General features: G+C 38.0%; 1 protein-coding gene across 1 annotated transcript; it reads left to right on the top strand.

Annotated features, from left to right (window-relative positions):
• Nucleotides 1–56,645: 56,645 nt before the first annotated feature.
• ELL2 (elongation factor for RNA polymerase II 2) lies at nt 56,646–128,399 on the top strand. The gene is made up of 12 exons (XM_047089356.1): nt 56,646–56,905; nt 74,550–74,597; nt 100,022–100,143; nt 104,921–105,084; nt 111,915–112,174; nt 115,784–115,908; nt 116,065–116,152; nt 117,752–118,325; nt 120,896–120,962; nt 124,384–124,555; nt 126,614–126,658; nt 126,749–128,399. The coding sequence occupies exons 1-12, from the start codon at nt 56,759–56,761 to the stop codon at nt 126,863–126,865; spliced, it is 1,929 nt and encodes a 642-aa protein (XP_046945312.1). The 5' UTR covers nt 56,646–56,758; the 3' UTR covers nt 126,866–128,399.
• The last annotated feature ends 15,780 nt before the right edge of the window (nt 128,400–144,179 follow it).

Genomic DNA, 144,179 nt, shown 5'->3' with positions numbered 1-144,179 from the left:
TGGCCTGTTGTACAAAACAGGACTATTTAAGATTATCTCATAACATTGCTATGCCCTTAAAATTTTCCTTGACCCATATTTTGAATTATACCTTCAAGACTTTTAAATAGTGAATAATTTTATGCTTATCCAGGATCTATCTTTCCATTACTGTTCCTATTCTCTGTGTCCCCGTTAACAGGTTTTTTAGCATAAGGCAGCCATAAGAAGAAAACATATTTCAGAGGTTCTGAAAACAAGAGAGATCTGGAAACCCCAAGTTCCTCACTAGTCTTGAGCCTAGCTACTAGTCTAAGAGTGTTAACTTATTATTGGATATTACAATTTTCTGCCAAGATAGAGGAGAGGCCCAAACAGCTTCCATAAGTGGCATTTCAAAGTAAAACCTTATTTAGACTTTCATCAGCAAAGTGAAACCAAGGCTACCATTTTCACCAAAAAATGATGCCCTTCACTCTAACGCCACAAGAGTTATTTCTCAAGAATCATACTAAAATCACCTAGATCTTGACCTCTTACACCCACGTTTCCCAGAAACGATTAAACCATCATTTCCTAGCTTATCTAGAGCACAGCTTCCCCTCTGCTCCACCAACACAACTGCACAATCACTGGGAAAGTAGTGTGGCAGTTGTCTTGAGGGAAGAAGGGGCAACAGGTGACACCTGTCCTAGCTCCTTTCCCAGCCACCCTTGGGCAGGTTGGGCTATGTCTGAAAATTTTCCAGAGACTTCCTTCCACCAGCAAGGCTGCCACATAGAGACTGAGGGATGATTGGTTTATGTGTCAGCTTTGCTACACTATAGTACCCAGTTATTTAATCAAACACTAATCTAGGTGTTGCTGTGAAAGTATTTTTGTAGATGTGGTTAATATCTACAATCAATTGACTTTAAGTAAAGGAGATTACACTCAATAATGTGAATGGGAGTCATTGATCAAGTGAAGGCCTTGGGAGCAAAAACTGAGGTTTCCTAGAAAAGAAGGAATTTTGCCTCAAGACTGAATTTCCAGCCTCTGGACCTGCCTGCCCCACAGATTTTACACTTGTCAAGTCCCACAGTGTCCCAAGCCAGTGTCTTAAAAGAAATTTCTTTGTATATGTATGTATGTATGTATGTGAGTATATGTATATATTATATGTAATATATATAATACATATTGGTTCTGTTTCTCTGAAGAACCCAGACTGACAGAGGGCCTTATTCCATCCCTATTCCCTCCAAATGAAGTTATATTTTGTGAATTAAGAGAAGGAGTCATGAATAGATAAGCCTGTTCATGTTGGACAAGCATGCTTCTAAGAACCACCCTTAAACTTGGGAGGTTTCCTGAAGAAAACCAAAACATAGCGGTCCCCCATGCTTGGCTATGTATGCATGGGGACCACTGTACTTAGATGCCTTTTCTATACTTCCCCCCCCCCATTTTAAATATGTAGTTTTATTTGAACTACAGGCAAGGTCTCACGATTCTGCCTCAATTTTTTCACAAATAAATTTTACGATAGAAATAAGATTTTTCTTGTTATATGAATCCATAATCTTTGACAATATTACACACATTTAGGCATTTCATTTCAACAGTGTTTAGGTTTAGACGTCCTGGTATAATTATACTTAATTAGATCACTCAAAGTAATTGAAAGTCAGTAATTCTTTTAAGATGAAGTAACATTTCCTAGAAAACTTTGCACAAACTTTAAAAACAAATTGAAGTGTGAAAAATGGAAAACGCTGACCAACAAAGTTCTTTAAATAATACTAGCTTGAAACAACTGAACAAGGATGCTCTTTAGGCACAAATCTTGTTTCCTGGATTCTATTAGAATCCTAAATACTGAGAGGCATCTATAATTTGTTTTAATTATTCTTTCGTGTAGAAAAAGTTTCATCATGTCTACTAATTTTTCATCATAAAGTGTTTAGAAATTTATGAAAGCATGCAGTTATACTGACCAAGCTGTCTCCATTCCTTCTATGATACTAAAGTTAATGATTCTTAGTTGAGGGGCACCTGGGAGGCTCAGTCAAGCATCCAACTTCAGCTCAGACCATGATCTCACGGTCTGTGATCTCGAGCTCCACATCAGGCTCAATGATGTCAGCCTGTCACCGCAGAACTGGCTTCAGATCCTCTGTCCCCCTCTCTCTCTGCCGCTTCCCCACTTATGTTCTCTCTTATAAAAAAAAAGTTTAAAAACATCAAAAATAATCATCAAAAAATAAATTAAAAAACATTTAAAAAAAATTATTCTTAGTTGAGCAATCTCACTACTCCCCTGCTGTGTATTAGATGATATACATCCTAGATTTGTGACAGTTTATATAAAGAAGCAGGAAAAAAAAATACTAGATTATAACAGAATAGGAAATGAAATTCCATTTTTTTTAATGTTTATTTATTGAGAGAGAGACACACACACACAGAATCCAAAGCAGGCTCCAGGAAGTTTAACCAACTGAGCCACCCAGGCGCCAACCCCCCCTTTCTTTTTCATTTTTTTAAAAGAGTGTGATGAACTCTGTGATGAAACATTAAAATGTCTTTTAAAACATTTTTTTAATGTTTTTATTTATTTATTTTTGAGAGAGAGAGACAGAGTGTGAGCAGCGGAGGAGCAGAGAGAGGGAGACACAGAATCTGAAGCAGACTCCAGGCTCTGAGCTGTCAGCACAGAGCCTGACTCAGAGCTCCAACTCTAACTCCATGAAATCATCACCTGAGCCGAAATCGGTCACCTAACTAACTGAGCCATACAGGCACCCCCTAAAATTCTAATTCAGTTAAAATCTACATCGCAAAATTTTAAATATAAACTTATGACTAACCTTAGTATTATCTAGATTAACCACATTAAGTATCTCTCTTTTGAAAACAGAATGTGAAAAAAATGTAGCAATGGCACCAGACTAGAGGACTGATATTTATAACCATTGTCACTTTGGAGATGTATTCTAAGTCTGCCGCTTATTTTTATTAACATTTATTCTGCTTTGTTCTCAGTGCCCTAATGAAAAAGAGGATATACCTAATTTCCAAGCAGGTACTGGCTTAGAAATGAATCTAAAAAATAATATTATTTCTGATATTGGAAACAATATTATTTCTAATAATGGTTAAATCAACCAGATCTGTTTATAAATATTACCCCCACCACTTTCCAGGTATGTGGCCAAATTAACCAACATTAGGCTTCAGTTTCTTCATATACAAAACAGGGATAGTAAGCTTACTCACTAAGTCATTGTAATAACAAAATTTTATACATATATATTTTAAAATAACTATACACACACACACATGCTCAATAAATGGCAGTCTATTTTAGAAATTGTCTTTACTCAAAATCATTAAAGTTCTATTCTAAAAAAATGTATCTTCTTATTCAATATATTTAAAAAACTAGCATTTAAAATGTCTATTTAGGTTAAGGCTCACTGTAAAACATAAAGCACAAAATTTTATTATGTAGAAGTTTTTTAGTGATAAGCAATAGAAATGGACTACAGTAGAAAATAAATTTCTGGGTATGGAATAGCCCCAGAAGCCTTGGAGAAGATCAGGAGTCAGACAGTTCAAGGGGTGCAAATAGCAGAAACTAATGACTTTTTCCCTTCTTCAGGATTTTGCTGCTACAATGATTCCATTCCAATTTTTTCAGTCATTTTGTCACTCAATATTCAGAGAGAGCGATTAGGGGAGGACATCCTTTAAAGAGTTTTGTGCTCCCCTTGCAGAAGTGTTTTTTAACATCTTGCTTAAATGTTGCCACGTTGGGGAAATTATATAGTTTCAAGGCAAACTTGCCTTTTGTACGAGTCATGGGATTAACACATATGTTTAATACCAATGGGAGCAATGCAGAACAGTCATTTTTATTTACTTAATGACCCTTTTGCATTGCCTAAGGAATTGCACAAATAGAACTGCTTTAAGAACAGAATTGTGAGACGCCAGAGTGGCTGTTAGTCGAGTGTCCGACTCTTGATTTGGCTCAGGTCATGATTTCAGGATCATGGAATCGAAACCCGCTTGGGGTTCTCTGCCTTTCCCTGTTCATACACACACACACACTCTGAAAGAAAAGAAAAGAAAAGAAAAGAAAAGAAAAGAAAAGAAAAGAAAAGAAAAGAAAAGAAAAGAAAAGGAAAGGAAAGGAAAGGAAAGGAAAGGAAAGGAAAGGAAAGGAAAGGAAAGGAAAGGAAAAGAAAGGAAGACAAAAAAGAAAACAGAAAACAGAATTAAAACAGAATTGTATGTTCAACAATAATAACCACTGACATCCCTGGCACCATGTCTATGCTATTTAATCTAACCAAGTAATTTATACTTGGAAGAAAACAAATGAGGTCTGATTCCTACTTTGTTCTTTTGATTGTTTGCATTGGGCTTTCCTGGTTTATACTGCAAAATAGTTTTTCTGCATATTTTCCTTAGTAGCCTATATTGGGAAAAGTTCAATGTGTTCAACTTTATACTTTACAGATTTGTAAAAGCATGTTGGATGTTTACATATTTCCTGCATGACTTCAATGTACGAAATTATTCCTTACAAAATTCTTTCAGAGGAAAAGAAGGAATAGCAAGGGGATTATGTAGATAGATATCTATGTTTTCCACAGGAAAACAGGACAAAGTAAGCAACACAACATGGTACCAGCAGCTAAATCACCTGGAGTAAATTTAAATAACTATCTCAGCTTTTATATTGGCCTTAGGATTTCTCAAAATAAGATGCATGTGGTTTTACTTTCCATATAAAATGAATCTATGCTTTCTAAATTGTAATATAAAATTTTGCAACCTTAGGAAAGTGAGACATATTCCACCTTTTGTGGCTTTGCTCACATAGTCTGTGATCCATCTAAAAAAATTTCTCAGTCTCTAACGTCAAAAAATTTAAGTTCTAGTCTTAATTCTGATTATGACTGAAGTAAATGCTTAGAGAGGACCTACTATTTTTATATCTTGTTTTCTTAGTCTTTACAATGGCAACAGACATACACTGGTGCCCCAAAACAAAGATTTATTGATTTATGATACTAATAACAAATGTAACATAACTACTAATTGTTTTAAATATGAATCATATATTTAAGAACTATGAAAGAAATGTCATCATAGTATATAAAAGTTAAACTGGAATTTATTACAACTGAAAATCTGCCTGCCAAGTTATAAAAAGGTCTGAGGAAGACTCTTCTCTTAGTAAAGGATGTATCATGTACTTTGAGATTAAATGACATGAGAAAATGTTAAAGAGAGATCTTACTTAAGAAACAAAATACAAATAGAGAAAGAGAAAAACAGATATATGTCTTTTGGACCGATCACTTAATCAACCCATAAGATAACATTTTGACCTTAGAATCAGGGCTTATCTATAGTAAGGAACATGTTCCTTCCATTCTAACTGTACTCATTGGGGAATTGAATGGTTCTGAATTTTACTTGTCAATATTTTTCAGAAGCCCAGACCTGGAAGGACTGCAGCAGAAGTTAAACAGTTAAATGAAATCACCACCAACACTCTAACAGAGTGTTTCTCCCTTTCTCCCACTAAGGTTTTAAATCACCCAGGAAAATCTCTAATAATTGATAACACAGGGGACAACAATACTGACTAAAATTCTAAGCTCCCTAAGTTAAGAATTAAAATAGAAAGGTAAAAGAAAACTTAGAAGTAACGGTGGCTGCAGGGCACTGGGTATCTTAGTCGGTTAAGTGTCCCACTTCGGCTCAGGTCACGATTTCACAGTTTATGGGTTTGAGCCTCACGTCAGGCTATGCGCTGACAGCTCAGAACCTGGAGCCTCCTTCAGATTCTGTTCTCCTCCTCTCTCTGCCCCTCCCATGCTCATGCACTCTGTCTCTCAATAATAAATAAACATTAAAAAAAAAAAAGGAAATAATGGTGGCTCCCAAACTTGAGAGAGTACAAAAGCAGGAAGGTGAATGACATAGCTTCATGCAGGTATGACAGATATCATTTTGACAACCAAGATGTGGGTCCTGTGTGCATGTTACATAGTACAAGAAACATAAAATAAGTAAAACCTGGTGTCTGCCTTCAAAATGCTTATCAAGTTGGAGGGTAAAAAATATAAAGCTCACAATACGAGACAGAGTATGAGAAGTATAATGTGTGGTTCAGATGCATATGCAGCATAGAGCTCCCGACTTAGTTTCAAATTTCTAATTTGTTGTATACAAAGAATGAGTATTGCATTCTGGCAAGCCTTTGAGCTTTGGACTTAGACAAATGTATCAGGGTTCAACCAGAGAAAGACAACTGGTAGGAAATTCATATTAAAAGATTTATTGCAAAAAGCTGGCGAATGGCTAGGCAAGTCTGCAATCCACCGGACAGACCACCAGGGAGGGCAGGCTGGAAGTCTCAGGCAGCTGAAGCCACAGTCCACAGGCAGGATTTCTTCTTCAGGGAAGCTTAGCTTTGCTTTTCTGGCCTTACAACTGAGTGAGTTAGGCCCATGTAAATTATCTAGGATAATCTTCCTTACTTAAAGTCATCTGATTATGGACTTTAATCACATCTATAAAATACCTTCACAGCAACACCTAGACTAGCGTTTCACTATTACAGTGGGGCCTATAGCCTAGCCAAGTTGACAGTTAACCTGGATTAAATTCCCAACACTATCACTTCCTAGCTATATGGCCTTGAGAAAGATTCTAAATTTCTTTAAATCCTATTTTATCATTTGTAAAGATGTAGGAGTAACTGCTCATAGAATTCTTGTGAATATTAAATAGGTCCATGTAAAGTGGATCTAGTAATGTGCTTGGCATATAGTAAATATTCAGTACATATTACTCAGTGCCATCATCATCCTCACTATCTGGGTCATACTGAGTCAACCCTTTTCTCTAAGCTTCAGTTTCTTCATCTGTAAAATAAGAATATTAATACCTATAATTCACAAGAGTGATATGAATATTAAATGAATATATATTAGAGGTGATTTTTTTTTATTTTTTTTTAAATTTTTTTTTCAACGTTTATTTATTTTTGGGACAGAGAGAGACAGAGCATGAACAGGGGAGGGGCAGAGAGAGAGGGAGACACAGAATCGGAAACAGGCTCCAGGCTCCGAGCCATCAGCCCAGACCCTGACGCGGGGCTCGAACTCACGGACCGCGAGATCGTGACCTGGCTGAAGTCGGACGCTTAACCGACTGCCCCACCCAGGCGCCCCTAGAGGTGATATTTTTAATTGTGGGAAAGCTTTGTTATCTACTTAGATTTCAGGCACTTTTACACATTTTCCAAAACCTATTTTAAAAAACACGTTTTCTAAAAATGCAACCAATAATTATAACTTCAGAATTTTTTTAATTTTTCTTTAACATTTATTATTGAGGGATAGAGACAGAGTGTGAGCGGGGCAGGGGCAAAGAGAGAGGGAGACACAGGATCCAAAGCACATTCCAGGCTCTGAGCTATCAGCACAGAGCTCAACGTGGGACTCAAAACCAGAAATCATACAACTGAATTTTTAAAGTGAGTCCAGATCAGGGCCGCTGGGTGGCTCAGTCAGTTAAGTGTCTTAATTTTGGCTCAGGTCATGATCTCATGGTTCAGGAGTTTGAGGCCCACATCAGGCATTGGGCCCTATGCTGACAGTATGGAGCCTGCTTGGAATTCTCTCTCCTCCCTCTCTCTCTTTGCCTCTCCCCCACTCACATGCATGTGCACTCTCACAATAAATAAACTAAAATACATACATACATACATACATACATACACACATACATAAATAAAGTGAGTCCAGTTGATAACGATTTCTTACATATCTTAATACATCTTCAGGTTTATAAGTGGAAATTCACCAGATTCCCATAGGTACAAATACACACACACACATACACACACACATACACACACACAAATCATAAATTATTTTATATCACTTATATATTTATATATTTTATATTTATATATTATATTTATTTATATATATTAATATTTATATATTAATGAAAGCTATCATCAAAACAGGACATTCAGAAAAAATATTTTAGGATATTATACTAATATTAGTTTCATTATACTATTATTTTAAAAGTAATTTTAGAGAAGTTATGGTTTAGCTGTCTTAGCCTAGGTAAGTGTACATGAGTTAGAATCCTAGCTTCACTACTTTCCACTGAATAAAGAAATCAGGCAAGCCCCTCAGCTTACCTCCACATCAATCTCCTCGTCTTTAAGATGAGGGCAGTGACAGTACCTCACAGAATGTTGTGAGCTTTAAGAAGCTGATAACTATAAAATGCTGGGAACTTCCTGGTATATAGGCATCAGCTATCTGAAAATATCATTTCATGTCCTCCTGGAATGTCAGTGGGATGGCTTCCTGTGTGAAATATTATACTGGTCCTGCAGATTAAAGGAAAATGCTGTTAGATATTTACAATATCTCTTACCAATACAAATATTTTTGTTCCTCTATGAAGGACACTTTGGCAGTAGCTATTCCATCTGTATACATCTTTTTCTTGAGAATTTATCCCACAGATACACTTACATTGCAGTAAAAGATAGAAAACAAGTGACCATCAATAGGAGACTGTATTCTCTTTTATTATGATATACAATACAGCTGTAAAAAGGAATAAGGAAGCTTTCTATACACAGATACACAAATATATCTAAGATATATCAGATGAAAAAAGCAAAGCATAAAACTGTATAAAATGGTAGGAATGGGAGCCAAGATTATATATGCATGTCTAACTGCATTTACATAAAGAAACTTGAGAAGGATACAAAAGAAACCAATAAAGTGGGGAACTTGCAGTGGTGGGACATTGGATGGGACCCAGGTGAGTAGGGAACAGGGCATGGAGCAAAACATTTCACTGTATGCCTTTTTATATTTTTATTATTGAGCCATGTGAATGTGTTTTCTATTTCAAAATACATCTTGATAGAAGTCAATGGTACCTGTTGTATCATTTAGGCATCCCAAAAATGTTGTGTCACAGACAACACCAAGACTTAACAAGTATTTATTTTTGAAGATCTACAGGTCAGCTAAGCTGATCCAAGCTGGACTCCATCTAGAGGCTCTGCTTCTCAGATCTGTAAGTCTGCTCCCCATGTATTTAATTCTCCTTGAACCAGCAGAAACAGAAGCACAAGATGACTAGTGGAGGCATATAAGGCCTCTTAAGTCTTAGGCTGAAAAATGACACAACTGCTGCCCATATGTCATTAGCCAAAGCAAGTTAAAGATTGAGGAAGTACGCTCTGCCCACAATGAAGCCATGACAGGAGTGCAGATGCAGAGAGAGGTCAATGATTCAATCTGTCCCACCTGTTGGCAACTACAGACATCCTGAATGTTCTAAAACGAGCACTATGAATCACAAGTCTAAGGAGTAGCAAAGAACAGGCAAAACTTTTGGGCAGCTTGAACACTCTATGAGTGTCTTGTCTCGTCTTGACGATTATGTCATCACTGTCCACGTGGATCATGAATGAAATGGAATGGGATGGAATGGAAGGCAAACTTATGAACTCACAGGACCAGCAAAGACTTTGGACCACACTTTAGCCCAACACATTTTACAGATTAGGCAAGCGAGGCCTGGATAAATAAAGTACAGTAAAAACAGTCATAAAAATCTTAAGTGGTATATCAAAGAATTTGTTAAATACAGAATCTGCTACATTGATTAAAGTTCCTTAGAGTCCAGGTGATGGGGTGAGCCAGGAAATAAAGAGGGAAAACTGCAGTGACATTAACTACAAACAGCACCCATAATCATAAATCAGAACACATTTCATGCATACAAAGGAATTATTATTTAGAGATAGATATAAAACAGACATTAATAATAGTGTATATTAAATTTTTATTTTGAAAATTTTATTAGATTTTTTTTTAATTTAAACGATTTCAAGAGTATAAAAAAGTAAATCCCTGTTCTTTACCAGACACCCAATCCATCCTTCCCCCAGAGCAAAATACTGTTAGTAGTTTATGTATTTCTCCATAAATGTACTATGCATTATTGGTTTATAAAGAGAAAAACACAAGGCATTTGCATCTTAAGTATGCATTTCTGAAGACCTGGCATAATTTAATACTTATTTTCCCAAAGGACTGTTAAAGTATAATGAGTATTATTTTTTTAACCAGTTCAAGTGACAATGGCATTAAAAACAATTTATAATTCACTAGTCCTACTAGTTTGAAAAGCTATGCAATTCTTAATTAATTCTTTTTAATTTGGGGAAACTCACAATATATATGGAAATATATATGAAAACACAATTTATATGGAAATGCAAAGGGCATAGAATAGCTAACAGTTTAGGAGAACAAAGCTGGCAGAGTCACACCACCTAACTTTTGAGACTTACAGTATAGGTACAGTCTTTAAAGACAATATGGTTCAGTGTGGCATGGGTATAATGATAGGTAAATAGTTTAATGGAACAGCCTACGCATATTCTTGACCATCTCCTCACACCAATAATTGGGACTGAGCAGCCAATTCACTACAATGTCTAAATCTTTTCCATGTTTATCCATGTCAGCCTCACCCTCATTCTGTCCAGCTGATGATTTGGAGCAAATATAGGACTTTACATTTATCACTACTACATTTTATCTTATTAGTTGTTGCTCTTCTTTTTAGCCAAGATTTTTCTGGATTTTGACTCTGTAATATATTCTAATATATTCTCTATCTCTTCAAGCTTCTTACTGTCTGTGAATTTGGTAATCATGTTATTTAGCACTCTTTCAGTTACAATTAGTAAGGACTCAATTAAAACTGACTTAAGCCAAAGAGGAAATGTACTGGCTCACATGATCAAAAAGTCCAGGGGATATTCAGATACAAACTGGATCCAGGTAAAAAATAAGCTCAGCTGGGTACTCTCACTCTCTCAGCATCATTTTCCTCTTTATGGAAATCAGCCTTTGTCCCAATGATCTCAGTAAGACTTAAACCTATCTCTCATTTGCCTAAAATGAGTCATAGGTCCATCTCAGAACCAATCAGTGTGGTTAGGAGATATATTTCCTCATCTGAATATCACATTCATTCCTGGAGCTATGGATGAAGTAAGCCTTCCTTCAATTACATGGACTGAGGAGTGAAAATGGGGAAAGGTAACTTCCCAGGGAAAAAAAGGCACTGTCATCAGGTTGTAGGAGAAAGGATACCATAGAAAGGAAAAATAAGATCTTTATATTACAGTTCTCATCTAGGTTGCTGACAAAAAATGCTGGGCAGGGCCAAAGGAAAGGATAAATAAAATGCTTACAACATATCGTCTCCAAAAATAATCTATTTTTGTATTTGGTTTTAAAATATGCTGCCAGGAAAAATAAGAGGGTATTAGGTCTGAAGGAAATAGGAGAATTATCACCTCCATATGCTCAATACTGATTAAAGTTTAATTGCCCTATCCTATTTATATTGAAGCCAAAAAATGGAGAAGTTGGAAAAGGCCTATGTCTTAGACAGCCAGGCTGCTGCCATAGGCTGATCTGTGGCTTAAACAACAGGTATTTATGTCTCACAGTTCTGGAAGCTGAGAAGTCTAAGATCAAGGTGTCGGCAGATTCTATTTTTCTTGAGTGCTCTCTTACTGGCTTGTATACAGCTGCCTGAGAAATGTGTGTTCATGGACAGAGGCTTTTCCTAACTGTGTGTTCATGGACAGAGAAAGAGCTCTCGTACCTTTTTCTTTTTTCATAAGGATATTAATTCCATCATGGGAGCCCCACATGTATAACTTCATCTAAACCTGAATATCTCCCCAAAGCCCCACCTCCAAATACCATCATATTTGATATGATAGTATCATATCAAATGATATGAAGGTAGGGCTTCAACATATCAATTTTGATGGGTCATAAACATTCTGTCTAAGCAGTCTGCAAGAGATCTGTAACCAAGTTCGAAAGTCAGTGGAACAGCCAAAGAAAAGAGGTTTATCTGGCCATTATTCACATAATGAAAATCAACAGAACCAAGGTAGTCAATCCAATATTATACTCAGAAATAGCATTACTTTTAGAGAAGCTCAATCTGCAAGTACACATAAGAATATTCTCTGTACCACCTCCAACAAATCTCACTTGGACCAGGAACGAGTATTAAAGTCAATGAATCAGGAAAAAAGCCTCAAAAGGTACTACTAAACTCAAATGTCCCATAGGCAGGAAGTCAAAGCACAAGAGATTACACTTAATGGAAGCAAACTGGTCAATTAATTGAAGAATATGACACCAAAACCACCTCTTAAAATCCACAAGAATATCTGATAATTATGTGATTGAAGGAAACTGGAAATGCAAGATACAAAATGGGTGATGCCAAAAAGAAAAGAAAATTATAGGTTATTATACCAATTAGGGCTTTTAAAATATGTTTTAGCTTAGATATTTAGCTATTGCAGTGCTTTCATTTTCATTTGCTGGATCTACAGAGAGAAAACAAGTATGAGAGGAGTTTCCTACAATGTCTAGCTCTTAGCATATAAAAGGGATTTTAAAAGTATAGGAAGTATGAAGGAGATTAGTAAACCTGCACTAAAACATGCTAAAGACCTCCATCCAAACACTATATGCCCATCATGGTTTTGCTTCAGGGTCAATCTCACTGTCCTGGAGTTTACACTTTCATGTTTAGTGCCTATTATGATGACAGCAATAGGAGATGCCACTATCTTTGGTGCCCCAGGGTAAAGTTATACCCCTAACCCTGGCATCAGATGGCTTGATTTCTAAGTCTCAGTCTACCACTAGATCAGCAGATAAGTCACTTAATTCCTATGAAACTGAACTACCATTTAGCCAGATTGATGGAGATGAAAATGGGGTGCAATAATGCCCAACAATAAATAGTGCAACATTTTGGAGATGTGGCCTAGCCAGATATGCTCATTGACCACCCAAGCCCTAACTAGTCCTGCCCAACTTCTAATGTGGTCTGCTCTTACTGGTTTAAGATGCTTAAACGGGGGTGAAGAGGTTAAACAGGGGTATTCATTCATTATATAAAAAATCGTAAGTTGAAGGGGTGCCTGGGTGGCTCAGTTGGTTAATCGTCCAATTCTTGGTTTACGCTCAGGTCATGATCTCACAGTTGTGTGAGTTTGAGCCCCACGTCTGGCTCTGCACTGATAGCACAGAGCCTGCTTGAGATTATCTCTCCCTCTCTCTCTACCCCAACCCTGCTCACCCTGTCTCGGACTCTCTCAAAATAAATAAATAAACTTAAAATTTTTTTTTAACATTTATTTATTTTTGAGAGACAGAGAGAGACACAGAGCATGAGTGGGGAAGGGCAGAGAGAGGGGGGTACACAGAATCCAAAGCAGACTCCAGGCTCTGAGCTGTCAGCATAGAGACTGATGCAGGGCTCAAACTCATGGACCACAAGGTCATGACCTGAGCTGAAGTCGGCCGCCCAACCGACTAAGCCACCCAGGTGCCCTGAAATAAATAAACTTAAAAAAAATTTTTTTTAAGTTATAAGTTGCCATGAAAAAGAGTAAATTGACTGGTAATGGTGAATATTCAAAATATAGGACAAATATGTATAGATAAGATTTATTAACAAAAATGCAATATTTTATTTTTAATACCTTGTTTTGAAAATAAGCAATGATGGGGCGCCTGGGTGGCGCAGTCGGTTAAGCGTCCGACTTCAGCCAGGTCACGATCTCGCAGTCCGTGAGTTCGAGCCCCGCGTCGGGCTCTGGGCTGACGGCTCAGAGCCTGGAGCCTGTTTCCGATTCTGTGTCTCCCTCTCTCTCTGCCCCTCCCCTGTTCATGCTCTGTCTCTCTCTGTCCCAAAAATAAATAAACGTTGAAAAAAAAAAAAAACTTTAAAAAAAAAAAAAGAAAATAAGCAATGAAATTGATTTTATTTTTTGTATATTTGATGTTTATTAATTTTATACTATAGCTAGTATATTATATAGTATGCATTATAGTGTACTTTCTTTCTTTCATCTTTCCTGCTTCTGCAGTTCAATTTTTAAGACTTTAGTTTTTAGAGTAACAGTTTTAGATTTACAGAAAAATTGTAAAGATGAGTTCCCATAGGCCCTACACCCAGTTACTCCTATTATTAATACCTTTAGTTTATTTCAGTTTGAACTACTTCTATTTCCACTTGATTATTATTTTTAATCAACATAACTGATATACTGGATAGTGTGATCAAATAGTACTAAAAAGCTGATAATCATTCATCAGTCCTAGCTGCATTCTTCCCTGTAAGTAACCATTTTTATCTAACTATTTCTTCTAGTTATTTAAACTCTGTGCTTCTAAATAATATATTTATAACTAAATTCCTTAAACTAGCAATATTAGAAATTTTGATAATTTTTTTTCCGAATGCTCCATCATATTGATCACATACCCATCAACATTAATTGCTCAGCAGTCTAATGTAATCAAATAATCCATCCACGTCATTTCTTCCCCCTTATTTCCATTATGGAACTTCCATCCTCTTGCTACAGTCAGCTACTTGTGGCTCTCTAGGCTCAATGCAAAGCTGAAATTTCTTTCACCAATTTCCTGTGTTGGATACCCTGGTCCTCGGGCCTTGGGACTTTTTTTTGTTTTTCTTGGGTTGCACCTTCATTTTGTTGGAATAGATCTTCTAGTCACTTCCTAAGAAAAACTTAAAGGAGGTAATTCTTATAAATTTTATTTACCTAAAACTGTCTCTATTCTACCCTCATGATTTATTGGCTGAATCTACAATTCTAGGTTGAAAACCAGTTTTTCTCAGAGTTTTAGTGGCATTGCTTTACTGCTTTCTATCCTCCAAAATTTCTGCTGAGATGTACTGTGCCATTCTATTAGCTATTGTACATGACGTGGCCTTCCAGCATTTTCTTTTTAATTCTAGGGTGCTGAAATTTTTAAAATTTTTTTTAACATTTGTTTTTTGAGAGACAGAGAGAGACAGAGCATGAGTGTGGGAAGGGCAGAGAGAGAGGGAGACACAGAATCCGAAGCGGGCTTCAAGCTCTTAGCTGTCAATGCAGAGCCTGATGCGGGCCTTGAACTCACAAACCACAAGATCATGACCCGAGCCAAAGTCAGATGCTCAACGACTGAGCCATCCAGGTGCCCCTTAGGGTGCTGAATTTTATGAAGGCTTCCTTTACAAGTGTCTCTTTTCATTCATTGTGCACTCAGTGGGTCTTTCAAACTGGAGTTACATATTTTAGCATCTTAGTCTTTGCTTTTTATCTGCTAAAATGGTGTTGAATCTCTCATCTACTCATGACTCAATTCCCACATTTCACTGGAAGTCCTTGGAAGTAATATTTTAAGTATATAGTCAACTCAATTATAAACTCTAATGGCCTATATAATGACTTGGGAATATGGCCTAATACTTTGGAAGGTATAACATTTCAAACCAAATAATAAAACTACTTAAAGAAAATGCAATTGCCTGAGTTGAAGTTATCCAGTTTTCTCATCTCCCTCCACATATAATTACCCAGATAGGACTGGCTGGATAAACAATGAAACATTTATATAAAAGAACATCATGTGATTATTGCTGCTGTTTAAACCACTTGACAGTTAGTGGGAGACATCATGCCTTTTACCACTACATATTTCAGTGTGTATTTCCTAGGAACCAGTCATTCACATAATGCTTCTAATTTTATGAACTGTAGACTCAAAGAACAAGATATGTACTTACTAAAATTAAGCATATATATAGGAATTCTGTATATAATGTATCCACACTGGACATAGTCCAAAAAAGGTTGAATGATAACAATATAGCAGGGCTTTTTTGATTTGATTTCACCTCATCTTTCATCCTGTGATACAGGCCCCATAAAGCTCTAGAGCATGGCAACACAGCATGAGCAGCCAACATCCAGAACGTTTTCTAAAACCAAAATCAACTTACATTTCATTACTCATCTTTGATATGCAAAGAAGTCTAATGTGCTATATTTAAATGTTGGTTTGCTCTGTATGTATGCCACCCCTTTTTCTTACTCTATTTTAAAAGCTAGAGGTGTCCTAATTTGTGAATATGAGAAAGAAAAAAAAAAGATTACTGTATTTGGACTTGCTATTTAAAATGTCTCAATATAATTCTCTCCTTCATATGTGTTTTGGAATTTTCCCTTATCAGAAAGCTAATCAGGGTCAAGATCTGAGAATTAAAAGGAAAGGAAATGTGGTTTACTGGAAACTTATAACTGTGGTCACTTAAAAACTCTTTTCTAGTCTTTAAGTAAGGATTTGAAACCAATTCCATCCAAATAATTTTGTTTAATTCCAGGTAATCAAATGCCATCAACACATCGAAATTATCTGAGAACTACCACTTCTTAAATAATCTCTCTCAACTAATATACTTGTGATTTTTATTATGAACTAAACACAGTTTTTGCAAGCAATTACAATGGGAATATTTACAAAAACTTGGTAAGATTTGAAAATTAATTTTAAGAATTGATGCTGTCAATTCAGTAAAAAGACATTTTATAACCATAAGTAAGAACAAGAAAGAATGAGTTTAATAGATCTCTAGAATATTCGAGATGGTTTCGTAGATAAATACATGTTGCAATACAATTAGCAGCAGCTATGTGTTTTTGGAAAGCCAGTGCTCCTCTCACTTAAGAGTGCTTAGTAACACCTTACCAAATGTAGTGGACATCTGTTGTTTGTGTCTTCCTGGCATCCACTAGGGACCTGCTCCTCTTTCACCCCATGTGGATCTGGAGAATTTATTAATCAGAGGGCTTTACTCTGACCTGGCTTCATGAGCTGGGACAGCTCCTGGGCTAGTCATTCTTTATACAGTAAAACCTTGACTGAAAGTAACTTGTTCTGCAAGTGTTCCACAAGATGAGCAAACATTTCTAATAAACTTTAACTTGATAAATGAGTGATGTCTTGCAATATGAGTAGTACGTGACACCAAATCACATGATCACAAGTCAGTCAACAGTTCTCTCTCACTGCAGGATCATGGTGATCATCTCCTATGCTCAAATGCTTGGTCTCAGGCTGCCATGTTTGGCAGAAATCAGTGACTTTTCAGAACATTGGAAGGTGCTCACCACTGACACTACTGTATTTTTTATCATTTCAAAGCACCTATGGACAGTCCTTTGCTTTTCCATATAAGAGGAAGCTTAGGAATACTTTGCTTCATTCTAGGCAGGCTGCCTGCAGATGTAGATAGACTCTCTTCTCTGCTGCCTTATTGCCAGTTATATTAAATACAGTATATGATAAGACTTCATTAATACTGTACTGTAGTCAACATCCATGTGAGTATATACAATGGCCCTACGCAGAAAAAGGTTGAAAAGAAAGGCAATAGGAAGAAGATGATTATGGTGGAAGTTAAGAAGGAAATCATCAAGAAGTATAAACAAGGTATGTGAGTGGCCGAAATTGCAAGATTTTATGAGAAGTCTACGTCAGCATCTCATCTGTAGAGGAGGAGGAGGAAAAAAAGGTGGAAGAATCCTTCACTTCAAATGAGATTAGGGAGATGTGTAAAATGTGGGAAACAGTGCAAAATTATGTAAAAAAGCACCACCTGAATAAGGTGATAGCAGTGCGAGCGACGAATCTGTTTAAAGCAATGCGATGCCATTTCCACGAAATCCTCAAAAGGAGGCAAAAGTAAGTGTCATTGGATAGGTTCCTTGTTAAAGCTGAACAAAAAGAAAAATATTCCATTGAGCCAATAGATAGCAGTGATCCTGTTAGCGATAGTAAAAGTCCTCCTACAAAATAACCCTCTTCTGTCTGGTCTCTCTCACACCAGCCATGAAGATTTTCAAAGGTTAGTGCCAGTTCGTTTGTTTATTTTTCTTTATATTTTATATTTTCTTTATTATCTTGTATTATATTACAATATTGTAATCATTTTTATCTGAATATTTTTGGGTTGTGGAATGAATCATCTTAGTTTCCATTATTTCTTATGGGGAAATTTGCTTTGATATACAAATGCTTTGGATTACAAGCATGTTTCCAGAACGAATTATGCTCACAAACCAAGGTTTTACTGTACCTTCCACTGTTCACAGATTAGTACAAGGGGATGAACATATGACCCAAGCAGGACCAATCAGAGTCCCATGATGAAAGGTAATATATGGACACCAAAGAATCTCTCTTCCTCTGACTTTGACTTAAAAAGAACAGAGGAGTCTGGAGGTGCCAGTGGTCATCACTGACTACCATACACACAAAATCTGCTATAGAATAATGCCGATACCTAGAAGAATGCTGAATTGAGTGAGAAAAATCAAGAGAGCCAAGAATTCTGTTGAGTCCCTAGACTCAGCTGTGCTAAGGCCAGTTCCACACTGACACTTCCAGTTAAGAGAGACAACGAATTCTCTTTCTTGCTTGAGTAAATTTGAGTTGAATTTCCATCTGTTGCAACCAAGCATCCTGACTAATAGACCAAGACAAGGCCTTTTCAAAACACAATGTATGGTTAAGGCTTACCTAAGTACACTTGAACTATGGTTGCCCCTAAATGGTACATCTGCCAAGACTATAAAGCTATATGAATGGAATGGAATGTTAGCTTAATTTTTTTTATAACTTTGCAAACCATTCCCCTACTCACATACAAGCAGCCCCAGACTATCTACTGTCAAAAAGAGAAAATATACATGTGTGTGGAAGTAAACAGGGGAGAATTTCAGGGTAAACTCAAGCCAAGCACAGCACCCACAGTCTGAAAAATGTTTCAGATCAGAGGTTTCCTGTCTGTACATTACACAAAAGACTATTAGATTAGGTTCAAGTCTGAAGGTTATGTAGTTCTAAAAGAAACTTCAGGAAATGTATTAGAGAATATAACTCAGAACCTGAAAGAAAGTCTTAAAAACAGGGGCATGGTTTATAGTTGATTTATATCACATTCATGTTCTTGCAATACATTAAAAACATACTTCTTAACAAAATGTCATACTATAGTTTTGCTTTTTAGGAAAACCTGAAATGTAAAAAAAAAAAAAAATCCATTATAATCTTAAATACAATAAAATGAATTATATACCCAATGTCTGCCAAGTTATATACCTTTCCCCATTACTATTCTTAAGGAAGTAAGTATACCTTTTTTACCACAACATGAAGAAATCCCATTGTACAAAGGTAGGCTGCAGCTGTATAGGCTGGAAGTCCTCTGTCACATGTCTAACATGTGAATTCTCTCCTGCATAGCACTTTGTAAAAGCTGATCTTTGGAGTAATTCTCCTTTTTCTTTGTCTTCCCCAGTTAACTCCCTGGTCAGAAGAGCTATGCATTTCTAGACCAAGGGAATTGTAGAACTAACATAAAATGTGGAACATATTATCTTTTAATGATTTGTTTTCTCATCTCTCTCTATAAAAGCATCTGACTCCTTTGTCTTACCTTTTCTTAATAGTGCCTCACAATGCCTGGCACAAAATGAGTACTCAATAAATGCTGACTAAATGAACAAATAGAACATTCCAAAGTAAAGAGCTTGAAAATGAACTGCCATTTTAAACTGGGAGCAAATTGAAGGTCTCAGAAGTTAGGTGATGTTCCAAAAACACAAAGCCATTTAGTCCCAGAGTAAGTCTCTTGATTCCTAATCTAATGTTCATCCACCAAACCAGAGTTTTCAAGCATTTGTCTAAAATAATGTCCACATGGGAGGAATGTTTTCAGGGTATAACCTGAGATATGATGAATTCTAAGGTAGCACTATACCCTCCATTCTAAGAATATCAAGTGTTTTTAAAAAATGGATTTAAAGTCTTTATTAATCATAAGTTTTTAGAAATAAACCTTAAAACAGATGGCAACAAACTAGTGTGTTAAGAGACCAAAGATGATGAAATCATTACACTATACTAGGCTAATATGTATAGGTCTTTTCTCTGAGGACACCACCTCCTTGATTTTATCTCAGAAGTCACCAGATCTTCAGTTGGTGTGTTCCTCCATTCTACACTCCTTGACTATGTTACACTCCTCCCTACACTTGACTTGGAATTGGAAATTATATAATTCATTTTGTATCACCAGTGCCTACCCTAAAACCAAGCACTCAATAGAGGTCAGTTTATAAGACAAGTGAGGGGGCACCAAGGTGGCTCAATCAGTTAAGCCTCTGACTCTTGATTTTGGCTCAGGTCATGATCTCATCGTCATGAGATCAAGCCTCTTGTTGGGCTTCATGCTGAGCATGGAGCCTGCTTGGGATTCTCTCTCTCTCTCTCCCTCTGCCTTCCCCCCACCCCAGCTCTCCCCCCAACAAAAAATAAAATAAAATCTTTAAGACAAGTGAGGACAACTAGCTATCCATATGCCCAGTGATGAACTTAGACCCTCACCTCACACCATATATAAAAATTAACTCAATGGATCCAAGATTTAAATGTAAGAGTTAAAAAGCAAGAAAATATAGGAGGAAATCTCTGAGACCTTAGTAAGGGAAAATTTTTTTAGATATGACACCAAAAACATATTCCATAAAAGAAAAAATTGATAAATTGGACCTTATCAAACTTTAAAATTTCTGTGCTACACAAGACAACTTTAATAAAATAAAAAAGGCAAGCAACAGACTATGAGAAAATATTTGCAAAACAGGTATCTGATGAAGAATTTATATCCAAAATATACAAATAACTCTTACAACTCAATAATAAAAAGACAACCCAATTTATTTTTATTTTTATTAATTTTTATTAATGTTTATTTATCTTGAGAGAGAGAGAGAGAAAGCATGAGTGAGTGCAGGGGAAGGGGTGAGAGAGAGAGAGAGAGAGAAACTTTCTACTCCCTTATCTTTAAAATTCTTACCCTCTCTCCCCCTCCCAACTCCTCCCTCTAACAAATACTCTCTCAAAACCTCTCAGTACATTTTAGCATGTTCATCCCAGTCCTTCCATTCACAGCAGGAAAACAGGGCTCTTTGCCAACAGCTCATTCACACTTTTATGGAGTCCTTATTCAGTCCAGTTACCTTGCCATCAGGATGCTAACAGTCTGACAGAAGAGATAGAGGATTCACAGAAATAACTACAAAATAGAGGTTCCTGGCCAGATCTTGCTGAATGCAGATGGGGGAAAACCAAACAAGACTTTGTATAAGAGGGGCCATCCAAAGGAGACAAGGCATAACAGTCAGAATCCCTATAAGTAGAAATAAGCACTACAAGGCTTCTGTGGGGATCAGGGCCAGTGGTGAGTATACCCATTCTGAGAGATTTCAGCTTCAGGTCTTTGCTCCTGATCTTTCTCTTCTCTCCTCAAACCATGTTCACCTGCTGTTGGCTCTGTTATCATGCCTAACTACTCAAACTCAGGCAGGCAAAGAGCCAAAGCTGAAGAAATAAATGAGCTTACATCTGAGCCCTGTGATTATCTCCACATCATCATCAATACATAATTGGGTCGTAGAAGGTACGATTTCACAAATGCTGTTTTTCTCAAACTTTTCTCTTGATACCCTCAGATACTGTCAGAGAGGGGAGGGCTAGAAGAGCAGTAGGAGGGAAAGTCCTTCTAGAACTAAAGCATTCAAGCTCTGGAAGAAGACATCTTGTTTAGCAATAAACATATCAGACATATGGGTACAATTGCCCCTGATAAATACATGAGTCAAAAATTAGTATGTAGAACCTTATATTTGACTATGCATTAAAAACGAATCCTGGATTTAGTGGGAAACCCACTGAACCAGTAGTGTGACTGTTAGAGAACCTATTGAATCACTGTGTGGAAAAATATTATTCAATTTGCTTCTTTAGTTCCAAAGCATTCTGATATTTTGAGCTACATATATATGTAAAGTGCAACTGTTTTCAATATCCATGTCCTTTATTATTCATCATACAATAAAAAAAATCAGCCATTAAGCAAATACTTACAGAATACCATGAGTCAGGCACTGAGCTAATGTTGATGAATGAGGGTAAATACAGATTAAAAAAAAATGTGTAAGGAGTTCAACTATAGTCCAATGTCTATAAAAATATGGTCTGTGGACCACTTGCATCTGAATCACCTAAAAAGACATTCAAATGCAGACTGCTGTGCTCCTCATCAAACCAAATGAATCAGAATCTCTGTGGGTAGAGAAATACACATCTTAACAAGCTCTACCTGTGACTGTTAACATACACTGAAGTTTAAGTAAATCATTGCTATGCTAAATCCCCCAGAAACTCACTCATATCACAAACAAGTGTAATACAGTAGAAAAGTAGATGTCTCCATTAGATTCAGTGGTGATTATGTGCCAGAATCCTCTTATATAATAGTCTCAGTACTGCTAATTTGTACATGAGCTTTTAGAATAAGGTCTCCAAAAAAGCTACTATAAAATTATAAATATTATAAAATTAACTATCACTGTTAAAATAAGGAGAAAAAGAGGATGGGACTGACCCACTAGAGTCAAGAAAAATTGTTTGAGCTGGATCTTAAGGCTACAGCTTTAAGCTGGGCCAGCCAGTTTGGAGGTTTTGTCTTAGGATTCTGTCAGTACCACACTCAAGAACTGGATGAATGAAATTGGAGCTACAACTGATCCTAAAAAGGTTTGGCTTCTGCCATCCACTCCACAGCCAGCAAAATGATGTGTTGTGACTAGCTTGTTTCCTTCCACAGCTCACCTCTAAGGCAAGGTCTTCCTTAGCTATCAAATTGGTAATACTTAGGTCACATATCTAAACATTAGCTACAAGGGAGACTGGGAAAAGTAAGTTTTTGTTTTTGTTTATAACTACCTTCCAGAAGTAAAATGCACAATGCAGGAAACTATCAAAACATGTAATGGATGGCCAACGCATATTAAGCTGCTATGATATCATATTCCTACTACACAGTCCATCTCCAGAACCTAGTCTTTTAACCATTCTGCCATACTGCTTCTTACTGTGGCCAGGGGGGCAGGGGTAAGCAATCATCTCATTGACCAGAGCTGGGTCATGCATAGAAATTAGGTTACCTTACTTGTTCCAGCTGCTATAACACAAAAACCATAAACTGAGTGGCTTATAAACAACAAAAATTTTATTTGTCACAGTCTGAAAGCTGACAGGTCCAAGATCAAAGCACCAGTAGATTCTGTGTCTGATGAGAGTGCACTTCATGGTACATAGACTATGTCTTTTTGCTGTTTCCTCACATGGCTGAGGGATCTCTCTGTGGTCTCTTTTATAAAGGCACTAATTCCATGGAGCCCTCATGACCTAATTACTCCCCAAGGCCCTGCCTCCTAATAAAAATGGCTTATTCATGGTCAGTGTAAGAGTCAACAATATAAAGAATATTTTCAACTTCTTTAGTCCTTTAGAAAATATCGTCCAGTGTGGTATTCAGTGTTCTGATGTGAAGATTTTCACAAATAATTATTCTTTCCTGATTGTAAAAAAGAGTGTAGTCTTCAGACAGGCAAATACTCTTCCACTTATGACACAATAAAAAGTATAGAGCACATGAAGTTTTCATTTTTGTATTATCTACCAAGAACTTTAAAGATAGATTGGTGCTCAATTGCAATAATTACTATGAGCTGGTTTTTAGATATAATTTTTTTCCTTTATTATTTGGTTCATATTCTTTTGATAGTGTCTTGTTAATTTCAAAGCCTCAAATTCTTTTTTTAAATTTATATTCCTATTGGTCGAATTTAAAATAAAAGTCACTCACCTTATATGTAGTTTGATAAGTTTTCATAACTGTATGTAATTATGTAGCCATCACCACAATTAAGTTAGAGAATATTTCTTATCACCCTAAAAAATTTCCTCTTTTCAGCTGATCCTCTCTCAGCCTCAAGCAACTAGTGGTCTACTTTCTGTTACTATAGTTTTACCTTTCCTAGAATTTCATATGAATAGAATCATACAGAATATAATTTTGTGACTTCTTTCACTTAGCGTAAGGTTTTTAAAATTCTTCCATGCTGTTTTGTATCAGTATTTTGTTCCTTTTTTATTGCCCATTAGAATTTCATGGTATGGTTATATCACTACCAGGGATATCATGACACAATCTTTATCCATTAACCAGTTGATGAATAATTGGATCGTTTCATTTGAGGATACTATGAATAATGTGGCTATAAATAATCACATACAAGCCTTTGTATGAACATATATTTTCGTTTCTCTTGGATAAATACCTACAAAGCAGCAATGCTGGGTCCTATGGTAAGTATATGCTTACTGCCTAAGACAGAGCCAATTTGTCTTCCAGAGTAGAACTGAACCATTTTGCAATTCCACCTACAATGTATGAGAGTTCCTGTTGCTCCACATCTCTGTCAGCACTTGTTGCCAGGCTGTTTAACCTTAGCCTTTCTAATGAGTGTGTTGTGGTATCTCATTATGATTTTAATTTGCATTTCCCTGATGAATAGTAACATTGAGCATCTTTTTGTGTGCTTATTGGCCATATTTATATGCTCTTTTTTTTTTAACTAATTTATTTATTTTGAGAAAGACAGAGACCGTGTGAGCAGGGGAGGGGCAGAGAGAGGGGGAGAGAGAAAGAATCCCAAGCAGGCTCCGAGCTGCCAGTTGCAGAGCCCAACACAGGACTCGAACCCACAAACTGTGAGATCATGACCTGAGTCAAAACCAAGAATTGGACACTTAACCGACTGAGCCACCCAAGTGCCCCTATACCCTCTTTCTTAAATTATCTGTTCAAATCCTTTGCTTAGTTCTTATTAGGTTGTTTTCTTATTATTGGTCATAAGAGTTATCTTTATATTCTGAATCTGAGCCTTTTGTCAGATACATGTTTTACAAATACCTTTTCTCATCCTGTAGTGCCTTTTCATTTTCTTAACTGTATCTTTTGCAGAGCAAAAGTTTTAATTTTTACTTATAATTTGCATTTATTTTTATTTCAGCATTTATTTAGTTTTCTTTTATGATTAATGATTTCTATATCTATTTAAGAAAGCTTTGATTAACCTAAGCTTTCTCAAACTCTGTACTATTGATATTTTGAACTTGGTAATTTTTTTGTTGTAGGGAGCCATCCTGTGCATTGTAGAATATTCATTTGCATGCCTGGACTCTACTTAGATACCAACAGCATGTTCCTCACCCCACTCCAGTTGTGGTAATCAAAAACATCTCCAGACAATGCCAAATGTCCCTTGAAGAATCAAATTGCCCTCAGTTGAGAACCACTGGCCTAAACTAATGCCACAAAATTTTTTTTTTTTTGGTAGGAGTTTTATAGCTTTAAACTCTTAAATTTGGGTCTATAGTCCATATCAAGTTAATTTCTATATAAGGGTGAGGTAAGGATCAAAGTTCATTTTTTTTTTTTCCATAGAGATATTCAGTTGTTTTAGCACCTTTGTGGAAAAGACTATCCTTTAGTGCCTAAGTGCCTTTCACCTGGGCACTTAATTTGAAAATCATTATAAATTGGGATATATTCTAAGCTCTCTATTATGTTCCATTTCTATATGTCTACCCTAAGCCAATACCACACACTCCTGATTATTGTAGGTTTATAATAAGTCTTAAAATTAGGTACTATAAATACTTTATTCTTTTTCAAAATTATTTTGGCCATTCTAGGTTCCCTGCTTTTCCATACTTTTTAGAATAAGCTTGTCAATTTATTTTTTCTTTAAAAAACTTTTTTTTAAGTTTATTTAATTTTGAGAATGAGAGAGAGAGCATGAGCGGGGTAAGTGGCAAAGAGAGAGGAAAGAGAATCCCAAGGAGGCTCTGCTGTCAGCACAGAGCCAGATGCAGGGCTCAAACTCACAAACTATGAGATCATGACCTGAGTCAAAATCAAGTGAGACCCTTAACTGACTGGACCACCCAGGAACCCCACTTTAATAAACATTTTATTTTGGAATCACTTTAGATTTGCAGAAAACATGCAAAGAGAGTCCTCATATACTGCTCACTTAGTTTCTGTTTCCCCTAATGTTACCATTGTACATTATTGTGGTACATCTCTCTAAACTAAGAAACCAACATTGGTACATTGCTATTAATTAAACAGATGATTTAAGTTGGATTTCACCAGTTTTTTTTCTTCCAGGACCCAGTCTAGAATACTATATTGCATTTAACCATCATGTCTTCTCTCTCTCCTCTAGACTATGATAGCGCTTAGACTTTCTTTGCTTTTCATGCGTGACTTTAATGGTCTTGAGGAGTACTGGTCAGTTATTTTGTAAAATGTCCCCTAATTTGGTTTATGTGATGTTTTTCTCATGATTAGGCTGTACTCATGGGTTTTCAGAAAGAATGCCCCAGAGGTTAAATATACTTCTCACTACATAATGTCAGGAGATACCTGCTATCTACATGGAATCACTAATAAGGTTAACCTTGAAGTCAATTTCCTTTTCTAAAAGCCGGTTAGTTCTCTAAAAATAAATAGTAAGTAAGTAAAAACTTTTAAAAAGGGGGGTGCCTGGGTGGCTCAGTTGGTTAAGCGCCCAACTCTTGATTTCAGCTCAGGTCATGATCTCAGTTTTGTGAATTTGAGCCCTGCATCTAGCTCTGTGCTGTCAGCACAGACCTTGTTTGAGATTCTCCCTCTCTCTCTGCCTTTCTCAAAAAATAAAAAATAAATAAAAATAATGAAAATAAAAACTTTAAAAGCTGGCTAGGATCTTGACCAGGATTGTAATGACTCCATGTATCAATTCTGGAAGAATTGCCATCTTACCAACTTACAGTTTTCCAACCTATAAATATTGTTTGTCTTTCTACTTATTTAAGTCTTCTTTAATCTCCTTCACCTCCTCCAAGCATGGATTTCTCACCAAGATCTGTCTGCCTCTGTCCATTCTCCTGCCCCTTCAAGTACCTACTTTTTATTATTATTATTCACATGTTCCAGAGTATATAGTTATTACCTGGAAAAAGCTAGTTTAATAAGATCTAATTCAGCCACTAAAAGCAAAATATACTAGTGCCTCAGATACTTTTTAAGGTAGACAGGGAAAAATAATTTTTACTATTATTTTTAAAATACCATCAGACTAGAATCTAAATCACCATCTGTGCTAAGCCAACCTGAAATCTTAAAGTTCACCAACAATTAGCAGCCATATGGTCTATAATCTTGAAACAGAGTATTTCTTTGTGCCAAATGAATTTGACTATACAAAATTATGACCTCCTATTTGGTTATAATTTCAAACTCTAAAAGATACAAACACGAGAGAATCATATTAAAATCATAGTAAAATTGTTCATTGCTATCCACGATGCTGTAAAGTAGGCATAATTCTATACAGTAATATATCTTTAATGGTAATATAGTTTTAATTAACTCTTCTGGAAAGCAAATGTATATGAGCCTTAAAATTATTCATAACTTTGACCTAGTGTATTCTCACTTTTGAGACTCTATCCTATGGAAATAATGCTAAATAGAGTCAGAGGGAAGAGTAACCCTTATGCACAAATATTTCCACCAAAGCACTGTTTATAATATGAAATAATTTGATACTACTTAAATATCCAATAAGAAATTATTATACTTCCATAGCCACAAGCTTTAGTAACACCATAATATTAAGCAAATGTATATGCTATATGAGCTCAACTCTAATTTTTTTTAAAGTATAGAACAAAAGACTAGAAGTCAACATACCCAATACTTAATGATGGTTAGTGGAACTATAGATGTTTTCTTTTTCTTTTTCCTACTTGCTATTTTTCAATAGTGAGCCAAGAAAACAATAAGATTGTTATTAATCTTATAAAAGTTTACCTTATTTTTGAATTTCTGAGCTGGAAAATTTAGAAAACTGGCTCACCCTCTATACTTCATTGGTAAGGAAATTTTTGTTTTGTTCCAGTCTCTATTTCTAAGGCTAAGGAAATGCGCCGGTTCACATCAGCAATATTTCACTAAAATAGTTTTTAAATTATTAAATAAAATGCTGGGGCGCCTGGGTGGCTCAGTCGGTTAAGCATCTGACTTCTGCTCAGGTCATGATCTCACAGCTGGTGGGTTCAAGTCCCACATCGGGCTCTGTACTGATACCTCAGAGCCTGGAGCCTACTTTGGATTTTGTATCTCCCTCTCTCTCTCTCTCTGTCTGCCCTTCCCCAATTGTACTCTGCCTCTCTGCCTCTTAAACATAAATAAATATTTAAAAAAATTATTAAATAAAATGCCTCAAGCAAACTTAATTTTAATATGAATGCTCTAGAACCTGGAAGGTGAAAGGAATTTTAGAGTTGTATTTCCAATGAATATTTCAAATGCTGAGCAAAAGTGGAGTTTTATTCTAGAAAACTTTCCAGTTATGAGATTTAAGATGCCTAATGAACTTCTATTACATTTTATTTATTAAAAGCTCCTTGTTCTCTTGTTGCAGTTACTACTGTTTGTTTGTAGTTGCCCAAACAGAAATGACAAAGTACAATGTGATCTTCTATATCAGGACTTTCTGTTACAAACTAGTCCACCTTTACTGTTCAACTCTCCTAGGGTAATGATTTAGTAACAGCATTGCTGATAATTATCTACTAAATCATACACTGGACATAATGACCTTTAACTTGGTTTTAAATATCGCAAACAATTTTTCCCTGATGTCTCTCTAAATAGGAAAAATAAAAATATTTTTAGTTTAACATTTCATACCACAGGAAGATAATCAGGAGGGAATGTTTAAGGTTAGTAGAGTGTTTATCTTATCAAAAGTGGTCTGGTCTGTTTGGGTTGCTGTTTGGATTCCAGCTAATCAGGCCTATTTACTAGTTTAAGAACTTTTAGCAATTAACAGTGTTCAAACAGCACCAATCTGCTGTGTTATTTCAGCTGGGAAAGCAGCTATATGAACCAATACAGCTTTCTTACTAAAAATAAACGATAGCACTTTCCACTCACTGGGGAGTTAGTTTTTAGGTTTGTCACACTGTCACACCGCATAACAAAACAAAAGGGTGTGAAACATCTAAATAATAAAATACCCGAAGACATGCCATGTTTTTAAATTAAAAAAAAAAATAATAAAGTAACTTTGCCAATAAAAACATCATTGCAGGAAGACAAAACAAATATAAAGTGAATTTAAGTGGTAGGTTGTGGTCCTTTTCCATTGAGAACCAGGACCTTCATTGTTTTTAAGACTGCTTAGTTATATTAGCATTTTTTTTTTTTACATTTATTTATTTTTGAGAGACAGAGACAGAGCACAAGTCGGGGAGGGGCAGAGCTTGAGGGAGACACAGAATGTGAAGCAGGCTCCAGGCTCCAAGCCATCAGCAAAGAGCCCGAGGCTGCAAAGAGCCCTGAGATCAAGTGACCCTAGCTGAAGTCAGAAGCTCAAGGGACTGGGCCACCCAGGCGCCCCTAGCAATTTTTAACATAGTAGCTCGAATCAACAATACATTTGTTCTTCAGACTTTGACACTTCCCAAGCCGCTAGGCCTATGCTTAACCAAACAAGTACAGTAGCACACGTGGAACATTTATGTAACACAGAAACTGTAAAAGAGGCCTACGTGTTCTAGAAGATATGACAAATGGATAAATTTTAAAACAGATTTAACACTCTTATGAGGAATATATTTAGCCTATACTTGTTGTAGTTAAAAGTATCACATCATTTGTTTATTGACAATAAAATATTCTTTCTCTAAATAATTTTTTTAATTCATTAAGCACTTATCTGGGGTTATGTCCTATACCAAAGACTTTCCATATATTCTGTCATTTAATTCTTGCAATAATACTATGAGGTGGAGATACTAATATTTTATCTTCATTTTGCAGATGGAAAAACAGACTTAGAAAGGTTAAGTAATCTGTGCAAGGTCATTCAGCTAGTTCATAATGGAGTATGGTTTGGACACAGGAGGTTTGATTTCGGAGCCTGTGCTCTTACCTACTGTAGGTAAATAAAAATGACACTAAAGAATTTTTAGAATAGAAGAGATATCAAAATACCTGAAATAAACATTTCTGATAATAAAATCATAAAATACATCCTATCTATGGCCTTTCTTTTCCCACTGACAGATATTCCCTTCCCAATGCCAGTTCTTTCTCCCGGCTACTGCCCCTTCCTCTTCCACTTTCCAACACACACACACACACACACACACACACACACACACACACACACACGCCAGTTGCAGCTTCGCTGATAGTGCCTGTAGTACTAAAAAACAGGGCAGGGAAAAGTTAATGTTCTACTTCAAAAGTGGACTAAATGGTTGGTGAGTGTGGCCTCCGAACTAGTGGGGTGGGGAGGGGAGGAGACATCATTATTTGAACAATCGATTGGATGTTCCCACTTGTTTGTTTACCTGAGGTAAACTCATTTACAGGTATATAGGAACATGAAAAAAGTCTCCATAGAAGAGGTGGTTCCTGGATTTCCTTCACTTCTCTGCTCGAGCCAAAAGGCCTGCTGTTTACCTAACAGAAACAAATGTAGAAGGTTTTCCATAAGAGTTTAAAATGACGTTTCTCTAAATAAAGTTAGGTCTTACTGAAGCAGATGTTATAAATGAGTGTTTTCCAATCTAAAGAACTTTCTGCAATGAGGGAGATGTTTGACATTTCTGCTACCCAGTATGACAGCCACTAGCCATACATGGCTGTTGAGCCCTTGAAATGTGGCTAATGGGACTTAGGGGCAAGTTTTTAACTTTGTCTAATTTTAATTTAAATAGTTACATATGGCTAATGGCTATCATATCAGACAGAATACTGATAGCCTTATTCAGTAACCACTACTCATTGAGTATCTTCTATGTGCTACATAGCTACCTGTAAGGAAGGTACAATTTGATCCTCATTTTACAGATGAGGAAACTGAGGCTCAGAGAGCCTCATAGAGTTACAACTAGTAAGTGGTAAATTCTGGATTTTACACCCACATCTGTCCCTTTCAAGGCCTGACAGTTTCAATACCAGTGGTTTTTAATATCGGCTGTGTATTAGCTGGTGAGCTTTTCAAAAATACTCACCCTCAGCTCCCATTCCCATAATTTATTTAATTGGTCTAGGACAGGACCCAGGTACATACATATCACTGAAACTGTCACTGTGTAATACCACTGGTGTGACTGAGGACCTCTATTATTGGACAACCATTTCTAAAAGGGAGCTGCAATGAAGCTCTACCTCTACTTCTTCTCTTAAGCATGGTTAACACTTAATGCTAAAAAGAGGCCCTGTCTTTTTTGCACATCAAGGTAAATGACCAACAGCAGCAACTGCTGGCTAGTCAAATAGCTGGTGTTTTGATAGAGCTGAGACCAGGGCCCAGGTAAGGGTTATATGTAAATGCCCCAGCTTCTGGAGCTGTGGAGACAACAAGTGAGCAAAGGTCAAGAGAGCTCAGCCCAGTGATTTAAAGCCCCATGCAGCAATCCAGAGGCAGAGAAAGCTTGCAGGTGCTATTTGACTATTTCTGGAGGTGAGAATACTCAGAAATCCCAGCTCGTCGACTTTTTTCCTCTCCACCCCCTTTCTCCCACTCCAAAGGTCCTGAGGAGTGGTCCAAGGGCCTCTGTCCAGTATTTTTCACTGTGCCAAGGTTATTTCTAACAGATATAACCCTACCCTGTCACATAGCAGGTGCCTAAAATTAACTACGAAATGAATGAATGCAGAGTTTGGAATTCAAGAGAATGAGACTACTCAGCTTCTAGATGGGTTCAGATATCCGAGAATGCATTTGGTAAATAACTTGCAAAAAATCAAACAAAAAAAGTCCCTTCAAACTGACAGTTACCAGCGGAAAGGGGAGATGGGCAAAATGGGTAAAGTGGATCAGGAGATACAGACTTCCAGTCATGGAATAAATAAGTCACAGAAATAAAAGGTACAGCAGAGGGAATACAGGCAAAGGTACTATAACAGTGTATGGTGACAGACAGCAGCTACACTTGCAGTGAGCAGAGCATAATGTCTAGAGATGCTGAATCACCATGTTGTACACCTGAAACTAATGTAACAGTGTGTGTCAACTGTACTCAAAAATTTTTAATAATGTTTTAATTAAAACAAAGAAATTAGTGTACAATACAAATAGAAAAGACATCTGAAATAAAGAACTTGGTATAGTTATCAAAAGAGATGGGTCACCAATTAATTAATTTTTTTAAGTTAAAAAAATAAATATGTTATACTTTAAAACAAAAACATTTCAACAGTGAAAAAACAAAGTTCCTTTAGAATTCTTGCACTTGCCTCAGAAAAGTGGGTACAAAAGAGGCCATCAGTCTCCAGGACAGGATTATCTTTTGTTTCAGGGGTTAAAAGGCTTGAAAGTAATGAAATAAGAAGAGGAAATGAGAATATTGACAAAAAGTTAAACAGGAATTTGTCCCATACCCATACATACTCCAAGAGTCCTGTTAAGCACAGGCAACCTGCATTTATCCTGGTCTCGGGCTAGGAGACCACTAAATCAAGTTCTGGGGTTTAGAAAGAAAGTCAACAATGCAGGGGCCTGAAGAAACTGCCATAAAAATAGAAAATGCTGCTGTAAACATTACCCCTCAGACTAGCCAAGTATGTCTTTCTCTCCTACAATAAAGGAGTATAAATAAACATAATCTGTATTTTAGATTATGCTCGGGAATGGTGTGTGGCTATAAAATACACTGTGGAAATCATCCTTCCATTCAGAAACTCAGTACAGCTGCTCCAGTAAGGAGGCTGTGTATGTTCTGAAGCTAAATAAACTTGTGTTCTAAGAATCTGTCTTTAGAAATAATAGCTCTGGATGCCGTGAGCAAAAATCTCAAGGATGATTGTAGCAAATGGCTTCAAACTGAAACATCTAGTCTGTTGGCAAGTGCCCTTTAGAAGGGAGAGCTTGAATTCTCTTGAAACAAAATCACCAATCATTCTCACCGGCCTGTGCTTATAAAAGTAGGGAAAACATAGGTTTTTCAAGCTACAGCTGCAAATTCAAAAATTAGTTTCTAACAGTTGATTTCGCTTTAGTAATGTAAAAAGTAAACCACCCCAAAGAGAACACAAAGAATTAAACAACGGCATCTAGAGATGTGAACAAAGATAATGGTAGAAAAAGCCACTTCAAATATCTCCAAACTTGAACTTCAAACTATGGTTTCTTTTGAACCTTATCTGTCTGCTTCACCCTCCATCCCAGCCTTTTTTCTTTCTTTCTTAATAGTAACACATGCCCAAGTCTTAAAAGTAACACAAAGATGTGTAAAATTGAATGTTAATCTTCTAACCTCTATTCTCAATCCAAGTCCTTAGAAATGTTTTGTTTTGTTTTGTTTTTTGTTTGTTAATCATTGTCTAGCTCTTCACATGTTAAAGAAACATGATCTCTAATGTGTAGGTGTCCTGAGTTTGATTCCCTGTCCTCAAATTTTCCATTAGGAGCCAACTGTGTAGGGAGACAGAGAATCAAAAGATGGAAGCTCTATTCCTCACTTCTGCCCAATCATGTTGGTGCCTTTGTGTTTCCTCTCTGGAATTAGTATCCCTATCTGGAACGTAAGGGAAGTGAAAATGCTGATTCTCGGTTCATTTATAATTCAAACCTTGTACACCAGCACCGTCTAACAAAAGTGAGCTATAAATGGGAGCCACATTGACAACTAAAAAATTTTAATAACCACATTAAAAAATAACAAACAGGTGAAACTAAATTTAATAATTTTTGTTCATCCCAATAGATCCAAATTATTAACATTTCAACATGTAATCAATATTAAGACACTATCAACATTCTAATATTATTATTAACAGTTTATAATCCATTTTTAAACTAACTCTTCAAATCTGGTGTGCATTTGACACACAACATCTTAACTGAGACTAGCCACACTTCAAGTGTTCCATAGCCACATGTTAATTGGTTGCTACTGTTTTAGTCAGCAGTTTTATACCACTGTTGGACATTATTCCAAAGAAGCTCTATTTCAGTGAGTAGCTCACTTCTGCATCTCTGTATTTGATTGCCTCTTTTACCAACAAAACATTATTATTGATTATCATTCGTGGCATTATCTAATTATCAGCAACAAACTGTTGAATCTATCTAGATAAGGTTACTCATGAAGTTCAGTATCAGAGCTTTGATTAATACGAGTGTTGTTTCTCTATAATACATTTAGTCTTTGAGTGAATTTTTGTTGGTTAAGTCATTCCTATTGAATTTTAGATCATTTGCCCTGAGCTTTATAACAATTAGGATAAGTATCACTGTTAATTAACAATTTAAAATTGTTAACAATTAAGTTTAAAATTAATTTAACAATTAAAATTAACAATTTAAAAGTATTCTATGCTTCTTTTTTTTTTTTTTTTTTTTTTTAAGTAGGCTCCATACCCAGCGCAGAGCCCAATGCAGGGCCTGAACTCAAGATCCTAAGATCAAGACATGGAGATAAGGTCAAGAATCAGACACTTAACCGACTGAGCCACTCAGGCACTCCTGTATCCTATGCTTTTAAAAAGCTGACTAAAATACTAACTGGCCTAAAACACTAATAGTTTTTTTCCAGAAATCACCCAGTTGCATCTCATCAATCATGTTCTGCACCTCTTAATCCTCTCACTAAAAAACACCTAACATGTTATAAAAAAAAAAAAAAAAAGCATCAATAAGTAGTGAAACCTTAGTGGATGAAATATCGTTTAAATGATACTGTTCTCCAAAAAATTCTACAAATAACTAATACTTTCCACAGGCCAGGAGCCATGTTTGCCTTTAAGGAATCCTGTCTTTGTGATTTAATTTCAAAGATTCCATCAAATTAGCCCATTATCAGAGGCTCTAGCATATGTGTGATGGGCAGGGATGTAGGTTTGTATTCTAGGATATCTTTTCCTGAAGATGAGACTTCTCCCCAAATTGGACACATTTTTAAGTAGACCTTTTTATATCCCTCCATGCCTAAAAAACAAAATACGCTGGAATATGTTATATATCACCTTTGGTGTGTGCTATAAATTTAAGATTTTATTTTATTTTTTTTAGTTTAATTTTTTATGTAATCTCTACCCCCAATGTGGGGCTTGAACTCATGACCCTGAGATCAAGAATCCCATGCTCTACCAACCGTACCAGCCAGGTGTCCCCCGCCCCCATTTTTTTCTTTTTAAGATTTTATTTTTTTTATTATGTGTGCTATGAATTTAAAAGTAGCACATGCTCACTGTAAAAGAAAATGTTCAAATGAACCAGAATTATATAAAGTAAAAGGTGAAAGGTCTCCCTTCTCTTAATTATCCCCAGGTGCACTCCTCAGAGGTAACCACTGTGAAGAGTTTTACAAGTATCATGCCGTAATTCTCCAAGCATGTATTACTATGTGTATGCAATGTACACATATGTATACATATGCAAATTTGGAGAAAGAATTTTTAAAGTAACATGATCATAAACAAAATTCCAATAATACAGTGGCATGTAAAATAAAATGATCTATGTTCACATACAGTATTTGAGGGATTATTTTTTTAAAAGTAACAAATGATTATGAAGAAAATATAAGTAAATAAAATGCAAATTGTAAAATGCAAAGTAAAATGTTCCCTACCCCACATTCCCACTACCCAAAGGTAATAACAATTACCCATAGCTCTTTCTTTTGTGTGTACGTGTATCCTTTGTGAAATTTATATGCGTACACAGGAATACGTGCACACACACACACACACACACAACATATGTAAATGAAGATATAGAGAATATATATATGCCTAATGTAGTTATGAAATATGCTTTAAAAGGTTTTTATTGTGAAATCTAATATACACATAGATAAATGTGCAAAATAACAAAGTGAACCCCCTTGCAACCACCACCCAGATTAAAAAGTAAAAACCGGGGTGCCTGGATGGCTCAGTCAGTTGAGAGGCCAACTCTTGATTTTAGCTCAAGTCATGATCCCAAAGTCATGGGACTGAACCCAGGATTGGTCTCTGTGCTGAATGTGGAGCCTGCTTAAGATTCTCTCTCTCCCCCTCTGTCCCTCTCTCCACCTTGCAAGCACTCGAGCTCTCTCAAATTAATTAATTAATTAATTAACTAATTAATTACAAGAAAAGTAAAACACTTCCAGCCCCTTGGAAGCTCTCCTCTAGACTCCTCCTGATTACCACCCTCTTTCACTCTCCCTCTCAAAGGTTTCCACTCTCCTGACTTTCAGAGTATTTAATTCTTGTTTTTCTTTTTAATTTTACTGCCTAAGCACACAATAGTAAGCAGCATAACGTTTCTTATTTTCAGATTTTTAATAAATGGAGTCAAACCACATGTATTCTTTATGTCTGGTGCTTTTTTTTTTGCAATATTTATTTGTTTATTTTTAGCTTGATACATCTTGGGTACCTCAGTCAACATATATAGAATTACCTCTTCCTTGTATCCATGCTATACAATCAACAAATAGCCTGAAATACCAAAGTATTTTCACTCTTCTGGTCATTACAAATAATTGTAAAGAACAACTTAGGTATTCAACTTAATAAATCTATTTTTTAACTTAAAAAGTAATCCTACTGCTAATATAAAATGAGGTGGAATATTAATTCAGAATTCTTGAACAAATTTCAGTTCAAGTACAATAAAATTTTAACAAGGGCTATTCCTATCTTCTAAATTCTAGACCCCTTTCCAAAACTTATATTTTGCTTAGAGACATGGTGATATCTTTAGAGCACATTAGTGTGTGTTTTTCAAAGGCTAGTCCCTGGATTGCTGGCATCACAGTTACTGGGGGATCTTATTAAAATGCCTATTTTCCATCATTCAACATCTTTAGAGATGGTCATGATAAATGAGTTAAGATATAGTCTAAAGTGCTATAACCAGGAGACTCCAATATACAGTAGCACCAACAAGACAGAAATTTACTTCTTTCTCATTTAACAGCCCTATACTACACAGGCAGGCCAATGTGACATAGGCAGGTCTACTCCATAAAGTTGTCCAGAGAATCAAATTAATCTTGTTGCTCCATCAATCTCAGGGTGCGGCCTTGCTTCCATGGTAGAGGCTGGTCCTCTACCTTGTCCATGCCCTATCACATTCTCAGCAGAGGAAAGGGGGACACAAGGAACTAGGGAGTAACTGGTCAGGAAGTACAGAAGCTGTACCCATTCCATTGGCAAAAAACATGCAGGCTTGGGAAGTGTGGTTTCTGGCTCTACTGGCCACGTGACCTCCTAAATCTGGCAAGGGGCAGAGTTCAATTATTAAAAAAAAGAAAGGGATAGATATCAGGGAATAGTTCTTGGTCTCTGTAACACATGGGTATCTATACTGTTAGGAGCTCCAGTTTCTATGTCCTCAAGGTGTGACCAATCACTTGGCTGGAGAGAAGCTCTTTTATATTTGGTTTAACATCATCTCTCCCAATAACTCTGGAACTCTGGGCCATGTACACTTACTGGGAAAACCAGATATCAATAAAAAAATAACAGCAAATATCAATAACCTGCTAATTACATGCCAAGCGCTTTATATAGATTATTTCATTTAATTTTTACAACAAGTTTATGGGGTAAATACTGTTACACTCTCCCTGTTTATAGATAAGGAGACTATGGTTTAGGGAAGTTCCTTGCCTAAGCCCCACAATTAGTCTGCAATTAGTAAGTGCTGGAACTTGAACCCAGAGCCTATAGGTTTAACTTTCGTCTGTACAGTGAGTGGTTATATCTAAAAGAACCTCTAACCTTAAAAATCTACACACGTTCAATATAAAAAAGTTGTTGAGGTCAGTGGTTTGGATATAAAGAAGCAAAATCTTAGGCAATTGTTAGTAGAAGGTATTCAAGGCTGACCTAGTCCTAATAATAATAATACCATTAATTGATACTGAGTGTTTACACTGTGCAAGGCACTGTCGCATGTGCTTTACCTGTGCAACAACCCTACGTGACAGGTCCTACACTCATCTCCAACTTAGACATAAGAAAACTGGGCCATAGAAATGTTAAGTCACTTGGCCAAGGTCACACAGTTGATAAGAATAATGTCTTTAACCACCAGGCAATACCACCAAAATAAAAAGAGAAGTTGATAATTATGAGTCATATTTACCAAAATCTGATATATTTTTCCATTTACAAGGCATGTGATAGTTAACAAGTCTTATTTTCAGTGGCATTATGAAGTTGGCTTATTATCATAAAGATGTGTGAAGTTTGAAGTCTGTCTAATGCACAGATAAAGCAATTACCAAGTTCACTGAACAGTATAATGATGAACATCTTACTTTGTCATTATCAATTAATATTTACCAATTCCCACACTGAATCCTAGAGATCTCCTGGGTATACCTGGTTCCCATTTTCCTTATGTCTCTTTTAAGTAAAATGATTCTCCAAAATTTGCATTTGACTTTGTTTATACAAGGCACCCTCCAGGATGAGTGCAAGGCACTAGGACAAGGAATGTTATACTTCCCTCCAATGACCAACATTTTTGCCCCCAAAACTTCACCTCACCTTAGTGCTTCAGCGCACTTAGAACTGCCAACGTCATGGTTTGCTGGATTCTGGGGACAACTCTCACTATGAGAAAAGAATAGGCATTGTTATTGTATGACTTATTGAGAATTCCCAATGTATTATAGCCATCTTCAGGGAAGTGGGGGGAGGCCACAAAATAATTCTTCTTCATCAGTTCCATATCCTGATCACAGTGGTAGTTACAAAAATTTATACATGGAATAATATTACCTATAACTGTACAGACACAGACACACGCAGACACACACAGACACACACAAATATATATGCAAATAAAATGATAAAAGTGGAACCAGGTCGATAGTCTAATTAACAATACTGTACTGATAAAATAAATTTGTATATCAGGACCAACAAAAGGGAGGAGACCCCAGTGACCCAGTCTATGTCACGAATGTACACCTAAGTCAGCCTACTCTCACAGGAAACACCTGTCAAGGAAACTTAACATACACTAATGACAATCCTCCAGAGACTCTGCTTTAGCTAGCTTACCTTACTCTAGAAAATAGAAACTGTTTGACTTACAAGGAAATCCCCAACATCCTAGCCAACCACGCCCTGCTTCCATTTGCCTCTTGTAACATTCTATAAAACTCACTCTTACCCCAAATCTCTCAGGAACAATGTTCCACTGTTTGTGAGACACTGTATTCCTTCAATCCATGAATGGTTTTCCTTTGAAAAAAGACATCAAACTTGTTACTAAATTATATTGTTTTTGTTATCTTACAGTACCAATGTCAATTTCCTAGTTTTGATATTATATTATAGTCATATCACATACTGTATTTGTGTTACATATAAGATGTCACCATTGGGAGTTAAGAGAATCGTATACAGGAGTCCACAATTTTTGTAACTTCTTGTAAGTCTATAATAATTTCCAAATAAAATATTTTTAAGGGAGGCAGGTGTAGAAAGGTGGTTCCTAGACCAGCTATGGCATCCACTGGGAACTTGTCTGAAATGCAGAATCTCAGGCCCCAGACCTGCTAAATTAGGATCCACATTTTAACAAGAACCTCGCATATTATTCACATGCACAATAAAGTTTAGAAGCATTGATATATAAGAAATAAAAGTGATATTCAAGTAGTGTCAGAAAGGTTATTCCAGAAGCTCACGGTCTGTTTGCTTCATTGGTATGCAGCCATTTCAGCCACATAGGGTATTAGCTTAGACGACCTTCCTCCAACATGAGGTTAATACTCTGCCTTGAAATACTTAATAATTTTATCTTTGAGGGGTGCCTGGGTGGCACAGTCAGTTAAGTGTCAAACTCTTGATCTCGGCTCAGGTCATGATCTCACAGTTCATGAGTTTGAGCCAAGCTCTGCACTGATGGTGAGGAGGCTGCTTGGGATTCTGTCTCTCCTTCTCTCTCCCCCTCCCCAACTTGTGGGCTTTCTCTCTCTCTCTCTCTCAAAATAATTTTTTTTTAATAATAATTTTATCTATGAGTTTGAATTTTCTAAGTGAAGTCCTAAGAGGCTAAAGAGCATGCACTGGGAGCTTGGAGCCTCAGCTTACCAACCATCATACTTCCCCACCTTATAGGGATGGGTTCTCAGCTGCCCTGGCACTTCAGGACCCTACTCCTCCAGGTCCTCATCCAGTAATGCTGCTGGTCTCCAGTCCCTCTGGGCACACACAGATGGGCCCTCTTGCTCCCTGAGACAACTCAGGGAGTTTTAATGACAGTCATCCACATCCCAGACTGACAGCACCATGGGGTGATCATCTTATAAGTGGAAGATAAGTCTCTCATCTACTGCTGATCCAGGTACCCAGCATGTTCCAGCATGGAGATTGTACTACCTTCAGAGGTCCCCCATCCACCATGGGTTCCCACAGGTGGTATGCCTAGGGGAAGAGGAGATACTTGGCATGACTTCCCTACCTCTCGCCAGGACATAGGCCAGTCCAGTGGCTGGTGGAGGGGGGAATCCAAGAAGTGAGTGGGTGGCATGTCTGCTTAGGTACAGAATGGGACTCTGTGAGAATCTGCATTTGCTGGGTGAGTATCCCCATGCCTAAGGACATGAAACATTAAATAACAAATAAAAACATCATTACAGATAGAGAAAAAGACAGTGGAAGAAAGGAAAAAGCTTTATATTTTAATTTTATTGTCTTTTGAAGGAGGGACTCCATATATTTTCACTTTGCATTAGGCCTGGAAAATCATGTAGTCAGTACTGCAGAGGTCATTGGGAATCAAAAGATGAACTGCCAGCATCTGCATGGCAGATGCATGGGCCCAGTGGTGAACTCTAATGGGTACCAAAACAGCCTTTATTGTAAGATGGCTCCAGGAATCCCTCACCAACATGTTTTCCTGTCTCTCTCTTTAAAGGAGACTTTCCACCATGGAAATAAGCCAATGCCGAGAATGTAAGCACATATCTCCTAATTCTTTGTATTTATACTATTACCCAGGTATGCTTCCATATTTTCTACATTTTAAAATCAAAGATATGACCAACTGTAACACTTCCTATGCTTTTAAAAATTAAAGTTCCTAAGTGGCAGAATAGGGAAAAAAAAGTGGGGCTTTGGAATAAGTTTAGGGAGAGAGAAAGAGAAATGATTTAAGGATTTAAGGACTATATTTATAGTTGCTATATGTTAAGCTCTCCCTTAATCCATTCATAGAATTATTACTTATTGAGCCACTCCCTAAAAGGTCACTAGTGAACTTAAACCACTTTCCTCTGAAGCACTATTTCCATAAATAATATATTAATGAATAAAAAAGTCATATTCAGTAATAAAACACGTTACTCTTCATTTTCTTCTTTCTCTACTCTGGGCAGTATCAATCTTCCTTTTACTTAAATCTTTTATCTTGAACTAATAATATTATTGAGTATATCTCATATATAACTAAAGAGAAAGCAAAATTTAAAGAGTATTTTTTTCTGGAAAGATGCTCTCAGTGAGTTTGTTTAATGGGATAAATACAAAATTTTATTTGTAGAATGATCCCAGTTTGAATCTCATAAATAAATACAATTGTGGCTAGGAAGAGCTGGTATATAAAGTTTTTTTTTTAATACAAAATTTATTGTCAAACTGGTTTCCATACAACACCCAGTGCTCATCCTAACAGGTGCCCTCCTCAATATAAAGTTCTCAGTAATTGTTGTCTTAGGGCATGAGATTACTGGTGGTTTTAATTTTCTTCTAATTTTCTTCTTATTTCTATTTCTCTGTATTTTCCCAGTTTGTCCATAGTGAATATTATAGGGGACATTATCACCATTACATGATAGGGCCCTAATGCCTCTGATACTTGCTATTCTGTAATATGAACCACCTGGATTTTTTTTCAGAAATGTATCTTGATCTTTTGGATACTGCCACCAGCCCCCTGACAGAAGTGAGAAAGCTAAGTGCGAATTTCCCACATTTCAGGGGTGTTAATTCATTCAATAGCCTAATTAAGTCACCACCTGATAACCCAATTCATTACAACATATCAGACTCTAAACACCCAATTAATTTGCTCCTCTGCTCTACATGAGCCTACATATCTTGACTTTGTTAACTGAAACATGAAGTTTGTTTTTTAAACCAGTGATTTCCATATTATGTTGTAGGAAGGTGAGTTGAAGCAGCCTAAAAACTCCTTATTACAGTTGTGACTTGACTTACAATCATGAGGAATTTATCCTAATAAAGTGTATCCAGTATGTACATACTAAATAATTGTAACTCTTAATTTTTCATACTTTCAACAGGTTTCAGGTAACTTCTGTATTCCCACTATATTTTCTAGACAGAACATACCCTGAAATGATTAAAACTCAGACAGCAAGTTCTGCTGGTAGTGATCAGGAACATGCTATCATTTATCGAAGGCCATTTTACAGAAAACTAAAGTACAGAGAGGTTAAGTAACTTGTCAAAGGTCATACACCTGGCAAGACACAGGGCAAGGATCGAAACTGAACAAATGTGGCAGCCAAACCTGTGCAATAGGAAAATAGGGAATGAAAAAAACCCATCTGCCAATTTATTGATCAAATTCACAAATATTTATTTAGGCCAACTGTGCAAAATGAAGCCTTCCTCCTCAAGAAGCTGAACAATCTCAGGGTGATTAGAAATGCATATGAGTAGGAAACTTCCCCTTAAGAAGCTAACAATTTAGTGCGAGAGTTAAAGTACAAGCAACATAAGTTTCAAAAATTAGGTAAGAGATGGGACTGGATGTTCTTTAAAGTACCTTCCAACTCTGGAAGTTTCTGTGAAACACTTTGTCTTGTCAGTTTTGGTTTGAAAAGTTAAAAAAGGTTCACATAAGCTAGTTACATTTATAAACCCAAACTCCAGGCTTCAAATAAGGAGAAATAAGCTCTGGCTTAGGTGTTTTAATTCTGCAACTGCAATACCAAGTTAGCAAATTTGATTCCCTTCTCATGTACAGAAAAAAACAATTTACACCATATTGTATTTGTTTGTATACTTGCTTTGAATCCACAAACTAGAAATGCTCTGTTTTAGCTACAAAGACAGAAGAAAGCCCTGTCCAAAATATATTTAAGCCATTGGTATGGACAGATGGAAATGATGCCATGCTAGGTCTACAGAATACTGATAGAGAATCTGAATTTTGATTGCTTATGTTTGATGAGATTTTCAAATTACTTTCAAAAGTAGGTCATAGGTGCCTGTCTGAATTAGAGGAAGATTCTCTAGGGATGCCTGCTATGTTTTAAGAAATCTCTCTTGGCCCACAGATGCCTTGTCCCCAGAAAGAAAAGAACCCTTACACAGGCAACAATTTCTACATTGTCTCCTATATGACCAGAATGGGGTGGAGCCACAGAATTTGATACCCCCTAGCTAACGTCAAGGGACCAATTAGTATATTCACAGTTAATTTAATGGGATCCTGACTAACATCATTAAGGGCACAGTAAGCAATAAATGATTATAAAGAACCTTGTGAAATTCCCTAGGTATCTATTCCTGGTCTACCTCCCTTATCTAATACTATCTGTGGAGGCACAGATGACCTGGAAATGGAAATTGTGTAACTAATAATTTCTAATTGAAAGAAATCTAACTTAAGTCTGTGTACACTGTTCATTGCATGTTATATCTTAGTTCACACCTGGGGAATCTAAACTAGTTAGTGCTAACCTCTTTGGAACTCTGACACTCAGTCATTAAGTTTCACAACACCTACTATGCTAAGTGAAATAGTATTTTAAAAATTCAGTTGAGGGACAATACTTTTTCCTAGGGGAATTTTGCAACTTCTTGAGAGATGACTCAGAGTACCAAATGGAGTGAGGTTGTTGTTAAAATGCAGATTCTTGACCACTCCCCAGACCTACTAAATCAAACCTTTGAGGGCTAGAGCCCAGGGACCTTAAGTTTTAACAAGTTCCCCAGGGGATTCTTTAGTACACTAAAGTTTGATAACTTCTGCCCTAGGGTATCACCGATCCAAAGCTAAAAATCACTTGTTACTACTACCAAATGTTATAAAATGTTCTACTTCTAGCATAACTTTGATTGGCTATAGAAAACCAGTACTTGTTAGTACTAGAAAAATTCCAGCCACAATTTGACTTTTCATATTTAGGTGCATGATTCAGCATATAGTATAGATGCAATACAGCACTGCTACAGAAATCTGAGCACCCTGTACAAGGCTGCAGTAACAGGCTCTCTTTCCCACTCCCTGCACACAACTGGTACCAGAATTGTTACCTCCCCAAATTAATCACTGTCTTTCTCTTTCATTATCATGTTCTCTCATATTCCCAAAAGTGAGGATAATGTTAATTTTAGGTAACTCATAAAAGCTAGTGCACTTTTCCCTTATCAGTATTTTGCCATTTATTTTTCTTTTATTGTTCTTTTCAGTGTATTTACTGATCAACTAGCACAAAAACTTGTCCCTATGGTTGCAAATTTCTTCAACCTCCTAACAAATATTCTGCTTTTAAATAATATTCTTAAGTTCATCTTAAGATGAAGTTCTTAAGAACTGACAAAATGACCCCCCAAAAATGTGAAGGCATGAAATTGGCTTCAGCATTCCAAGAGAAAAGCCATGTCCTCATGGTATGTGAGGTTATCCCTTAGGCACCTGAGAATTCTTTCACCAAATCCAAAATGTAACAAGACCTTGGGCAGAGAATGTTTTGCCTTTTGGAGAATATCAGAAGTCTAAAAGCTTATGTAACTATTAAAGAATTGGTAATGCAAGAACTTTTTTACAGAAGTTTCCATGCCTGTTTGTTTTTCAGGAAGAACTAACAGCTGGTTCAAACACTTGATGAAAACATTTATCTATCTAACTGAGCTCATACATACTCTGGAAACTGGAAGGTACCTGTTAAAAAATAAAAAGTTCAATTGCTGAGGCACCAGAAATCAAACCTCTTTCATAAAATTCTCTCAATCAGACATCATTCAGCCTGGCTCTATTAATGTCACTTCTCAAAAGGCAGAAATCTTAAATGGGATGAATCATGACAGCTGGTTTCTACCAACCGCCACTCCACCAGACAGGAAGCTGGCTGTCAATGGGGGTTAGGGTGTCTAGGCAGCTCAGGCTGGGTGGTGGGTTTGTAAGAGGAGGGGAAGCCCATCAGGGGAACTTCTGTAGATGAGCAGCATAGAAAATGGTTCTTTTTAAAAATTTGCAGTTTGATGGTGATGCAGAGAATGCTATAATTGAATACCATAGTCCACAGCTTTTTCTCTATCTAGGAAAGGGATATAAGAAGTATGACCACAGCCCATGCTGAATTTATAATGAATATGTAAACTGAATGAAGATAGTAGGAATAATCTATTTGTTTGGAAGAAAATTGAAAAGGAATTTGACTAGTGTGCTGCAGAGAACTTGTTTCTTTCTGCCAGAGATGGCTGAAAGCTAATTCTACTATAAAGCTATGATAAGGACATTGTGTGGTATTTAGCAAAAGGATAGACACATAGATCAATAAAGAATAGAGAGCCCAGAAATATAACCATATCATAAATACTATGATCAATTAATTTTGACATAGATGCAAAGGCAGTTCAATAGAGAAAAGATCATCTACTTTGTACAAATCTATACGCAAAAAAAAAAAAGGACCTAGACATATACCTCACATCTTACACAAAGATTAACTCAAAATGGGCTACAGACTTCAGTGTAAATGTAAAACTATAACACATTAGGGAAAATAGATGCAAAAAATTTTGTGACTTTTAGCTAGGCAGAGTTCTTAGATATAACACCAAAAGCACTACCCATAAAAAACTTATAAACTGGACTTCATCAAAATTAAAAAAAAAAAAATTGCCCTATAAAGACACATTTTGCTTTGCATAAGACACTTTTTTTTTAAGTTTATTTATTTTGAGAGAGAAAATGCTTATACATGAGCGGGGAAGGGGCAAAGAGGGAGGGAAAGAGAATCCCAAGCAGGCTTCGCGCTGTCAGTGCAGAGCCCTACACAGGGCTCAAACTCACAAACTGTGAGATCATGACTTGAGCAGAAATCCAGAGTCAGATGCTTAACTGACTGAGCCACCCAGGTCCCCCTGCTTAAGATGCTTTAAAAGAATTTAAAATATGCCACAGACCGGAGCAAAACATTTGCAAATCACCTGTCTGCCAAAGAACTTATATCCAGATTATATAAAGAATCTTCAGACCTCAACAATATGAAAACAAACAACCCGATTTTAAAAATGGACTAAATATTTGAAAAGACAATTCAGCAAAGAAGATATGAGGATGGTAAATAAGCACATGAAAAGATGCTCTACATCATTAGTCATTAGGGGAATTCAAGTTAAACCACGACGTGATACTAATATGGACCCTGTAGAATGACTAAAATTAAAACCAAAAGACTAACAATACCAAGTGCTGGTTAGTATGCAGAGAAACCTGAACTCAAATGCAAAACAGTACTGCCACTTTGGAAAACAGTTTGGCAGTTTCTTAAAAGGTAAATATACACTTACTATATGCAGTTAATTCCACTCTTAGGTATTTGCCCAAGAGAAGTAAGACTTATGTTGACATAAAAATCATTTGTGAATGTTTATAGTGGCTCTATTCCAAATCACCAAAAACTGAATATGATGCAAATAAATGTTCTTCAACTAGTGGCTAAAAACTGTGGAATATGCATACAATGAAATACTGATTAGTAAACAAAAAGGAACAAACTACAGATACATGCAACAACATGGATAAATCTCAAATGTATTATGCTAAGTGCAAAAAGTTACACTGAAACGGCTACATCTGTATGAGTCCATTCATACAACATTCTAGAGAAGCAAAACCATAGGGATAGAGAACACATCAGTGGTTGTCACAAGAGTCAAGAAGAAAAGTCTGACTACAAAGGAACAGCACGAGGGAGTTTTCTGGGGGTGACAGAACTGCCCTGCTTGTCAAATGTATTAAAAAAAGTAAATTTTACCATATGTAAATTAAAAATAAATTTTAAAGAGTTTATTCTGAACTAACACTTGAATACTTTACAGTAAACTTTCAGAGATATCTGTCATTGCAAACCAAAAAAACCCTCAAATTTTCTATTTTTAAAGTAAGTTTCCAATGGCATGTTTCTTTTTTGGCAAATATTAAAAAATAACATCTATCTGTTGAAACCTATATGTTTAGAGAGAGTATGTAAAACAAAAAAGGTTTTTTTTAATTTTTTTAATATTTATTTATGTATTTTTGAGAGAGAGAGAGAGAGAGAGAGAGAGAGAGAGAGAGAGAGAGAGACAGAGCATGAGCAGGGGAGGAGCAGAGAGAGAGGGAGACACAGAATCCGAAACAGGGTCCAGGCTCTGAGCTGTCAGCACAGAGCCCAACGCGGGGCTCGAACTCACAAACTGTGAGATCATGACCTGAGCCGAAGCCAGATGCTCAACTGACTGAGCCACCCAGGCGCACCCAAAAAAGGTTAATTTTTAAATCACAAAATAAAAACTTTTTTTTAAAGTTTCAGGACCCTAAAAATGAAGCAAAGATACTGACCAAGTGAAAATTACATAGGACAGACCTCTTCTTCCATGTACAATTTGTCAACATTTAACAAAGTTACATCATGCTGCTTAGCTTTCTATACTATTGAAGTTTGATACAATCCACTGACTGTAGTACCAGTATTTTCACCAGGAGTCAGAGTTATAACAAATCATTAACATTCTGGACAGTTGTTGTTTTTAAGAAATGTGAATATCCCTGTTAGAGGCTAAAACTCTTTGGCAGGTAAATCATATCATACCTTATACCTTTTACATTTTTTAATGTTGGCTCAATTGAGAAATCCTGAAGATAAATCACAATTCAAATACCCAGCATATTTAAATCACCTAAATCATTTTACACATAAGAGAAGTGATTTATTCAAGGTAAAGGTTAGAAGGACAGAATCAAAAACAGAGAGCAACTTATCTTATTAATTTTAATGGCCTTGCTTTCAAGATCACAAACACAAAACAAAAACATTTCTGTTAATAAGTTATCATTAAAATAATTTGCTCCGACAACTTAAAGGGGGCATTATCACTTTAAGTACAATGTACACCCAGCGAAATTTATTCAGTAAGTATGCGGCTACTACCAACAGCAATGACCTCTTACTAAATTCTTTTTGCAAATTATCACTTCAGCTTCACACTGTCATTATTCGACTGATAGTACTGTTTCACCTTCCAAATGATATATACAGCCACCTCTGATCATTGGTCGCCCTGCTTATTCTCTCCCCAATCATCTCATGTTCCCTGTACATTTCAGACCAATGTGACTTCAGGCTACCCCATTACTGCCTACAACACTTACTTTCTGTCATAATATATCTAATGGATAAAGTGTCCAAGGTCAACACATTCCCATGGGTGTACCCTAAATAAGCGCAATGCCTGAGAAGCACCTGTTAATTTCCTACCCTCTTTTTTTTTTTCCCCACTCCAAAATACATTTGAATGTAAAATGACTGAGAATGATGGTACTACTGGGAAAATCTTGGAAATATATACAGGGATACATACATATCGTAGGTATTAAATACTCCTGTCAGTAACAGTGGCCCACCATAGCCATGGTTCTCAATGTGAAAGAGGTGTACAGCCCTTATAGTAGGTGTAGTTTGGGTACACTCCCCTGTTCTTTTTCTTCTCCTCCTCTTTCCTCAAAACTTCCCTCAGAAGACTTGTCCAGTTCTATGACTCTTACTATTATTTCAGTGGGATTGACTCCGAGGCCTAAGGCCCACAATTCCAAATGTCTGAACATTTTCACTCATATATTGTACCACCACCTCTAACCTAAATCAGCTCCCCCTTCTGATTTCCTTATTTCTTTTCAAATCAATACTATCTTCTAGCAAACAAACTTGAAGCTACTACTTATTTTTGGTTCCTCATGCTCACTCACCTCTCATGCCCAAATAAAGCTGTCAAATCAGTCAACTCTGCCTTCAGAAAGTCTTTCATATCCTTCTTCTCATCTCTGTTCCCATTATCAATATCCTAGCATAGGCCTCATTACCTTTTGCCTTTCTAATTTAGCTTCCTTTTTCCAGTATTCCCCCATTCCAATTCATTAATCATACTGCTATCATCTGGATAGTCCTAACCTATGGATTAGAGTATATCACGATCTGGTCAGAAGATGCCAATGGTTCTGCATTGCTCACAGATAAAAGTCCATAGTACTTAATTCAATAATGAAAACTCTCTTCACAATCTGTCATCAACACATCTTTCTATCTGCATCTGTCACAACGGCTTTCATATGCCCTGTATATCAGTTAAACCAGATTACAGTCTTTCACCAAAACACCTTGTGATAGCAAACCAGTATTCTTAAGACCCCTAAATTCGGAATGTTTCAGGGGCACCTGGGTGGCTCAGTTGGTTAAGCGTCTGACTTCAGCTCCGGGCATGATCTCACGGTTTGTCAGTTCGAGCCCCACAATGGGCTCTGTGCTGACAGACCAGAGCCTGGAACTTGCTTCAGATTCTGTGTCTCCCTCTCTCTCTGTCCCTTCCCTGCTCACACTCTGTCTCTGTCTCTCAACAATAAATAAATGTTAAAAAAAAAAAAAATTAAAAAGAAAACAGGAGCCAGTATCTTAAAAAAAAAAAAAAAAAGGAATGTTTCAATAATCTCATTATCACAACTACAAATCTCTGATGTTCCAAAGCTAACTTTTCCATGAAGCTTTTCCCAACACCCAACACCAACACCTAAGCTGAATATGTTCTAGCAATCCAGAACTTCCTATACCACTGAATCAGTGCCTTTATGGTACTTCTCATCCAATAACACTCATCTTCATACTTTGCCCTGCTTTGTTTCTAATTTTGTAAATATTTTATCCTGTAAGGGTCATGTTGACTCTTAAATTTCCAAAATCCAAAGCAATGGCAAAAGCTCCCAAAATAGTAGGCCATAACAGATCAAAAGATCAAAGATGATAAATATGATACTTGATTAAAAACAAAATGGAATCAAGGAAGCCTGCAATTCTAATTCTTTAAGTAGAAACAAAAAGCCTTCTGAATTTATATGTGTGATATATTTATTCTGTGCTTTTCACCATAACATGTTCTAGAAACCAGGTCATAAAGTATCATTTTCCCATGGGAACAGTGATATTTTTGGGGATTGTGCTTTTCAACAAAGACTCATTATCAAATAAATCATAGATAGGAGCAACATTCAATAAAAACAAAGATATAACAACTGTAAACCTTTATAATTTAAAATTATAATATGAGCATTTTCAAATGGGTGTCCACATACTATGCATATTTATTATACTGAGGTTCTAATATATCACAAATTATCTATGCTGAACAAAAAAATAGAATTAGTTTTCATAAATCTCAGTAAAGTCAATATGCTAATTATAATGAACCTAAGATGAATTGATCACTTTATTTGCCATCTTACTATTTAATATGATATTTGATGTTTGTGTGTGGGGGGGTAGGTGACTCAAATGACTAGTTTTACTTTCTTTTTTTTTTTAATATATGAAATTTATTGTCAAATTGGTTTCCATACAACACCCAGTGCTCATCCCAAAAGATGCCCTCTTCAACTTAGTTTTACTTTCAAGACCAACAACAAAACCAACAGTGTCTCTGAGTCTCAGGTACCTCAAAGGTAAAATGAATATATAAAACAATGGCTACCTCACAGAATAGGGAGAGAATTCAAAAACACAATGGAACTTTGTTGTTTTTAAGCTGTAAAGTTCCATCAAGAATAAGCTATTATAGAAGGGCCTGACTGGCTCAATTGGTGGAGCATATGACTCTTGATGTCAGGGTTGTGAGTTTGAGTTTTGGGTGTAGACATTACTTAAAATCAAACTCTTAAAAAAATAAGCTATTATTAATTATCAATATTGTTCTTCATGTTGATGGCATCTGGCTCACTATTAGCATGTTTAAAAGTGAAAAGGTGAAGAGGTGTTTTGTCTCCTCTGGTCTTCCTACTTCCTCAGTTTATTCAGATATACATTTGTGTTCCTTTTTAGTACAAAACAACATGGAAACAATAAGAATTGTGAGGTCACTCTATCACCCTTCCCCTTTTCAGAACTTATTTGACACCTTTCAGGGCATCTTGAATTGCACTGAAAAGCCATAAAAACAACTCTTATGTGCAAGAAAGGGACACTTTGATCACTATAGTGTGCAATTCTATGGACAGGACATATTTCTCAATCAGTATGGGAGGGGAGAACTTTCCTCGTGTGCAGGAGAATTAACTCTGAGTCTTTTGCTTCCAAAGAACATACAACTTCCTTGAGACTGCTTTTCAAGTAGGAGAAGGCAAGCAACAAAGAGGGAAAGCAGTCCAAAGAAGTATTAGTGAATACCGATCATCGCCCTCTCAGAGTTTTGTCTTTGGTATATCTGGAAGATTGAGTGACAGCTCTGCCCACCTAGCCTTCTCTACTCAGCTCCACCAAGAAGGGATCTGAACTGGAGGGGAGGATAAAAGTGTGGTGAGGGGTACTTTCGTCACTCCCACATCACAACTTTTGAGAAGAACCCTACTGTCCTAAGAAAAGGAAAAGACTTTAGAGACTAAGAGAGTGTAGAGGTAGAAGTCTAGAGTTTAAATAGCTTCCCCCAGGATGAGGAAGGGCAAAGGCTGCCAATTCCAGGAAGACTACACCCCAAATCCCCTTTCAGCTCCTCTAGAAAGACCACACCTGGAGAAGGTTAGACTTGGTCCCCCAAAGTTGCCAGTCTCAGCAAGGTTCCCAGATGCGCATACCTTCCAGAAAATCAAACGGACCATCATCATATATATTTTGTGCCAAGCAGCAGTTAGAGTTTCAGTCTCCCTTTCTATAATTTCCATCAGTGCCACCCTCAACCCAACTGCCAAACAAATACACAATCTAAGTAAAACCAGTATGTTTGCTACATAAGCCCAGTTTCAATTCAGGTCATCTGGTTCCTTCCATCTAGATCATACCCAATAAACCCTTCCTGAAGGGAAATTTTTGAGCTTCTCATGAATTACGTCAGCAGTGATAGACATAGACCAGATAGTCTTCCCCATATATTCTGGGACCTTTGTAACACCTGTGGATTTATTGTTCTACCACACAGTGAGATGGGGGGGGGCGCTTAGAGCCAGATTTAGCAATGATGATGATGATGATAAGCAACACAATGTGACATTTCTTACACTTAAATGGAGTGGAGTAGAAAATAATCACATGTGATATAATAATTGTTTAGCTTAAAATCTGTGTTTAGGCAACAAATATTTATGTCTCTCCTGTAGGTATTTCACTTTCTCCATGAATATTTAGTGAATTTCTTTTAAAACCACAGAGCTCCTACTTCACTTGTGTCTAAGGATAGGAAGAGACTTTTTGCACAGAATTAGGGAAGTCCTTGAAAGGAGAGCAGTGTAATGGTAAAAGGTCAAACATAATGGGGACATGAGGCATCAAGGAGAGAGAATTCCAAGGGGAAGAAGTTCCACCTGGAAATTCTTCTTCCAGAGAGCTCCTCTGCTGTATTTCTATAAGGTTATGTGTTCTCTTTTCCTAACAGGAGCCCATGCATTATATTAAGACATTAGTAGGAATTGTTTTATAGGTACCTTAAAGAAACACTCACAAAACTACCAAGACAGGTATAAAAAAGAATGGCCTTGTGCACTGGAAATCATGAAAGCAAAGGTTGAAAACCAGAAAGCTGTGGGTTACCTGAGGCCCAAAGAGTTTTTTTAAATATTCACAAAATGTTTATGGAAAACTTCAGGTAGGTGCCAACAAGTAGAAATCAGAAAGCTCACATAAAAATCTGAGATTTTCAAGTTTTCTTTAAAAACTGGACAACACTGGGCCCCTTCATGTTCACCCTACAAAAATCAGCTGGACTAGGAAACTGCTAAACTCTTTCAACACCCCTAGCTCACCACAGTCCAGCACCTTCAGTCCCTGTGGCACTGTCTGGTCCACTTCATTTATCTTGTGAACCTAATAACACCTGAAGGCATCTGAACTGGTGATCTCAGCTCCAATAGAGAAGTAAGAAATGGTCATTAAATACATGGCGATCAGGAAAGAGGCATGGCCTGGCATTTCAAGACGAGCAAAGACTTTGATGTTCACAGTCCTATTTTCATTTTGAAAAAAAAAATTTTTTTTAATGTTTATCTTTGAGATAGAAAGTGACAGAGTGTGAGCAGGCAAGAGGTAGAGAGAGAGGGAGACACAGAATCCGAAGCAGGCTCCAGGCTCCAGGCTCTGAGCTGTCAGCACAGAACCCAACGAGGGGCTCAAACTCATGAATTGCAAGATCATGACCTGAGCCAAAGTCAGAAACTTAACCGACTGAGCCACCCAGGCACCCTGAACTTTTTCCATTTTGTACGCTAAATATAACAAATGAAGCAGGCCTTATATCAGTTTACTTCTTTTTGCCTTTTCTTTGCACTAAATTATCATATAATATTTATTTCTTCTCAGTTATTAATTCCAAAGAGGTACGTAGTGTATTTTTTTTTAATGTTTATTTATTTTTGACAGAGAGAGACACAGACCATGAGCAGGGGAGGGGCAGAGAGAGAGGGAGACACAGAATCCGAAGCAGGCTTCAGGCTCTGAGCTGTCAGCACAGAGCCTGATGCGGGGCTCGAACTCACAGACCGTGAGATCATGACCTGAGCGGAAGTCGGAGGCTCAACCGATTGAGCCACCCAGGCGCCCCAAAGAGCTACTTAGTGTATATAGTGACTAGAAAAGCCAATTCAGACCTACCTTTCCAGGTTTTAATAGGGTGCTTTTTAATAAACAAAATCTCAGTTTCCTCACTCATAATATGAATGTGTTCAACTAGAATTACCATTAAGATAATTTTTAGTTGGCCTCTCCCCATCTATACCAGGTCTTCTTATCTAGAATCTACTCACCCCTATAGAGGGATTCAAGTTCCACTGACTCCAGACTTCTTTCTTTGAATTTTTGAGCTGATCACCACCACCACCACCCAAATTAGCATTTACTAATTCTCAATTGCTTTGCTTTGAGTGCATTGGTCCATTTGCCAGATTTAGAGACAAAATTCCTTTAAATAAGACTATGCAGTTCAATTTTTAAATCCTCGACAGCATTTTACACTTAATTGGCCTTCAATAATTATTTGCTAATTATTTACTCTGAATGATACAGAAAATATCTATAAACTGGAAAACTTCCCAAAGAGCAACTTTTATCAGAGTCCCCCTCCCCCAAACCAATTACCCTTATCAGCTTGCCCATCTGATTCAGGTAAGCATAATGGTACTACACAATGAAGAGACACAGTACTAGATTACTGTATTACTTTGTACATGGTTATCGCTTCCTTCCTTATTTGAAAAGCTCAAAAGGGGAAAAATATAAACAAACAATAATTCACTAATAATAAGTGATAACATATTCCTGATATCTTAATAATATTACACAGTGAAATATTATGTTACCTACTAAATCGGGTATGAGAAAAATATTCCTACTGCAACAGAGGAAAAAAAAAAAATCAGTTACTGGTAAGGTGCTGCAGGTCAGACATTTGAAAACTACAGTGAAAATCACCCTTGATCTTCCACCACCTTCTGTGTGTCATCAGAAGTCCTGAGTAACAAGAGGCCAAGATGACATGTGGGCAGGGATTTACCCACTTTCACCAGAAAAGTATTGAGACACAGGTTCTCCTTGTTCTGGTCAAATCTCTCCCCCTCATTCCCCACCCCCTCCCCCAGATAATTAAGGTTTTAGATTTAGATATGTGGTCAGTCCTTCCCTAGTAAAGTAAAGTAAACATAAGAAAAGAATAATTCAAATACGAAATTATTTTCAGTGATTGCCTTAATTTCTCTATTCAATGAATTTAAGATAATTTACACTTTAGTAAACTGAATTAATAAATGTTAATTATGTCTTAACAGCTAGCAAATTCTAGTGGGTTGAAATTAAGTCAATTTTAAAAATGCTCTCCTGTGATGTAACCAACAGTTAATACAGATGTTTCCACTTAACCTATACTCTGTGGAAGGAGAATTAGTTCTGTAATTCATTTTACATACATTCAATTCTTGAAGGTCTGAATCAAAAGGCAATGTACCTTTAGGCTGGGGAAGGGATTAATTCAGGTGGGGGGTGGGGGGGTGGGGGATGAATCATGAAAAACTCCCACTTGGATCTTTCGGGAAAATCACAGCCCTATCCAATTTAAAAGGGTGGAAAAACTGTTTAACTGCCTATCAATTTTTCTGGGGAATCCCTATAAAACACAATAAGGTTTTACACTCTGATGGAAACAACAACCGTTATCAATTTTTTTAAAGTAAATTTTTTACACTGCCTTTTAACGGTTTGAATTCTTTCAATGGTTTGTTTTCATCTGGTGTTTCACATCACCCTGTTAATTCTTGCTCTCCGACAGGAAGCCTGTCAGTCTACCCAAACAGAGCCTGAAGAGGGCTCTGGATCAGGCTCTCTGCTTTAGCCACGCCTACACACGGAGCACCGCGAGGAACGGAAAAGTATGCCCAGCCTCCGCACACCCTCACACCACCAGCTCCTCTACTTAACCTCCAATTGCTTAAGCCCTAGCTAGGTTTTCCCACATCCCTGTGGAATAAAATGGGCAGAGTTCAAACAAAGCCGAAAAATGACAGCTGTAGATGTATCTTTTAATTTAGGTCAAGCCCAGGTCTAATTTAAATGGTCCTTTGAAAGGAGATACTCCAAATTCCATAAAAAGGCACAACCCTGTCCCTATGGCGACTTCCAGAGATACGGTATATGTTCCTCTGGGATAAGAACCCGGCATAAACTGGGCAAGAACTAGAAGTTCAATTTTCTATAGTATTGTGCCCACCACACCAGACACTTAAGTCTTTAGGCATGGTGTTGTAATTAAGGTGCTACATATATTCTAGCACAACTCCTAAAGCCTAGGGTCGATTCACTAATTTCAAGGTTAGGGTGAAATGAAGAAGGGCGTTCTCCTCAATTCCATCTGCTCAACGGCACTAAACTGAGTTTTCAGAACATGCTTTCCAGTGACCCCGCCTACTTTGTTCTCCCTCACAGGCACAAACCCAGCTCCACAAGTTTCCGCAACCGTCGGGGGACGAAGTCCTTACTTGGCCACACATTTGGGGTGGGGGTCTTCCTCTTCAAGGACCACTCGGGGAGGAAGAGATTCCCCTACTCCCCCGACTCTCCACTACCACCTCCTAAGGGGCGGGGCTCCGACTCTAGGTTACCAGGCCAGGCAAAGTGAATACCCAATTAACAAGGGATCCCCGAAGGCAGCCTGACCAATAGCGGCCGGCGAGCCAAGAGGTCCAAATGTGACGTCACATGTGATTAAATTGGCGCGTCACCTTGACGTCAGCCGCTCACCTCGGACGTCCCGTCCCGGGAGCAAAACTCCAGCGACTTTGGGCCCCGCCCCCGTGAGAGTGGAGGACGGCCAATGAAGGAGGTTCTGTGAGGAAACAAGGCCAATGAGACGAGCCCGGGGCGGGGCGCGGGCCGGAGGGTGGGGCGGGTGGCGGCGGTGGCAGCCGGAGGTCTGGCTGCGCGCAGTATATGACAGTACGTCAGCAGCGGGATGGCCGTAGCTGTGGCGGCGGCTGCAGAAGCCCTAGCAGCCGCGGCCGCAGTGGAGGCTAGAGCCCGAGCGGCGTCGGCGTCCGCACCCCTGGGAGTTTAAGATGGCGGCAGGGGGGGCGGCGGGCCTGCGGGAGGAGCAGCGTTATGGGCTGTCGTGCGGACGGCTGGGACAAGACAACATCACCGTACTGCATGTGAAGCTCACCGAGACGGCGATCCGGGCGCTCGAGACCTACCAGAGCCACAAGGTGAGCGGGTCGGCCGGCCAACCGGCAGGGCTGAGGAAGCGAGAGGGCGCCCGTCGCCTCCCGGTGGCGCCACCCTGGGCTCCGAGCAACCGGCGCGGGGCCGCGGAGCAGTGGCTCGCCTCAGCTGCCGTCAGCGTCCGCGGCGGCAGGCTGGGCAGGGCCGGGTAGGGTCGCTGACGCCGCTGTCCCGGGTCGGCCGAGAGCCGGAGCGTTGGGAGACGGGCAGGCGGGCGGCCCCTGGCGGCAGGGCCGAGGCAGCCGCAGCCTCGGCTCGGCTGCGCGGCTGCTGCGGGACTTTCCGACGGCGCCCGCGGGTTTCCTGGCGTTTTCTGTCCCATTGAGGAAGGGAAGCACCAAAGAGACACGGGAGATGACTACGCTGTCTGTGGCGGGGGAGGGGGAGCGGGTGCGGCGTACCAGTAACGAACTCCGAAGTACTGAGGGCATAAGCCGTCAGCGTTTGGGTGTTAACACAAAAACACCGCGGATCCGCAGAGACTCGGACACAGCAGCTCCGCATATGGAGATGGGACACACCTTGTACTCGCAAGGACTTGAGGACACAAACACACCCTGAGGGAGGGGGCACACCACGTAGTCCCAAAGGACGGGACACGACACCCCGCCTACGGGGGGTAAAGGGAAGTCACACCTTGCACTCCCAGGAACTCGGGGACACGGGCGCTTCACCTTCCCAAAGAGGGACCAACGCCGTGTACGAGGGAGCCACACACACACAGCGCTCACCCAGGAACAAGACAAAGGTTCGCGGAGGCTCTTCGTACCCAAAAGACACGCTGGTGTCGGGTTGACTCCCGGCGATAGGAAAGTGGATCGAGGGTGAGGGTGGGGGAAAGGTACATTGTACCCTGGGCAGAGACCCCTGTCTCGCTCCCCACACCGCGTTGGGTAGAGATACCCGTTTACACACGGAACTCGAGTACAGCTAGGGTTCACGTAGACGCACACACACCGCAATTGGGGAGTACAAACCAGAAACGCGTTTTCTTGTTAGGGCGGAGGGGGAAAAGTGGGAGAGAGACACGGAATAGACGTGCCACAACCCAGGGTGCATAGGGAAGCCGTTTATGGGCATGCAGTACTGTGTGTGGAAGTATAAAAGGAAGGATATACGATATGAGAGATGGATAACATTTAGTCTGAGGGGAGGGACAATCGGAGGGAAATGTAACCCACAGGGCATACTGACAAATAGCCCACTTCATACCAAGGAAACCTGCTTCAGTTAACTGAAACAGTCACAGAGGGCCAGAGGGACACCCGGACGCATATAGTTATTCAGATAAAAGTGGAGAACAGAATTAACATCTGTTGAGCTCCCACTAAATACATAGAAGGAATACACAGAAGGAATTTGGAAAGCAGAGCTTTTGGAAGCAGAACTGCAAGGGAGGTGTGAACCCTGTGGTTCAGTGGGAGCTTGTGAAGCTGGGCAAGGGGACGCTCATCTTCAGAGAAGCCCCCTACACATGGGTGCATGCAGGGGGAAGCACACAGTTGTGAACAGCTTGGGAAGTGCATGAACTCTTGGTAGTATAGGTGTGAACAGTAGAGACTCAAAGAGGTGAGCTTGCTCAGGAAGGCACTGACAGAACTGAGTGGTTACATGGATGTACACTTCAGGGCCCATGTGTTATCCACCAGAGAAGTGTACGGTGAAAAACACTCAGACTGAGGAGGGGAGGGAAGGGTGCATGTAGGGGGCAGGGGGGAGTACCTTTCTACACACTGTGAAATCCTAGGGAAAAAGAGTCTCATTTGTGGCTGGGAAGATAGTTGCAGCCCGTAATAGGAATGCAAGGAGATAAAAGAAATACAAAACTGCATATGTCAATAACTGCTTCCAGACTGGTATACCTGTAAGGAAAGACCACCAACTAGCATGGAGTAGGAGGCCCATATGGGGGGAAGCCAGATAGGCAAGCAGAGGGACAGAGGCAGACAATGGAGAGAAACTCAGCCCTGCAAGATGGAGAGATAAGCTTGCCAGTTCCAAAGGGAGGGCGTGGGAAGGAACGGCACAGGGAAGAAGGTAGGTCAGGGGTGTAAAGAGAAAAACACATAGGCTGAAGAGGAAGAAGCCAGCAGGAGAAGGCCAACTTCCAGTCAAAAAAAAGACTGACACATAGAGGGTAGGGAGATTCATCTATGAGGACAGTAGGCCACCATCCACCTTGGGGGAACAATAGGGAAATTGTACAGTTGATTACAGCAAGATTGACAGACTCTGTACACTTGGTAGGGAAGAGATGGATGAGGAGAGCGACACCGGGAAAGGATGGTGCTCAGCAATGTGAGGTGCCAGAGGCTTCCAGTGTTCAATGATCTGCATGACTGCTGGGGCCCAGGAAGGGAGTGTTTTTTCTACCTTCATTTCTGCCTCCTACACCTTAGTGTTTACATGCATGGGATTAAGGTTGGAGTCCTTTGACCCCAGAAACCCTCACATTTATATACCAGTGTCTTCCAAGAAACAGGAAATCAAAAATTCTCTCGGGACCCACCACTTAGTTCTTGATTTTTTTTTTTTCTTTTTACTTTTTATAGTCAAAGGTATGGAAGTCAATTACTTTTTCTGCTGCTAACTACTTCAATTGCCATTTACTATTGCTCTCTTTTTTCCATCTCTGTGCATGCAGATTAATGGGTCTGATCAATATGTACAGGAGCAGAGAAGGGAGACGGAGAACACTTTTTCAAGTACTTCTGCCTTTCTGAGGTTAGAGCCAGGCAGATTGAGTTAGTCCTGGTAATCCTTTTCTCCTGAAGGGCTGGTGGTGGAAGCAGTAGCATGCAAGGAGAGGGGGAAGAAATAAACTGACTTGGCCTTTGCAATTGGACACTGCCTTGTTTCTGACTTAACCAGCTTCTGTCCGAGGCCTCACTGTCATTTCAGCTACAAATACTTTGTAAGGGGCTTGGAAAAGCAGGAATCGGGGTAAGAATGTTAATCCCAGGTGGTTGAAAAGTGGGAAGAGACTGAAGATAAAGAAATGAGGGACCCTTCAGGTGACTACACTGTTGGTACTTACTGCAGGATCCTCTGGTATGTTCAGCCAGGTCTCCTACAAATGTGTTCTCATGACCTTCCTCCACGCTAGGCCAGACCAGGGCTCCCCCATCAGGGAGTTGCTGGCAGTAGGCATCTGGCTGGACTTTTATCTAACAGTAGGAGGATAAATTACTTGGTCTTTATACCTTACATCCATATCAGAAGTGGGGCTCATGACTCGAAATTGTAGCAGCTGTTTCGAAATATGTTGACACTTGTTGGCTAAGTGAGAAGTTGTTTCTGGTGATCAAGCCAATTCCTTCTGGGGGGAAAATTGCTTTCATTTTCATATAAAACTGTGCCCACCATTTTTGTGCTCAGATAGGAGGATGCTCAGTGCTTGACAAGTGGCCTCCAAGTGGCTTTGGCCTGTGCAAGGTTATGACTATTAGTCCTCCTCTTCTAATGACTTTCCAAGAGCCAGAAATTTCAACAATTTCCTAAATTAAGCATCAGAAAGTTATTTTTATCCAAATTATTTTGCACACTAGATTTACTCTTACAAATTAAACCACTTGACCTAAGACTTCAGAGAAGTAAATTCATGGATTTTAGTAAACTATGATTTAAGCAGAATACAGAAGTTCTTTAGATATAATTGAATTGAATAAGTATATGAAATTGTTAGGGTGCATGGAAACAATCTTCGATTGGGAACAATTCCTCACTGTTTCAAAAGACAATCAAATGTAATTGACTATCATTATTCAAGTTTTCTATTTTTAGAGAAATGAAAAATGCTAACTTGAGAATCTTTCAAAACAGGGACTGGAGTCAGGGAGAGAGACACTGAATCTAGCGATGGGAGTTTTAGTTGGAGTAAATATCTCCTAGAAGTTGTTTTCCACTAAGTGTGAAACAGTTTCAAAATGATTGTTTATTTAAAAATGTTAAAAAGAAAGAAAATTTAGGCATACTAATACAGATATCTAGGATATATTGCAAAGGTACTTTTTTTTAACTGTAGATTGTTTTAAGTGAGAGGAAAGTTACTAAATAAAGTCACATATTACCACTTTATAATCATTCTAAATTGATGTTTCTGATTACATGGTTTGTGTAAGCACTACATATTTTAAGTGGACATATATTATTGTAATTACATATTTCTCCAAAATGTATCCTAAAACTGCATTTAGAATTAAAATCCCAAATTTTAAATATATTTTAGCTAATTCAGTAATGTGTAGCTGTCCTATGCTGACATTTATAGTAACAAAAATCTTATCAAAATATTCTTATCAGATTCTGTCATTGCTGAGCCTGTCAGTTTATTTTTTTAAAATGTTTATTCAAAATTTCAAAGATGGTGGCTCAAATAATATCATCATGTTTACCTAACTATTACATAAAGTCTTGCATAGATGTTTTTGGGGGCAAGGGTTCTTCATGCTTTGTGCTTAAAGATAAGAAAGCAGAAGTGTTTGAGAAGGATTCTGTTAACACAGTCTCTTGTCAACTCTAATTATTGGCTTTAAAAGAATTTTCCTTCTTTGGTAAGTGTCTTCTAGGAAAATGATAGTATTTTGAAAATGTGTACAAATACACTTACATTTAATTTTGCATGAGGAACTCAGTCTCTCTCAGTATTACCAGATATTATTATTGCCAGTCAAAGCATAAAGCCTAATTCAAATCTCCAAAGTTACTGTCCTTCACAATTGCTCCCTTTAGATCAAGCATTACTTGATCTTTTAAAATCACTAATTCTATAGGTCATGAGGTAGGTGATTTTCTCTCCTAGCCTATCTTTCTACCAGGTGAAATTTTTAGCATTTGATTCATTGTGATTTAAGGCAAAGAAAAAACTTATACCTTCTTCCTTATTCATTTTTCTTCCTGTCCTCAAACAGTTTTGAGTATGTGTGTATGTATTCAGTAATCTTCCTTATAAATATAGAAGACACTGTTCTTAAAGCACTGCTCAAGCATCCAGAACTGCCAGCACAAACTGCCACTGCCATTGGACATGTTTATTAACTAAAACAAAGAGGTTTGCATTATCAGATTCCTCTTCTTGCACTTTTATGTGTAGCCAGATTTTAAGATGTTAATCTGGGCACCTGGGTGGCTCAGTAAATTAAGCGTCCGACTTCAGTTCAAGTCATGATCTCACAGTTTCTGAGTTTCCAGTCCCTCATTGGGCTCTGACAGCTCACAGCTTGGAGCCTGCTTTACATTCTGTGTCTGCCTCTCTCCTTGCCCCTCCCCTACTCACACTCTTGTCTCTCAAAAAAAAAAAAAAAAAAGAAGAAGAAAAAGAAAAAGAAAACATTAAAAAAAAAAAAAGTTAAGGGCTGGGTGGCTCAGTTGGCTAAGCTTCCAACTTCTGCTCAGGTCAGGATCTCACAGTTCGTGAGTTTGAGCCGGCATCTGGCTCTGTGCTGATAGCTCAGAGACTGGAGCCTGATTTGGATTCTGTGTCTCCCTCTCTCTGTACTTCCCCCCACCCCAACCCCACGCGCGCACATGCGCGCTCGCTCTCTCTCAAGAAAACATTAAAAAGAAAAAAAGATTTAAAAAAAAAGTTAATCTTACTTTTAACTTAGACCCATCCTCAGGATAAACTTGATTTTAAAGTGCTTTTTATCCAGTAAAGTCAAATTTGTACCTCATGTTCCGGTGTTTAAAACATTTATTCAAATGATCAGGTACTCAGTGCAAAGAAGGGTGCTCTTCCCTGTGGAAAGCAGTAGCCAGATTGCCTAAAATGATAGACAGGGAACTTTGGCACCAGAATTGGGAGGAGAAAGAAAGAACATATGTGAAGGATTGGAACATGTTCAAGAAAAGAGTTTAAAAGGAAAGGGGTGTAGAATTCTTGGAATGATTTACAGGAAAGCTTATGGAAGACAATCACCAGATCCAGCCTTTCCATTTGTTCCATTTGCACTTCTAAAAAAACTATGAAAGCTATGCTCATAATGCTTACTAGGTAATTTGTGATTAAATCAGGAAAATTAGAATTTCAGCCTAACCAATGCTAGGTCATTTTTAACAATTTGCAGTGACCACAGAGAGGCTCAGGAGCCTGGCACTGGTGTCCAGTCAATGTATTTGCCCACTTGGGCCAAATGTATTTAGAGTATTTGAGAAGATGTTCCTAAAATGTGATGATATGGGCATTTCTGCATTTAAAATCAACTAAGTTTTAGAATAAAGAAAACAGTGTGTATATAACCCCACATTTGACTCTCTTGCTTACCTCAGATCCATACTACATTTTCCATGACTTAATGCAAAAATGTAGAAAAGCAGGTCTGGAGTACAATACAGTAAATTGATGGCTGTATCTCCACAGCCAAGTTGAAGCTGAAAAAAAAAAAAGATATAACTCAGGTCAAATTTACCAAGGAGAATTGCTCTTTCTTTTCTTTTGCTCTCTCGCCTTCCTTCCAATTTATCTACCCATCTATAATTTCTGTCATGGCATTATGGCCCTTGAGAGCCATGTGAAACCTGTAGGAAAAACTGGTTTAAGAGCCTCCACAATACTTTGCCAGCAAAGGCCAAACTAGCATTTCCATGGCTGGCAGTTTAATATAGGACATAAAAAGAGAGAATCTTATTAATTAGGCTATATGCTCCTTAAAGATTCATGAGTCCTATTAAGCACCTTGAATTGAACTCTACAGTCAGAGCATTTGACTACCAGTTATATAGTAACCAGATTGTTAGACAAATGGCCTAAGTTTTTCTTATTGATGATCTTACTTATTATTGGTCTAAAAAACATCCTCAGGTCTTAAAGGATTTTAGCAAGGCAGGGACTAGATGGGGGACCATATCTCCAGCAGAGGGAATGACACAGGCAAAGAAAGGACAGCAGTAGAAAAGCTAGGGTAGGGTGTGGGAGTCCCAAGGAATACTGTGTTCCACTTAACCCGAAGTTAATATAGGAGAAAAATATAGTTGGATTTAAGAGAGGAAAGGGAGATTGGAGCAGGTTAAATTTTATTCTGTCAACACTAACGAGACACTGAGTAGAAATCTAAAGTGTTTTGAAGGTGTGTTTTAGGATTATTCTGTCCTCAGTGTTACATGATGAATATAAAATGAATCAGGAAGGAAATAGACAAATTAGGAGGAATTATGTGGTCCAGGTGAGAGATGATTGGAGTCTAAAGTAGGATGCTTGTGGGAGACATTAGAGATGAATTGAATCTATAGACTTTTAACATATTTTAAAGAAATAGGATTGAATTGAGATTTCTAGCCATCATCACCAGAGGTATTCTTAGTAGAAAAAGGGGAAATCAGAAGCAGTTGGGTGAGTGGGTTGGGCACAGGGGCCATAAATATGATGAGTACCATTTTAGTGAACATTCATTCAGTCTCTTGTTTGTTGACCAAGAGACTTAGATTTGATTAGGTGTTTTATATTTGAGAAGTATATTTGGGGGTTTGAGGCTAGACTAGAACAATGCCATATTGTTTATATGTCTCCTATAAACTCTGACATTTGGATGGAAATTTGGATGACAATGGGATTGGTGATATTCGGGAGGAAGGTGAAAGTGTTAATTGGAAGAAATTTTGGTTTTGAGAAGGGATTTTTTGTTTATAATTTTGTATTTATATTTTGTTTGCATTTCCTTTATTTAATAACCTTCTCTATTAATTGCACTTAGACAATCATCAAGCACAGATAATATGAAAATAGAATTTGATTATAACCTGAAGATCATACCTTCTCTGGTTTCTGTCTTTAGTGATTATTGAAACATTAAGAAACTGTGTATAAAGTACCTGGATTTACTTTTCAATCATCATTTTGAAATGATTCTGAAGGCCTTGAGTCAGTGTCTTCACTTCTTCCAGATTGTCTCCATTTCTGTTTTGGTGCTTTGATGCTCTTCTTTTTTGTTGTTGTTGTCATTGTGGAAAAACAAAACAAAAAATAATCCTTACTACATAAAGCTTTCCTTATACCTATACATTGTAATGGATTAGGTATGGGTGCTTAGTTCATGGTTCATGGAGGTAATCTTGTCTAGAGGACTTTTCCCCTCAACAGTGAGCTTATTCAAAGGTGAAGCCAGGCTTAAACTTTTGATAAGATTCACTGAGATACTTCAGGATCTAGATAGGCTTATCTGGAAAGTTAAGTGTTAGCATATTTAAAAAAACTTTTTTAATGTTTATTTTTGTTTTTGAGAGAGAGAGATACAGAGTACAAGCAGGGGAGGGGCAGAGAGAGAGGGAGACACAGAATCCAAAGCAGGCTTCAGGCTCTGAGCTGTCAGCACAGAGCCGGACTTGGGGCTCGAACTCACAAATCATGAGATCATGACTTGAGCCAAAGTCGGAAGCTCAACCCACTGAGCCACCCAGGCACCCCCAAGTGTTAGCCTATTTTAAAATAACTTATACTTAGTATCATTGTTTTTGGTTTCCATTATCAGAAACCATGATGTCTCAGAGAAACAGAAAATATATCCATATAGTAGAAACTTAGTTGAGTGTCTTAAGTTTTTTTTAATAAAAGATTAAGAGATAGGAGTCCGAATTATAATTACCAAATTTTTTTTATTCATTTAGCAAACACTTTAAATGTTAAGACATGTGCCAGGCACACAACTACACAGTGAGGATATAAAGCCAAGTAAGTCCTTGATGGTCCTTGCCTTCAAGAAAGTGCTTGTGCTTTAGTAGAAACAGACAGACATGTGAAAAAATAACTGCAATAAAGTCTGTGTTTAAGGGAACACCTAAAGAGAGAAGGATGATGTTTAAGGATGTATCTGAAAAGCAGTGTCTGCTCCTTTACCTCCCATCACTTTGGGTTGTCTCCACCACACCTGTAAGATTACACCTGACTAGGTCCCTTGTTGCTCAGATCAGTGGACATCTCTCTGTTCTTCCCTTACCTGACCTCAGCAGCATTCCATCCTGTTAACCACTCCTTCCTGTTATGAAACTGATTTACCGCCCTGCCCATTCTTAGTCTCAGCTGGCCATCCCCTGTTTGACTGGTCTTTGAATGTTGGAGATCCCAGCTTCCTCCTCTTTATCTATTCATTCTCTATAGGTGACCTCATCTAGTCCTATAGATTTAAATGTCATCCATATGTTAATGACTTCCAAATATTTATCTCCAGCTCTGACCTTCCTCCAACTCCAGGCACTTACTTCCAACACCTCATCTCCTTATCAAAGTTTAAGACACATCTCAAATTTAACAAATCCAAACACAGTTCTTGCTTTCACTCCTCAAACCTACATCTTCAGAAGTGTTCCCCATGTCAGTAAGTGGCAGCACCTGTCACCAGTTGCCTAGTAATCAACTAATAATCCTTGATTTCTCTTCTCATTTCTGGGCTTATTTGATTCATCAACAAGTCCTATAAATCTCCAAACTTTCAAAAGTTAACCCCATCCTTCACCACTACTCTAGTCTCAGCCACCGTGCTCTCTTAGGACCAATACCATGGACTTCCAACCAGCCCCCAAGTATCCATTCTTACCCCCATAGTCCATCCTACACACAGCAGCCAGAGTGATCTTTTGATTTTTTTTATTTAAAAAAAAATTTTTTTTCAACGTTTTTTATTTATTTTTGGGACAGAGAGAGACAGAGCATGAACGGGGGAGGGGCAGACAGAGAGGGAGACACAGAATCGGAAACAGGCTCCAGGCTCCGAGCCATCAGCCCAGAGCCTGACGCGGGGCTCGAACTCACGGACCGCGAGATCCTGACCTGGCTGAAGTCGGACGCTTAACGACTGCGCCACCCAGGCGCCCCCAGAGTGATCTTTTTAGAACATTAAGTATGCGTGCACCTGGGTGGCTTGGTTAAGCGTCCAACTCTTGATTCTCTTGATTTTGTCCCAGGTCATGATCTCATAGTTGTGAGATCCAGGCTCTGTGCTGGGGGTGGAGTGGAGCTTTCTGAAAATATTCCCTCTCTTCCTCTCCCTCTCCCTCTCTCTCCCGGCCCTCTTCCACTTACTCATCCTCTCAAAAAAAAAAAAAAAAAAAACAACAACAACATTAAATATGAAAATGTAGTTTCCTGATTTCAAGCCTTCTTAGGGCTCCCTTTGTTTTGGATGTTTTATTTGGATGTTTTGGATGGTTTATTTTATAAATTTCTAGTACTTTAAAAATAATCTCAGTCTTCCCTCCCAAGTTTATTTTATTGCTTCTGCTTAGACTTAATGTTCTAGAGATCATGATCCCAAGGAAGAAATCTTCAGTTGCATTTATAGTCAGATTTGACACGTAAGCTTTTTATATAATCACAAAGCCTACATCAGACTTTCTTGGAAAAAGATAATGGGATATTATGCTTCAAGTATTGGTGTTTTAAAGGCTGGTTACAGTAACTAACTTTTTAACTGGTTCTTCAGTTTAGATTTGCCTTCTATGTTTCTTTAATAACTGTTTGAAATAGTAAAATATAAGATATATATTTTTAATTTGGCCTGCACCAGATAACTACAGTTTTCCAGAAGCTATCTTTAAAAACAAGGATTGTGTTCACTAGTTTAGGTTTTGACCTCTTCTCATTACTGTTTTGACAATCCTTTTATATTTCATTCTTTTCAATGCTATAATGACCAGAAATAAATTATTCTTTATTGCACATGCACTTTAATCTTGTTCTTCCAGATCTGCAGAGAGGTTTCTCATATGTGTTAGGTTGGATTGACTCACCAAGCAAAATACTAGATTTTGTGAAGCCTGGTGACTCTTTTTTAGCATCTAATAAAATATTGGGGGCAAAGAAGGAGATAATGTTTATTTAAGGTAGCTTTGAATTATCAGTAAATTTTACATTCATGGTATCTTTCTAAACATTACCAGCTTTTGACAAGCGCTAACTATATTGGATTTCTTCAGGGTCAAGTGTTTGATTTCCTGCACTGTTTCCTGCTTTAGCTCCAGTTTTCTTTCTTCTTCTGTCCCCACGTAGATATATATTTTTTTTAATTACAGTGGTTAAAATATAATTATTAGAGTCTTTGGTTTCTCTGTAAGGTGATGTTTTAAAGAACAGAATAAAATGACTTTCTAAATGAAAAAAAAAAAAAGTTCTTAAAATGGTGTAGTACCTCTTTTAGGAAAGAAAAATGATCTTTTATATAAATTATATCCCAGGAAAAATCACAAATACATTTTCTTATTTACTTGCATAAGTGACAACAAATTCAAGTACTTGGTATTTTCCTTAAGCTGTAGTACAAAACTAATAATCTATCAGTGCTTATCAGTTATTATCAATTCTTAATTTTCTAACTTTTAGATGTTTCACATTTTATGTAACCATTGTTAAGAAGTGGCAAGAGATGGGGCGCCTGGGTGGCGCAGTCGGTTGGGCGTCCGACTTCAGCCAGGTCACGATCTCGCGGTCCGTGAGTTCGAGCCCCGCGTCGGGCTCTGGGCTGATGGCTCAGAGCTTGGAGCCTGCTTCCGATTCTGTGTCTCCCTCTCTCTCTGCGCCTCCCCCGTTCATGCTCTGTCTCTCTCTGTCCCAAAAATAAATAAACGTTGAAAAAAAAAAATTAAAAAAAAAAAAAAAAAAAGAAGTGGCAAGAGAGGCTACTGTATAAAGTGGTAGGTAAGAGCACATTTCTTAAATTGAGACTGGCCAGTATTTGAGTCCCAGGCCACTCACTAGCTATGTAACCTTTGGTAATTCATAGGACTTAACTGAGAATTGGAAATAATAGTATCTACCCCACAAAAGTATTCTTAGAATTCCTGATGATGGTAGTAAAAATGATTATAGTGACTGACACATTTTAAGCACTAAATAAACAGTAACTAAGTAGGTATAAGCAATTCCACTTAAAATATCACTTGACACCATTTCTAGAAAGTTTTCTGGTTTGGGCAAAGTTCCGAAATTACATTTGACTTTTGAATCTTTTTGCACTATCTTTATCATGACTTATAATGCACCTTAGGCACTCAGATAAATACCAAGTATTTAATAAATGTCTGTTGATTGCTAAAAAGTTGAAGTTAACTTTCAGTTAAGTCAGAGACCCACAATGGGTTCAGAAAGAAAGCTGGAGATGTTTCAAGTAGACATCTAACCCAGGGGAATAGAGTTAGGTCTCTATAATGTGTTTCTTAGAGAAATCACTCTTTTCTAGGCCCAGAATGCTATTTGTTATGTTTGCATATTCACAAAACCAACAGTGGTTGATAGAGTAAAAGTAACCATAGATTTAGTTTGTCTATGTCAATAAGCAATATATAAAAAATGAAGAGATAGTTATAACAACTTTTATAGGATAAAAAACTTTGTTTTATGCAACTCCAAAAAACCTTAGCTTTATTCCTTCTCTCCCACCCTCTAAGTATCATGTCAGAAATGAATATTATGCAGCAAATTAAGGTTCCTTAATAAAATTACTTAGGAAATTACATATTACTGTTATAGACCTGATATATTGTGAGGAATAGTTTCTGGATATAAATGGGCATAGATTTCTTTGGTCACAGAGAAGTTTTTGTTTCACTAGAATTGGCTTGTAATGGGCAGATATCAAGAGTATAACCAAACTTCTGAGCATTTTAGTGTTGCCTACACTCTAGTCTATGCTTAAGAACGTCCTACATTTCCTATGAAGTACAGAAGATTAATTCAAGGGGCTGTAAAAACAGTGAAACAACTACGAGTTTAACAAAACCTTTTGACTACAAAACACCACCTTTATGAGATTGTTGAACCATTTGTCTAAAGGAGTTTCCCTAACCAGTTTCAGTCTATGTTGTTTCTTGACTGGGTGAAGATACCAGATCACTTTCTTACTTATAGCTCAACCACTATTCAATTAAACTCTAGAGTTACTTGATTTTCAAATGAGCTACTTGGTGTGTATATCTAATAAAAGCTAAAAATCAAAAGTTGAAGCCCTTATTGAAACTCATTTGTAATGGGAATGTACTTAGTAAGTTAAACATTTATTTTAAAACATGCCTTATCACCTGTAATTGCTTTATCTTTTAAAACAGAATTGAGGTCATGTTTGTGCGGTTAAACTTAGGCTAAAGAACACTTAGAAAAACTAACATGCATGAGACTTTTACTTATAACGGTATTGAATTTTAGAATTTATTCCTGGTAGCTATCCCATTAACACAAGTGGTCAGATGCATACATAATAAGTGGTATAAAGTTCTAACTATCTCCTCTTGTTGCATTTTCAAAGTGTTCAAGAGCTAGTAACATCTGGTAACTTAGTAGCATCTTCTTGTCTAAAATCAGGATTAAAATCAATAATGCATTGGCCTTTCTTTTATGTATTTTTCTCCTCTGGGTTGTTGGATAATCTTAAATGAATTTTTCAGTAACTGTGACCTTAGTTTGTCCTGTTTGGATAAGCACCCATAACTATCCCATAGATGAGGGTTTTATTACTTTTTAAATGAAAAATGATAACACATATTTGTATATGTTCCTTTATTATACATGTTCCTTATGGCAAAAAAATATTATCGGTTAGTTTTTATTCAGAAACTGAAGTTTGGGGGTGCCTGAGTGGCTCAGTCAGTTGAGCGTCCGACTTCGGCTCAGGTCATGATCTCGCAGTTTGTGAGTTCGAGCCCCATGGTTGGGCTCTGGGCTGACAGCTCAGAGCCTGCTTCGGATTCTGTGTCTCCCTCTCTCTCTGCCCCTCCCCCTGCTCATGCTCTGTCTCTCTCTCAAAAATAAATAAACATTAAAAAAAAAAAAAAAAGAAACTGAAGTTTGGAAATTTTAATGATTTTATGAAATTCATTTTCCTTGGAAACAAAATGCCAGAACTGAATGAGCATTTAAGAATTTTTAGATGTTCAGCACTGGAAGGTAACCTGTTAACAGAGACAAGAGAAGGAAAGGAAAGTGTTCTGTATTTAGGATTCAGAGGACTGGCTTTGAAGTGCAGCTTTGCTAATCACTAGGTTGGTGTCCATGGGTAATGCCCTTTACTTGTTAGAGACTCATTTATCTCCCTCTGAAATGGGTAACAATGATATTTTCTTACCACCCAGGGCTGATTTTAGGAGGCTCACTTGAGACAATGGTTATAAAAATTGCCCAACGCATTACAAAACTAAACAAAAGTTATCATTTCTGTTGAGGAATCATGCAAGACAGATACAGCTATACGTATGTCAGGAGGTTAGGTTCTAAATTCAAGTCCTGAAACAAAAACTGGTTAAAGTCAAAATTACTCTTGAAAGTTCCCAAATGGATATAAAGTGTGATTGTATTGTCTATATAATCATGAATAGTAACCTGTAAAATATATCTGTATAGTAGTATACTGCTATAAAGTAGTATAAAAGGAACATGGCCAAAATGATTTTACAATAGATTTTTTTTTTTTAGTTGAGCATAATGTAAATACATATAAGTTAAATATGTGTTAGACTCCTCTGTATCATAACAACCAGGAGTAAAGTAGCCTATGAAAATAATACACCCCCCAATGTTTTGGAACCCTACTAGGCACAGGCATCTGGAAAAACAACAGCTTATGAGAGTTAGCTCAAAGTGGGCATATTTCAGAGTTAGCAAAATGGTGGCATCAGTGTTTGGTTTGAATGGGAAAGGTTTAACATTTTAAAATTTGAATCCTTTCTGAGATGGGCATTTATTCTCCCAGTACTTGCCACTCCTTGTTGCATGACATTGTCTCTTCCACATTTATCTGCCTTGGGTCCTTAAATACATTTGAGTCTTTGATTCCTGATTTATCCAAAGGAAGGCCTAGCTGAAACTTGAATGTTAAATACGTTATTACTATGGATTGACAAAACAGTGTTTGGGAAGGTATGCCATCTGGAAGGAAAGGAAGGAGGTAACAATAGAGGGGAAGAGGTGCCTGGCTGGCGTGCCCAGTGGAGCATGTGACTCTTGCTCTCCTGGTTGTAAGTTTGAGCCCCATGTTGGGTATAGAGATTACTTAAAAATAAAATCTTAAAAAAGAAAAAGAAAGAGAAAAGTGGCTGAGGCACAGTTGAGAGGAAGTGGAAGATGAAACTGGTTGGTCCTGTAGATGGAAAGGCTGTTTTCCAAGTGGAGGAGTTTGCTTTGCTTTGATAGAGCCCACTGAGAAGGAACCCGCTGCAGCCTGTGTGCTATGCTGAGATGGTATCCCAGAGAGCTTCTGCTAGTTCTTTGAATGATGGGCAGCATTTGGAAGGAATTGAAGGAAGGCCTTTATCTAGGTGTTCAGTGGTAGGGACCTGAAACAGTCCAGGGGTTTTCAAAGCAGAGACTAAGAGCCTAATATGAGGGGATTTGGGGCTGACTGGCCAGAGATTCAGAGCCCTGAAGCCACTTTTGCTTCATTTTCCTTTGGTGCCTGATATTCAAGCTTTCAGCACATTTTATCATTCTTCCTTGGGAAAGTCTGCTCATTCCACCATCTCGTTTGCTGTGGATGAAGTCATACTAATTTAGGCCTTTATCACCAGAGTATTTCTAAATAAAGCATCCCCTGGAACTGATGTCTAATCTTTTTCCCTAGCCTCAATCCATCTCTCTCCCTCTTTCTTACACATGACGGAAAGAGCTGCTTTCCCTGAAACACTTCTTTCAGCAACTCACTTTGTTATTCCAAAAATTAGAAGCCCCTCCAATTGTTTATCTTGTCAAAGGCAAGACTTAAAGACCATCCCTGAGGGAGTAATAGAGGAGATTAGGGCAGGGTTATTTCACAGGGTGATAAACCTTTTGAAATCCTGAGATCTGAAATTTAAATTACTGTCCTATTTATTCTGTAGTGTATAGAAGCTAAAACTGAAGACAAATTTTGAGGTCAAGGAAAGATTAGGCAGGTCCAATTCTCATCCTTTGTATTGTATTTCAAGTGTGAAAGAACTCTGTATACACACAGAGACCTGCCCTTTGCTCACACAATATCCATTCCTGTGTCCTTGCTTTTTTGTTGAGGACACTCCCTTTCCTTGAATTTGTTTTTTTCAAAATTGCTACTAAGATTCATCTTTTCCATAAGCTCTTTGTCTTTTCTAGTATTTCTTCTAACCCATATTCTTTCCTCCTTTTTTGAGAATTTTTAGTAGTACTTAACCTAGTATTTAATCATTCTCTCACATGTTCCCCAACTAAATTGTGAACTCTGGCATGAAGGAATGGGCCCTCATACTCTTGAATCTCCCATAGCAGATGTGTGTGGAGCACAAGGTAGTAGAAGAAAGAGCCTGGCAAAATAGGATTGAGTCCTGGGTTCTGGTGCCAATTTAGTTATTAATGGGATGCAGGGCTGGTGGGGGATACGCCTTGACTGTATTATCTATGATTCAGAATTCTGTAATTCTAGCAGTGTATAATGGCCTAATAGAATATGGTTGGGGTGAGGGAAAAGAGACTAGAAATTAAATTTAACGTTACGAACCCAGAGAACCAAAAAGATAGAAGTACCCTTGCCAGAAAAGTAGGAAACCGGTGCCATTTTGGTTGAGGGAGGGCTGGGGAAGGGAAGTTAGTTTGCCAGTGTTGCTGTTATTAAGAGTTTCTAATGCAAAATGTTCCTGGGCAGTGATAAGTACTAAGCTGTGGAGAGAAGAGAATTGAGGAATAGAGATTCAAAGTCATCACCAAACAGGTGAGGTGAGCCTCCAGGAGGGAGAGTGGATCCAGAAAGCGGAAAGCAAAGAGTACTGCTTTTGAAATGAAAGACATGATAAAAGAACCAGGAGGACTGGTGTCTCTAAGTGTAAGGAAGTTGTGATCTCCAAAAGAGAAGTGAGCGATTTGAAAATTGAGAGAAGTTAGCATTTGTTTGACCAAGAAGAACTGATGACATTGATAGAGAATTTCAAATTCCAGTGGTGAGCTGAAGACAGCTTCTGGGTTGCAAAGAGTCAAGGAGGAAATTACAACTAGCCTCACATGAGTGCGGAAAAGCATTCTGGTAGAGAAACATACTGGTGACTTTGGATACAGGAAATCGTGCCTGAGACTACAGCAGATATTCACAATTACCGCATTTCTTCTAAATACACAACTCTATGATAAACTATTAAAGTTATGAGGAGGACAAAGCTCATAAAAAGAAATTGTTCTAGAAATTATATTCTCCTGGTGAAAACCTTGTGAGAAAACTGGTTATCTGTTTGACCCTCAAGTAGAAACTAACCTCTGGTAAATTGTGAGAACCTGGGAACCACAGTTCATTATCAAATACTTCAATTTTACATTTATAGCCTCCTGTTAGAGTTTTATAAAGTTCTTCCAATTAGCTCTTCCCTCTCATTACCCCTTTTAAAAACATATTTAGAAACTAAGCAAGATACGTTTTTTTAATGTAACATTGAGTTAGTGTAGCCATCATTTTTTGCCAAATTGTGTCAGTCATTTAAAAAAACCTGACTACACTGCCAAAATATACCTGTGGTTGTGTGATTCAGAGAAATGTCAACAGTGTGTGTGGTATTGTTCATTAAGGCATTTTAATATGATGATATGTAAACTAAGTATATAATGAAAAGATACTTTCACAGACTATAGCACTGACCAGATACACAGATTTAAAGTTTAAACATTTAGTTCTGTGACACAGTAACCAAGGTTGACCTGTTTTTTTCTTATGTTTCTTTTAATAGAATTTAATTCCTTTTCGACCTTCAATTCAGTTCCAAGGGCTCCAAGGGGTGAGTACTCTTACTGATGTAGCAAGAAAATCTAATATTCTTCTCACATAGTATTATATTGAAACTCTTAAAATTTGTTTTCATTTGTGCCTCTTAATATAAGATCACTCATATTTTGTGAACTTTCTGACTAAATGTAAATTTCTGACACCTTTAATACACTTGAATTATATTTTCTTGATTTATTTAAAAAATAATTCAGAGACTTATTGAGAGTAGTTTTTCCCCCCTAAATCATGAATAATAGGATTTTTTTTTTACCTTGTTTCGAAGTATAACACATGAGTCAGTATTATGAGAAACGTTTTGTTTGTTTGTTTGTTTCTTTTACCACAATTGACCAAACATAAGAGGAATTAATTTCAGGCAAGTTCTGATTACATGATTGTTATTATTAGTGAATTTTTGCTATCTGTAGACTTAATTTCTTGGATTATACATACTAAGAAACAAAATGTACAAAGAAATTTGAGTTTTTCCAGTACACAGAATAAGCAAAGTACTGTCTTTTTTTTTGTTGCATTTAAAAGCATAATAAACTCCTAATAAAATATATCTATGAATTTTATGTTTATGTTGGATGATAAACTTTACAGGAGTGTTCAGTATTATTTTAAAATTATTACTTTTTATTTACATTATTTACATTATTTATTAATGTTTAATAATAAAGACTCAATCATCCAATCCCTTAAATTAATATGTGTTTCTGAATTTGTGTCTATATATTGACTATAGTATGGAGATTTGGAATATCTGTAAATGGATTTAGAGCTATAGAAAAAAAGTGCAAGCTGAGGGAGAGAGATCGTATTCCTACATTTATAAATAGATTGTAGATCTACATTTGTGAATTTTTGTTTGTCACAAAATGCAAAAATTCAATGTAAATACAGTCTTTCTAAACTTTATAACTTGAAAACATTTCAAGAGTCAAGAGATTAATTATATCATTCAATACCAGCTGAGAGTACTTCTAAGTAATGCTAACTTCAAGGAAGTGTTTGTGTGTGGACGTCAGAGCTTTGCTTCTACATGATAGCTTTACAATGAAGTCTTGTTTTTCTTTCTCTGCCTAGTAACTGAGTGTTCATGAATAGGATCCTAATTATTATTAGCATTCTTCTGAATTTTGTTTTATAGCTTCATAGGTGGTCTTTAGCACCTGCTGACTCTATTTTTGAGGTATTGGTTTTGGTTGTTTACTTAAGGCTTCTTAAGTTTTCTCACAAAATTTAATGGTATCACTAATATCTGAAAGGGTGTTCCAGAGGCAGGCCTGAGTCTGTGAGCCCTGGAGGGATTCAAGTATTTTCAGATAAAAGGTTATCTGAGATGAGAGGGCAAGACCTGGGAGAAGAGAGTAACGTTTGAGCTGCTTTTCCCTCACTAGCAGCTGTTACCTTGTTTGGGATCAGCCTCTTCCCTTAGTTCCTTGTTTTCCCAATCAGGACATGAAGGCCAGGGAAGTGCAAGACAAGAACATTTTCTTAGAAGGGAGGCATCAAGTTAGACTGAATAATGAGGAACCAACATGTGCAGCCTTCCAAACTCTTGATTCAGGCACATGCAGCTTTTAGCAGTCTTCGAAAGAATTTTTTTTTTTTTCTGGCATCCCAGTTGCCCCCAAAAAGGCCCCAGGCACCATTGCAAGAGTGGCTGTTTTTATTTGAGAACTTGGACATCCTTTTCTGAATTCTCCTACCTGCCTCCCCCAAGCTTTCCTGTCTCATGTGTCTAGGCCTCCACAGTGTATCTTTGCTAGCTCCATTCTCTCTCCTTACTCCATTCCTTGCCTGGGTGTAGTTCACTGATAAAGATAACTTAGATGTAAATGACTGATAGGTTTAAATCTTAATGGTGTTTGAATTTTAACAAATAAGCTTTTTTAATCCAAATGAATGGCTATTGGATTGGGTCCGGTGTTGGTGCAGGAGGGTGTAGACTGAGAGCAATGGAATACTTGGCCCTACCTTGCTTACTTTGCTTTCTGTCTCCTCTACCCCTCCACCTCCACCCGTGGCCCCCTTTTTATTATTCTAACTGGGAACAAAATATATGGACTCAGCATTGTTTCTGAGCCTGCAGCTGCATTCCATCCACCCTTCCCCCCCTTCTCTTTGCAGAGCTCTCACCAGCCTTTTGGGACTTAGTAAAAACAAAGAGTCATTACAGGGGAGAGAGTGGGTTGGCACAGCCTACAGGGAGTACGCAGAGCCACAAATGTGAGGGTCTTATGTACAGTGCTCCTCTGTTATTCTCGAGAGCCATGATAATTTAACATTGCCTGTGCTGATTGCTTTAAAAGCTCTGAAGAAGTATGCTTACAGTTTTCCTATGTGGAAAATATTTAGAACTTTTAAGAAGGCTTTAAGAAGGTTTAAATTTAGATTTCCCACAAAAGATAGTTTTTCGTAATGAGAAATTTTAGTTATATTTTAATACAGTGTTTCAGAAACTTTGAAAGTTTTCCTAGAAAGGATTTGGCGAATCTAAGAAATTTATAGTCTTTTTACATCATATGTGATTGGAAATAGACATGAACTATCATGGTAGTGTCAAATGTATGCATATTTGAAACATAACTGAAGTACTGTTAAAACATCATTTCAAAAGTGAACATTTAGTGTTAAGAGTAATTCATTTCCCTGATGCTAAGCACGGTGTGGCTATTGCTGTTCCTAGTAACTAATTATAGGATTTTTCTTGCCTCAGTAATGTCTTTAGAAGGTCAGAATTTAGGTCTTGGCAGGTTAACTTTTAAGCATATTTATTTTTGTGCCTGAACATGTTCTCTAAGGTTGAATTTTCCTCTAAATAAATGTAGCCTGGAACATTAAACAAACTATAGCAGTATGCTGTTAAGGAGTGAAAATGCTGAGAACCATTGACTACCTAGATTTTTATCACCGCAGTTGGCCTGCAGCTTTTATATCATAAAAAAATGTAAATTGTGTCTTTCACAATCCATCTCATCCCTTTCTCTTAGTGGAAGAGGGTGCTCAGTAAATTGAGTGGTCATTGAAGGCATTTTCTGGATTCAGAAAGATGAGGAAATATCTATGGGAGCAGTTGAGTATGATTTCTAAACTCATAAATATCAGGAGCTGAATAAATCAGCCAAAAATGCCTTGTGGATTCTGAAGGGTATGGATCAACCAATTATCCTCACAGTTCTGATGATACCTAGGAAACTCATAACTAAAGGTTTATTAGGATTATAAATTTCTATAGATTATTCTAATTGAACAGAAAAGGTAGCAGGAAAGATTCACATGGGCTATAGTAATAAGGTGTTTTAAGTTATAATGTTCAGAGAGTTGTGTTGGTGTAATGTACCTGGTTTCCAAAAGCCATCTCCTGATTGTCAGGTAAGCTTTAATACAAATCATTTGTATTTTTATAGAAATATAGAAATACAGTTATCTTGTATTTTAGCTGGATTCTGCAAATGTAGCAGGGGAAAAATTTCCAAAAGTGTTGGTTCCAGTGAAATTTTAAAAACGACACTCTGTATTTTTTATGTTTGCTGAAAGTTTCTTGTCTAAAGATGCAACAGAGACAGAGCATAGTTACGGTGTATGTCTTGACACCATCAGGGGAAGTTCTCCCCAGTATACTGTACAGCTTTGAGAGGAAAGGCACTGGGAGCAACTGAATTCATGATTTTAAGTGATGGCAGTTGTCACTGATGCAGTTATGTGCTAACCTAATTTTAAACACATTTCTAATCAATGGTTGTGCTAAAAGGTTTGTTGTGCTATTTATTTCTTATTTACTGCACATTCTTTCAGTCCTTACTGGTGCCAAGTACTTTGCTAAGTGCTTAGTGTGCAAAGATACAAGGATGTGTAAGACATGGGTTCTGCCCTCAGGGAACTCAGAGTCTGACAAACACATATACATACACTAATACTCAGGAAAGAATTAATAATGTAGGACTTATCCAGAACCTTCCATTCAGAACTTCTATATAAATGGTACTGTCGGTTGGGGCGCCTGGGTGGCGCAGTCGGTTAAGCGTCCGACTTCAGCCAGGTCACGATCTCGCGGTCTGTGAGTTCGAGCCCCGCGTCAGGCTCTGGGCGGATGGCTCGGAGCCTGGAGCCTGTTTCCCATTCTGTGTCTCCCTCTCTCTCTGCCCCTCCCCCGTTCATGCTCTGTCTCTCTCTGTCCCAAAAAAAAAAAAAAAAAAAAAAAAGTTGAAAAAAAAAAATAAATGGTACTGTCAGAAATAGGGCTTATGTGTATATTTCTGATTGGTATGAATCAGCATTTTAAACAAAGATTTCATTAAATGCAAAATATCACATCCTGGTGATAGGTATGTAAAATTCCTGAGGGCCTACTAAAATCTATGTACATATACATAAAAAGGTAAATCTGTGGTATCATTCAGATAAAAACTGAAATGGCAAGGTTTTCAATGGCAAATAATGGCCACATCCCATGGGCCTTTGGTGGCCTTGCAGAGTGCACTTGGCTGCAGCCTCAGGGACTCATGTCCAGGGAATGACTACCCCAGGGCAGTGAGAAATAATGTTAACTTTGTCACAGTAAATAGGATTCCAGACTTCAGTATTTGTTGTGAGAATGTTCCAAAATTTTCTAATAAAATTGGTTACTTCAGAATCAGCAGTCCCAGAGGCTTTAGAAAATAGAAGCTAGTTTAGCATACATAATTTAGAAATTATTTTTTTAATGTTTTTATTTATTTTTGAGACAGAGAGAGACAGAGCATGAGCAGGGGAGGGGCAGATTGAGAGGGAGACACAGAATCCAAAGCAGGCTCCAGGCTCTGAGCTGTCAGCACAGAGCTTGATGCGGGTCTCGAACTCACAGACTGTGAGATCATGACCTGAGCTGAAGTCGGACGCTTAACTGACTGAGCCACCCAGGCGCCCCTAGAAATTATTTTTAAGAGGAGACCTGAAAATAGAAAATATTTTCTGTAAGTACCATGTAGTGTCTCCTGTAAAATAGTGAGTCACACATGCGTTTCCAGGAATGAACAAGGAATAGCCAGCCAAACAAGTTTAAAATGTATGTCTTCCAAAAGGCACTGTGACCTTCTGAAGATTAAATCAGCATTTAACTGCTAACTTTAAAGGCTTGAATAATGCTATAAAACTCTTGCAGTAGAGTCATTAACCCTAAAGAACAGAGGGTTGCATTTTCTTGTAAGCATTCAGAAATACTTTGTCAATTGCTTATTTTTCTTTGCGGGGCTGGGGAGATCAGGTCTGAAAAACTAAATTATACAGTATTTGAAATTAGTAGGCAATTTCAACCCACCTACAAATGCTTTCTGCAGACTACCCTTCTCTAACGTACTTGATACCTGGGAAGCAAAGATAACTATCCGTTTGAAACAGCAGCAAAGATAAAAATAAATCCCCAACACTGCCATTCCTTCTTAGATGATACGCCTGTACTCTGACTGCTTTCCCCTGCTGTTTTTGGTTTGGCTAGCCCACTGATTTGGCCAATGGTTGTGTTTAGTCAGTCTGCTCAAAGGTTGCTGACTAACAACTACCTTTATACACTCAGCTCTGAGTGTAATTAATACTAGAAGGATGTTAAAATTATATCTTTTTGTAATGGCAGTTGTGCTTTAACAATTTAGTGCTTTAATCTTTTTAATGTTACAGTGGTTGACATGAATAGATAGCATTTTAATATTTGATTGAATTATAACTCTTCAACCATGTGTTAATTTACTAAGACATTAATACAATAATTTAATTTGAAAGAAATATTTAACTTCCATATATAAGATTATATTATATATAACATATGATAATTTTACATATCATATAATATATGACATAAAACTTATACCTATATAAAATCTCATTTCACCAGGAATATGGGCTGACATTGTAGAAACTTATTTTATTTCACACAATAATTGAATCAGACACAGTTTGAAGCTATTGTAAATTGACCAATTTGTATATTTTATACTGCCACACCTCTGCCCTCCTTTTCTTCTAGATAAGAACTAGCTTCAGGGTTTCTAAAGAAGGAGAGCAGTGAGCTAAATTCACCATCCATGCCTCACATGATGGCTGGGTAACACTACAGGCACCAGGCTCCAGGCCCATCCCCTGCTCTGGAAGAGTGCAAGATGGCAGAGGGTGGGAAGATGACTTTGACTTTGTGGTACGTGCAGAAACTATCTCGAAGTGCTTGCTTACCACACCCTCACACAGACTCAAATGTAGGCTGCAGCAGGACAAGCCTCCCGAAATATGATGACAAACAGGAATGAAGGCATTCTGCTCTGTCCTTCACCAAACTGCAGTTACTTTGGAAAGCAGCAATTGGAACTATGATTGAAATCTGAAGCAGCCACAAATACCATAAATTGCATTCTTAGCAGTGAGTTAAGCTTACTGTCTGCATTCAATAAGTATTTATGAATACTCACTGTGTACCAGGCACCACAGCAGATACTGTGTAGACAAAGGTAAATAGGACTTTGAAATGCCAGCTCTTGTTCCTAACTGACATCATCTGGTTGTCAATAAAATCTGCCACTGATGGCTTTGCCTTTTTGTTTCCCACCAAAAACTGAAACTTGTGAAGTTGAGTCACCTATGTTACAGAAATTGTCACTTTAATAGCACTCACTTGGGGCGCCTGAGTGGCTTAGCATCAGGCTTCAGCTCAGGCCATGATCTCACAGTTTGTGGGTTCAAGCCCTGGGTCGGGCTCTGACCTGACAGCCCAGGGACTGGAACCTGCTTCAGATTCTGTGTTTCCCTCTCTCTCTCTGCCCCTCCCCCACTTAAGCTCTGTCTCTCAAAAATGAATGTTAATTTTTTTTTTTTTAAATAGCACTCATTTAAGCCTGGAAAATAATATTTTGCCATTCTATAATACCTTGTGGTTCTTAGAGCCAAACCACCCCTAAATTTGGATCATGAGCATTACTTAAATATCTTTTGACCTCTTACTATGTTCAAGACACTATTCTAGGCATACAAGATGAGCTTATAAGAGCTTTATTTAAAAGTCGAAATTTAAATAAGCAAGAAAAACAATTTAGTAGAATATGTCCAAGCCCTAGATCTTATTTCAAACAGTGTTTTGAGATTTTCTTTAACATTTAATGTCTTTGGAATTGGAATGCATCTCATTGGCATCTTAGTATTGTGTCAAAGTTTGTCAGCATTTTATATTATGTGGTAGCACATAAAATCATAAATAGTCTTACAATTGCTGGCATTGTAGACTCAGTGAATTACAGCAGAGCAGTGGAAGTATTTAGTGTCTGTGTGTTGTGTGATAAGATTTTATCTAAATAAAATCTTTTCAAAAGTTTTCTCTTCTGACCCCACCCTTGACTAGCTTCCATGGTTAGCTCCCTGTGTTAGATAATTTGGAGAGTTTATAGGGAAGAGTATATTTTTACAACCATTCTTGAATTGTGATTTAAACTGGAACGGGGGCACTTGGGTGGCTGAGTCTGTCAGGTGTCTGATTTTTTATTTTGGCTCAGGTCTTGATCTCGTGGTTCTTGAGATCGAACCCTACATATTTTTTTTCTCTTTTTCTTTCTCTTTCTCTCTCTCTCTCTCTTTCTCTCTGCCCTTCCCCCACTTGTGCATGCACTCACTCTCTCTGCCTCTCTCAAAATAAATAAAAAAAAATTAAACTGGAAGGAACAAAAATTTGAAGCTAAAATCTCAAATTTGTTTTTAAGCTAAAAGTCTTATAAAAGTAACTTGTTTTGAAAACAAATTTAGATTTGAATTATTTTTCAATAATTACAATTAAAATTAATATTTATTACAATAAATATTTAGTATTAAGTACTCTATACTAAGCACTTTACATATATTACTCTAGTTTAATCCTCACAGGAATGCTGTGAAGCAGATACTTTCATTTTCCTGGTGTGTATACATATCAGGGCTCTGAAGTTAGTTTTTGAAGTTCACACAAATTAGTGAATAAAGGAGCCTACAGTCCACTCTAGCATCTGATTCCAGAGCCTGTTCTCATCACTACAGTGATCCTCACCTGCTTATAATAAATGTTTACCAAGCATTTTATTCATTCTCTCATTCATGTAAACATTTGTTGAGCACCTCCCCAACCAGCAAGAGGAAGAGCAAAAGTCAGGAAGGTCTCAGAGAAGAAATAATGTTTGAATTGGGCTTTGAAGGATTACCAGGAATTGGCTGATCAGAGAGGAAGAAAATGCCATTCAGTCCAATAGTTCAGCATGAGCAAAGTGGTAAACAGGTTTATCAAATGTTCCCACCTTCTTAAAGAATTTTAATTTTACCTTGGAGATCAATGCTTCTTATTTATAAAATTTCCTGAGAGTCTGTGATGAGGTCTGGAAATCATGACTTTAAAAATTTTTTCCCTAGGCTTTCTTATGATAGCTATGTTCACTATAATGAAGAACATGATAAGAATATGTGTATGTAAAGGTGTGTATGTACATTCTGTTCTCAGGAGAAGGTTCACAGTTTTCATTATTTTCTGGGTGGAACCTATTGCAGTCACTGCTTTCAAACACATTTAGAAACAATTCATGGTAAGAAAAAACATTTCACATTATGAACCTTTACACTACAGGTGTATTCATTCACCTAACTTGAAACAGAAGTTTCACAGCACAATATTTATTATCTGTGTAGTTTGATATATTCTATTCTATTTCATTTTAAAAGAATCATAGTCACAATCCACTAAATTAACGTCATGACCCACCAGTGAGTCACAGTCTATGGTTTAAAAAAGCACTGCAGCAGATTATCCTCTTTTTTAAAAATTTTAGCCAGGGAACCATGTAGTCAGACTTACATTGTAACATGCATATTCAGTACCTCCCTGACTTATTCTTTTTATTTGGGAAGGATGTAAAGCAGGAGTCAAGACTCCATATTTATGGTGAATATTTGGTTGGATGATGGGAGTATTATACAAACCCAAAACAGATTAAAAAACCAGATTGAGACAGGAGGCACAGGGGTATGTTTTGTTTGGGACATGCTATACGTGAGATGTTTAGGTAATAATCCATACCTCATTCTGTCAGGATGGAGCTTTCTAAGAATCAGTGGCATCTGAGAATTTGGAACAAAAGGATTTTCAAGAAACAACTCCAAAGGACATTGTATAGGATTTAATTATACTTGGAAACTCAGTAGTAAGAAGGAAGAAAGGTGTATTTACAGATGGAATTCTGGTACAAAGCTATATTTAAAGAGTTATTTTTTTTTAACTGTTAAAAATACTGGTTAACTTGGGGCGCCTGGGTGGCGCAGTCGGTTAAGCGTCCGACTTCAGCCAGGTCACGATCTTGCGGTCCGTGAGTTCGAGCCCCGCGTCGGGCTCTGGGCTGATGGCTCAGAGCCTGGAGCCTGTTTCCGATTCTGTGTCTCCCTCTCTCTCTGCCCCTCACCCGTTCATGCTCTGTCTCTCTCTGTCCCAAAAATAAATAAACGTTGAAAAAAAAAAAATTAAAAAAAAAAAAAAATACTGGTTAACTTATGAATACTTATGTGTGTTGGTACTTTTAATTATTAACATTTAGGGAATTTGAAGCTCCTTTTGCCAAATTTTGTTCACACTAATTAAGAATAATGGCAAACTAATAGAGATAAACTGCATATTGATTCAGTGGAAGAGTATACAACAGAAAAATCTCATGTGGGCAGAAGACTGCAGATGGCATCACAGCATGTTTATAAAGCTTAGTAACAAGCAAAATTAATATGTTGTATAAGTATACACACATGTGATAAAATTATTGAAAGCAAAAAAAGGAATGATCATCATAAAAGTTAGAGTATTTGTTACCTTTGATAGAGAAAGGCAGGCATAAGTGTGGAGCACATGGTTAGATAGATCATTGCTAATGTATTTAAGTTGGGCAGTGACTTCATAGGTATTCATTTTATCATCAAACTTCATGACTCTCAAGCTATATTTATTTTGTAGAAACAAATAATACATAGTTTGTTCTCATTATCCTTAACCTTAAATGTGATTTGTCATCTTTATAGGTTAAATGAGAAAATCCAGAACTATTTCAACAGATACCAAAAGGCATTTGATAAAAATTCAGTATTAAATCTGAATTAAAATTTAAGGCAATAAGTAGAGAATAGAATGAATTCTTCCTTAACACGATTAAAAATATCTTTATCAAACTAATAGCCAATTACCACACTTAGTCATAAGACAATAGAAATATCCTTATTAGTGTTAGCAATAAAGTACACATACCCACTACTCTCTCTGTAATATAACATTGTTCTGAGAATGCTCAGTAATGGAAAAGAAAATGAAATAAAAACCATGGATAATCGATAAGTTTGCCAGTAACTGCAGGTAATCCAAGTACACCAAGTAAAAAACTTTAAAAACTTAAGGATTTCTTCCAGTAAAGTAGTCACTTGAGAAATAACTTTTAAAACCATTGGGTGGCTCAAGTGAAGAGACGTTTCTTTCAAAATGGAAGAAAGAACAGGACATTTGTAAATGGATGGGAATGATCTAGTAGAAAGCAAAAGTTGATAATGTAAGAAAGACTTGCTAGAGCAGTGCCCCTTTGTAGGTTGGAGAGATAGTAGCTCAGAGGAGAGATTGGCATTAGGAGCAAAGATGGTTTGTGTATGGAGGCTAGTAGGAAGGCATGTATATGAGTGCAGATTTTGAAATGCCTGTTATTTGTTGGATCATTTCTTTGGCCTTATCTCCCATCTAAAGACAAATTACATAGGCCACTGTCCAGTAATGTTAGAGCTTAGCAATGTGTTGGCACATGAAACATGCCCAATAAATGATAAATACAATTTTTAAAAAAATCACTGGCCTCTCTAAGTGCTAGCCATTAGAATTTCAACATAAAAATGATCTCATTTATGGTAGCAACAAAAAAAATTACCAAAATGAAATACCAAAAATTAAGTATAGGCCATATTATTCTAGACCCTTCTAAAGGGCTATATTACTTTCCTAGTGGGTATAAAAGAACATGTAAGTGGTAAATGGCAAGACTGTCCATGTATGTAGGTAAGAAATTTTTTAAGTTGTCATTTCATCTTCCTAGTTAATCAGTAAGTAATAAGATATCCTATATATACTATTTTTTTAAATACATAAACACAAATGTAAACCTACAAAGTAAATATGAAATGCTCTACACCAAAATGTCATTGCTAGTAATTTACATGAGCTATACATATATATGTATATGTTTGTATTTCCTAATCACTCTATAAACATAAATGTTTTGAGATGCCAAGTTTAAATATGTCAAGAATCTAGGAGAAAGGCTGAATATTAAAGGTTTAAAAAACATGTTGACAATGAAAATAAAGAAGGCAGGTCTTGAAAAGTTATCTATAGCTGGACACCAGCTAAATATCTTGCTCGTCAACTACTTGATAGAGTTGCTTTGTCATCTATCAATAGAGAAAGAAAGTTTTCTCTTCATCTGTGATCTTTCTCCCCATTGGAAAGAAGGTACAAGCTGACTTACTGGTGTTAACAAGGGTATGGGAGGAAAGGCCACTTTTCTTTTGGCGTTAACAGTTGACATTTTGGAGCAGTAGTATTGTGACATGCCCTAGGAATAGGTCTTGTCTAGAAAGGACAAATTATGGGAATGAAAAGTAGCAGTCAGCTGAATTTAAAAAAGATAAAATCCTTAGGGATTTTTAGGTAATAAACTCAGAATGCAGTAGAAAACTGCAGTAGGATAACTAAATTGGGCCCGTAGTATTATTAGAGGGTTGGTACTTATAGTAGCCATAGAGGAAAGGGGCAATCTTTTATAATATTTACACAGCTTAGTGTTTAATCATTCAATAAATTAACATTGGGGATATATTATTTTGGACTGAGAATATAAGGTATAGCCATATTCACAAATATGGTAATACTCTACTAATTAATACTAAGAAATTCTTTGAATGCTTGTTAATTTTCTCTTGTTGGTAATTCATTGAAGTCAGTTTTCACAGGTTAGGAATGAGGGATGGTACTTAACAATGTTCCGTTTTTCACATTTCCACAGTTATTCATAAGTTTGTTCTAGGGAGGCTTGGTATTTTGTTTTATCTTTTTTTTTTAAGGAAGGTAGTGTTTTGTTCCTTCATAGAGAACTTGAAGCATAAGATAATCATGCATTCAGGATTAATTTTGGATAGTCTTACATTTCACGATTTCTAATTCTATAAAAAAAAATCTCTAATTAAAAAAAATATATTTAAAGTGATAGTGTCATGAAGGGCAAATGTCATTGTGGTAACTTAAAATCTAATTATTTTTAAAGCAGTCTTTATTGTTTTTTGATTGAAAAACAAATGAATGCTCATGTTAGGATTGTATGTAAAGTACATACAAGGACAAAGATGAGTAAACGTCCTGACAATGAAAAACAGCTGGTGTTGCTGGATTTCTTCTAGTCTTTTTTTTACATTTACACCTAAGTTTTAAAAAACTGTAGTCACGGTGTATTTGCTGCTTTTTAATATCCTACTTTTTCTTTTTAACATAGGAGCATTTTCCTATGTCACAAAATAGGAAAAGTTACTTCTAAATAGTTACCTAGAGGCACCTGGGTGGCTCAGTCGGTTAAGCATCTGACTTCGGCTCAGGTCCTGATCTCACAGTTCCTGAGTTCAAGACCTGCATCACACTCTGTGCTGACACCTCAGAGCCTGGAGCTTACTTTGGATTCTGCGTCTTCCTGTCTCTCTGCCCCTACTCCTCTCACACTCTGTCTCTCTCAAAAATAAAAATAATAAAAACACTGAAAATTAAAAAAAAAAATAGCTACCTAACATTTCATTTTATAGATAAACTAACATTTCTTTAGCTATTCTCCCATTACTTACATAGTTTCTATACAACCATGATGTGATGGTTTGATAACCAATTTGTGTAAATCTTTATTTTCATTTCTAATGATTTCTTCAGGTTAGATCCCTAGATGCGGAATTACTGGGTTGGAACATATGAATGTTTTTAAAATTTTTGATAACTGTTGCTAAATTGCTACCACATGTTCCCCTCTACCCCCCAAAAGCTGCTGCTGTTTATTTCCAGAGCTGTTTGAAAATACCTGTCACAAGGTGTTTTCCCTTACCAATACTGAATACATGTTCTTAATTTCAAAAATAATCATTTGATAATGTTTAAAAAGTGTTTGACATTGTGATTTGCTTGATAATATCTGGCACAGGTAAAATGCAATATTTTAAGAAATAGTTGAAATACTGTCATATGTTTTACTGTCTCCACTGATATTGCTAGGAGTGGTTTTGAGTACTCATTATATTATTTATCTTTCCCAATATAGTGGGGAAAATTTTTTATTTTGGTAATTTTATTTTGGTAGTTCAAGGACTTTCTTTGAAATATAAATACTCTATTTCTCTAACTTTTAAAAATAATTACTCAATTCTCTAACTTTGTATATATTTTGCTATTTTACTGTTTCTCTTTCCCACTGTTGATAGTCCTCATAATTTAGTGCTTTTGAGTTTTCATCCTCATCATTAGATGCCTATCTTCCTGCAAAGAACATTACAGACTTCTCAAGAAACCTTTTTTCATGAAACCCATGCTTTTTTTTTTTGTTTGTTTTAATGGGTCAGTGCAGTGAATTATTAGCAAGGGGATAAAATATTTTGCCACTTGATAACAGTTTCAGTGTTCTAGAGGAGCCTGTGTTGTGTCATTCTGCCTCTTAAAATCACATAACCATCTAGAAGATAATTAAACACTTTTGTGCTACGAATTATCTAAGTACAGTAATTAGCTGTCTATATGTAAATCTTTGCCCTTTCTTTGACAACATATATTCCTTTATTTGAAGGCAAAGATTTGAGGGCTTTGCCAGTAGCTCAAGCACACCATCCTTAAAAATGAATCTTTTTAGTCATGTATTTCTTACAACCACACTAGAGTTGATCTAAGAGATTTGAAATGTTCTCTTATTTACATCAGACCTGCTAAGTGTCTTAGAGATTAGAACTGCAGTTTCTAATTCAGCTTAGCTCTTGATGCACTGTATATATCAATAGCTTTATACCCATTAAACCAAATCATTTTATTTCCTTTATAGTCCTGAAGAAAATTAGCATGTGAAATTGACATATGAAAACTGAACAGAAATAAATTTTATGAAATAGACCCTATCTCAGCAATGTATTTTCATGGTACTTGTTTGAAAAGACATCCATAAAAATTAAAATACTATATAGGCTTTATTCATCTTTAGGACTACCAGTAGCTTTGACACTAAAAATCCCTACAAACTTTAAAATATTGTTTGCATTTATGAAGATTGAATGCTTTAAAGTCACAAAGTTTTGGTCCTCATGAGAACTCTTAATTCTGTTTTCTTTGTTTCTTTGTTGTGCTGTAGCGGCTATCTAGGGCTCTGAAGGCAGCATATTTTTTTTATAGGTAGGGCACTTGGGAAAAGTGTTTGCTCCCCTTCTAGATTAGCACCAGGTATCTGTAATTGTTCAGCCTTTCATGGACACCTTTTTGTGGCCTATTCATTCTTGTACCTAATATCTCTGTACTTTGAGTTTGAAATATTTAGAAATTTTGCTAGTCTTTTTGTTGTTTTCCCAGATAGTTTCCTTGACTTATATTTAAGCTAACACTAAAGTTTGACCTTGAAGGTTTCTAATCCCTTACTTTTGTAAATACTGAGGATTCAGAGTATTTGATTATCCATAGGACACTTATCATTGGTCCTTTGCCATTTGAACATTACTTTAAAAGTCAAACACATCATTACATATGTGTTTGAATCAAACAAGCGAAAATCAGAGCGGGAGCTCCCCAATAGTGTCTTTATATCACCAGAGCAAACATTTTGAGGCACATACTGGACATTGTGCCAAGCACCTTGAGGAGGGCTATTTCTTTAGATTTCACGACAGTCCTATTAGGTGAATAATATCATTATCCACATTTTACTGATGAGGAAACAAGGGATGAATAAGGCTAAGTTATTTACTCAAAGTAACACAGATGGTAGAATCCGGGCCCACGTTGGAAACTGAGCAGTCTGCTCCAGAATATATAGCATGCTAGATATGGCCAGTTTGCACTGCTCTCTTTTCCTCTGTATGTAAAAGATACATACATACAGAGGAAAAAAGAGCAGTGCAAACTCACTCTTCTCTTCTTAAGCCATTGAGGAAGACCCAGCTTAGAACTGGAAATACAAAGGGATCCAATAATAAAGCATTTTATTTTAGTTTAGTTTAGTTTAGTTTATTTGAGAGAGAGAGAAGAGAGCAGGACAGGGGCAGAGAGAGAGGGAGAGAGAAAATCCCAAGCAGGCTCTGCACTGCGAGTGCAGAGCCCAGCGTGGGGCTTGAACTCATGAACTGGGAGATCATGACCTGAGCTGAAGTCAGATGCTTAACCAGCTGAGCCACCCAGGCCCCAAAGAAATCATTTTAAAAAGGAAAGAAGAGAACAAGGCAGCAGAACACTAATTTTTATCTTTGGTATCCTTCAAATATTTGGCACTAATTCTCATCAAAATATGGCACATAAAAGTTCATATTTTGTGTATACTCTTTTCTAAGTGTCATTTAAGATGTGACTAAAATGTAATTAATAAAATTGTAGCCCCAACTATTGTGCATCTTTTTTGCTGTTTCTTTTTCCTTAGCTTAGAGCCTTGATGTTGTGTCTTCGGTCCCCCAGAGCCTGGGGGTTCTGTGATGTCACCACAGTGGCTGCCTCAGCAGTCCCAGTCCCTTGTCATCCCTTTCCTCTACCAGAGCAGTGCTGACTCTCTTTGTAATACATGGTAGATTTCTCTGTAAGATTTATTTTGAAAAAGCATTTGGTAGCTTTAAAAAAAAAAAAAAAGTGTGATTACTGTTGGTGTTGAAAAACAGATTTAAGAATTGAATATACTTCCAAATCTATATGAAAATATTCCTCAGACTTTGATACTGTTTATGTTATTGAATTTAATGAGTTTTCATTGTAACTTTGGTTTGGGATAATACCATGTGTTTTGCAAAATCTAGGGCCTAGGCCACTTTTAGCAATTTATGTTAATCTTGAGGATTCACATCTGTCAGGTACCAGTCTCTCCCCCAAATTTACACAACTGTTGCTGATGGCCATGCATGAATTCTATTCTTAACTTCCACTCAGCAGCAGTTCCTCCTGGCATATGCAAAGAGTGCTTTCCTCAAGACTCCAGGAGAGCAAGAAGGAGAGAAGATTGGCAGTGAATTTGGAAATTGACATTTTTATTTAGGATTTTTTTTTTTCCCCCTGTAGAATTCAAGTTTGGGCTTTGTTTCCAAGAAACAAATCATTTTTTTAATTAAAATTCTGCTTTCTACTTGACCAAGAGAATTACTAAACTTAGAATTATTTAGTGTAGTCTCCCTAAGTCCTTTGAAATGCAAAATGGTCTTAAAAACACTCATATTTTCAAATGGAATTCAGTGAGGGCAGAGTATTCTGTGAGTATTTTAATAAAGATGAAAATACTTTTAAAAAAGAAATGTATATTGTAAATTTAAGTTCCACAAACCCAGGCAACCACTTGGTCTGGGTTTCAGGGCTAAACATAGACCAAGACAGGTCAGAAATTTTCTCATCCTGACGTTTGTACCACACAGCACACAGCTGTGTGGGACTTTTTTTTTTTTTCCCCTCCGCCTTTCATTTTGTTATTTGTTTTTGCCTGCTCTGGGGACCTCTGGTTTTCCACAGACTCTTAAGTGATCTATTTCAGATACGTCTCTAGTTTTTTAGTATCCCTGGCATAAGGCTTCATCTGAATGAATGGAATCTACTCCCAAGTTTCTTAAAAAAAAAAAAAAATCCAAAAATATTTATTAGGTATCTGTTGTGTTCCAGATACATATGAAAGTAAGACCATGGTCTTTGCCCCCAACTAACTGGTGGGGAAGAAGACATAAACAAATACTTATGCATGCAGTGTAGTAAAGGCAGCACTAAAGGTGCACCCAAGGGGTTATGGGGACCCAGAAAAAGAGTTTTAAACTCACCTCACTGGGAAAGGAAAGGTTCCCTGAGAGAAAAGCTCCTGAGCTGAATCTTAGCACAAGCCTAGGCAAGAAGTGGGTATATCATACACAAGGTGGAGAGTGAACGCTAGGTCTATTGGGAGGAACCTCATATATCCTATTAAGGAGCTCAGACTGGGTGGTAGATAAATAGTAACAGAGACTCATGAAGAAATAAATGTTTGGAAATGACATGGTCAGATTGGCATTTTATGAAGGTAGTTTTGGCAGCCAAATGGTTAAAGACAAGACAAAAACAGACAAAAATAGATGCTGAAAGACAAGTTCAAGTAAAAGGTGATATTGAGCCAAAGCAGAGGAAGGAGATGAGGACATATATTTGAGAGATCATTTAGGAAGTGAAAGCAGTATGATGTGTGATTATCTGGATATTGAGGGGTGTTGGGTGGTGTGACAGAAGAGTCAGTTGACTCCCTAGGATGCCAATAACCTCAGTAACTATATAAATGGTGGTTTTTAAACTGGGAAATAAACAGCATGGGAAAGTGGACAGATTTAGGGATAAAGTGAGAATTCTATATACACTTTGATTCTGTAGAATATAAATTTTAGAAAGGACTAGCTAATATAAAGAAAATGAACAACAGTTTCATGATAAGAGTTATGGAACTCAGTGGGACATTTTAATTTTTGTTGCTAAAGACAGACTTGTGGATTAACCCAGCCATGAAGTTTGAAAAAACTTCTCAGATTCTCCCAGTGGTTCTCTCACTTTCCTTCTAAAAGCTTTGGCATTTGCTCAATTTTGTAGTCATTTTTTAATCCAAATTTCTATTCTGTTATGCTCCATAGTCTGTATACCTTTTCCTTGATACAGTAACTCTGGTACCTGCTGTTTGTGTCTTTCCCCTGCCAATAACTGTCATCCCCCCCTTTTTTTTCCTGGAAATAACCAGGTACCAACCTACTATACCCAGCCACCTGGTCTCTTCTAACCATGAAGCTACAAAATGAGTCATAGCAAAACTCACTTTGAAGCCTCTTTTTAACTGGTGAAACCAGTATTGGTTAATTGTATTTTAGTGTACTTAGCTAGTATGAATTCAGTTATATTAAGGGTACTCATCATCATATCCAAGATACTGTATGTATGTATGTGTGTGTGTGTGTGTATACATTTATATATACATATACACACATACACAGACAACATGCACACTCATACTCAATCAACGCTATTCTTTCAGGGGAAAACACCTTGGTGTCATCCTTGATTTCTCTCTTGTTTTCATCCCTCGCACTCAATAGCTGTAGGAATCCTGTTTCACCTACCTGCAAAACGTATCCTGAATACCTCCATGCCTCCCCATCTCCTGATCCAAACCACCATCATCTTGTAACCAGTTAAAATTAGTTTTGAAATGTTGCTATCAGTGATGTTTTCCCATGATGGCTATAAATTTAAAAGAATACATTAGAGATGAGAATGCAATTCTCAGAAATGATTTTTCTAATAACACTATATCCCACAGAAGTAACAGAAACAAGGAAGTTCCGTATTGGCCTACCCTTTCATGGAGAACTTTCTACGAAATTCTAATACTGAATCTAAAGGAGCTATATGAAGAATAATAGGGAAAACTATTCCACTTTACCTTTTTCCATAATAACTTCTTGATAAAGAGGAAGAATGCAGGAAATAAATGGATTTATTTTGTCATAAATTATTCATATTAATTGCTACCTGGCATAATTTTTTTTGGATAACTACCAATATTTCTCTTTGTGCTAAAGTTAGCATATTTCACTACTATCCTCAGTACAGTATCTATCATGTGGAAATTTCAGATGTATCTAGTACGTGTGGGATCCTCTTCAACTCCTGCTCTTCCGTGTCAGTAGGAATATTTAGTTCTTACTGATTTCCCTAATACTTAACTTTTTCAATTGATGGTGAGAGATACCCTTCCATCTCTGCTCCCCCACATCCACCCCGGCATTGGTTTGCACATCTGGGCTGATCTGACAGGCTTTTTTTCCTTCCTAAACCCATAATGTTAGGCCTCAAGTCATAACTGCTGCTCTAGCTTGAAAAATAGGACTTGTGGCTTTCAGGTTGAGGTTTCTATTTTCTGTTCTGATTCTAGATTATTCATTCTGCCCCCAAACCCTGGAACAGTACATGCAAATACATTTCTCTAACTAAACTGAATTTTCTAGATTTTTAGGAAATCACAGAATCGTTGAGAGGGTTTGAGAATAGAGAATTCTAATGTTTAAATATTTGTAGCATTTTTTTAATCCAAGCTAAAACATATTAGTTTATATATAGTAAAGTAATAGATGTACTAGTAATGTAACAGTAATATAAGCTATTCATTCCCCTGAGATAGTATAGAAATGGAGGAGGTTGATTCTACAAATGGAAAAGTATTATTCAGTATGAAAGGACCTACAACAAAGAAAGTCATTTTATTTAACCTGGCATTTCCCAAATTTATTTCAGGATACAACTCCTTTTTCTTGTAAGGAAATTTTTTAGCCTACTTTGGAAATACTGGTGAAAAGAAAGCAGATACTTCAGTTCTAGTCCTGGCTCACACATTAATCAGCATTTTCATTCATTCAACAAACATGTATGGAGCGACTACTTTGTGGTAGTCACTGTTTGAGATGTTGGTGATATATTCAGGGAAAAAAAACAGAAGGCTCTGTCCTTCCAAGGATTATTTTCTGGTCGGGGAGAAAGACAATAAACATAATCTGTAAGTAGTACAGTCACCAAGTGTTTTAGGCAAACATGGAGCAGGATCAGGGGGTCAGGAGTACAAGGGTTACAATTTTAAATAGTCATAATCTTGAGTAATCACTGAGCGTCTCTGTTTTCCTAATCTCTAAAATGAAGAAATTCAACTAACTTATTTCAAAGCCCTGCCAGAACTATAGGTTTCCTTTAAGGACCAAGAGCTGTCATATCCAAGTGTGTTACTGCTGGCTCATGAGCATCTTACCGAGCTTTTCTAATCACTTTAGCAGAAAAGGTTGGATATGAAAATTCACAAAGTCTGTAAGTTTAATCATTTTTTAATACCCACAAAAGAACAAAGCATTCATTTTAAATGAATACCAAAAAAAAAACAAACAAACAAACAAACAAAAAACAACAACAACAACAAAAACCCTTGATGGTCCCATTTTTAATCTGGCATGTACCTCAGTCCAGTATCAAGTAGATAGTGTTTGACTTAAGGGTAAGAAACCTATGCAGTAAAGGTATGAATGGCTTTTAAGCAGATGTTAGCATGTCTGTATGAGTAATTTGCAGCAGTGTGCAGATTGTGCTACTGTTGTTGTAGTCTTTATGTAAATAGGAGGTCTGTGACTTGATGTTGAAATGACCTTCTAGACAGTATTCCATTGCTATATGCCTGAGCTTGTATCTCAGAATAATTAGAAGTTTTGACTTATACATCTTGGTATACAGTGTTTATGTAAATTATAAATGTCTGAAAGTTTCCTGAAACTTTCTGTGTAGCTTTTTATCAGAGACAGACTGGAGTTTGGAAGGAGGGCTGTGGACTGTGGTCCCAAGCCTTTGATTTTCAGCCCCTCATTTTTGGAATGAAAATTAGAATCTACTCTTCCAATTGCCCAGAAAATGATGGTATATTTTTATATTCTTCATCTTGAATAAGTAACTGTTTGTAATCATAGTCTTTGATACTTATTAAGTAGTATTTCATTCTTAAGGCATTTAGCTAAAAATTTCAAATAGACCCAATGTGTCCCTAAATATGATGGCATTCTCACTGTAGGAAAAGCTTAAAATACTATAATTAAAACTGAGAAGTTCCTATCACACAATGGGATGTTCTTCCAAGATTGTTTCTAAGTCAGATATCAGTATTTCTTTTCCTATGATGGTAGCCCAGTCCCAAAGTGAATGTGATTTGCCCAGAGACCTGCCCCTGCCCCCATCTGCACAGTGCTCACTTAGAAACACACCCACAGAGTGGAATAGTGGTTAGGAGAGATTGTTGAGAATCTCTGTCATTCTCCATCATGCTCCCTTTCTTACAAAGAACTGATGACAAAGCTTGCTTGTCTCTGGTAATTAGCAGCCTGAGAATGTTATCTACATGTGTGATATATGTATGAATAAGGAGGAATGGTAGGGACTACAAACACTCTCCAGATAAGTCTTTGTTTTGTTTTTCTGAAACAAAGTTGAAAACTATACCAGTCTTTTCTAAGCGTTATTGATTGCCAGCGAAGGTTTGGGAACTTACTAGGGGAACAGAATTGTCAGAGACCATCACTACAGAGATTCATTTTCTTTATTCCAAAGCTATCCTTTCACATTTTGAGGGTTCTTAGTAAATTATTATCTCTTTGTAAGAACTTCTTTTTTTTTTTTTTTTTTTTTTTTTTTACTGATACCTAAAGTAGGCATTCCAGGGGTGCCTGGGTCACTCAGTCAGTTGAGTGTCCAACTTTGGCTCAGGTCGTGATCTCATGATTCCTGAGTTCAAGCCACACATCAAGCTGTCTGCTGTCAGTGTAGAGCCTACTTCAGATTTTCTGTCCCTCTTTTTCTCTCCACCTCTCCCCTGCTTGCACTCTTTCAAAAATAAACATTGAATAAAATAATAAAGTAGGCATTCCAAAAGTACTTTTTTTGTTTGTTTTAATAACTCCCATTAGGACTTTTGCTAATCTGGGGTGCCTGGGTAGCTCAGTCATTTGGGCGTCTGACTCTTGATTTTAGTTTAGGTCATGGTCCCAGGGTCATGGGTTCGAGCCCCGCATCATGCTCCGCGCTGTGAGCATGGACCCTGCTTGAGATTCTTTCTTTCTCTGCCCCTTCCCCACTCGCGCATGTGTGTGTGTATGTGTGCACACGCACACATGCTCTCTTTCTAAATAAATATTTTTTAAAAAGACTTGTTTATTTGACATGCTTGACTTCATGATGTTTAGAAGAAGTTGCAGAAATTAATTTGCAGTAGGTACTTAAATCTTCATTCTTTAACTAAATATACTTTAAATATGGCTCAGGTGCACTTATTTGCCTTTCGTTGTCTTCTGATCAGAATTTTTAAAAAATGGTGTTTCAAATAAGTTAAAATGGCCCCCGCCATTTGATTAGGAACTTTTATTTTTTTAAGATACTATTTTTCCTTCTACTTCATTAATCAAAAGTCACTGAGAATTCTAATCCATAATTTCTCACCTTTAGCCATACTGACATTTTAGATTGGGTAATTCTTTGTTGTAGGGACTATCCTGTCCACTGTAGCATGTCAGACAATGTTGCTCCCCTCCAGGAGGTACCAGTAGCACCAACCCAGACCAGATGTTTCCAGAGGGCAAAATTTTACCTTGTTGGGAGCAACTGTTCTGATATATGCGTAATACACGCTTCCAAAATCTTCAATGGATGTATAGCACGGGTTGTGTATGCTTTTCTTTTTAATCTGATTCTTTCCTATTCTGTTTATATTTTTTAAATGACTATAGGGTTTTTTTTTCTATTCAAGAAACTTTTAAAGAAAGAGAATATGAAAGCCTTCTGTGCCCACCATCAAGCCAGACCCTAATATTTTGAGGGGTGTACACAGTAATTGATCCATATGAGATATTTTTTTTTGTTATTGAACCTTCCAGATTTACACAAGACACTGTGTGTGTTAAAAAAAAAAATTTAATATATAGATCATTTTTTACCTTAAAAAGTGTTAAGTGTTACTTAAGAAGAATCGTGGTTTAGAGGATGAGAAAGGAAAACCCTACGTTTAAGTAATAAAAAGGTTTATTAAGGGCTTTCCTAAAATGCTGTGTTTCATAGGTGTCTGCGCTTAAGGACTCCCTTAATTAAGGTAAAACGTTTTTAGTGGAAGAATACTGAACATTTGTAGAATTTGAGTATAAAGTCTAGTCACTCTTGAAAAATAGAAAAAACTGTGCAATTTAGAATCTCCCCAAAGGGACAAACTTCCATACTTTGCTGGGTGAAGTACTCCTGCATTTCTAGACCTGAGCTGCACAGGAACGAAGACCTTAGACCTAAAGCGAAACCACAGCCTGGCCTTGAGATGAGCCTGCGGCCACTGTGACAGTGTCCCCAGCCAGGTTCTGCACATCTCTGTGAGGGTTAACAGGGAAGGGGAATGGAAGTTAAGTAATTAACAGCTGGAGAAGGCATTCCATTCAAGTGTTCACACCTTCTTTACCTGTCCTCCTCTCCTAGGCCTTTAAGGAGGCTTTAGCTACAGCGCACATTCCTTCTCTATCCCAGCAGAGAACAGCCCTGCAGTTCCTCAAAAAATAAAAGCAGACAGACATCAGTGAATGCTGTTACACTAGCCTGAGGACAGACTTTTTGTTCCCTTGTGTCTCACACAGCTTTCCATTGGCTCCTGCTCTCCCACACCTCTATAGGATTAAGAAGTAAAACATTAGATTTAAGACTTGCTCACCAGGTTCCAACATTTTAGAACTAGGGGAAATTTTGAGAAATAAAAGTAACTTTAGGGACCCAAAAAGGTATAATTTATAGAGTAGATAATAAATGTAGAAGCTTATTACCCTAGCAACTGGAACTAATTTATAATAAGGAGTCAAAGATAGTTGAAATTCATGGGTGATGGAGGCTCTATGGAGTACTATTATGTAGTACTCAACATCTTTGGTAAAATTTGGCCTCTCAGACTTTACATAGTATTCTGAATCCCCATCTGTCAAGATGTTTTTCTTTGACTTTTTTTTTTTTTTTAATGTTTATTTATTTTTGAAAGAGAGAGAGAGAGACCAAGTGTGAGCTGGGGAGGGCAGAGTGAGGGAGACACAGAATCTGAAACAGGCTCTAGGCTCCGAGCTGTCAGCACCTGGGGCTCGAACCCGAGAACCATGAGATCATGACCTGAACCAAAGTCAGATGTTCAACCGACTGAGCCACCCAGGCACCCCTTCTTTGACTTATTTATTGCCGTTCATTCATCCCTTCAACAAACATTTATTGCATATCTACTATGCACTAGACACTACAAATTATCTCCCTTTTTACCTTTCTTTACTTTTTTTTCTTTTTTTTTTTTTTTTTGGTAGCGTGGGGGTTGGAATTGTTACCTCCAGGTTCTTTTCTGTTGGTCAAAAGTTATCAGTCTTTTAGAGCGAGGAAGTCAGAGTTGCCTGCAGTGTCAGTGTCCTCCAGAGCCAAGCAGAAGTTATACATGTTTATCTTTCTAACACATTCATGAATATTCTCTCCTCTATCTATCTCCCTGGCAGCCAGTTAGTTCTGAGTCTTAATCTACTATAATGGAAACTTGGGGGAAAAGAATGAGAATTGAAAAGTATTTCCTCCTCCCCCCACCCCCAACTTTTCTACTAAATTGCTACAACCCTGTGTATTTGGGGGCTGGAGAACAAGAAGTCATATTTTAGTAATTCTTACCAACGAATCCTTTTTATAATTATCACTTAACACCATGGTAGCCCCTGCAAAACCAAGGTAAGAAAGGTCTTAGGAGGTGGAAAGGGTGGAGCATTTGAAAGATAGAAGTTTTCAGTTCATTTGTTCACAGATGATTATTGAGGTCCTACCATGTACCAGGATGATGTGCCTAATACAGGGGTGCACTGATCTAGAGCAACCCCATCCCTTCACTTAACTGGGCTTCTCGTCTAATAGAGAAATTAGACCTTGAGTAAGAGCATAAAAACATTTGCCTTTTCCACAGTGTTGTGTAGGGCTCAGCTTTGGAGTGCCCTACAGAAGCATCTCTCCAGGCTGCCGACCCTGTTCAGTAAACATGAGGATGAGTAAGAGAATCTTAGGGCAAGGAGAAACGTCCATCTGCATTTTGGTGTGAATGTAATTATGGCATTCACCTTACACTGCTAGTTATTCTTCAAAAATATTACTCAAAGAAGCAAGAATTAAAGTTAAAAGTGCATATAATAAGAGGGTAAAGAGTGAAATATAGATTCTGTCTCAGAGACTATTTAAATATCTAGAAGATATTCAGCAGGGAGGCATGCCAGCCAGACAGAACCTGTAGCACAAAAGAGGAAGAGCTTTTTAGCAAATTCACTAATAACTGTTTCTTGTGAACTGTAATCATTTGCTAGTTTGAAATGAAGATGGTTCCTCTTAAACTATTGAGCAGAAGTGATTACTGATACTTAAGGGTAGAAAAATGGAAATAAGAGTGTGGTGAGTTATAGGCATACTTGCTAGATTCCTTCAATGATTTGGTGATTTAAATGCTATGAATTTAAATGCTCAAGAGGGCTTGCCTATAAAATGGATGTCACTTGAAAACAATTAAGTCAGTCGTCAGATCATGGTATGTCAAATTTGTAATTTGAGGTGTTTCTCTTTTTCCCTCACTTTAGCTTGTCAAAATCCCTAAAAATGACCCCCCCAATGAAGTACATACCTTTAACTTCTATTTGTCAAATGTGGGTAAGGACAACCCTCAGGGCAGTTTTGACTGCATCCAGCAAACATTTTCCAGGTAAGTACATGTCAAGGTATGCTGAAGGGAGAATACTTTTTCTTTGAGAGGTTTTTTTTTTTTTTTTTTTTTTGATTAAACAATAAAATCTATAATAGCCATTCCATAAATGTTTATTGAATTGAATTATAGAACTCATTTATTAAGAAATATTGAGCACCTATGTGCTACAAATTACATTTGTCACTGTGGATACAGTCATAAAAATTTTAAGATTCTTGCTCTCAGGGATTTTTTAAGGTATAGATTTTTTATCTATAAAACATTTTTTAATTCAAAACAAGTTTAAGCATTTTTTTAAAGTTTGTATTCACTGTATTTAAATAAGAGTGGCTTATAGTAATATTCAAGGGTAAAGGAGGGGAAAAAAATAAATACATATCCCTTTCTTTCTTGCCTGCACAAGCCTTGTTTTAAGATAGATTTTCAAACTTTTTTATGCTGCAACATAATGGAAACTAGAAATTAACCCCAGGATAGCAGTCACTTCTAATTAAAAAGGAGGGGGGGGGCAGGGAGGAAGACAAGAATATATACCCATATATATCCCAGGGTACCATGGAACCCTTATCCACTCAGGTCTTCTGTAAACAATAAGCTACTTGTTTGACTCTTCTTTGCTATGGTTGTTTCTGATAAAGAATGTGCCCCTTGAGGAGGGGGAGTTTGTTCTGCCCATGGATAAAGACAAGGCCTTAGAACCCGCAACATCCCGAGAACATTGAAATTGGCCCAAAGTGCCCCCGGACATCATCCATGCCTATCTCTCCTCTGTGCAGTACTTGAAACTATGTAAGCGCTTGTTGTGCGTGGGAGAGAGGAAAAGAAAGCTGTGTTCCAGGGGAGCATAGGAGTCAGAGATACAAAATAAGACACTTCACTGAAAGAGTTCTAAATTTCTCTTCCTATTTAGGGTACTAAATAACTTTCTGTTCTATCTTAATATGCTATTTTCCCTGAGTATATGTTAATTTTGGTATATAAAAGTTGCCCACCTCAAACATATATTCTTTGGTATAAATTGTATATGTTACAAATTATCTAGATCTTTCTTTACTGTCCACTGTGATAGCTACTGGCTGTATGTAGCTATTTACATTTCAATTTATAAAAATGAAATAAAATTGACATTTTAGTTCTTTGCTCACATTTACCACATATTATAACTCAATAGCCACATGGCTCGTGGCTATCATAGTAGACAGCACAGATACAGAACATTGTCAACATTGCAGAAAGTGCTATAGGACAGCATTGTAAAAGATGACAGAAGCATCAAGTATGAGGGCCCTGAGTGATTGTATAGTTCAGCCCCTTCATTCCACAGATGACAATTTTACAGTTAGACAGGTGGTTAGTTGATGACAAGGCTGAATGAGAACTGGGTTCTCCTGGTCCAGTGTCCTTTACATACCATAAGGCGCACTGATTTCTAATGGTGGTGCTATCACCTATTATGCTTGTCTTTAGAGAATTTTATTATAGTAAGAACACTTTGACCTCAAATTCAGCTAAATGTCCCATTAGGAATTCTGAGCAACAATCCCCTTTTCAAAACCAGTGATAGCATCATAGGTAATATGGTTTCTCCCTCAGATCATAAATACCCTATGTATTTATTTCTACCTTGCTTGTTTGGAGAATTGAGTTAAAGTCACTTACAAAATGCTACATGATGCAGCAAGAGAAATGAAACAGTTATTGTGAGAAAATTGGGTCAAATACATTAGTATGATCCAAATGTGTTTTATAAAGTATGATCCAACTATGAAAGTGTTTAAGGTGCTTTATAAAATGGTCTTCTATGGGTATAAATTGAAATTTGCCACTATGAAAACAAAAGCACTGAAGCTTTCAGTTCTCACCCTGGCAAGCAAACTTTTTTATAATTTTGTTCCACCTTTTCTGTTGAATTTTTATTTTTCCCATGAATCTTGTCTCTCTTGTAGTTGTGCAGCCTCCTCTAGGGCAGAGGCTTCCTTATACCCCTTTTCTAGTCTTACTATGCTGGCTGAGCTCAAACTAAATGCTATAAGTAGATGTTCACAAAATAGATACTAACTATTCTCCTTTCTTTGTTTTTACATCTCCTTGAACCTCACTTTAATCATATCTAAAATGAGGAAATCCCAAAGTCAAAATTACCTTTAAAAAATTCCTTAAATCTCTCCATTCACAGGCCTCTTGAACAGTAATACACACTCTATTACAGGAAACAGTGAGCTAGGCTAGAGAAAGACTCTAGGAATGTTTACATGCGTATGTCAAAGTATTTAAACTTTTAAGGTAGCTCAGTTGAAAAGGGATGAGTGGACAGTTCTACAAGAGAGTACCCCTTCTTGCCTGCAGGGTTTAGCTCTACTGTGTTTTCATGTAATGATCTGGTTCTTACTTGGTATAAGCTGTAACTTCATCATGATTGGCAGTAGGTTCAGCTTATTCTCACTGTGTAAATTACTTAAATTATTTGGTGGGAGATGTTGAAATCCAAACTTCCTGTCACCAGATCTTCATACTGTAGTTTTTCTTCTCACTTATTCTTCTTCCCACTTTCTCTGAGAGTTAAACCTTCCTCCCTCCTTCCCTTCCCTTCACTGGTCTTTCAGCATTCAGACATGTGCAAGTCTGTCTCATAAAAAAGAGAATAAGAACAAAAACAACCACCCTCCCACTCACTGTGTACCTGAAATCTGACTTCATTCCACACCATTCAGTGGAAACATGCACCCCCCAACAGGGCCTTGACCACTGGAGAAGAATCTATTGGATGCTTATTGGTTCCTATTGTTCTAGACTCATTGCCAGCATGTTACACTGTAGACCACTCTGGTTCTTGAAACATGCTATTCCAATGGCTTCCATGACACACTGTTCTTAGAGTTTCCCTCTACCTCTTCAGTTATACTTTTTCAGCCTCCTGTGGTCATCTTTTCATCTTCCTCTTGATTATTTTAAATGTTAGTGTTCTTCACAGTTGGTTCCCTCCTGAGACCTCGCCTTATTTCTTCAAAGTCATCATGTCCAACACTGAACTCATTTTCTCTCTTGTAGCTCTACCCCAGTGCCTCAATAAATAGCAGCTCCACACACCTAGTAGCCTAGGTATGATCTTTAACTTCTGTCTCTACCTGTGGCTAATCACTTATCAAATCCTGTCAATTCTGCTTCTCCTCACTGTCTGGACTCTCTTTACTGTTCTGCATTCACACTGCCCTACACTGGTTCAAGTTCTCACTTCTTGCCAGTAATCCTTCAGTAGACTTCTAACTGGTCTCCTGCATTCACTTTTGTGCCCCCTACCTCCCAATCTGTTCTTCATCCAGATTGATCTTTTTACAGTACAAATGAGATATTTTCTCTCCCCTGTTTTCAGCCTCTGGTTTTCTTGGAATAAAATCCAAAATCTATGCCATGACCTCCAAAGCCCTATATGACGTACTTCTCATGCCCTCTTCAGACTCTTCTCTAATTGTCCTTTCCAACTCCCTTTGGCCAAACTGAAAACTTCCTCCACACTTCCCCCTGGGCCTGCACAGGTTGGTTATACTCCCAGAAAACTTCTGTCCTCCCTGCCCCTCCCCCTCCTTTCTAAAGGCATCACTTCCTTTTGAAAGCCTCCACCTTGCCCACAATCCTGATGAAGTACCTTCCTGGGGTTCCCTGTCTCTCCCCCCACCCTGCCCCCGTCCCAGCATCTATCACACTGTGTCATAATTTCTAATGTGCTCATCCTTGTCACTCATTAGAGAGCTCCTTGAAGGAGGGACCACATCTGTCTTAGTCCCTGTCTCTTTCTGTCCCTCACACATTGCCTGGCATGCAGTCCCTGCCTAAAAAATATTTATGAGATGAAGGAACTGTTTTGTTTTGTTTTTTTAAAGAGCATTTGTACAGTTACTCGCAATTTATAAAAATTTTATTAATCCTATTTTATGACATCATAACAAATCTGCTTCCAAGTAAGTTTGGAAATAGACTATCAGAGCTATAGTGACATTTTTATTACTTCTATATTCCAGTCTGTTTTAAGGCCATAGCAATTTCTTTTTAAAATACCAGTACAACTGTTACCATGATCCCCTAATTTTGCCATAATACTTTGAAACAGAGCCATCTTCTAGGCCAGTGTTAATATGCATGATTTTTTAAATAAAAGTTTTCAAAAAAATATTTGCAAAAGCCTCTTCTCCAGAATGTTCTTCAATATTTGCCATACAAATAAGTCATCTTCTATAGAGATTTAACAAAATGGTAAATATGAAGGATACAAATGTTTAGGATCTTTGGGCTAATAAGAAATCCCAGTGTTGAACAATATTTTGGTCTTAAAATTAATTATCTTACTGAAAATAAAAAGCATTACAGTAGGTCTGTGTCTTCTAGTTAGTTCTAAAGCATGCATATTATGGTTTCTATAGGGGTAAACTAAACATTTTTCGTATCAGTGGTAGATAATTTTTTTTAAAAATGACAGAACTACAGTGCTCATTGAGACTCTGGTCTTCAACATAAATACTAATGTTTTTTCAGAATTTTACAGATTTGGTCTCTGAGAGTTCATTTTACCTGTTCTATTCAGATTATGAAAAAAAAGTGATATGAAATGGAGAGAAATTTAAATATTTTAAATTTCAACATCTTAAGTTATTAATATTAGTTATTTCCAGATTGCAAAGCTATTATTTGGGCTGCCGATTTTAGGGTTATACAGCTCTCACTTGCTTTTAGTGTGCAAAATGAGGGATGTCTCTAACAAAGCCACTGTCTTACTTGACAGCTCTGGAGCCTCCCAGCTCAATTGCCTGGGATTCATACAAGATAAAATTACAGTGTGTGCAACGAATGACTCGTATCAGATGACACGAGAAAGAATGACCCAGGCAGAGGAGGAATCCCGCAACCGAAGCACAAAAGTTATCAAACCCGGTGGACCATATGTAGGTTTGTATAGATATCGTTCTCCTTCTCATTGAATTATTGGAATAATTCAAGACCACTGTAGGTAAATACTGGTAATATTAATTTAATTTTAACATAGAATTCGTTTCTAGAACATTTTAAATAACATGGTCAAAAATCATCTCTTCTCTTTACACTGATAGTAAGTTCAACAGGTAGAAAATCCTGAATCCTTTGTTAGCTGTTTGTTATTATTTCACAATACTGGGGTTTGGCCATGTTACTTTTGAGGTTATAATAGTGGTACCATTGTGTTTTCTTTGACACTGGGTGATGTCATTTCAGTGATGGACAGTATAGGTCTTGTTTTGCATTGTAGGGTTATTTTTACAGTAAAATCCATTGGTAGAATTTCAGAGGATCTTTTGCACAAGGAATTTTTATTGCAAAATATAAAATGTGCTTATAGCAAAGCATTAGGGTGATGCCTTTTTGGTACCTCAGTTGTGATGCCGTTTATGGATTCTCATCCTCATGTATCCATTAATTAAGAGTCTGCCCCAGCCCCATCATCTTTATCATCAGCTCACACAAGTATCCATCAGAATGAAGGGAAGTAGGACCAGACCAGCAAGATGAATCTCTCCTTTATGAGCAGTGACCCTAACAATTTTAAAGAGTTGATTGACAGTGACTATTACAGTAATAGGGAGAATTATCAGGAGTGAAGAAGAGCTCTTTGAGGCTTTGGTCAGTTTAATGACATAAGTCACCATACATAAATGATGAAAGAATATTAATTTGGAAATGTAAGTGCACACAAAAAGAGTCTCTTGAATAACCAAATTCTTTAATTAACATCTTTCCATGGTTTGGTTTAATTTTTCTTCTGCATTTTCCCATTGCTGACCCAGCTACAGTACATTCAGCTTTGAGAAGCTCCACTGGTGTCTTTAATAAGTATTTCTTTGGAACACAGCCAGTGCTCTTGGGACTTGGTGCTTAGCTTAGATACATTTAGTTTGGTTTAACAACAATTCATGGATTCCCCAGGTATCTGTACCCATGGGGCCCATTCCCAACCCACTAAGTTACCAGCAGTGAGATTTTTCACCTTCCCTTTCCTGCTGAGTGAGGTAACAACTTCCAACTTCCTTTCTTTCTCTTTGTGCTCACAAGTAACTTAATTAACTTTCTCTGTAGTAGGCTAAATCTTAAATTGTTCTAAAAACACACACAATTGGGGCGCCTGGGTGGCGCAGTCGGTTAAGCGTCCGACTTCAGCCAGGTCGCGATCTCGCGGTCCATGAGTTCGAGCCCCGCGTCAGGCTCTGGGCTGATGGCTCAGAGCCTGGAGCCTGCTTCCGATTCTGTGTCTCCCTCTCTCTCTGCCCCTCCCCCGTTCATGCTCTGTCTCTCTCTGTCTCAAAAATAAATAAAAAACGTTAAAAAAAATTAAAAAAAATAAAAATAAAAAAAATAAAAACACACACAATCTGGCACACTTAAGTACAAACTGTGAAATATTTTTCCACTCTGTCCAATACCACCATTTATAAACAGTGAGACAAATTGGTGTGTTTGACAAAGGAAAAGAAGACTGAAGCCATCAAAATGATTTTTTTTTCCCTCTCAATGGAACTAGCTGAAAAACTTTACCTTGATTTGTTCCAAAGTCTGCAAATAAGCAGTGATTGTACCTTTCCATAGAATTATCCTTGGGTGTCCCCTCTGTTTGTGTGTTTGTTTGTTTTGATAGGGTCAGATACAGTTTATCTGCACAGCATGTTACACAGCAGAATTTTCAACACGTAAAATCACATAAACCATACCCTTCAAGGAATTTTAGAACTTGCAGGGTTTCTTATAGGCATTACAGATAACTTACATACATTTTTTAGGAGTGACTACATAAAATTTGAGGTTATCTAAGCTTAAATTTGAACCAGATTACATCCACGCCATTCTCAGACAAGCTGGCCTCCCTCTGCACACACATATGTTTGCCCCACAGAGCCCTGTAGTGATATCTGCCAGCCTACGTGCTCCACTCTGCTTGTCCTCGGTGCCCTGGTGGCCCGCCAGCACAGTACAGTGTTCTTCTCTGGTCTTAAATCTTGTCATTAACCTCCTCAGCTTTTTACTCTCTGGGTCAAATAACCCCAGCTCCTTTTAACTTTTCTTAAGATGGCCTGTATCCCAACTCTTTAATTATTTTTATTGCTCTCCTCTGCACTGCCTCCATTTCCTCACCTCAGAATTCAAAACTTTTTAATTTTTTACTCTTCTTTGTTATGGTATATTTTGACCTTTTTCTTTTAATCTTATTCATTGCTAGTCCTTTACCATGTTTCTTTCTTTTAGGCAGCTCAGTTTGTGTCTTCCTGCCTTTTTCAGTACCTCCAAACTGACTCATTCATTACTTTGGAATGCTCATCATTCACCCTTCAATACTAACAGTACCCAGTACTTACGGAGTACTTGCTATGCAAAGACACTGGTTAGCACTTTACATGTAGTTACTCATCTAGATCTCAAAATCACCCCATAAGGGAAGTTATCATTGCCTCTCCATTTTACGTATCACATAGTTAGAATCAACAAATATCAAATACGGGTTTGGCCTCTTAACACGTTGTGTTATTTCCTTTAGTTCATAATTGAATATATCATATAAAATGATACCAGAAGCTCACCTTTGCCACCTTAGAAGTACCTGCAGAACAAGGCTTCTTTCAACAGCGTCAGCCTGGGTGGAGGACAAATAGGAATAATGCTAGTCTCATTGAGGGGCTGTGGTGGCACAGTGCCAGGACAGGCCTCTGGCAGCTGAATTGGGCCACAAGCTCAGTGTGAGAGGGTGAAGACTGCCCCTAGGGGTCACCTGGCCTAGTCACCCAAAAATATAAGCTTTTGCGACCCTCTTGTAGACTGAGCAAAACCAAAATCTATTTTGCCTGCAGAGGAGCAGGAGAGGCTTTAACCTAGAAAACATCATTAGTATTTCTTCAGAATATTTCCACTTCTAGTCATGACATTTATATCAGTGGTGAGCATTGTTGTGTTGTCATAATCCTTTCCCTTTGTTTAAAAAAAACAAAATCACTAATCACTGCTTCCATTTTACTAATAAGTCTGCTCACTGACTTGTACCTAAATTCTGAAATGTTATTGAATTGTAAATTGGTGATATATGCTAATACTTATTTAGGTTTATAAAATAACCCAACCAATCTAATTTCTAGGATTCTTTTTCCAATTTTCCCAACTTCTGCCTCATCCTGCTTATTTTTGATGATGTAGTACATGTTTGAATGACCTTCGACAAATCATTTAACATCTGTGGACCTTAATTTTCTCAGTTATTAGATAAGGGGTATTTGAACTGGATAACATCGAAAGTCCTTTGTAATTATAACATTTTTGACCATTACGAATATATATTTGAATCATAAACCTTTGGAAGAAGTGATCATAAGTGCCAAATGTGGAGATGGTTTCCATTGCATTGGCTTATGTATTTAACCATGACAGTCACCCCGTCATCAAGGTCCTACCAGTGTTTTTAAAGCATTGGGTCCGTGTTGCCAGGGCTTCTGATCAGGTTCCACAGAACAGAAAAACAGCTACAGAAGATGGCAGTCCCTGCTCTCTTTCTGATGTACTATTTTAACACCTTCCTTTCAGATTGTTTACTCACAGCCGTTAGACAAAGGGATAAATACTTTCACCATCTCATATTAAATGGAGAAGTTAGAAGTAGACTCCTTGTTATGAAACAGCAGTTCAGATATAGTCCCAGATTACCCAACTCTATCAGACCCACTGCTGCTGTTTATATAAGGAGCCTAGGGAATTGATTAGCAGTTGGGTCTGGGAAGAGAATTAAGTTCTCCCATGGGCTTTATTAAAAGAGCTTTTCTGAAGCAAATGTAAAGAAATAAAGCCTTTCTTCTGCCCACTTTGAACTGACATTTTCTTGCTTTTCTTTTTAGCATCTCAATTCTGTAACTACTTAGAGTACTGATGTTTTCTTCATCTGTAGCCTGTCCTACCTTGAACTAGAGGACTCCTTCCTGGTTAAATAGGCACAGATTGATGGGGCGGCAGTCTTTGTGTGAAACTCAGTAGCCTAGTGTGGCTCTGTTGTTCTTTTAGCATTTAAAAGAAATGGGTTACCCCACAAGTGGCTGTTCAAAGGGAAAACAGGGCATCTGGCTGGCTCAGTCAATCGACCATGGAACACTTGGTCTCAGGGTCCTGGGTTCAAGTCCCATTTTGGGCATAAAGCTTACATTAAAAAAAATAAGTAAAAAATAAATAAAGGAAAAATGAGATAAAGGTGAAGTGAGTGTACTAGGGGTAGGAGATTCATGTACCGGTGACAGCCTAGCATTAGGCCCCAGGTGAGACTCCACTGCTGTCATATCCCAGACCAGATTCTAATTTTTCGTCAAACATCATACCCATGCTCCTCTTAGAGAGCCTCCCGTATTTGTCTGCCCTATGCTTACTTCAGGGAGGGGCAGGGGCAAACTCAGGAGACCTTGGGGCTTTCTGGAGACTGAGGATCGGAGGTGGGTCAGACATACAGAGGAGGTAGGGCAGCCTGGAAAACACTGGTAGTACTGTCACGTTTTGTTTTTATTTGCCTTCCTTGCTGGCTTGAATTCATTCTAAATGACCAATCATGGTGTGTGTGAGCCCAGCTAAAAAACATTCTCTGTCCACTCACCTCCCCAGAGAAGAGTGGTGGGCAGGGCTCCATAGTCAGCTTTGTTTGGTGAAGTATAAGCTAAACAGGTTACAAAGGGTAGGGTAGGAGTGTGGGATTTATAGCACTTCCTAAACTTTTGTGACCCTGGATTTTTTTCCCCACAAATTCCTATTCAAATTTCGAGGAACAGTAGTGTTTGTTAATACGATTATAACTAAGAAGTGGTAGATTGGAAGGTTTATGTTTGCTGTTTTAGAAATTTTAGTGTGTCTTCATATGCTAGCATTCTGGCAGTGTGGGAAAATACAGACCACATTGATTCTGGCTTCTCTGCTGTCTACTTGCTCTCTTTCTGTCATTCACATTGACATTTTGCTAGTCATCAAATACTGAATCAAGGTCTGCTAGTGGACAAAGCAGCCACAGCCCTGCCCATATGGAGTTTACAGCCTAAGATGAAACAATGGCAGACATTGGGCATTTGTTCATAATGCCTTTCCCACAAAGAAGTACATGTAGGAAAACTTAGGTACTAATTAATAACAGAACCTTCCACATGTTAAGTGAGCACTTTACCGTTTGAGCTTATCCCATTGAAAGTCTCAGTTTTCTCATCTGTGAGTGGGACCATGCCTGTTTCATCCGGTTACTGTATTGTGAGATCTAATGAGTGTAAAGGTCTTAATATAGTGCTCCCCCACCACATAATTGGTTCATGATAAATATTAGCTCCCTGCCCATCTAACATTGATCTATCTCTAAGAAAAATACAGAAACCAAATCTAAATCTATCTCCAAAACTCTAATTGCACCTTAATAGCTTTTCTTATCACTGAGTAGTGCTCCTTTAATGTTGAGTTCTCTTGTTGTGCAATATTTTGATCTGATATTTACAATTTGTTATGTCCAGGCAGTAGGGAAATACAAAAGCCAGTGAGATCATTCACCCTTTCTCCTCTATTCTACGTAGGATTGTGTCAAACTAACAGCCCCTCTGGCCAGGCCTCAGGACCCCTGCATGGACAGAGTTACTATCAGTACTGCTCTTGCTCCATTAAGCTGTTTTCACCCCAGACTGCAGCACTTAAGAGACTGCTTTTGCTTATCTGCTGTTTCTAGTTGCTAGTCTTGTTCCTAATGCAGTTGTCCTACATTATATGTTATTAATATCCACCCCCCAACCACATGGCATAGAGTTGGAGGTTCAGAGTGTATGAAAGGTGCTATAAGAGTCCACCTCAAAAATGATAAAATGAGGGTCTTACACAGCAGTTTAATTCTAATTTTTTCTTCAACAAGGAATTGTTACCAGGTTTTGTTTTTCTAGAAGGAAACATTTGCCACTTCTCAGTGTTAAGTTTAAGCAGAAAGTGGGTTAATTACCAAATGGCACTCGCCTGGCAGGAATGATGGGAAGGCCTCATTTTTACCATTTTCCATTCCTCTAATTCACCTGTGTAGCTTCAGCCCTGCAGAGGAGGTATCTGCTTGTCTGGCCCTCTGAGATTTTTTGTTGGTTTTGGTTTTGTCTTTTGACTCCTAAAATTTGTTATGGCCTATTGAAAAGGAGTATGTCTTGTGGTTGCCCTTGTGAATGTTGACCCCAAATTATGTCTGACTCCCCTCTTTGTGGTCCCTGAATCTGTGAGATTAAGATAATTTTTCAGCTCAGCCAAAACTGTGTTCTTAGTGAGATACAACAGGTATTGGTCACATTTCACATTTGTTATATTCATTTCTGCCAAAGAAATGACATATAATATGTACATATAACGTCAGTAAATAGCATGGGTAAGCATGGAAATTACTTTATTTGCACTTAACATGAACTACCTACAACCTTAAAATTCCCAACCACTTGCTACAGTTTGTGTCACTAATTAATATCCATATGTAGCTAAATGGACAGAATGATTCTATATACATATTTATTCCAATAAATGCTTCTATCAAGACAATTTCAAATCCATAATCTTAGGCCATTTATTCAAAAAGCTTTCTGTTTGCATATCTCTTTAATGTAAAAACTGAAACAAAGTGGCCTATAATTCCCTCCAGAAATGAAGAAGTACCTGAATCAGAGTTGAGGAAACTGAGATGCTCATTATAATCTTACCCACAAATGTGTAACAATGTCATTTCCACTGGACTTTAGGGAAAAGAGTGCAAATTCGGAAAGCGCCTCAAGCTGTTTCAGATGCAGTGCCTGAGAGGAAACGGTCAACCCCCATGAATCCTGCAAATACGATTCGAAAGACTCACGGAGGCAGCAGTGTTTCTCAGCGTCCATATAGGGACAGGGTGATTCACTTACTGGCACTGAAGGCTTACAAGAAACCGGAGCTCCTGGCTCGACTGCAGAAAGATGGTGTCAATCAGAAAGACAAGAACTCCCTTGGAGCAATTCTGCAACAGGTGAGACATGCGGAGAGAATTCCTTCTGTGCGCCTTCTTGTTGAGAAGTTCATTTTAGAAGGCTTGTTGTTAGTATTATTTAAGGTAGAGAAATTTCAGGATCATTTTGATCAATGGTATATGAATTATAACTCTTGAATATTAAGCCATCTTGTTTTAAACACCTAATGAAAAGCTCATTGAAATGTGGTCATTTATAGTAGGTCTTATAAGCTAGAAGCTTAAAAAAAGCTTTAAAAATGAAGTTTCAAGTCATTATCTTCATTTGGGTTAAACAAATTTTGCTCTGAAATTCCATTATAAAAGAAGTTTTTTTAAGCTTATTTATTTTTGAGAGAGAGAGAGAGAGAGAGAGAGAGGGAATGCACATGCAGGGGAGAGGGAGAGAGAGAAAATCTCAAGTAGACTCAGCACTGGCAGCGCAGAGCCCAGTGTGGGGCTTGAACTCATAAAGTGTGAGATCATGACCTGAGCCAAAATCAAGAGTCAGATGCCTAACCGACAGAGCCACCTGGGCACCCCAAAAAGGTAAGAAGTTTTTGTTGGCTGATTTTGGTCTTGGGTCACTAAAGTACTGCTGTAATTTTTATTGTTATATAGGTGAAGTTGTACTGTTTATTCTTATCAGTCTTTGGTTTGTATAAGCTAGAATATGTTTACCTACTAAATAGTTTCAAATGTGTCTTGCCCTGCATGCTTTTTACTCTACCTTTTTTTGCCACTGAGCGTGCTGAGATCATTCAGTTGTCTTTATTAAGGGATATGAATATGTAAAGTATTACCTTTGATCAATTACCTTATAATCACAAGCTTAAGTATTAAAGTAGGTCGTAGATTTTGTTGATGTCACTAGTTTGTCAAACTATAACTTGCTATATTTTTCATATTGATTTGGGGTCATAAATATTGATTACTGTTCAAATCAAAGAATTTTTTTTCTAAAGCAGTAACATTTCCACAGTTCTTAAATTTCACCATTAAAAAAAATAAACCTATAGGTTTTCATTTATTATTCAAAGAATGACACTTTTAAGTCCATTTTTTCATCTATTCTCTTACATTCAAGTCATGATACTAAATATTATGAAAGAATAAAGCCAAAATCTCCAATTCTAGGTTAATCAACCCCCAGTGTATCTTGGACATTCTCAAGGATCTTATTAAATTGTTTGAACACTTTTTGGAAACAATTTAAATCCATATGTCACATAGCAGTTTTAAGAGCTCAAAAGACAGGGTGAAAGAATGAATGAGTGTCAGAGTGTGTGTGTGTTTTAATTTTTTTTTGGTGGGGGGGAAGGAGGGAGGTTCAGGCTACATATCACAAAATATCTGGTGACTGAATCTCCAGGGAGGTTGTAAATTACCTCCTAAGTTTATACGATAAAATGTAAAATGATGGCAGAGGCAATTCATTCACACAGAGGGTATTATTGATGTCAGTAGTTATGTGATTCTTTATATGTATATAGACATAAGTACATTAAAATGTAGGTATGCTTAATTCAGCAGCAAATGGGACATGAGTGTCTTTATGTTAATCATTTGGCAGAATCTAGAGCATAATCTTAACTGCACATTATAATCTTCTGGGGAGCTTTTAAAAAATGCCAGTGTCTGCACTCTAACCCAGACCAACTAAATGGAGCAACTGAATGAATACTGACCATTAACTGAGAGGGGGAGGGATGGCAAAGGAACAGGTGTATGGAGGGGCACTAGGATTTCTGTTCAGGAGATGTCTGTTAGCCATAACCCAATAGTGATACATGTTTAGTAGTTACATATAAGGCCATGGTGTTGAGACAACAATTGGAGGTAGAATTATAAATTAGGAGATAGCAGTATATCAATTGGCTATTGAAAGCCTTATAGCTGGCTCAGTTGGAGGAGCATGGGATTCTTGATCTCAAGGTCATGAGTTCCAGGCCCATGTTTGTTGTAGAGATGAAAGAAAGCAGAGAAGAAAGCCCTAAGGCTGAATGAAATAATGATGACAATGAAGAATACAAGGCAGACAATAGGTCCTAAGCACTCCAGCATATAGAAGAGTGCACAAAAAAGACAAAAAGGGAGAAGGAGGAAAGCAGGAGAAGGTCCCATTATGAGGACCTGAGGATAGTCTGTAGTCCTGAGGATAATAGGAAAAAGCTAAGCATTGTATTTTTCCACTTTGAGAAATATGGTTTTGTGTCATCTTATTTGCAAATTTGAATCTTAAGCCTACCATTTTCTACTTTATAACAGTATTAATGTTAGATTAATGTTAAGCTGTAAAAAAACCATAAACTATCATAGTATATTTGATAGTACTTTAAAAAGACACAGAAAGAAGTCAATTTATTAAAAAGAGCATTTTTGGGACACCTGGGTGGCTCAGTCGGTTGGCTGAGTGTCTGACTTCAGCTCAGGTCATGGTCTCGCAGTTTGCAAGTTTGAGCCCCACATCAGGCTGTCTGCTGTCAGCACAGAGCCTGCTTTGGATCCTCTGTCCCCCTTTTTCTCTGTCCCTCCCTGCTCACTTTCTCTCTCTCTCTCAAAATAAATAAACTTAAAAAAAAAAAAAAACATTTCAGTAGGAAATAACTGGAGGATTACCTTTCCACCAGCCTTAAACATGACTCTTGCTTTGGCACCTGAATCTGTACATTTGTATCGTTGATGGAATCTAGGCCTGGACACTGTACGAATTGCAGTTAAGCAATAAGAAGAGATTACACTACGGGGCGCCTGGGTGGCGCAGTCGGTTAAGCGTCCGACTTCAGCCAGGTCACGATCTCACGGTCCGTGAGTTCGAGCCCCGCGTCGGGCTCTGGGCTGATGGCTCGGAGCCTGGAGCCTGTTTCCGATTCTGTGTCTCCCTCTCTCTCTGCCCCTCCCCCGTTCATGCTCTGTCTCTCTCTGTCCCAAAAATAAATAAACGTTGAAAAAAAAGAAGAGATTACACTTGAGAATAAACTAACTGACTAGTAACAGTAATTTGGGGGTTATTTTGCTGTACGTTTCCATTTATTGGTTTTCGGGAATTTCAAGGACTTTGAATAAGTGGTTCTTCAGGAGATCTGGCAACTACAAGAAGCAAGCTTAGCAAGCCAAGGAAATGACAGACAAGGGCATCAGAATTGATACTATTTATGGAGATAATTTCTGCTGATTGCTGAAGGGAAAGTTTATAACCCAACATTTGGGCACTGTTTGGTTTGTACGTAATACAAATGATCAGATTTTTACTGTGATTCACAAGTAACGGGAGTTAATGGCCAGAAGTAAATAATGAAGTTGTTAACCTAACTCCTTTGACTAGAAAAACTTGACTTAAAAAATATATATAAATAAATAAATCTTCCTCCACTTTTTTGCCTCAGTAGGCTGTTTGAATAGAAATGTCATGTGGTGGACATTCAGGGAAAAAATATTTAGCTGCATATATAAAGTTTTAATTCCCCAATGAAGTCAAACAGCATTTATTGAGACCTGTCATATGCAAAACTGGCAGTCCCTTTGTAGCCAACTGGTACAGTTGTTTTCAGTGTAAATGCAAAATGTTGCCTGTTTTGGGTTAGGAAATAGCAAAAACGGCTAATGCTCCGTTTTCACACTATGTGCCAGGTAGCCAATCTGAATCCTAAGGACCTCTCGTATACCTTAAAGGATTATGTTTTTAAAGAACTTCAAAAAGACTGGCCTGGATACAATGAAATCGACAGACGGTCATTACAGTCAGTGCTCTCGAGGTAAATTTTTCTTCTTTGAAACCGATCAAGTAAGTGATAATATTAGTTATTGTTATTTTAGTGTTGAGAAGGAAAAGAGAAGCAAGGGTAAGCTTTTTATCATGAACATTTGAAAATTCTCTTCATAACTGGAACATATGTATGTATCCTTTACAGAAAACTAAATCCATCTCAGAATGCTGCCAGCACCAGCCGTTCAGAATCTCCTGTATGTTCTGGTAGAGATGCTGCATCTTCTCCTCAGGTATTCCTAAAATTACATAACCATAGCCCCTAAGTGAACTCTAGGGACCAGCTAGTTCACGTGGTCTGATTTGTGCATGAGAGAAATGAGGCCCGGAGAAGCCGCACAGCTTGCCTACCCAAAGTCACATGGCCAGCTCATGGCAGAGCTCTGTTTAGAATTCAGGTCCTGGCTCACAGCCCACACCTCTTTTTCACTACACAGCACTGCTTGTCAAAGTGCTTAATATCTACTCTGCTTTTCCATATTTGAAGTTTCCATTTTATTATAAGATTATCTACTTTTTTATTTGGTCACTACCTAGAAGACTTACCCAGTCCTGTATTCAGTCTCAGATTATATTGAAAATTGGAGGCATTTAATACTACCTGAAACATGTTCCAGAAAAATATTCTTAAGGAAAAATGTTTATAAAATAAGCAAATAAAAAATTCTGTCCTTTTCATACATGTGTGTCCTTAACATATTTTTCAATTAAATCCCAGTCAGAATATTCCAATTAGACCTCACTCCTTCCAGCTTAAAATTTCCCCCAAAAGATTCTTTATTTCCCTGATTTGGGGATTGACAGTGGGACAAACCTATCTACCCCAGTGCTGCTCACACAGTGCTCCTCTCTCTGGACCCTCCTCCCAAGGATTCGGGAGACAGGACAGATGTGTGGACAACAGTAAGCTTGCTGTGGGCAAAAGGCTACTCACATGTCAAAAACTGTTAGAAACCTATTGTGAGGAACAGAGGGAGAACAAAATAAAAGCAATTTTGTCCTTGCATGTACATTGTCTATAGAATCCTTACTTTTAATGCCAACTGCCATGAAGTTATTCATACTGTAATCTAATTATGTAATGGCTGCCAAATCAATGGTGCTAAATTGGCAACAGAATAATTAATGGGATGATTAACTGTTATTTTTTTTCAAGGTGAAGCTTAGGCCACATTATTACATTGGATGTATGCTTTGTACTTTTCGACTATCTGAATTCCCTTTTTAATTTAAATATTGTTATTGCTGGATTGGGATAGTATTAGCATAATTTTTTAAATTTCTGAAATACTAGTTCCATATCATTTTTATGGACTAGTTATTAAAACTTACCTTCCAATCTGATGAAGAGATATATTTAGAGAGGAAAAAAAACTGAATAGCATTTCAGCAATAATAGAGATACTTAGAGAAATTACTTTGAAGGTGCTGGCTGTTCCCATTTTAAGACAGGTAAAATAATAAATGGCAGCCAAAATATTCATAAGTAGAGCATGTTAGCACATTAGAGGAGGTTAAATAAGTGTAGGCTTTTGTTGCCCTTTACCTACCCTTCTTAGTCCTCACCGAGTGAATTGGTACAAACTGCTTTCTCCTTCCTCTCTTTTAATATAACTAGGTCAGCCACAGCCCTCAGAGGAAGAAGGTTACCTCTTCTTAGTACTCTCCTAAGTGGTACAGTCCACATAAATGGCATAGTCTCTCCAAGAACTTAGGGTGGGGCTATATGATCAGAAAGTATAAGTACAGCTGTTCATATGGTAGCCAATGATGCACGTATTGAGTTTTAATGCAAAGTGGCTCGTTTTTGTTTTTCTGCCCCTCCCCAACAGAAACGGCTTTTAGATTCAGATTTCATTGATCCTTTAATGAATAAGAAAGCTCGAATATCTCACCTGACAAATAGAGTGCCGCCAACATTAAATGGTCATTTGAATCCCACGAGTGAAAAATCTGCTGCAGGCCTCCTGCCGCCTCCTGCAGCTGCTGCCATCCCTACCCCTCCACCACTGCCTTCAACCCACCTGCCCGTTTCCAACCCTCCTCAGACTGTAAATTCTAACTCCAATTCCCCTAGCACTCCAGAAGGCCGGGGGACTCAAGACCTACCTGTTGACAGTTTTAGTCAAAACAGTAGTATCTATGAGGACCAGCAAGACAAATATACCTCTAGGACTTCTCTGGAAACCTTACCCCCTGGTTCAGTTCTACTAAAGTGTCCAAAGCCTATGGAAGAAACCCATTCAATGTCTCACAAAAAGTCCAAAAAGAAGTCTAAAAAACACAAGGAAAAGGACCAAATTAAAAAGCACGACATTGAGATGACTGAAGAAAAGGAAGAGGACCTTAAAAGAGAAGAAGAGGAAATTGCCAAGCTGAACAACTCCAGTCCAGATTCCAATGAAGGTACACTTTACATTTGTAAAACCAACTACATGTGTTAAATGATCGGGCAGAGCAGACTATCGTGAGGGACATTATGCTGTTTATATAATTAGTAATGCTTTTTTATCAAATGACCTTTTGTTAATAATCTTAGTGTTGTGCTTTGGAGCAGATTTTTCTTATATTTAACATCAGTAATTTTTGGTCTCTTTTTAGCCAACTATTAAACATAGTTTCTAAATTTGATAATAACATGGTAACATTTGAAAATGACTGTTATCCTCTAGAGACCCCCTCTTAAAAGGTAGACTTTGTTGCTCTTTTCCATAACTGTCAGGGTATTGCACAACCTCAACGTGACCTATTCTCTGCCATTCTTGAACTAATTTTACCAGACACACAATTAGCGATAAAAATAATTCTTTTCCTTCTTTGCCAGAGAAACAGGGTCACCCCTGCCTTAATTAATGTTAACACAGGGGAAATGTCAAATTCTTTATAAAACCAGCAAGGTAAGATTGCATATGCAGATCCATAACATCATCTTTATTCAGAGGGAAAGCAATTTGTCTTATGCAAGGCTGTTGGCAATTTGCTTGATAGAGCTTAAGAAATTATTTTTTCAATTTTGAGAACACTGTTTTAGTAAACTAGCATTAGTAAAATTTAACCATTTCAAGCTTTTGAAAACTTAAAAAGCCAGATAACCTAGAGATGCAAAGAAGCTTAAAATAATGCTTTACTTCTAAAGAAAAACTAATCATAGGAAGACCACTTACCTAAGGTGTAATGATTTTTAACACCTAGTAACAAAATTATATTTTTCTTATTTAAAAAAAAAAAGTTGTGCTCTAAACTTTAATGTCCCCCAAACAGCACATCCAAGATTCAAGCCCCTCATTTAGCATTGCTGCCAATTTTAAACTCAGCATAACCAAAGCAAAATTCTCGAGGAAAATACGACTTTAGAAAAGTTACTTTAATGAAGAGGTTAAAGAGTGTTGCCTTTCTGTAATTTGCCCATAATACTGGAAGTCTGTAATTCTTAGATTTAACTGACCATTTTTTACCACATGAGAGGAACTTTGCAGCATAGTAAAATGCAGTGCCTTCACTGACCTGGATTGACTATACTGCACATCACAGCTTATCTGTTGAAATATTTAGATCAGTGTGGTACTATATAGTGACCCAAAAGGTAGGTGTAAGCTTTTTCCCTCAAACACTGTTGTACTTAAATTTGCCAAGTCAGGAAGAGGCAAGCAGTAATAACACCTTGTGTTCAGAGTTAGTATACCTGGGTATATCCCAGTCCACACACTTCCAACGCTGAGATGGTGATCCTGAGTCAGGCTAGTGCTGGGAGGATTGGATCCCAGTATGTTGAGATGTACAGCAAAGTTTGAGTGTTCTCAGAGTTGGAGACTTGAAGAAACAGACTGAGTCTCTGAATCCTTCACTAAGGATGTAGTACCTTTCAAAGCCATTTGAGATTATCACAAACTGAGGATAGATCCAGACCCACATCCCCTGAATCTGTTGGAATTTATCTAGGTCTATGGCAAAGAAGAAGCCAGGTTGACATGCACTTAATGCCTTTTCCTTTAAGACTCAGGCTATTATTAAAAAAAAAAAAAAAGGAGTGAGGGGAGTCTCAAAGTCTACACACACACACACACACACATAACAATAAGGCCACAGAGTTTGCATAATTTATTTCGTATACTTGGTCTTTTAAAATGTTGAACTAAGGAATTATCAAATATTCACTTTTGTTTTATATTGAATATGTCCATTTTGCCAGCAGGCAGGGTTAGGATGTGAGTTATTAATTTAATTCTAGTTTGAATGATAAAAAGTTACCCTAATAAAAAGTCTAAACTTACCCTCAGGAAATGTTGGTTGTGTTCAAACAAATAGAATCCTGAGTGAGGGATTTTACACATTTTCATAGCATAGCCATGAATGACTGGCACTTTGTCTTTTTTTTTTAAACAAATCTGTGTAGTAATACGAGATTTAGAGATAAGAGACCAGAGGAGTGTACATCGGTGTTCAGTAATGACTTATTTTAAATTACTTCAAAACCCATATGGGAAAACTTCCTACCCCTTCCACTGTCTGCATACAAAAAGGGTAGCAATAAAATACAGTGACTGAAGCGGTCTGCTACCTGACTTCATTGTCTCATCTGCCTTGTTCGAATCCTATGAAAAGTAGATGTTGATGTAAAATTTGTATCTTCCATTGTGTGGCTGCATCTGCCAGCACAGTCTTTGAATTGCTGGGCAGATGCCACAACTGTTACTGAAAGAATAGAAGACTGACCTTGGGTTAAGACGGAATTCCTTTATTGTGCAGACACTGCGGTAGCCAGGGCGCTTTCAATGCCTGGCGTCAGTTCTGCTGGCCCTGCTCACAGGGCCTCTGTTGTTCGTGTGCAATTGTATTCCTTGCTCACTGTTGCTTATTGAGATGGAAGAATAGAATTTGAGGAAGAGTGTTCCAGATGTTTCTGATCTATTTTAGAATTATAGGCATTTTATAACCATACTGTTGGGTGAAAGCTTGATTTTTTTTTTTCTTTGTAGGAGTTAAAGAGGGCTGCACTGCCTCCACGGAGCCTTCTTCAACAATTGAACTCCCAGATTATTTGATGTAAGTTCAGATGTCTGCCAATGGGAGAGAACTGTTTAATTTTAGAAAGTTTGCAAATTCTTTTCCCATAATTTGCAAATGAGAAAAGAAGTTCCAGAAATAGAGTCCCAGAGCCACCCCTGCATTTGAAAGGCTGCCATTAAGCCTGCTCGTCCCAAATCCACCCCTGTCTGCCTAAGCAGGTTGTGTCTCCCCCAGCGCTGAGTTCTGCTCTGTGGCCTTTAAGTATAGAGAAGCCTGTCCTTTGTTCTGTGGCCAGGTCAGGCATTTGATTGTGGAAGATTTCAGGGGTCTGACTCTTCAAAGCTGACAGTCTATCAATGCACATTCACTTGTTGCCCCAAAGAGAGAGTTTATTACTGATAAAGTGCTTAAATCTCCACAGTTAATACAAAGTAGAGATAGACTGATTTTCATTTAAATAAAGTTCTGCCATGGAATTAATTTTAAAAGGAGAGAAGAGTAAAATCAGATCATTTCACTTTAGTACCAGTTATAATGTTTTTCTTGTTATGACAACAAGTTGCTAAATGCTGAGCTGGGGACATTTTTGTAACTGGTTATCACAAAAATTATAACTTGTAGACATAATTCTAGCTTTTTTATAGACTCAAAGGCTTCTGTAAGAAGAAATAATTAAGTTGCAAGAGCCTGGAAAAATGGAGAGTGGAAGAACAAACAGATTTGACTGCAGATAGCTTTGAAAATGAACAAGTGTGGAAAATAATTTGAATGTAGATTGGAAAATGGACTCTGAGCTGTATGAACGTTTTTTCTCTATTAGCATCTCATGGTGGACAAAGTTAAACTGTGCTGTTTAGCATTCCGTGTACCACAAAATGTTGATTTCCAGAGTAAAGAATATACTTAAAATGTGTTACTTTTGCTTAACAGTAGTGTGAAAGCTATACTTATTGGGGAATGATACAGCATGAAACCATAATGCTGGTTATCATCTCTTGACTAAAAAGAACCCAAGAAACCATACCGAGCACTCTCTCATCGGAGGCGGTATTTGGTTTTAGAGTTCGGGGCGTGGGGGAGCTTTGAAAAGTGGCCACCACCAAGCTGGCCCAGGGAGGGTTGCTTGGGGGACAGCATAGCATCTGGCTCCACTGATGAGGGGGTTCGCCTCTCCTACTGCAAACCCACTTCTCCTTAAAAGTCTTGCGGAAGTTGGCCCCCTCCGTTGACAACTGCAGGACTGTGCTCTCATTCTCTTGCGGTGGATTTTGAATTCCTCTTTTTTGTAATAGTGATGTAAACTAGTTCTATGTGACAGAATCGTGTGGGGAGGCTAAAAAAGAATTCTAACCCTTTCCTCATGCACTCAGGATGTTGCTGTGCTTTGTCAACTTAACCAGTTAATTCTATATTTAAAAACTGGTTTTTAACATCCTAATCTAAGGGATGGTCGCTGCATCTGCCTCAGTGCATTTTGGCACATTTGTCACGTTTCTGGCTCTCAAAAATCACAAAAGTATGTAACCTGTGTAATCGTTTGCTTAATTTATTAAAGTAAAAGCAATTTATTTTGTCACAAAACTGTCTTATATGATTATAGACAATTTTCTTAAAATGGTGAGAAAGCATGGATTTTCAGAAAAATCACTGCAATTACAGAACTTAAGCTGTTTCTTAAGAAAACCAAAAAGACATACAATAAAACCTTAATGATCAGCCTCTGAATAATTCATACCTAAACCACAATATCCCTAATTTTTATATAATAAGAGTACTTTTGTTACTTGTGGCTGTGAAATATCCAAACCCTTTAAAATTTTATTCCATCATTACATTTAGAGCCAGCTGTAGAGCCATAACAATTTTTGTTAAAAATAGTGAAATGCCTTTCATTAAAGTGCCAATATAACCAAATAATCTTCTATAATAGCAACACAACTGTTGGCCAGATTGGTGTTTTTCCCTAAGGAAATTATTAAATAAAATACTGAGGGTGTAGCCTTGTGTGTGATCTTGAGAAAGCAGGATATTTCATAGAACACATTAAGCCAGAGTTTCTCGAGCAGTGTAGCCATTTTGCTTACCTGCACTTGTCCCCAGGAAGCTCTTTCCCGCCCTGGGCTTCCTCCGCTGTGACATCAGGACAGCCCTGCGTCACTGCTTGGCTCACCACACTCTTCTTACATCAGAGACATCAGCATACCAGTGCTGTCTCCCTCACACTTAGAAACCAAACCTCCACAGAGGCTAACTTGGCATGAATAAAAATATTAATGAGGACATTAAGTGCTCAGTTGCATCGCTTTTCTCACATTGCCAACCAGACATTTGTGCCATCTCATTTTAAATAAAACTGGTAAGGTTATCTAAAACCATTTTTGTGAAGGACTGAACTCCAAGGTTTTCCCACAGTTAAGAATATCTGCGCATGTCCGGGAGTGCTGAAGCACCTGCCCCTGATGGAGATTGCTTTGGAATGTCAGTTTTTATCTCAGAAAGTCAAGGGTACTTAGCATTCCATGGCAGGAACACAGAGTACAGAGACCCAGGCCAGCCCCTGGTGTGATCCCACTTCCCAGAGCCACAAACAAATAATACTGTGTTTTAATATTAAAATGATGTTTTAATTTGCTTACCACTGAATAAACTGACACGCTGGGAAAATAGCCTTCACTCACCAGTTCCCTAGAGGTATTTACACCCTAAAGTAAAACAGATTCGTGAAGAAACTAAGTTAGAATAATACTGTGACACTGACGTTCAGTTACATAGAATATGACACTTTAGGGCTGAAAAGACCTAGAGAGATTTGCCCTTTTTTCTTTTTTTTTTTTCTTCCAGTCTGTCATTTCAAAAGAAGAAAATTATTCATTCCCTTTTGTATTCTATACATTTGCCTAGTCAAACATGGGAGGAAAGAGGCAGAGGGAACAAGCCTCAGGCGCCTTACTGGCAGCAGGTGTAAATGGCCAAAAGACAGACCTCCTCTTAGCCGCACAACTAGAGAGAGCTTTGACTTCAGCGTTTACTTAGTGACTGGGTGACACTCTCCTGGTTTCATGTTACCCACCGAGTCCTTCTGTTTCCGTGTGACTCGGAACAGATGGGTTGGCCTCTGCCGCTAGAGTGGTGGTGAATTATTTTGGATAGAGAAAGGTTTAGGAAGCTAAATCTGTATAAGCCTTGTTTTCTAGTCACACTTCAATTCCATTGCCACCGTGTTCTTTTCACATTTAACTTTCCTTCACTGAACATCTTAAGCTCTCCTGTGGGATAATTTCACCTGAAAGTTCTTTGAAGGAGTGACATGGCAGCAAACAGTGGCAGGGCAACTTTCAATCTAGGGAAACATGGCTTGGATACAGTTTCTAAATATTTGTTTTAAATGTCAGACTTGTGCATTATGTTTATTCTGTAGTCTCTCTCCATTTATATTTTTTTTCTTTTTTCTTATTAGAAAATACATTGCTATCGTCTCCTATGAGCAACGCCAGAATTACAAGGATGACTTCAATGCTGAATATGATGAATACAGGGCCTTGCATGCCAGGATGGAGACTGTAGCTAGACGATTTATCAAACTTGATGCACAACGAAAGCGGCTTTCTCCAGGCTCAAAAGAGTATCAGGTAAACATGTTTGCTCCTAGACAGGCTCACTTCCATATTTTACCTTCTTTGTTCTCTACCCGGTCCACCCCCAGGCATCCCACTGGCCTTTGGAGAATGTCCTCTGGCAAACCAGCCTCTCTGCAGGTTTTGGTCTTCATTGAAAATTAGCTAGGAAACTAAACACAGTATTTGAAATAGTTCTCTAAAATAAGTAAACACAACGAACTGTATTTCTGTCAGTGGAAAATAACTTTATATAATATAATATGTATAAAATATGTAATAGAGGCTTATATACTTACTGTAACATAATAGAGTATCAAGGTAAAAAGCAAACACAACTAAATAGGAAAAAAGTTGATTTGGAATTCATTGAAATATTTAACTGCATTGCCAACTCAGACCATAGCTGTTAGATCTTGTGCTGTTCCCAAAAATTGCTATTTCAAGTCTATGTTTTTTTAGAAAAAAACTCAATCTGGCCTAGAATAGGGAAGATATAGACATAAAATATAAAAAGGGTTTAATACCACAGAGATTTGGGGCTTAAGTGAAGAAAAGCTTGGTGTTTCCAGCTATTCCAAAGACTGACATTTGTTAACAGATACTAAGCCATTTTCCCTTCCCTACTTTAATTAGTAGTATTACCATAGCTGGCAAACCAGTAAAAGCCAGACCCACATACTGGTTGTTCTTCCTCATAGTTATAAGCAAAAGGATTAATACAAATGAATGTGTCCCTCCTTATGTAGGCCAGATAAATTTGTCACAATTCACAACCATAGACGATGCCTTCGTTCTGGCCTAGTAACTGTTGTTCTGACAGGGACCCACATGAGAGAACGTGAACGGGTTTCCCACAATTGGCAAAACAACCTGAGAGCATCTGTGCTCTAAAGACCATGCCTTCCATTAGTGGGTCTTAATCTTTAAACAGGCTGCCTAGAGTTATGGAAGACTTTGCCAGAGGAATTTGTGTTTGAGGGTGCAAGAGGTCATTGATATGGTGGGGTGTTTCTTTTCTTTTCTTTTCTTTTCTTTTCTTTTCTTTTCTTTTCTTTTCTTTTCTTTCTTTCAACATGTAGTTATTTACCAGTGTACCATGATTATATTTAAACTAAAATGTAATTCAAGGATTGCTTAGGGGTTAGGAGCAGGCTACGGAGCTAAACTGCCAGGGTTTGATTCCCAGCTCTACCATTGAATATTTGTGTGACCTTGGGCAAATTACCTAACTTTCTTCAGAATCCCCATCCATAAAATAAAGTGATTAGATAGAGTTGTGCAGAATAAATGTAAGTATTTGGAAACTGCTTAGTCCATAGTACATAAGGTTAGATAAGTATTAGCCATCTTCCCTAGCTACCCAATTTCCCTCCTGAGAGGCAATCAATGGTACTGGTTTCCAGTGCATTCTTTCAGAGGTTTGTGTGTGTAAGATGTATATACACATGTATATACACAAGCAAATTCACCAGTGTGCTATATGTAATTGAATCTAAGATGTCATCAGTTACAATATGTACTATTGTCTTCTGTTCCAGTAAGTTAAACTGTCACACATTATTTGATTGCATTAAAATGAGAGGAAACGTGCATCTTAGAAGGAAGTTGTTAGAATGTATTATATTTCTTCTCAAATGATATCAAACTGTATAAGTCATTCTGCACTTTGCTTTTTTTCACTAAACAATATAATGCATCTTAGAGAACTTTATATAAGTACATGAAGCACTTACCCCTTTTAATAGCCTTTTCGTATTCCTTTGTATGGATTAATGGACATTTAAATTTTCTTTACTATCTTTTGCTTTACAAACGGTACTGCAGCAAATAACCTTCTACGTGCAGCATTTCACTCAGGAGCAAGCAAATCTGAAAGAGAGGTATAAGTGCTGAGTCAGTTTTGCATTTGCTGTTTTGATAGCAGTTGCCAATTGCCTTCTTTAAAGAGCATACCAATTTACATTCCCATCATCAGTATTTCCCCACCCTTGCTGAATGTGTGTTAGCTGTTTATATTGCCAAAAAAAAAAAAAAAATGTTCCCTTCTGATTTTAATTTTTATTTTTGTAGAATGTTCATGAAGAAGTCTTACAAGAATATCAGAAGATCAAGCAGGTAGGAATCATCACTGTGGGTTTCTGACCCGTAGTTGGGGCAGTATTATAAATTCTGCAACCTAATTCCTGCCGTCTGTTTCCTCTGCAGTCCAGTCCCAATTATCATGAAGAAAAATACAGATGCGAGTATCTTCATAACAAGCTGGCTCACATCAAAAGACTAATAGGTGAATTTGACCAACAGCAAGCAGAGTCATGGCACTAGATCTCTGCTTGGACCAGAAGATGTGAATAAACTTAAGCTTATTTATTTAAAATTCCAAATGAGTTGCTCTAAGATGCTAAAAAAATGAAACTTTGCTTGTTGAAAGTTTCAGTATTAGTAAACTTGAGTTATTTACTTTTTTTTTTTTTTTTTTTTCCATTTTACTTTGCTTCCCTGCATTTTTGAAGCTGCTTTTTCTGGTCCTTCTTCCCATGCCTACCCCACCCCCAAGACTTATGTTTGTCAATAGAAATAATTTTTTTTAGATATTGGAGATCCAGTGTCTATACTTCAAATCAGCTCTTTTCCTTAAAAACTTATGTTTGTCATTAGAAATGATTTTTTTTTAAGATATTGGGGATCCAATGTCCATACTTCAAAGTTATGTGTGTTAAAAAAAAAAAAAAACAGTAATGTGCAAGGTGAAATGCTTTTGGATAAACATAAGCCTATTTTCTGACCTTTCTTAACGCAAACTCTTTGCCTTAAATGGTAGAATATTTAGAAATTTGCACAAAATACAAAAAAAAATTTTAAAACATTGTTTTGGAGGGTTAAGAAATAGAAAGGTGTATGTGTATGTGTATAAATATGCACACATATGTACATACAGGCTGACTTGATCTAGAACAGTAAATCCGCCCTGCAAGTTAACCCCCCATTGCAATGGTTGCCTTAAGGTGTTTGCTAGTTGTGTACATAGTGTGGTTAATCATTAGCTACACTACTTCCCACTTGGTTAGAGCAATGGGAAGTATACTGTGGCCTACCAGCGTCTGAAAGCGTGTGCTCGACCAGTATGTGTGCAGAGGTGGTGTGGATGTGAGCGTGCATGGAGGAAAAAAGCTGCTACTCTCAGTAGGCCAAACGCTCAGGTTAAACAACAGATGAGTGTTACTGTAGGGTTTTTTGTTTTTGTTTTTGTTTTTTTTTTTTCTGTCAAATTGCTACTTCTATCGTGGAAGACAAAAGCATTTCCATTTCAACAGTTTGTCAGCTTTATTAATGTTGGGCAAAATCAATATGTTATGAAAATGAAACAGATCTATAGTTTTGGGGCAAAATTATAAAATTAAACATGTAGGTAACCTATTTATATACTGCTATAAAGTATTTTTTGAAGAGAGATATGCAAAGAAGCTATTACCTACATGAAATGTATATTTAAAGATTTTTTTTCATCCTGGGAGCCAGGAATATAAAAAAGAGCAGATATATTTAACCATAACATACTGTGATTCATCAAACAGCACAAACTTTCATTTCATGGAGTTTATCTGTTGACGTTGATTTAAACTATCATTTGTTTTATCATGTGGGAACATAAGTTATGTGGTCAAAAATATAAGGATTTTGAACTAATGTCGATTCAAGTTGTGTTGTCTTATCGTATTGTCTTTTCAAAGTGCTGCCAGTTGAAAAGGGAAGCATTATGTTTACAAATCTGTTTTGAAATGTTTGCCAAAATTTTGGTAGTATCTTTAATAAAGATGTTTGTCTCCAGCATCCAAAAAATAAATAAATAAATAAGTAACTTTGTTGTGTATCGGTATAAACCAGAAAATGTTGGTATCTAGAGAACCTGAGAGCATGTAGATGAACTTTTCTCTTTGAATTCTTCTAAAACATTAACTGGAAAGAGTAGATAAGATAGAAATGTATGCAGAAGTAAAAGACGATACAAAGACTGATACAAGACCCTGTACACTATAACTCTGTAACATTACTACAGGAATTTGATTTTTCTGTAGCACAGACGTCCTAAAGAATTGGTTTCTTTTAGCGTTGAGATCCCTGGTGCTCTTCCTTTTACCTCAGAATTGGTACAATCATTACTAAATGTTCATTGATTTCAAACTTTGAGTTGAAAAAAGATAGGAAATGGGAATAAATGTGTTCCTTATATTATGGTGGAGTCTCCTGAGGGATTTGTCTATAGGTAATGACCTCACTGGTGTCATTTCTTGGACATCTTGGCCTTTTAATCAAAGATTGTCTGCTGCTATTTGCTATGAGCAGTGTTTTTCAAAAGCAAGGTACTTGGACAAACACTTGCATCACCCAAATTAGAATCTCTGGGTATAGGGCCCAGGTATCCACATTTTCCTAAATATGCTCCAGGTGACTTTTGCAAGTCAAAGTGTGAGGACCATTGGTTTAGTAATGGCACTAAACCTTTAGGTCTCTAAATCTCATGCCTATCCATGTCAGCAGGTACAAATCACTCTTCCCTCTACATGATATGAGGCATCCTCTCAATTGCTTCACTGCCAACTCTTATTTCAGATCTTGTTTACAAACAAGCCTTCCCTGGTTGTTAGCCCTTGGAGCTCCCACCTACCCACAACAGCACATCTTCTGGTTTACAAATTGGGTGATAATGGAAGCTGGAGATAGGTCATGAAAATCCAGCATTGCACATTCACAGACCTGACCACCTACCTATAAAAGCCTTAATTTAGATGTTTGTTATATACATTGGGCAGATCCTTGCAAAATGTGTGTTTGTTGGCGCAAATTTGAGCTATAAATCTCTGAATCTGCTATTTTGAAGATGGCCATGAGCCTAGTAAAATATTTATAGTCATCCTTTATCTCCTACTGCAAGATTTTTAGATTCCCTCAAATAATTGCTACAGGAATGAGTGGCCACTTAGTACCAGTTACTCTAGTGGAAAGATTTATTTAGTTGTTTTCAGTAAGTATAAAACAGCATTATCAAGATGAGAGAATGAGGGGTGTGTGTATGTGTGTGTGCGCGTGTGTGTGCATTTGTCACATTTCATCTAAAATAATTTGAAGCACTTTTGGAAATTTTTACCAACACCAGATTAACTCCAGATTGAATGAGCAGCTGAGTACAAACCAAAAGGAACATTCACTAGATGTGGTTTTGTTTTTTAAGCAGGGGTTCTGTTTCCTATCTTGTTATTTATTTCCCTTGGAATACTTGGGGGTAACTTCCAACTCTTGAGTTTGATGGTGGTTCAGTACTTGCTCTCACAAAAATAATTGGTGTGGTCAGTTTATATCATTGCTCCATGCACAGTGACTGTAAAAATTCAGTATTCATTTCATCTCTGATCTTTTAAACTTAATAGTTTTCTTTTCCCTTAAAGCATTTCACCTCATGATGTAAAACAAATGCATACTTGCATGTTGGAAGCAAGATGCTGAAATGGTTAGACACAAGTAGTCCATCAGTTCCAACACTCTCCTTGGTTGCCTTACCCCTTCCACTAGTGCATTCTCTGCTTCCGGAACTTGGCTGAAACTCTTTAGCCAGTTCATTGTATTTCTGGCAGTGTGAGTGTTGAGTCATGTATGTGTGGTATATGCCCTTACTACTATTGAAGTTCTTATGGTTTATTACTTGCCTAAGTGTTATTGAATCCTTTTCTTACGTGTACCGGATGGGGGGAAAATTCTAGCCAGCATTTTGAGGAACTTTTTGTGAAAGAATATTAACTGACACTACTAAATGAAGGCAACAGAAGATGTTATCATTGTTCTTTGTAACCCAAAACTAAACAAGGATGTGAGGCTCATTTCTAAGTATTTCTGTGTGTGTGTACACACACACACACACACACACACGTAACACACTGTTTCTCAGTTGTTCCACCCAAACCATGTTAGGACCCTCAAAGGTAAAATGTCACAAGGACTTTTCAGCAGCTGTGGTGGTCCCTTTTGTTCTACACCAATTTCAGTTCAATAAAAATGTTAACTTTGCAATTCTGGGAATTGTTTTTCCTTTGTCTCCTTTCAAGGCTCTTAAATTTATCTTTCAAAACAAAAACAAAAAACCCCTAACAGAGTGCTCTCTGATGCCCTAATGTAAATGATCCTCCTGGGACAGAGCTATTTGTTGTTGGCGACTCTAGGAAGTGGGGGCAGGGTATTTGTTCCAAGACCTGCCTGTTTTCAAAGTGCCCTCCAGAGGCAACATCTACTTGGAGAACAAGAATCACTTACCGATTGTTTCCTATACGTGCATTGTCCCATTACTCCTCACCTCAACCCTGTTATCTCCATCTTATAGGTGAGTGAACTGAGGCTTAGAGAAGTTAAGAAACTCGTCCATGACACAGCTAGTAAACAGTGGAATCTGGGAAACCTGACCCTGGCATCTGCGTTCTTAACCGTTTCTCCATATTGCCCCTCATGTGCTGGTACCTTACAATGAGCTTCACAAAGTGACCGTTCCAGTGACACCACACAGGCTAGACAAACTCCTGATTCAAAGGAGACTAGAATGTGGGGGGTGGGGTAATATCTAGATTATTGTCTGTAAGTTGATTTTATCAGAAATGGTAAATGTGAAGGAAGGCCAAGTACTTTTTAAGAAAAAGTATGTTTCCCTTGTTTTTGAATGTGTGCAGTCTTAACAGGCTATTTGAAGGAGACTGGGACAGTGCAGGTGGAGACAGGAGGCAGGGTCTGGAATCACACGATCTCTTCTTCATAGTAAAAAGCTATCTCAGGGGCCCCAGGGTGGCTCAGTCGGTTAAAGCATCCCGACTCCTGATTTTGGCTCAGGTCATGATCTCACAGTTGTGAGATCAAGCCTGCAAGCCCCACGTCAGGCTCTGTGCTAGGTGTGGAACCTGCTTGAGATTCTCTCCCTCTGCCTCTGCCCCACCCTCGTTTGTGCTCACTATCTTTCAAAAAAAAAAAAAAAGCCATCTCAGTAACAGACTCCTGCTCTAGAGGCTAACCAGTCTGAATTAGACATAAGGATATTCTCCTAGCTAGATCTTTAACTTCCAAGTTTTACACATTTTCTGAAGGAATAATAGGAGGGAAAGGAAGAAATCCTCAACTAAACACTGACATGAAAACCTAGAACAATCGGTCAGTCGGTGCCAGCAGTGATTCTGGTTAGGTCTACAAAGAGCCTCACGAGCAAATGAGGTCCTCAATGTTATGATTGTGTCCGTAGCCCTCCCCCACTGGACATTTAACACTGTACTTGTCTTTTAACCCCTTCCTCAGGTAAAGTGAAAACATGCCTTCTTACTGGGGCATGGAAGAGGCTTCATCGTTGTTTATAAAGCACAGGGGAGTTCCATGAAAAACAGCCATCTAAATTATGGATTGTCTGCTGAAGGCAATAGGGAGAATTTGCCTCAACTGATTTTCAACTGATTGCAGCGGGGGCAAAGGCAGAGAGAGGCTTGAGGCTTCCAGGTGGAGTGTTTGGGGTTCGTTTTATTGAATGCCAAGACCTATGCAGACCTGCTCCACTGGTTTTACCTTTCTGAGATTGGAACAGGAGACTGGCAGTGGCAGGAAGTAGCTCTGTTATTTTATGATTGCTCAATTCTCAAGCTGGGGTCAGATGATTCTGCTATGCATGACAATAGAGATGTGTCATTTATAACTCCTGCCTGCTGAATTCAACTGGCCAGCCAGGCTGGTTTGTCTTACTGTAATTAGATCCTTGATGCAATATGGGTATTTGTAGATGAAGAAGAATTCCATTTCTGGGTTTGTGAAATGTAGGAGAGTGCTTCCTAAAGATGAGCTCATGTGATTAGCCACTACGCTTGAGTTCTAAAGCTTGGGCTTCTAGAGGAATGGCCACCTGCCTTCCTAGACTTAGGGATTCCTAAGGGCTTACAGAATTCCACTGTGGTATCAATAGGCAGCGTGATTCACCTCGCCAGCCTCATCACCTGCTGATCCCACCCTCTGAACACCACACAGACCTGCCTTCAGGTGCTCCTATCCCAAGGCCTTACTCAGTACTTGCTGTCCCTTCTGTCCCACAAGGTCCATCTTCCACCCCTTCCTCACTTAGCTAAGTCCTCCCCACACTCAAGATCTCCCCTTAACATCACCTCCTCCAGGAAGCCTTCCCCAACCTATCTCAGATTAACTCAGGCCACAATGGTATATGCTCTCTTTCATCTTCTACTTCCCCTTTGTGGCATTTATCACAATTATAACTAACAACTAGTTGTATTATTAAATAAGTTCCAAGAGAGTAGAGACTATCTTGTTCTCTAGGCTGTTCCCAGATCCTAGCCCAGGATCTGGCACAGAGGAGGTGTTCAATAATAATTTATTCAAAGAATAAATGAGGCAGGCTATTCATATATGTCCTATTTAAAATTAACATGGCCAGAGGATTTGGATTACTGCAAGAGTCTGCTGTGTCAGTTAGGTCTATGTGCCTTGCCATATCTTCCCAAATTCGTGATTTAGGAATTAGTTACCAATGGCAGACTGACCTTACTTTGAGAGTCCCTTTGTCATGTTTAACAAACTGGACACCTGCATAGGGGATGTCTCTTTCCAACTTTGGCATTCACACCTCTAGTTGCCTCTGGAATATTAAGCATCTCAACAGTATATAATGGTTTGTAATATAAAATGAACTGATTTTAAAAGTTACTTTTATTTATAATAACTGACAGGTTCTGATTTCATTTCCTACTATATTTTTTCTATAGCTTTTCTCCCACTTGTCAAAGACATGGTAGAGGACAGCAGTCTACAGATGTTATATATCATTTTTTTATCTTCATTAAAGCAACTCTGGTCTGACATTTCTTTAGATTCGACATGAGATTTGGTTACACTTATTTTATGCCTAGCATTTCTGTAATCTTCCAAGCATAGACATTTTGAGGACAATTGAAGGACTTAGGGATTCCTGTAATGATAGAGCGAGCAGAGCCTGTTAACAGCATCCAGAACTGTCTGGATTTCATAGATGATGAAACGAAGATGCTTAAATGACGGCCACACAGAGCAGGATGAGACCCCAGGAGCTTATACACTCTTCCTTGGGAGGGACTGAGAGCAGCCCATAGCTACAAATGGCCAACAATACAGAGTCATAAAGTACCAAACAAGGCACACCGTACACATATGATTCAGAGCGATCAAGCCAGACAGCCTGGCTTAGAGTCCTGGTCTGCCACTCACAAACTACAGACCACAGGCAAATTTATAAAGCCCTGCAGCCTGTTTCCCATCCGTGAAGCGGACGGTACCTACATCAGAGGATTATGATAATGTATAGGTAGAATGGTGCATGGGACCTAGTAAGTTTTCTGTATATTTTTCACTATCTTCTAATTATGTCTTTCCATCTTTTATTTGGATTTGCAAAGTTTTGTTACAATATACCTGACAAACAAGCAGCCTAAAAGCAGGACTAAAAATCCTATTAGGTTAATTTAGATCTTTGTATCACTGTGACTGAGCCCCTATTGTATGATAAACACAGCCCAGAACATTTTCAAGACTCTACAACTTATTGCCTTGTGAAGTAAGTTTTCTCTGTGAATCTTTCCAAGTGTCAGTTAGCTTCACTTAACAACATGGCTACTAGTAACTTAGTGCTGATGCACTTCTTCCAAACTTGAGCTTAACTTTGAATATTCTATTAATTATTTCTTCCATTTGTCTTCATACAGGAGAGTTTTAAAAAGAGCCTTGTTGTCTGTAAGCCTGAGTGCTTCTTGCCCAGACAGGTGCCAGAGTGGGTTGGCGCAGTTCATTTCAGGTAAGAGGCTTTGGGGAAAAGCCTGCTATGGAAAAGACTCTCTTACACCTGGAAGCTTTTCATTCTCCTCTCAAAGGCAGAGTTCATTTAAGTCATCCTTGTCAAAGTAGTGCCAAGAGGGTCTCCAGGGGTCTTGGGGCCACCTGAGCCACAGAACTGTGCAGCTGAGAGCAGCTATAAGAGCACACTGGGGACTGTTGGCAAAGTCACCTCCTCACCTCCCTCATCTTCCTTCCTCTCTCTGCCACTGATGACAAGTCTTTATTGCCCTGGTAACCAGTCATCACCACCTCACCTGCTCCTCCCTTCTCTTAACTCACTGCTCTTGCCTGAATGAACTATTATGGCTCCTCGCTTCTGTTAACATCTTAGCATTTTTCCTGTCATTGGTTACAGATGACTTGGCTTATAGGTGAGAAAGCGAGTTCAGAACCAAAGACCTGTCAGCACGACGTGAAAGTGCGGGAAGTTGAAAATGCTTTGTGGTATAGAGAGTAAAGAATAGAGTCCTAGATCTGAGATCCACCAACCTGTGACCCAGAGCAATTTGCCTACTCCCCAGATCTCCCTTCCAACATCTCTGATAAATTAGGATAGTACCTATCTCCCGTAGTTGTGCAAGGATTCAAGAGAGATGGGTGCATTCAATGAGAAGGACCGGGTGGGGCAATCATAAAGCAACACTATGTATTCTCACACGTGCCCCTGCAAACACACCCCGGCAGCTGTTTCCTTGCCTTCAGGGAAGAAATCTCTGGCAGATCTCAATCCCTCCAGGACAGTTGCTCTTGATAAGCCCTGTGGTCACTCTTCGAATCAGTTTCCTTTCAGTAACTACTAAGTCCAGCCTTCTGTAACAGCCAAAACTCTGAAATGCATTTAAAATCGAAGTCTCTCCCCTCTTCCAGCTTAGGCTTGCTGGAAGCCAAGTGCTTCCTGCTACCCTCCCTACTGTCCCACCACTCAGCCACCTCCAGGGTTGATGGAGGAGATGGTAGGGAGGAGAGTTAAGGGCCGCAGAGATCTTAGCACCTCCCGAACCTGGACTTGACTTCCTACAGGCATCATCAGAACCCATCCCAGGTACCTTGGAAGGTGCCCTGCTGAGTTCCTCCAGCCTTGCAAGGTTTTGACAGGGCCTCTTCAGCCAGCCTTTCCAAGAGCGTGCTTGTGTGTGCAAGCATGCGCGCACACACACACACACACACACACCTTCCTCTTCGGGTAGGAAGCCAGTTGCCTATGGCCTCATTCTAAACCACACCAACACGGCAACTAGAAGTCTTCCATCTGGTCTCATCCACCCTCCCACCCCAGCCATAAACAAAAATTAGCACTTTGGGCCTGCCACCCTCAGAGTGCAGCAACTTCCCAAATGCATCCTCCATCCTGCTCTAGGGGCATTTTGTGTATTTTTTCAGGCAAATACCAGTCCTCTGTGTCCCCCAAACTTGAGGAATCACAAATAAGGGATTTTGTTTGTGTCTTTAAACCACTTTATTGAAATATGACTGACATGTAAAAAGCTCAGTGAGTTTGGGGAGAAGGATACACCTATAAAACCATCACCACCATCAAGGCTACAAACATACCAAATCATCTCTCAAAGTTTCCTCTCACACCCTTTACTAACATTATTTTTGTGTATGTGGCAAGAATGTTTAACGTTAGATCTACCCTCTTAGGAACTTTTTTAAAATATTTATTTTGGCAGAGACAGAGGGAGAGAGATAATCCCAAGGAGGCTCCACGCCCAGCACGGGGCCCAATGCTGGGCTCAGTCCCACAACCAGGAGATAATGACCTGATCCAAAGTCAAGAGTCAGACGCTTAACCAACTGAGCCACCCAGGTGCCACTACCTTCCTGCAAAATTTTAAGTATACGATATAGTACTGTAAGCTACAGGCACCATGGTGTATAGTGAATCCCCAGAACTTGCATAACTGAAATTTTGTACCCTTTGGCCATCACGCCTCATCATCTCCTCCTTCCACCAGCCCCTAGTGATCACCATTCTACTTTGCTTCTACAAGTTTTGCTATTTTAGATTACACATGTAAACGAGAAAATACAGTACTTGTCTTTCTCTGGCTTTTCATTTAGCACAATATTCTCCAGGTCCATTCATGTTGTTGCAAATGGCAGGACTTCATTTTAAGGCTGAAATATTCCTGTGTGTGATGTGTATACATACACACCACATTTTCTTTATCCATTCGTCCATCTATGGACATTTAGTTTCCTTCCATATCTTAGCTATCGTGAATAGTGTTGCAGTGAACATAGGAGTGCAGATTTCACTTTGAGAACTTAATTTCCTTGGATAAATATCCAGAAAGCAGAATTGCTGGATCATATGGTAGCTCTATTTCTAATTTGCAAAAGAACTTCCATACTGTTCTCCACAGTGGCTACACCAACTTACATTGCCACCAGCAGTGCACCAGGTTTCTTTTACTCTATATCCATGCCAACATCCAAGTGGTCTTCAGGAAGCTGCTATCATTAACCTGTGGTAAAGGGAAGCACAATCCCAGCCCTCTGTGGAAGCCCTCGGATTTCTCACATCAGCTGACTTCTCAACTAAAAGTCCTTATGCCAGTGAGAGGAGCCAAAAGCTAAGGGGAGCAAAACTGGGTATTTTGACAACTTCTGCAAGCCCTGCATATGTGATGTAGCATCGTGCTTTACAGCTGTGGGTGCACAGCAATCTGTTGCCTTGTGACTTCCACCAAAGCTGTCAGAAGGAGTCCCATGTTCAACCCTATTATATGTGCGTGTGGATTTTCAGTCATGGCCCCAGTGCATTAACCCAACAAATATTTATGTGCACCTAGGCACTGTGCTAGGTGCTGGGAATCTCTCACTGAACCAGACCAATGCAAATGACACAGATTATTTGATTCCACTTGTGGTAAATGCTGCAAAATCAAAGGGTAGCTATGAGAATGAATAATGAGGGGGCATAAGGCAATGTGGGAATGGAGCAGGGTCTTCCTGGGGAGGTGGCATGGAAGCTAATACCTGGAGGATGAGGAGAAGCAGGATGAGAGGAGACTGTACCAGAAAGAGAGAACACGCTGGCAAGTCCTTGAGAAGAAGGCCTTTACCACTCACTGAATGCATGTTCCTCCAAATCGCTTCTCATTAACAAAAGCCATTTAGAGTCTTGCTTTTTTGTCGTTGAACTTTTCTCAATTGCTGCTTCGCCCTTACTAAGCATTTCTGTGGACACAAAGCCCAGATGCGATTCACTCCTCAGGTCCAAGCACTTGAGGTTATAGCCTTATCTCAGGCACTTTGGTACTTGGGGTTCTTATCTGGTGGCCTTCTCATATTGCTAATAGTTCTGAGGAAAGTTTCCAAAATAGACCCGTATCAGTTTAGTGGCCAGTCGATCTCAGACGGGCCCAAGAGCTTTCACATGGCAAAGTGTAAGCTGGGGAGGAAAGTGACCGCCTTACCCAGGAATTAGCCAGACCACCCTCTTCTCCCCTGAGGTTGGAGAATTCCGCTAGTGCAGAATGAGTGCACAGAGAGCCAAGACTGGTGAGTGCCCTCCACTGATAGAGGTTTCTGGGGTTACAGCAAGAAGTTTTGGCCACAGGGATAGAGCCCTATCAGCCAGAGGCAATTTCTCTGAGAAAAAGAAGTAACAGCCAGCCTTTTCTCTCTGCCACCAGCAGCCAGGCAAACCATCTGTATGGTGTGATTCTAAGGAGGTAATTGGTGGGCAGAGAGGAAACCGAAACAAGAAGAATGGAGAAAGAGGCCAAAAGGTCAGAGAAGCTGAAAAAAAGAGCACTTCTGGTAATCAAAATGAGCAAAAGTTGGGAAGCAAGGTGGATGTTTTCTGAGAGACCATTTTACAGCCTATGTTGCTTTGTGCCATTTCCAGGCATTTTTGCACATACTCTCAATCCTACCTTTAAACCTTTGTAGCATGAGGTGGGATATCCCACCAAGAAAAAACAGGCCTAGAGGGGTCACATGCTATCAACACCAGGGCAAGAATGCCAATCTGGTTGCGTTACTGTTCCCCACTTCCTGCCTCAGGGGCTTGCCCTCTTGGACTTGGTGCCGACCCTCAAGACTTACCTAGTTACTAAGGGGACCCAACAAGGTTCCTCACAGCCAACTCGTGTTCTGCTTCCTTGAGATTTAGTTTCCCTGTAAGAGTGTTGAAATAAACCCCCATTTACAGAGGGTGAAACTTCCATTCCCCTCTCTGCACTCTGAATCAGGTATTCCTCATTGCCTTGGCTTCTTCAACCAGGTTAGTCTCCTCAGTCTGCTATGAAAACGCCCCTTTCTGCTAACACCACCCTTGAGTTCAGGCCATTCCACATGACGGACAGCCCTCCCAAGCTCCCATCCATGACTGTAACCATCCCCTTCTCCTATATTCTACTGGGCGGTGGGATGCCCTCCCTCATAGCCAGACTAAGTACCCCCGCCTCCCCCAGCAGTGGGAACAGAATCTTAAAGGACACTCCTAAGCAAATCTATTTCCTAACTCATAACATGACTGTTATGGCCACCCAATAACAAATTAACACATGTCCTTTGTCTTTTTCTCTGTTCTTTAAAAAAAAGTCCTTTCACCTCTTGACAAAAATTTCCAAAAGTACATAGTAAATAAAAAGCAGAAGCCCCCTGTTCTCACTCATCTCCCTCAAGCTCCAGAGCCACTAAACACACACAGTATCATACACAGTTCTCTCTTCTGTCCAAATAGGATAGCAAACTACAATCTGCCACTTAATTTTTTATTCAGTAACCGCTACTTGCACATCATTCCATGTTAGTCCCTGTTGGCTAAATTCATTATTTTTAACAGCTGTATGGTATCCTAGCACTTATACCCTAACTTTGTGATTTCATCACCCGTGAGATTCAGGATTATTCCTAATAGTGAAAAATTGAAATCTTCACCCACAATGGAAACATTTAAACTGGACAGTTTGACATTTTAGTCAGTAACCCTGCTGACATCCCTACCTTACCTTACCTCACTCACCAAATCCTCTTTAAGCATGAGAGAATCGCAAAACATAAAGAGTGTTCAGAGGATGTTCAGAAATCATTTACAAGTGCAAAAAATTTAAATATTGTACATCAGTCTCTAAAAAGTCATCAAGTACATTTTGTTTCTTGAGTTCAACAACATTTGATGATAACTATATCTCCATGCTATGAGTGAGAGAAGCAAAAAGCAAATTTCCGTACTGACAATTTTGGACTATTATATGTTTATATGATACTTTATGTTTAGGATTTACATTAGTTATGTTGTGTTCTTAAACATAAGTGTGTGCATTTGGTTCCGTTCTATAATTAAATGGATTTAAGGGTCCACTTCAGTTTTTTGACTCTCACCCTTACCTTTTCCTGAGACTTTTTTTTTTTTTGAGTCATCTCATGGTTAACCAGATTTTGTTGTGCACTTTTTTCCCCTAATTAAATATCTCTACTGAGAAATGTGAGGTCAGTCTGTTCTTTCCCCCTTTTGTAGGAAACATGCTTTTTCTGCCAAGATGCCCATGGGATTCTTATACTGTCCTTAAAGTTCAAGTAGCTTCACTGTGTATCTTCGTGTTGATTATTCTGTTACGAGTATTTTTCCCCTTAAGATCTCTTTCCATGTACAGAGTCAGATCATGCTTTATTTCCTTGGAGTTTTATTTCATTTTATTTGTGATATTTTTATTTCCTGCTCCATGTGTTCTGTTCTCTACTTCAGGAACACCATCATCCCATATGATGTCTGGCTGTCATTATCTACTTAGTTTTTATTTATTTGGCAATCCCTCCCATAAATGCTATTTTATTCTCTTTAGTCTGACCTCTTCATCACTGGATATGTTTTCAGCAAACATCTATTCTAATGTGATCTTCATTTCTAGGATAGTTTTATTATCTTCCATTTCTTTCATCACTCTTAGCTTACTCTGTCTTCTTTTGCCTATTCTTCATTGATCTTATATTTCACCTTAGAATTAGTTCACAAAGACCTTGTGTATTTTTAGAAGTTCTTTCAGGGTGCAGGTAAATATGCATCTGAAATGCTTTGGTTTGCTGCAATAATTCTTCTAAAGAGTATTCTTCACTTGCCTTCTGATTTTTGAGTTTCTTTGCTCCTTTTTGTTCCTTATTTTTATTTGCTTTTGGTATTATTAATGGACCTAAGTCTACCTGAAAACATAGACTCTGCTCTAAAAGGAACGCTGTTCTCTCCTGAACTTGCTATTTCTTTTAATTATGGAGAAGAGTCAGGGGGTTAGCTAGAGCAGCCACAGGCTTCAAATCAGATTTTTATTGGGTTTCAATAGTTTTTAGCCATATTCCCAATGTTCTCTGACCTCTCGGGTGAGCAGATTGCCCAAGCAAAATATAAAGGCCATGGTGGAGTCTCCCAGCTCTCTAACCTTTTATTGGGTTATTTATGTTTATCTATAGCTGCTTGTTTGAATCAACCAACTACCACAAAGCTGGCTGCCACTTACACCTTTTCATCCTTCCTGCCTCACCTCCTAAAGAGGAATTCTACTTTGGGAAATAAGTATGTCTTGCCCAGTAACTCCTTTCCATCTGTATGACCATCCTCTCCTCTGCATTGTAGAGCAAACCCCTGAAGGGACGGTCTGGATTTCTCCTGTACCCCATCCACACCCTCAGTCCTTGCTCTGAGTAAAAGAGCATCACCTGAAACCCTGATATCACTTGTTTTCAGAAAACTCTGAATCCTAATTAGAACCCAAAAGGTGTGTTTCCACTCTTTCCAGTCTCCCTTGACTTGGTCCAGATTCACCATATTTGGATGACAATGTAATTTGAGATTTTAGCAATTTCCTAGTTTTACTTAAGGTGGACTTTTCCCATCAAAATTTCATCCAGTCTAACTTCATCCATTTTGTAGGTTTCACAGAAGGGTTACGTTTACAGAACACACAACTTTACACCACCATCTTTTAGCTAGATCACTTCCCCCGCCCCCAACCCCGCCCCAAACTCCCTGCTTAACAGGCTCCCTGGATTATGAGCATTTTGCTTTACTTAGATTCATTCAAAATCACTTACTAAACATTTATTATGCTTATTGAAGTCTCCCTGCCCCCAGCACAAATCATCAATAGTACTAGAATGTAACGTTGGCATGAGTCATTTACACCACTAAATAACTTAGAATACAAATGTATTGAGTAAATACTAGATGCAGAACAGTATGTAAGATGCTGCTTAAAACATAAAAATGAGTAAGACTCAAGGCCTTCTTTCAGGGAACGCTACAGTATGACATGGTAAGATGAGAAATCTCTAAGTAACAATAGTAAGATGCTTTAAATAAGGCCAAGGAATGATCACTATTATTATGATGCTGTCATGATGATGACAGGAGCTATGGAAGAGTGTGATCCAGGTCAACGGAAGGGAGGACAAAAATAAAAGGGAAAGAAAAACTGATAAGCAACATGCACCCTACATAACTTGAGGTAGGGTGACGTGATGACAAGACAATGTGCTTTGGAGTTTTACAGACACAGGCTCACCTCTCAAATCGTACACTTACCACGTCTCTCAGTGAAAAAACTCCTCTGTCAGTTTTGCCTTTGGTAAAAATACCTAATACTACCAACCTGTTGTACGGACCAAGTGGAATGATGCATGTCAACATCCCCTCACAGTGCATGGCTCACAGCAGGTGTTTTTATAAATGTTTATTTTCTGGCCAAATTAACTCTGTTTATCAGGCTTCACCCCTTAATTGCCATATCTGTTATATGAACTATTTAATACATGGGAGGATTTTTTTAAATGAGTGCTCTCACCCCTTGTTAATTATACCTGCCTGCCATATAATTGCATAATTCTTAACTATATCATTGCTCTATTAATTCTATCTCTGAAAAATCAAATGAGACCATCATGAAAGTGCTCCACAAACTGTTAAGTAATAACCAGTGTAAGGAAATAGTATTATCATAATGTATACCTGATGTTATGCTCCTTCCTTTATTAAGAAATCCCAGCCCTATGAAAGAGAGACACCTTTAACTGACTTGAACTGGGTTTTACCCTGCTGTGTATTTAGACAATTTCTGTACTGACTGGAGGCCATTTCTCTGAGAATATTTAGAGTCTGTTTGATGCTGCCTTGGGACCCTGCCAGTGTTTTCCATAGACATGCAACATTATACACACAAAAAGAAAAATAGGTCAGAATCTCCTCTAGTTGAGCGGCCTCTTTCCTCCGCTAAAGGTCATTCTTAATCCTCCCCCCAGCTCCCAGAACGCTGTGTGCAATGGTTTTTCAAATGTTCCAGGAAGGAAATAGCTTCTATGAAGAAAAGCGGGGAATACATTCTTCATGGCAGCAAGGGCCCCTAAATGTGTCACAATTCCATTTACAGCACTGCAAAGATGAGTTCTAGGGAATCTTCATGTTGGTCTATTTTCTGTAGTTAAATTTTGAAATTCCATCCCTGGATACAACCATGACAGGAACTTTAACCATTAGCCCTCTGAACAGAGAATGGAAAACGAGAGGATTCTAGAGGCCAGTGTCACCACACGTGAGTGCAGAGGATGGTGCAAACACGGCTGGAGAGAGCTTACACTAAACCACCAAGCTGGGACCAAAGTGAGACTACGCCACATCTCAGAAGCCTAGAAACCAAAACAAACTCTGAGAATTCCATGGGGCACACAGAGACTGCTATGAAAGATGCAGCGTTGAACAAAGCACACAGATGACAGCTAGGCTAACCTGGAAAGCAGCCTCCTTGCTCCCTCAAAGCACCCATTTCTCAAGAGGAGCACCAGCTTTCCCAGATCTCTGCCTTCGGCAGAGGCCAAACGAGTCCACTTCCTGGAGACACTGGCAGCCCTTCCATCACCCCGAGTACTGTCCACTGGCTAGGCCACACATTATTTACCATTTTAGAAGTTATTTTCACAATTTCCTAAACCTACCACACAACTTGAATTCCCTTTTCTATTCATAACAGTTCGCTCATCTGGTTTTGACTCAACCTTTATCAAAGCATGTGTCACCCTCTCAGACATATGTCTGGAAATACTGTGCATGTGACTCAGGTATCAAACAAGAGCACTCAGGTATCATCCCTTTGTTCTACTATCCTTTATTTGCTAAAAGTGATGCTTTTCCAGGTATTTGCTAGTAACACATACAAAGACTATACAGGGGCGCCCTGGGTGGCTCAGTCAGTTAAGTATCCGACTTTGGCTCAGTTCATGATCTCATGGTTCAGGAGTTTGAGCCCTGCATGGGGCTCTGCACTGACAGCACAGAGCCTGCTTGGGATTCTCTGTCTCCCTCTCTCTGCCCCTCCCTCCATCAAAATAAATAAATACCCTTAAGAAAACAAAACAAGAAAAAAAAACCCTAAAACTATACAGATATACATACATATACATATGTGCATATATAATACATATTTTATGTACATACGTATTTATGTATGCATATGAAATTTGGTTGATGCTAATCTGCAAAAGATGTACACATTAAGAGAAAGCATGGTAGCAACATCTCCTAAAACAAAAATGCTGAAATTTAAAACTACATCACTGAAAAGATGAAATAGAACATATTATTTCTAGGATCTATTAAATCCTTCTGGTGCCTTAAGTACACTATATGTATATTGCCAAATTGTGGATAGTAGTACCTATTTGCCTCCTTTTAGGCTCCCCACCCCCGAAAAGAACCAATGCTCCCAAACCAAGAAATGGCAGGTTTTGTGTTTACTTCTACTCATGTGGTATT

Source organism: Lynx rufus, unplaced genomic scaffold, assembly GCF_022079265.1.
Source record: "Lynx rufus isolate CCGP_SWC_20201006 ecotype Redwood Valley unplaced genomic scaffold, mLynRuf1.p SCAF_1, whole genome shotgun sequence".
In the NCBI taxonomy this organism is placed as follows: Eukaryota; Metazoa; Chordata; class Mammalia; order Carnivora; family Felidae; genus Lynx; species Lynx rufus.
Note: the sequence above shows the minus strand (reverse complement) of the source record. Positions and strands in the feature narration are given on the sequence as shown.

Coding starts and splice junctions, on each gene's coding strand:
- ELL2 (XM_047089356.1), top strand. CDS start 56,759: ATGGCGGCAGGGGGGGCGGCGGGCCTGCGGGAGGAGCAGCGTTATGGG. Junction 56,906..74,549: donor AGACCTACCAGAGCCACAAG/GTGAGCGGGTCG, acceptor TTCTTTTAATAG/AATTTAATTCCTTTTCGACC. Junction 126,659..126,748: donor AATATCAGAAGATCAAGCAG/GTAGGAATCATC, acceptor TTTCCTCTGCAG/TCCAGTCCCAATTATCATGA.